The 104715-nt window shown below is 42.8% G+C and overlaps 5 protein-coding genes and 1 long non-coding RNA gene across 14 annotated transcripts; 4 read left to right on the forward strand and 2 right to left on the reverse strand.

Moving 5' to 3' along the window:
• Positions 1-526: 526 nt before the first annotated feature.
• LOC143836764 (uncharacterized) lies at positions 527-18540 on the reverse strand. 2 transcript variants are annotated; one of them, XM_077336286.1, is made up of 8 exons: positions 18429-18540; positions 15598-15813; positions 14649-14832; positions 10418-13720; positions 8226-8417; positions 5995-6167; positions 4379-4496; positions 527-1950 (listed from the first exon to the last, which is right to left on the reverse strand). In XM_077336286.1, the coding sequence occupies exons 1-8, from the start codon at positions 18464-18466 to the stop codon at positions 1780-1782; spliced, it is 4395 nt and encodes a 1464-aa protein (XP_077192401.1). In that variant the 5' UTR covers positions 18467-18540; the 3' UTR covers positions 527-1779. The 2 variants fall into 2 exon arrangements, with proteins under 2 accessions (XP_077192401.1, XP_077192404.1); XM_077336289.1 differs by lacking the exon at positions 18429-18540 and having other exon boundaries at positions 14649-14837; positions 15598-15739.
• Positions 18541-21563: 3023 nt separating this feature from the next.
• TTL (tubulin tyrosine ligase) lies at positions 21564-49724 on the forward strand. Of its 3 annotated transcripts, none has more exons than XM_077336307.1 (7): positions 21564-22201; positions 31491-31569; positions 33149-33381; positions 36561-36696; positions 36837-37103; positions 39274-39417; positions 41641-42035. In XM_077336307.1, the coding sequence occupies exons 1-7, from the start codon at positions 22045-22047 to the stop codon at positions 41777-41779; spliced, it is 1155 nt and encodes a 384-aa protein (XP_077192422.1). In that variant the 5' UTR covers positions 21564-22044; the 3' UTR covers positions 41780-42035. The 3 variants fall into 3 exon arrangements, with proteins under 3 accessions (XP_077192422.1, XP_077192413.1, XP_077192427.1); XM_077336298.1 differs by having other exon boundaries at positions 21566-22201; positions 36834-37103; positions 41641-42030; XM_077336312.1 differs by lacking the exon at positions 41641-42035 and adding an exon at positions 42044-49724 and having other exon boundaries at positions 21569-22201; positions 36834-37103.
• Positions 49725-51287: 1563 nt separating this feature from the next.
• On the forward strand, positions 51288-72063 carry POLR1B (RNA polymerase I subunit B). The gene is made up of 15 exons (XM_077336315.1): positions 51288-51529; positions 52293-52460; positions 54511-54657; positions 55841-55973; positions 57025-57161; positions 58325-58548; positions 59872-60043; positions 61256-61427; positions 63430-63711; positions 64072-64205; positions 64541-64711; positions 65454-65610; positions 67408-67604; positions 68427-68680; positions 70230-72063. The coding sequence occupies exons 1-15, from the start codon at positions 51353-51355 to the stop codon at positions 71107-71109; spliced, it is 3405 nt and encodes a 1134-aa protein (XP_077192430.1). The 5' UTR covers positions 51288-51352; the 3' UTR covers positions 71110-72063.
• Positions 72064-76115: 4052 nt separating this feature from the next.
• PTCRA (pre T cell antigen receptor alpha) lies at positions 76116-82170 on the forward strand. Of its 5 annotated transcripts, none has more exons than XM_077336331.1 (6): positions 76116-76453; positions 78006-78087; positions 78630-78950; positions 79520-79561; positions 80346-80478; positions 81182-82170. In XM_077336331.1, the coding sequence occupies exons 2-6, from the start codon at positions 78006-78008 to the stop codon at positions 81312-81314; spliced, it is 711 nt and encodes a 236-aa protein (XP_077192446.1). In that variant the 5' UTR covers positions 76116-76453; the 3' UTR covers positions 81315-82170. The 5 variants fall into 5 exon arrangements, with proteins under 5 accessions (XP_077192446.1, XP_077192453.1, XP_077192433.1 ...); XM_077336338.1 differs by having other exon boundaries at positions 78633-78950; XM_077336318.1 differs by having other exon boundaries at positions 76116-78087.
• Positions 82171-83097: 927 nt separating this feature from the next.
• On the forward strand, positions 83098-95169 carry CNPY3 (canopy FGF signaling regulator 3). Of its 2 annotated transcripts, none has more exons than XM_077336352.1 (6): positions 83098-83294; positions 87490-87613; positions 88525-88621; positions 90573-90695; positions 91597-91714; positions 93929-95169. In XM_077336352.1, exons 1-6 carry the CDS (start codon positions 83174-83176, stop codon positions 94168-94170), a joined length of 825 nt encoding a protein of 274 aa, XP_077192467.1. In that variant the 5' UTR covers positions 83098-83173; the 3' UTR covers positions 94171-95169. The 2 variants fall into 2 exon arrangements, with proteins under 2 accessions (XP_077192467.1, XP_077192471.1); XM_077336356.1 differs by having other exon boundaries at positions 83137-83294; positions 87479-87613.
• A 743-nt stretch (positions 95170-95912) lies between these two features.
• Positions 95913-100700, reverse strand: LOC143836903 (uncharacterized). The gene is made up of 2 exons (XR_013230828.1): positions 100454-100700; positions 95913-96482 (listed from the first exon to the last, which is right to left on the reverse strand). It is a non-coding gene; the product is annotated as an uncharacterized LOC143836903 (long non-coding RNA).
• Between the last annotated feature and the right edge of the window lie 4015 nt (positions 100701-104715).

The raw sequence follows: 104715 nt of genomic DNA on the forward strand, positions 1-104715 counted from the left end.
CGCTGTTACACTCATAAGGGCCATGTTGGAAGTCAACTATTAATTGTCTTCAACCCCCTTTTTTCCAAGGAAAGATGGTTCTGTAATTGTAATATTTCCCCTGCTGCAGAGAGGCAGCAGTGACAGAAGGATCCATTACTCCAATCCCCACTCTGTTCTCAGTTCTATTTGCATGCCTAGCATCCAAAGCTTCTTGTATTAGGAAAAGGACAAAGATGCCTAAAAACAAAGCATGAAAAATTAATGTGGGTAATAACTATTACAATTACAGTGTGGAGACACAAATCAGAGACATCGAGGAGCTGAAGAAAACAGGGAGGGGGAAACAACAAAATCAGAGGGAGGGAGATAAGGGTCTCAAAGCAGGAAGGAAGCCAGCCCAAGAAAGTGAGATAAAGGCAGCATGGAGGGGAAGCTACTTACACATCCCTTCAGTTGTAGCCCTTCCTTGTGACTGTATGTCCATATATCCAACATTTGGGAAGCATTTTACCAATTGTGAATGGGATTTTTAAAACCTTTTATTATAGCATTCACAAACGTACAGAAAAAACTTTTGAATATACAGCACAGTACAATACATAAATGTAACAAAACGGAAAAAAGAAAAAAAAAACCTGACACCCAAATCCCTACAGACTTCCCACTGGTTCCTCAGTATACTGAGAAGAGGTATCTCATTTTCAAAAGAGAGAAGCATACTAGAATGGGCAGTCTATAATTCATTACTATAATGTTTAAGTGATTTGTGCATCAATAAAAGGGGGGAAAGAAAATAACACACTTTTTAGCACTTTTACTTTGTAAAACTAGCAGTTAACTCTATTGTATTGCCTACATATGTCCAGCATTCCCAATCCATACAAAATGTTTCCTCATCTTTCTTGTCTACACAGTCAATGAAGCTGCAATTGCCAGACCCATAATTTTACACTGCCATTCAACTATTATTTAGTTATACTAGTTATTATAACTAGTATTTTTCTTGATTTCCTTCTCTTAGTCCACAAAATTCTAGCAGCTGCTGAAAGATATCTAAACAGCCTCACTATTTGACTATTCGTTGATTTTTTTAAATATACCTAATAAATAAGCTTCTGCCTTCATCTGTATCTTCTGTCACAACGTTTTAAAAATTTCCTCATGAATTGTTCTCCAATATTTTTTAGCCTTTATTCAGCTCCACCACTGACGGGAAAAAGTTCCAACTCCTTCAATAACATTTCCAACACTTATTTTCCTTTTTCTTGACAATTTTGAAATGTTTACTGGGATCATATACCAGCGATAATGCATTTTATACTTGGAAATGTCACTCCTTCGTACCACACATTTTGCCAGTCTGATAACTGAATGTTATGCCCCATATTTTTGGCCCTCAGCATCATGAAATCTTTAAGCTCATCCTTTCCCATTTCTAAAGTTAAACATTGTACAATTTACTAATTAAATATTCTTTATCTTGTAATGGGAAGTTCGCTAATGTGAAAGGTTCTTCGAAACCGTATTCAGACATATTTTTATAAATCTATCTCTTATTTTGGCATGTAACCACCAGTTCATATTTCCCCCTCTTTCTTTCAAGATTTCTAATGATTTAAGCTTATACTCTGCTTCCCTGTCTGTAGTCATGTTTATGAATAAATTTTGATAGGCAAACCACCATCCATCCACTCCTGCTAGGCTCTTGAATAATGCTTCGTGTGGCACCTTGCCTAAAAATTCCCTCTGTATTTGGGAAGAGACCTTGCTAGGAATACTGAGTTGATCCTTCATAGATCATAGAAGTGAAGGCGGTTCGGTCGATGCCCCTGTTTTACGGAGCCCCAACTCGTCTCGGTCCGAACTGGAAGCTTCTTTGATCCTGTGCTGCCGCAGCCTTTGCCTCCACTGGCTGCAGAAGGCAGACACAGCAGCGTCTTCTGAATCAGGGGGCATCTGCTTCAAACCCTGCACAGACGGGAAGAAAGAAGTTTCAGAATGGTGAAATAGTGATCAATACAATCACATCTTGTACCAAAGACACAACCAGTCCAAAGCTCTCATACTGAGGATGGGACGCACAGAAAAAGACACGGTGGTGGCGGGGAATCACCTCGGCTCCATCTAACATGCTAGAGTGAAACACGAAGTGAGAGCTGAAAACAGGCAAGAAACCCTAAGCAAGCAAGCACATTCCGAATGCAAAGAAATAAGGGAAAGGAGGATAAAGGGAAAGTGGCTCATCATATTGTAGCCTGAGATTCCCTCCAGCATCAGTTCAGAGCCCCTGAAGTTGAATGTGCTGTGCCTCTACAATTGTTTAGCAACTAGTTTCTCCAGGATCTGTCATATTAAAGGCTGATTAATACCTTTAATTCTGATAATACAAAAGAAGAAGAGTTGAGTCTTTTGAACATTATCAGCCAACCAGGCAGAAATGACTACAGAAATGTTTCATCTTTTATTGAGATAAGAAATCCCTTTTTTTAGTGAAGTAGACAGAAAGAAATACTCACACAAAAGATGTAACCTTACAATTACTGTGAAAATAAATGCTAAAATTATCTCTGAGTCAGCATTGCCTTTGAGCAAATAATAGTTTTTAAAAGCAAAACAGTTTTCAGATGTTTGACATTGCTTTTAGGGATAATCAAATCCCACCCCCCAGCCCAAAAAAATTCTCACCTATTTTTTTGAAACCTCCATACAAAGAAATCTGATTTTCTTGTTCCAGGAGTACATATTTATAGAAAAAATATCAATTCTTATCTCTAACCCTTGTCTCTTAATCATGTGATATTATTTTTAAGCTATTGGTTCATAAGTAATACGAGATAAGCAATATGAATACTGATCAGCTAACATAGTATCATATGATACTATCTGATTGTTTATTAGCTAGATAAGCAACATATGAACTAATTTGCAAATGATGTACATCTGGTAAGAAGGCCAATTTCAACCTTTAGCTTACTTTATTCTATAATTCATTCAGCTAAGATGAAAATACCTGAAGTAAACAAAATTAATGGACAATTAAAAGTGCTTGAAGTCTTGAATCATTTGCAAACCAAGCAAGAAAAGCTTAGTGGTATCCTAGCTAACACTACAATATTGTAATAACCTTGCTGTCTATTCATTTATTGTATGGCATGTATGTAATATAGCCCGGAGACCCTAAGATAGTCTGTCTGTCGGGCAAGAGGTGTTGGGAGGTGGCTTGCCATTGCCTGCCCCTACGTCATGACCCACATTTTCCTTGGAGACCGCCTTTCCAGGTGCTAGCCCGGGCTGACCCTGCTTAGCTTCTGAAATCTGATGGGATCAGGCTTGCCTGGGCTATCCAGTCCAGGCAGACTGCTGCCTGATCACTAAGATAGGTCTCTTTTAATTACTTCTTTCCACAACTGGGAAAGCGTCTGCCATTAATCACTAACCTTAACATTTTTATATCTCCTATGTTTTTGTGAAGGACAACTGATCCCAAAGGACAGATTTTGTTATTATAGCAATCTTCATTATCATGATGCATAGCTGCTGTGATGCTGTTTGTTAATTTACTAATAATTTCCTCTCTCCTTATATCTGTATTATTATTTTTGTTCCATTGTCTGAGGAAGTGTGCCTGCACACAAAAGCTCACATCTTAATCTGAAAGGTGCCTTTTGACACACATTTTGTTCTGCTATTTCATACCAATACAGTTACCCACCTGGATAGGTCTACCTGTATGTTTTGGACTAAAGTGATATATGGTGGGAATCAGGAATGTTATTGTTCTTAGATGGCTGGGAGTGTTTCTTAGAAGAACCTAATTGTCCATAGAGAGTCTCCTGAAAGCAATGTGTTCTTGAGTAAGAGATTGGAGAAGATGACCTGTCAATAGGTCAGTGAACTCCAGCTTGGGATATGGAGACTGGGAGATGGTCCCTGGAGAAAGAGTAGAAAACTGTGCAAACTTTAAAAAATGAAGTAGTTTTTAAGATAATGTGTACACGCATATGTATGTGATCCATAGCCTATGTTGAGAGACATATGAATAAAGAACAGAGGATACCTAACCCTGCTTTGTCTGCAGAAGCCCATCCCACCCCCATTTTGGTCTCCAGCAAAGGTTGCTGAGAAAATATTTGGAATATCTGTTGCCCAAGTTGCACTAGATGGATCAGCAGTTTGGACAGTAATTCTAGTTCATCTGGCCAGTCACTGAGCATCAGGGTGCTTGATTAGATGGGCCATGGGTTAGATCCAGCAGGGTTGTTCTTAATTATAGTTAATTTTGATAAGCAGACATAGACAACACAATTGGGGAACACTTTAATTTTATGTGACAATTATTTTTGGATAACCAGCTTTTGTTCTGTCAAAATCCCAAGTGATACAATTTATGACTTACTGTGACACAAGCTGCTTCAGCTGCCTTTAATATCTGAAAAGCTGCCTGGATTAAGTTCTGGGCATTGCTCACTAGATGTTCCGCGGATAGCCTGCTTTTTCCTGTTGATGCGTTTACCCTTGGGAATATAAACAGTACACATTATGTGACCTGCAAAATAGCAATGGATTCAAGAACTGCCGAGAGCGCCTCTCCAAGCCGCTAGAAGGCAAATGTGTAAACATCCCAGCAAGCCAGAATCCTGCTGCCTGTTTCTGGTTCAGAGGTTAAGCAGGACACAGCACCACAAAACAGTAACCATTCACTCTGAAATATAGCTGAGAACAAGCAACTAAGGCTGTGTACTTATAGCTTTTCATAGACTTTGAGGTGTGATTGTAGAGCTGCAATTTCCAGTGATGCATGTTTTTTGGTCCCACCATGATTGTTGATCAAATTGATTTCCGTAAGTTTCACAATATGTCTAGTTATGGAGTTGCACACTCTCACACTTATTTCACAAAGCCTTTGCAAGATGACAGGGATGGCCTCAGCCTTTGGCACCTTCTTAATGTTGAAATATGCAAGATCTATAGAGTGTGCATGAGTCAACAGCATATAAAGAATATCCTACAGGGGTTATCAGAGGAGATATATACCTAGCATATTTATATTAGGAATTTCCAAATATTTTTCAAGTAATCTCCCCCGTGTCCTGATTGGTTTAGTAGAGACTTTGTGCTCTTTGAACATACTTCCTCCTTGCTTCCAGAACAAACTGAATGAAAGCTAGATTATTAGGTCTATCTCTCTCTCTTTCTAAACAAAGTTTATTTCTCTTCCTAATAAAAATGACTTTGTTCTTTCAGCAGCCTTATGCTTCGCTCCTTTCTACATTCAAACTCTGCCAACCTGTAATTTCCCATTCTATACACACCAGCCTTTATCTAGTCTTCTTCTATTTTCTCTTCACCTTTGTCTATCTTGCCAAGAACCAGTTCACACAGATAAATTCTGTATTGAACAATTCCGATTACCTTTATTTGAAAATGTTTACCGTTATTTATTATGGGTTAGATCCACTAATATTTTTTGTTCAGCCTTGCCCCATTCCCCTCCTTACTACAGTCCAGATCCCACATGGTATTTGTACATGTAGGTCTCATGATTCCCAACATAGTCTTTTGGATGGTCAAAGGGATCACCTTTCCTCCCTTCTTCAGCACCAGAAAAGCTGGTTAGATCCAAACTGAAAATTTCCTTCAGCAGAAAGGAACTTTCCGCCTTCTCCTTCCACTGCAGCCCACTGATCTCCATGAAATTCTCCATGAACCTGAAGAAGGGGGTCTGAAGGGGCAGAGGGGAATTGGTAGATAATGCCAATTTAGTCTTGATCTACCCCCCCCCCCCCATTTCTGCCATTAGAAAGCCAGTGCTGGGAAACTGATCTAACCTTATTTACTCTTTTTTTTAATGTGACTAGCAACGTGTTTATTCCACATCAAGGCTATTCCCAATATGCCATCATCACTCCCACTCAGTAGACATACAGACTACTCCAGCACTAGCACTGGAAAATGCTGCATAGTTTATCACATGGAAAAATGTAGAGACAATTATTTTAAAGATCCAGTTACCTGGAAATGATGCTGAATTGATAGCTGATTGTCTTGGTCTGCTCTATAGCGTTCTGCAGTTCTGTGGCACATCTTTCATCTAGGCAGTTCTTGGCAACGATGCCAGCAAATTTCAATAATGCTTGCCCTCCGGAAATGATCTGTGTAGCACAGGCAATGAGCTGTTCTTTGGTCTAAATCAAAAGCAGTTCCAGAAAAACAGAATCAATCCTGTTCTTCATCATGCCCTCCATCTAAAGAACTTAGAGCAGTGTTTTGGGGCCTGTTTATACTATCAAGTACAATCACAAAGGAATTTTTCCCCATTTAACCACTTCAAGGTTCAGATGGGAAAGCTGCATTATTTAAATGCTCCCCTGCAAGAAAGCTCCCCGCATCTAGAAACCTACCAATTCAGAGAGGAGGCTAAGTTGATCAATTCCTTGCAACTTGAGAATTTTCTGTCTGTACAGAAAACAGATTCAAGGTGGGTAGCCATGTTGGTCTGAAGCAACAGAACAAAGTTTTTTTATGGTGGCACCTTTAAGACCACCAAAGTTTCCTCCTGAGTATAAGTTTTTGTGTGCATGCACTCTTTTGTGGTTTTTTAAAGTCATACAGGGAATATTGAAAATATGAATCCCCTTCAACTACAGTTAGAAAATGATGCAGTCCTGCGCAGACTTTAGTACCTGTTTCTGTACAACCTGCCATTCAGCTCACACAATCATCCTATGAGGCAGTACAAGATCATGATTTCCACAGAGCCACCTCATAAATTTCCTGGCTAAACAAAGGTTCAAACAAGGCTTTCCCTACCTCCAAACCCAGATACTTTAGTCACTAAACTCCACACCATTTCCCATAATCTTAATCTTCAATGAAACTTCAGCTCTTGACCTTTCCAGTCTGGTTTCTGACCTGGCCATGGAGTGGAGACAGCTCTGGCTACCCTCACAAACAACTTCCAGAGGCAGCTGGATGAAGGCGGGTCAGTGCTGCTGTTTTTATTGGATCTGACAGCAATGTTTTACACTGTAGACCAGGGGTAGTCAAACTGTGGCCCTCCAGATGTCCATGGACTACAATTCCCATGAGCCCCTGCTAGCATTTGCTGGCAGGGGCTCATGGGAATTGCAGTCCATGGACATCTGGACGGCTGCAGTTTGACTACCCCTGAGGTAGACCATAGGCCTAACACCTAGCCAATGTGGCAATTCGGGCATAGCCTTACGATGGCTGCAGTTTTTTCTCCAAGATCAGGAGCAGAGGGTGGCTCTAGGGGGGAAAATCTCCCAGCGGCAAACCCTACTATGTGGGGTCCTGCATGGAGCTACTTTCTTCCCAATGTTATTTAACATCTACATGCACCCCCTTGCCCAGCTGGTCCAGGGTTTTTGGCTGGGTTGCCACCAGTATGCTGATGACACCCAACTATTCCTGTTGATAGGTGGCCATCCATCCACACCTCCAGACTCCTTGGCCAACTGTTTGGAGGTTGTGGTGGACAGACTCAAATGGAGTCAGCTGAAGTTAAATCCAGCTAAGATGGAGGGAGGTCCTCTGGCTGTGCTGATGTGCCGGGGTGGTGGGAGGTAATGCAACTCCCAGCTCTTGACTGGGTCGATTTAACACTTCTAACTACCATCAACAGTTTGGGTATGAACCTGGATGCCTCCTTGTCTATGGAGGACTGTTCCTGCAGTCATGAAAAACACTTTTTGTGATGGTCAAATAGAGGAATGTAACTTTAAAAAAATGCTGAAAGTTAATCCAATCAGGTCCTCAAACCACATGATTCAAGAACATTAACTTGAAAGGAATAATGAACCAGAAGACGATGAAGAACAGCAGCAAAAAAAGTGAGAACTGTACATGAGTACTCTGAAAGCCATTTTGGGTTTTACTCATGCATTTCTGACTATTACAAACATCTCTCAAATCTTGAGATCAAAGAGACCCTGGCCTATTATGCACATAATAATGCACTTTCAATGCACTTTAGAAGTAGATTTTCCTGTTCAGCACAGGAAAATCCAGCTGCCAAAGCACACTGAAAGTGCATTATCCTATGTGAGTGGAATGGGCCCCTGTTGCAGTACATCATAACACCCTGCCCTTTAAGTGAAAACAGGAGAAAAGCACAGTAGATAGGTCTGTTGAAAAGCAACAAAAGTAAAAGTGGCCTTTTGAGCCTCTGTCATTAAACAGGTGTCCCCCCCCCCCCCGATTTCAGAACAAAGAAGAAATACCGTGACTGGCCCCTTCCTTTTTAAAAACTGGGCCATGTAAGTCATCTGAGTGGTCATTTGCTGGATTACGTGAGCAATAGGATAGCCATCAAGCCACGATTTTCCAATTTCCTCTGAGGAGGCAGTAGGGCTGGCTGTCAAGTTTTCATCAGAATGATGCAACGGGAAACCACTTGGAAGATGTCTTCTGGGCTGCCGAAATAATAAAACCCGTCACCTTCCTCTTTCCCATCCTTTTGAAGACGTCAGGTTTCTGTTTATGAGGCTTGGCATGGAAATCATGAATATGTGAGATTTATTTCTTACACAACAAATGGTCAGCCTTTACTCTATTATTTCTCATTAAGCTTTGGTATACCAAGCAAATACAAACTGATCATAATCACAGCCTGTTCTGTGAACTCCAGAAGAAGAAGAGTTGTTTTTTATACCCCATTTTACACTACCTGAAGGAGTCTCAAAGCAGCTTACAATCTCCTTCCTTTGCTCTCCCCACAACAGACATCCTGTGAGGGAGGTGGGGCTGAGAGAGCTCTGATAGGACTGCTCCGTGAAAACAGCACTATCAGGACTATGACAAACGCAAGGTCACCCAGCTGGCTTTTGGGTGCAATTTCTAGAATGCTATTTTGATCGAGCAACACTGAAGACATGTAATTTTCATCAAATAACTGCTTCTGTTAAGAAAGACAGATGATTTCTTGATGTAAAATCTTGCACTATTTATCTGCTGAGACTATATAGATCTTTTAAAACATTTTCTTATGGTTGAAAATGTAAAAGCAAGTTCCTATGTAATGTTGTTTTCCTATGAAAAGAAAATGATCAGAACAATAACAAGGGGAAGGGCCTTTTCTGTGGTGTCACCGTGATTGTGAAACCTCCTCCCCTCATCTACTGTTATCCTGGCAAGTGGCTCCCATAATAGAAAGCAGTTTCCAAGGAGACATCTAGCATGTACTTGGCACTGTGCAGTGTGGTGAACACAGGGGTCAGACTGACACTTGCTTAATATGGAAAGTCATTAAATTCATTTCTTGGACTAGGGATTCAGATCTCCCATCTTGTCTGAAGTGCTAGGACAAGACAGAAAATATTCTCCCCACCCCAGGACATTCCAACAGACTGAAGCTAAATGTGCAGTTATGGGGGCATGGAGTAACTCCTCCCAGCTACTCCATTAGGGGGTCCATAGAAGAGGAAGCCTTCTTTTGTCCATCTCCCTGCTCCACCCTTCGTGTTAATGATCCTCATTGCCTCTTTCCTACCAGACAGCCCATATGAGCAATCGATACCTGAAAGATAAGCACTAACCTCATCAATATACACCCAGCCAAAGGTATTGTTCATCTCTCTCATGGCATTAAGCATATTCTTTCTGGCTGTGAGTCGCAGCTATCAGATATGCAGGTAGCCCTTGGCCAATCACCACTCACCTGGGTCATGCAGTACTTAACCAGCAGGCCAGCCCAAGAATTTCATACCTTATATCTGTCAGAGCCTGGGCTCTGCCAAGTGTTCTGTGATCTTTCCACACCCAACATACCTTTCCTGAGATGCCTGACAATCTATCCACACCTGATGTCACTTTCCTGGAGGAGCTGCTGATCATCAACTTCATCTCTCTGCTTTCTGGGACCCATCCTACCCAGGACAGGTGTAATATATTTTCCATTTCTGTATCTAGTTAACTTTCCCCTCTGTAGAACTTAGTGTGTTGGTTTTCTCTGTGTGTTCCTTAATAAAATACAAATTCCTTTTGGAACCAAATCTGCTTGTTTCAAGGAGTTCTTAGGGGAAATGGACTCCAGTATACACACAGTAAAAATTCTTGGTTAGCCCTCCTTTTGCTAAGCTAATTTCCCCTACAAATTAATATTTAATAAGCATTTTGGGTAATACTACCTTCTCAGAGCCAAGATTATTAAGCTTTCCATACTAGATGATATTTATTTATTACAAAGGCATTTGAGTCTGATTTTTTTAGGTCACTGATTTGTAAATATTATTATAGCTTCATTTTTCATGTATATTTATGTTTTAGTTGCATGCAACTTCTAGGGTTTTGTAAGCTGCCTCAAGACCCTGAATTGCCAGAGAAGGGTGGGATAATCAAATCAGCATTATTGACAAGGCTGCCTGCTTAATATCTGCTCTTGCTACATAGCAGTAGGGAAAGAGATCAGTGTTACCATTTCTTTTACGGCCCAGGCAAGTGAAGCCTTCTGTCCAGTCTCCATAGACTTGTGGCTCAGAGCGTCTGAATCGTGACGTTTTCCTTTGTCTCCCTCTGTGAGTTGAGTAGACTGAGTTTTGCAGAAAAGCAGACTTGAATAAGCATGTTCTCCTTCATTTTGCAGGCATCTCCTGATGAGATCCACGGCTGTTTCACTTATTCCCTCTGTGGACTGGAGCTGTGCTACAAGATAACCAGCTTCAGCAGACCATTCATGAAGAAGACAGTCTATTAAGAGTTGCTCCTTGTCTAGCTCGCTTTGAATTTTCCCAGCTTTCTCCATCATTTCATCCGTGAGGAGCAGAAGGTGGTCTACACTGGAGAGCAAATTGTCTTTCTCTTTAAAGGCAGCTGGATTTTCCAAAGCATCCCTGATTATCTTTTTCACCATCTGAACATTTGCCATGAGACAACCAGCATTTTTCCCCAAGGCCTCTTGGTTGTTTTTGTGACCATCTTGTTTGTGATCACATCTCATGGGTTGGGCAAGTCTGATGACACTCTGGATGCTATTTAGGTACACTCTGTTGATCCCACTCAGTCGAAGTAGAAGCACTTTGGCAGTTATGGCAAGTTCTCGTTGGAGAAGCTCAAAACGAACGGATAAATTGGGGGCAGACAGGGGTGAGTCAAACAGGACACTGACAACTTGAAGCAGGGCTTTGGTTAATATTTGCATCCGTTCCCTTAGTGCCACCACTTCATTCATAAGTTCATGCTCTGCACACAACAGAAAAGATAACTCGGCTGCTTTTTGCAGCCTGAAAGAACTTTTTGAGACTGCTGCTGTAGCACTTTGCAAGCAAGCCTGGTCCTTCAGTTTGGTTTTTAACTCACTTAAGGACAAAGCATCTCTTCCTATAAACTGGTCTATGACAGCTAGGAACGTTTGGACAGTAATGGACCACAGAATGCAGTTCCCATCAAAACTCTCTAAGTTGCCTACATTACAGTGGGAGTTATCACCCGGCAGTGCCTTTGCGAGCAAGTGTTTTGTCCTGGCCTGCACACAAGTGAATTTTGCCTGCATCTCCGGAAAAGAGTCACGAAGCCCAGGAAACACAGGTGGCTGCTCATCATCATGGTCAATAAAGGCCGCTTTGCCAGCCAGCTGCACAATGGTCCCTAACACCTGCATCAGTTCATCCATTGGTTGAGTGCTGTGAAGAAAATCACATGGCAAAACCATACAAAATAACTGCTTAGAGAGGCTGTACCAAGAGCCTGCAATGGTGATCAGGCATTGCTGAACTTCACAAATCCTCTCGGAGAGTGAAACTGCCATATGCAGAAGCCCCTCTGAGCTGCAAGAAGGGTTTGTAGCCATCTCACTGGCTTTGCTAATAAGACAAGATGTTAATGCCTCTATTTCTTTGTAATGCAACAGTTTTTCCAACACAGCTGACTTGTTGGTTACTTGCAAAGCCTCTGAAGCTGCATCAACACAACAGGTGGAAAGCTCCAGTAAATCCAAACAAGCTCTGTTCAGTTTTGCCATGTTGTGTGTCTCTGTGGCTGCAATGAGCTCGTTAACCAGAGGGTGTAAATCAGCTTTTCTAGCAGCACCTTTGGCAAATGAAATATTCCCTTGTGAAACATTTTGGGGGAAACTATGGACTGGAAATGATGTGCCTGAGAACTTGTCCAGTACTTGCGAGTGCTTTATGGTGTTTAGTGAATTTTGCTCCGGATAATCCTGGGGACTGGCACAAGTTGGAAGGTATTTGGAAATATCAAGATTTCGAATGTTCTCCCGAAGGGGGCTGAGAATATCTGGCTGGTTGCATTCATCCAGTCCCTTTCTGACAGTGCAAGCAGACGCAATCAAATGCTTTGCTCTTTTTGAATATGTCTCCTTCGTTTGCAGACGGGTGATGCTTGCCATACATTGATCCACAGCCATTTTCACCAGCAGTATGGCATTTTCCAATGGTCTAATTAAAGCTAACAGTCCGTTGCGGAAAATGGGATCTCTGGCTCGATCTACATGTCTGAGAACAAACTCAACCACCTGTCCTGCTTGCTTGGACAGACTGGAGGCGTGCCCAGAAAACTCTCCTGAGTTCTGATCAGCTAAAGCTTTCTCACTACGCTCTTTGTGCCCCACCATCTCCTGAACAGATAAATCAAGGAACTCCCGCAGGTCGATTACCTTGTCAAAACACATCAGCAGGCGTTCTACTGTGCTAGACCATACCTGACACAAAGAGTGCAGCTTTTCAGAAATGTCCTCATTCTCACGATTATGACTCATTTTGCTGAGGAGAAGAGGCACTGTTGCGAGAAGCTTGCTCAGGCAGTTTAAACAATCTTCAATGTCCTCAGCAGTTTCCATTTTGATGCAGGTGACTAGAATGAAATTGGCTGCTTTGAGCATGTGAATCGAATGGGTGAAGAATGCAGCAACAAGGGGCTGCAGCCCTTTTAGGAATCCTCCCTTTCTAGCTCGAGAACTTGGCTCCACAGCAGCTTCCACCAGCCTCTTCAGGGGCTCTTTAGTTTCTGCAAAGTTGTCCAGGATCTGATAGAGAGCAGCCGTCTGTACAGCTTGGTTTAGATTTTCCAGCTCAGTCCTCATAGAGCAGCATTTCTCTTTCAGGCTTTCCTCCAGCTGGCTTTCCACAGGGGAGCCCTCCATGGTGCTTCCATCCACGGCAATCCCTTTTTTGAGTTTCAGGAGACGGTAACAAATTTTGACCAGCTTCACTTTAATAGTTGCCCTTGAGAAATCAGCCAACAGCATGCAGCAGGAAACAACAGCTGCTACAAGGACATCGAGTTTACCCTTGTACAGATGTGGAGGCTGTGGCTTAGACAGAAGCTTCAAAAGCTTTTGCAAATGCTGGGGGAAGAGGCTGTTTTGCTCATGTTTCTTTTCCCCTGCATCGCTCTTTAGTAAGGAGATCAGTTGCTTTACAATGTTTTCTACTAAATCAAAAATATAGGTTTTTGACAGCTTCAGTTGCTGATCATGGGGATGCTTTAGGTGGCTGAGTTTTGCTGTGTGCAGCATAGGGATGCACTTTTTGAGCATCTGCAGAGTTTGAGCCAAACGCACTTGACGAGAAGATACTTTCAGCTCCCGAAGAAGTTTTTCTGTCAAATTCGTCAGCAACAGCAACATCTCTGAAAAATTACGGAATGCATCCAGCATCGCTGATATATTTTCACTGGACTGTAGACTGAACAGACAGTCTAAGAGCCGGTGGGCAGCTCTGATTACCCTCCTGAACATGATGACATCTTCTATTTGGAGGACCTAGTTCATTATTTCAAACACACAAAAAAACAACTGCATATCACTATTAGTACTTCTTCAAGAACTTTTAAACAGAAAATCAGATTACTTGCAACGATCTATTAAGGCATGCTAAATAACACTGTTAATCTGAAGTAGAAACAATGTGAGGTGTATGTGCCCATTTAAATGCCAAATTGGGCAGTGCACCCTCTGGGCCGGGGGCATCCCCTAAGCCTGGCAGTATCATTTGGAGACCTGAACATTTTTTTTTGTGAGAGTTATTATCAGCCTAAAGTTCTGCTGAAATTATAGCTCAGGTCAGCCCAGTGTCATCAGACCTTAGAAGCTAAGCCGGGTCAGCCCGTGCTAGTGTTTGGATGGGAGACCTCCAAGGAACACCAGGGCTGTGACACAGAGCCCAGCAATGCCAGACTACCTCCCAATATCTCTTGCTTTGAGAACCCTTCCGGGTCACCATAAGTCAGCTGATACTTGACTGTGCTTTCCGATGCCACATCTCCAGTCTACAGAGATCGGCTGGAGGAAACAGTTGGTTCAGAGGGTGCACTCTGTAGCTTAGTGTTGCCACCCTCCAGATGGGGGGTGTCGATCTACTGGAATTACAACTGATCTCCAGACACCAGACATCAGTTTCCGTGGGCAAAACCACTGCTTTGAAGGGTAGACTCTATGACACTGTACTCCTCTGAGTTTCCTCCCCGTCCCAAACCCAACCCTTCCCTGACCTATGTCAGGGAAATACAGAAGGAGATGGGTCCTACTATTGCATCCGGCTTCCAGAAATGCTTCTCTGTTCCCTGCTGGTCCCTAACTGACCACTAAACCCTGAGTCCCAAAGACCAGGAGAAAAGCAGGAGATAGCCATGTGAAATAGGAACAGGCATGTCTATGTTTAAACACACAGGTAGAAAAGAGGTTCTCATACTTTTATAGTTTCCAATGCAATTCTCTTGGCTGCTGCAACCAGTTCCTCTATACCATTGTCAGCATCAGGTTGAATGAGAAGCTTCTGTGCCACCAAAAGGATGCCTTTCCCAGAGATCAGGAGTGATTCGGCAGCTGGCTTCATTTCCTGCTTGAGCACCTCGTCATCAGATTCCTCAGCCAGTCTGGGCTTAGACAAAAGAAGCTGCTCTCAACTTAGTTACAGATGGAATTAATGAAACACATCTTTGTGATCATGTGCACATACCATGTTGCATTACAAGGCTACTCACTGCTTTCTGAGAGCCACTGTTCAAAACACCCCCCATGTACTAACTGAGCAGAGTGCCAAGGAATACTATAAGAGTCAACAGAAGGATTAAACTCATAGACACTGGATACAATTGAAGTATATTTTGAGGTGTGGCACTGAAGAAACAGAAAATATTGAAAATAGGATATTATTTATCCGGAACCTGTTCTAACTCCACAAATACTGAATAAAAAGACATTAAAAGAGTTATCCTTTAACTTTATTATTCATAAATAACGCCTGAAGCTGGTCTTTTTCTTCTTGGGTTGAATTATCATGAGGTGGACTTTTTGGTATAATGAATAAAACACATCTTTGTGATCATGTGCACATACCATGTTGCATTACAAGGCTACCCACTGCTTCAAAGGAAATAACTCAATGCCAGAAAAAAGTAGTATGTCTTCTGCTGCCACTCTCCCCTCCCCTGCCCCTGCTGAGCTGTCAAAACTCAACTGCCAACCTGGATTCGTTGTGACATCTAGAGTGTGAAATGGCCCTGACAGGCTATATGCTCCCACAAGCTCTAGGCTAGATGAGCTATTTCCTACTATAATATAGGTTGAAATGGTTGTTTGGTCTGATTCCAAATTTTGTAACAAGTACTTTCTTAGTTTTGCTTCAAGACAAAGATTACCTTCTTGCAGTGCAGGCAAGTTGTTCAGTAGCTTTCACTAATCCATTTGCAGTCTCCTCCAAACCATCCAGCGCCTCATTATCCACATTTCCCAACTCTATGGCAATAATTAAATGGTAAAGTTCAGCCACCATGGGTGAAATAATCCTCTCCGCAGATTTGGTATAAAGGACAGCACTGATGTCATATAAATAAAAAGGTCCCATTGTTCCTGCCCTGGAAGTAGAACAGGAACAATCATGTGAGTGTCTTCCGCATTGTAAAGATGGTGATATTAGCAAAGCACAGACATACTCACACAATTTCCCTATGCAATAAGACAATTCAGAGGTGGGCAACTGCAGAACCTTGCTTGTGGGGAGAGCCTCCCATAGATTACCACACTGGTTTTTAATAAGGCACTGCTGGTATCTTTGTGAGAGCTATTTGCTTACAAATGTACAAGAAAACTCCTCACCAGGGACTTGTGGAACTCCTCAGAATGAAGGGGCAAAGGTTTGAGGTAGCAGAACGATCTGAGCCACTTCAGACTGCAGATAGGTTGACACAGAATGTGATTTTCGTTTTGATTTTGGGCAATTTAAATTTTTCATCTGCAACAAGCATGATTGATCCAGAGTGAACCTACCTTTTCCCTGCAATATCCTGGAGTGGTTTTAACCCTCAAAATTTGAAAGATCGGCATGTGTAAAAATGCAGCTCTCTACTTTTCCCCGAACTAACTTGCTGTCAAGCCTCCAACATTGTACAAAAGCCCTAATTGGCCAGGGTGTCAGTTGAAAGGCTTCCAGGTTGCAAAACTTTCCTTCCAAGATTTATTTTTTCTCTTTGTTTCCCTATGGAATCTGTTTTAAAGTGACTGTGCTCCAGAACCAGCAGATATTTGCCTAGTTCTTTGCGAGGCTGTTGCTGCTGCTGGCTGTCTGTCTGCTTGGCTCCCTCCCCCTGCTCATTAGAGAAAGATCCTTGTGCTGCACTAGGCTTCTCCACCGGCAGTCAAAAGAGGAGAAATAAAACATGCCAGCTAGACTTCATCTGCCTTCCCTCCTCTCAGCTCCCCGAATCAGGTGCAGAACACTTTGTGTTTCAAGTCAGGGGAAAGTAATGAGGAAGACCCGGGTTCAAATCGATCTGAATTCAACAGGATTGACAATGTAATAAACAAAGTAAGTGCAGATTCAGCCCAGGTCTCACATAATCAGTTATAGGGCCCACCACCCAAATAAGGCTGTGGAAGCAAACGTGGATCCACCTGGGTACCAAAATTGCTGTTTCTGTGCTGGGAAATGATAACCAAGAGTGTGTCATTTTCAAGAAGCTTTCCCCTCCTCCTTGCCACTTCTTTCCTCACAACCCTCCCTCTCTGGTTTTCTTCACAGACCCATGTTTACTGGCTTGAAGAAAAGGTCAAACACTCCCCAGCCTACCACTTCTCTCCCATGAGTTGGCCTCATCTGTCCTGCCTCCCTCTGGCAGAGAAGCAGCATTGTGTGTTCCCAGACACTGTGCTGTCCCACCTCCACCAACACACACAGATGAACGGAAAGGTCTCCACCAGATCCAAGCAGGCAACACACTGTGGCTAAAGCAGCATTATCAAGTCACACATAGGCCCAGGCCAATTCTGATGTTGCCACAATATACTCTATGACACAGAGAGTTCATAGAACTTTAAATCAATGCCCTATATCTGTCCCCAGGCTAATTTGGAATGCAGGATTCTACAAATGCAGTCATATCACTTCATTTCTCCTGTACACTTGAAATGTATTCATTTTGGGAAAATGCATTAATGACTCTGTACTGGAGTTCCCTCCTTAGTCAGTTTCATCGTGACCCCACAAGCAGGGCTAGCTGAGAAGGCACCAACAGCCAGAACTTGCCCCTCCCATAAATAACAAAACATAATCATAGAATCATAGAGTTGGAAGGGGCCATACAGGCCATCTAGTCCAACCCCCTGCTCAACGCAGGATCAGCCCTAAGCACCCTAAAGCATCCAAGAAAAGTGTGTATCCAACCTTTGCTTGAAGACTGCCAGTGAGGGGGAGCTCACCACCACCTTAGGCAGCCTATTCCACTGCTGAACTACTCTGACTGTGAAAATGTTTTTGCTAATATCTAGCCTATATCGCTGTACTTGTAGTTTAAACCCATTACTGTGCGTCCTTTCCTCTGCAGCCAATGGAAATAGCATCCTGCCCTCCTCCAAGTCACAACCTTTCAAATACTTAAAGAGGGCTATCATGTCCCCTCAACCTTTTCTCCAGGCTAAACATTCCCAAGTCCTTCAATCTATCTTCATAGGGCTTGGTCCCTTGGCCCCAGATCATCCTCGTCCTTCTTGAAGTGAGGCCTCCAGAACTGCACACAGTACTCTCCAGGTGTGGTCTGACCAGTGCCGTATACAATGGGACTATGACATCTTGTGACTTTGATGTGATGCCCCTGTTGATACAGCCCAAAATAGCATTAGCCTTTTTTTACTGCTGCATCACACTGCCTGCTCATGTTTAGAATCCACAAGTACCCCAAGGTCTCGTTCACACAGTGTTACTGTGACTAATATTTTAGTCAATAAAGTGTATATGTATATAAAGAGAATTTTCCATTTTTCCATTATCAAGCAGAAGTGCTATTAGTTAACTTTAATATAGCTTATATAAATTCTTTCTTATGTTCATCTCAGATATTCTTCATATGAATTTTGTTATTACAGCCCTTTTAAAAAGTAAATACCAGTAAGCTCTGATTGGTTCAGGAAGCAGGAGAAAGACATACATCAACATTACATTTATTTTCAGAACCAAAGATAAAACAAAAGCACTTACAAATTCCCCTTTTTCTGAGAATCGGTCAAATCCACCATCCAAGGGAACGACTTTGCCTGAAGCGTTGCATCTATTGATTTTTACAGACACGTTTTCATGAATGTCACAGAGATGGCCACTTTTATAAATAATTAATATTGGCTTGTTGACAAGTAATGGGAGCCCTCAGCAGATGTGATGTCTCATGGCAACAGGCCGTCAGCTGATCAGAGGCCTGACATCAGTGCAATGGTACTAGCTGGCAAATGGTACCCATCTTATCTTATGAACTGAAATGACAACATTCCACAGCTTCTAAGACCAAGGCTGAGGAAACTGCAAGAATTGTAGACATTTCTAGAGAGCAAACTTGGACCCAGCCAGACTTTCTCAGTTTAGTTAACTCAAATTAACTTCCACACATGCAAAGGAGGAGAAAAAGAAAGCAGCCTCAAAAAAGCAAAGCAGCAGATTTACAGCACCTTATTATTATTATTATTATTATTATTATTATTATTATTATTAGATTTATTTCCCTCCTCTCCCGACAGGCTCGAGGCGGGTCACAACAACTAACCCCATTAAAATTCCCATTAAAACATAAATTAAAGATCATTAAAGATTAGTAAGTATATTATTTGTAACCAAAATTACATGTCACAAAAAATGTGTAGAAGCATCTGCCTTGCAGATTGTACTCTGCATGGAGAAAGACTACTCTGCACACATCCAGAGCTCCTTTCAGGATCAGTGTCTAACTAATTCCTTGCAGAATGGGGTTCAAGGATAGCAAGCAATGACAAAAGCCAAGCTACTAGCGCCCTACCTGGCCCCGGAACACCTAGCCACAGTGATCCATGCGACGGTCACCTCTAGACCGGACTTTTGTAACTCGCTCTACGCAGGCCTGCCCTTAGTCTTGACCCGGAAACTACAGCTGGTTCAAAATGCAGCGGCCAGGATCCTCACTACACCATGGAGGTCCCACATCCGGCCCATTCTCCACCAACTGCAATGGTTGCCAGTTGAATTCCGGATCAGACTAAAGGTTCTGGTAATTACCTTCAAGGCCATACACAGTCAGGGCCCAGTGTACCTGAGGGATCGCCTCCCTGCCTATGCCCCCAAAAGAGCCATAAATCAGATGCAACTTGAAAGGAAAAAAAACTGATTATTTGAGAGTTGGAAACAGCAGTTGTTTCTGAAGATAGTTCTGAATAGTTGAACAACAAAACAAGGTTATTTTTTAAATTGTTTAGGTAGTTCAGGGTAAATTCCTGAATGGAGATGTTCACTGAATTGTCCAAGTAATCTAGCCAATCATTATTTGTAGCCTCTCTCAATGAATCCATGCATACTGTTGAATCACTGTAATTCCATTTTGAATGAGCAAGCATTCTATTGCAAATTTAACTGATTACTGGGAAGGTGAAATGACACTGACATTTTAATTGCCATGTGCAACTTTTGTCTTCCATTAACAATTGTGATTTATTCAAACAAAGCCCTTAGGCTAGTCCACCCCCCATCCTGGGCATTTTTGGGGCAGGGGGGGAGGCACTGGTTCTCACCACTGCTGCACCCAAAAGGCCCACCAAAGCCTCCAGAGGTCTCAGTGGGCGTTTTGCGGGATGGGATGGGACGGGACAGGATCTTGGTCAGTCATTGCCAGTTTGGACCCCATCTACATATTTTTATAGTTAGGGTGTTTGGCTCCAATGTGTATTATGCTGTACTTGCCCGTGGTGAACCTCATTGGCCACGTTGATGGCCAATTGTCCAGACTCAACAGATCCTGCTGGAGATCCTCACAGTCCTCTGTGGTTTTTTCCCACCCTCAACAACTTAGTGTCCGCTGCAAACTTAGCCACTTCCCTGCTTACTCATTAATGAACAAGTTAAAAAGCACAGAACCTCGCTGCTTACCCCCTCCCACTGTGAAAATTGCCCATTTATTCTCCTTCTGTGTTTCCTGTTAATCAGTTTTTAATCCACATTATGACTTGTCCTCTTATCCCAGGACTTAAAGAGTCTTTGTTGAAGAACTTTTATCAAAAGCTTTCTGGAACTCTAGGTAAATACCAACGGGCTCACCCTTGTCCAGTTGTTCATCCCCTCAAAGAACTCTCAAAAGTTAGTGAGCCAGGATTTTCCCTTACAGAATCAATCCGGAAAAAAGTGTAAGTCCAGCAGCAACTTTAAGACCCACCAAGTTTCATTCAAGGTAGAAGCTTTTGTGCACAGTTTGTCGGGTACAAAGGCATGTATGCAAAAGTTTCTACCTTGAATACAACAGTGGGTCTGAAAGATGGCACTGGACTCAAACTTAATTTTGGGGTAGGTCTGATTCTAAATACAAGAGGAGTGCTGTGGGTCGACTGAAAACCAAGCTCCCCGGGGGAGTATGCTGCTGCCAGTTAGCCGGCACGTTTGCCCTTATGCTCTGGTGCATTTGTAAGTGAAACCAGTGTCAGGAAGTCTTGGCTGCTTCCTCAGCAGTAAGAAATGAAGTGCTGTGCCGGGTCGGGCCCTTTTTGCTCCGCCTCAGAACCGGCTGGCCTCTTCTTGGCCTTTGAGCGCGCCCAGCAAGGACCGTTTATGCACTGGGAACTTCACTGCCCCAGATCCTGTGCAGGAGCACAAATTGGGTCCGGATGAGGCACACCAGACAAAATGCTCCTCCATGTCCGTGCAGGAATAGGTGAGGCAACCTGCCACAACTAAAACCCTAGCCTGCAGCCCAGCATGAAACCTCCAGTGCATAAACGGTCAAGGCCATTCCGACGCGGCGCTGGGCCCGAGGGAGAGAGACCCGGGCCCGCAGTAGCTCCGCTTGTCCGCCCCCCCTGTTGCTGCGAGCGTCGTTGGGGGGGCGGCGGAGGGTGCTCCTCCCGATGCCGCCTACAGGAGGGCAGGGGGGGGGGGGAGGCAGGCGGCGTGGAGAGGGAGCTTCGCGCCGACGGCTCCCTAAAGGCGCCCCACCACCCAGCCCGCGGGCCTCCTCCGGGACTCTCCGGCGAAGGCGTGGCGCCGTCCTTACACCACTCCGGCGTCGGGGTGGGCCCCGCGTCTAAGGCCGCCTCTTTCTGCTCCCTGACTTATGAGCTCAGCGTTGAATCACGGGGGGGGGGGGGGGGGCGGAGCCGGCGGGGAGGGGGAGGAGGAGAGGCGGGTTGTGCCTGTGCGAAAGGGGTGGCTGCTGCTCTTTCGGGAGACGGCGGCTTGTGCTTGCGGGAAGCGGGCAAGGAGCCGCTCCAGCCCCGGCGTTCATGGCCCCGCATCGGCAGCCGCTCTTGAGCCTCGCTCCTGGCGCCGCGGCCGCCTCCGTCGTCCTGTAGGAAGCCTGCGGAGGGCTTCGGGAAGTGCCGCCGGAGGAGGGATGGGCGAGCGCTGAGCACAGGCACACGCCCCCCGCGGCCGAGCAGGCACGGCGAGCCCGGCGAGCCTTCGCCCTTGGCGGCGCCTCGGCGGGATGACGCGGCCGGAGGCATGGCCGGCTGCCTGGCTCTGACTCCTGCGGAGCGCCCCGAGGGACTTCAGCCAGCCCCGCCTTGCGGCTAGTGGCTTCTCCGGCCTGCCGGCGGACCTGCGCGGGGCCAGGCGCCCGGGACCCCCCCGCCCCTCCTAATATCCCAAGATGTACACGTTTGTGGTGCGCGATGAGAACAGCAGCGTTTACGCGGAAGTGTCCAGAATCCTCCTTTCCACCGGACAATGGAAGCGGCTGAAAAGAGACAACCCCCGCTTCAACCTCATGCTGGGGGAGCGGAACAGGCTGCCTTTTGGGAGGCTGGGTAAGCGAGCCCCCCGGAGCCCTGCGACAGGGGAGACGCCCGGTGTCCTCGTGCCGGCCGGCTGCCGTGCCGAGCCTGCCCGCCCATGGATGGATGGATGGATGGAGGGAGGGAGGGAGGGAGGGCGGGCTGGGAGCGGAGTTTGCTGGGGCCACCTGCCCGGCGCTAGCTGCCCACCTGCCTCGTGCTGCGGCTGTGTGCCGAAGGGGTGTTGCCTGCTGCAGCGAGGGTGGGACTCCGCTGGTCGGGGGGGGGGGGCAGAAAGGGTTAGCGGAGAGGGAGCAGGAATTATGGCCTGGCCTGACGCCGCTGCTGTTGAAATCGCCGCCTTCTATTATTAGCAGTTCGGCTCTTGTTCTGCAAAGGAGATGGCTTTTTTTTTTTTTTGGGGGGGGGGGGGAGTTCTGAAGATGGCCAGTGTTGCACCATTAGGTTTTTGTTCCTAAGCATGATGCTGCATTACAGCTTACAGTGTCGCTCCAACTTAATGCTGAGTCCTCAGGCGTCTTTGCAGAAGGGAGGTTTTTAAATGAAATGCTTGGGAACAAAAAATATACAAACTTGGACAAAGACTGTGGTGTATTTTACGTTTCCCCCCTCTTTTTGGAGTTGGGATGTCTCCCCCCCCCTCAATATGTAAGATAGGAAACAACTCTAGATCAACAGAATAATATGTCACCAGGTAATTCTAGAGGGTTGGCTCCCACGTGCTCAGTAATGGCATAGCATTGGTGTTGTCAGGTAACATCTATTCAGTTGATACCTCCTGTTGCTATGCATGAGTGCATGTGTAAGTTTAGTGGTGTATGGACTTTTTATTTCTTAATGTTTAATTGAGATTTTATTTACTAGATCAGGTAATGTAAAAGTTTACCCCTTTTGTTGACTGATAAGTTGCAGTGTATAAGTGGCCATGATTCAGTCCATAGTTAATCAAGCATAAACCCAATGGCTTATTATTATTATTATTATTATTATTATTATTATTATTATTATTATTATTATTATTATTATTATTATTATATTTATAGCCCGCCACTCCCTTGCGGCTCGTGGCGGGTAACAATATCGCAAATCCCCATTAAAACCCCATAAAACAATAATAACATTGCCAATATTGCCGGCATGGCAAGAATGGCAGCTCAACTCCCCCCCCTCCCTCCTACTACTAGCGGGTGTAGAGGAAGTCCTGATGATGTTTTGCTTCGGGTCCAGAACCCAAGTCCCCGGGGAGCAAATGCTGGCAGGGGCTCATGGGACTTTTAGTCCATGGATATCTGGAGGGCCACAGTTTGCCCACCCCTGCCTTAAAAAGTATCATCATGAAGTATAAATTGTTTTGTCATTTATCATCAATATAATAATGTGCCCCTTATTGAAATAACAAGGAGAACATTTTTCTTGCGTTTAAGGAAAGATTATGAGAAAAAAGTTGGGACTGAAAATCATGATAAACTTTTAATCACTGTTATATCTTTAGGGCGTGATGCTGTGCATGCAGCACAACGTTTCATTTTGCTGTGTTCACAGTAGTTCTTGGCAGTTAATGCATCTGCTTAGTTTGAAGCTGCTCTACATTTAAAGAAATGAAATGGAACTATCTTAGTTCTTTGCACTTCTTTAAGAGAAATGAGAATTCCATTCGCCAAAGATTTGTCAGCTAGCCAAGGAAAATGTTAGGGAATAGGTTCCTTCTAGAACAAGTGACTCTTGCAAGGATTGAATTTGTAAGCACTGATGTAGCCATAATAGCAATGATCCAGACACAATTCCACAAGATTAAACCCTGTTGTCTTGGAGGTGTGGATTTAAATGGATGCTGAAATCTCTTTCTTGAAATTGGCATGCTTTACAAGTATTTAATAGGTGGGTCACACCCTCTTGTCAGTGACCAAAACAGAATTAGATCTTCATAACTGGCAGAATATGAGAAATGAACCATGATGATTGCATTTGGGGATGAGAGGATGTTCTGAGGCACAGAGTGATTTTGAAACACTGAAAATATTGCACAAATAAGAGATAAAAATGGAAATAATTAGATTTTCCATACTTCAGAAAATCAAACAAGAAACAAAAGTTTTATGCACTTTCCCCCATATCGATAGAAAATACATATGAAATGAATTGAGCTCTGCATTTATCTCAGATTATGTGCTTTGTACAGTGTGACTATACAAACATTCGTATTTTGTCATTTCATGGAAAATTGACTGCAGTAAACCAGACCAATTATTAAGGAAACCAAACAGGGTTTTGTGTCCCGTTTGTTAACAGAAGTGTCCAGAATCTCAATGTAATGGAAATTACATTGAGGAATTACCTTGAGGAAATTACCTTGAGGAATTATGCCAGTTTATAGAAGTCCTTCCTTGTGAGGCTGTGATTCTTATGGCTTTTCAGTTCACATCACATGGTCATAAAAATCACTGGTGGTTTTAAATTAATCTATAAATATTAGCTCCTGCATTGTTAACTAAGTAACCTGGAGGCACATTACTTCCGAATCTGTGGACACGCTGTAACAGTACAATGCCACCAGGTATCTCACTCTGAGCTGTTATGACTCCACCCAATGGAATAGGAGGTGTGCAGTACTATTAAATCAGTACTTTAATTTTATTAACTGTGGTCACAGCTGTTTTTTGTTGGACAACTGCTTGTTAGGTGTTCTCGGGTGCAAAATAGCAACGGCTAAGTTTTGTACTAACAAACATCATATGAGGCCTTTGGATAGCTCAAGGAAAGATATTTCTCCAAAATGGATCCGGAAGGGCTGAAACCCTTTGGGATCCTCAGGCACTGATCTTGAGGCCAGTGTTTTAAGGCTTGTAAACCACTGGGCCCCCAGTGTTTCTAAAAACTCATTGGGATTGTTACGAGGCTATTTTGTGACTTGCTGATGCTTTGTTCTTGCCCCAACTCTGCCTCTGCTTTGCCATCACCTTTCCCAAATGTGATTCATTTCCTATTAAACTTGCCTCTGAGCTAATTTCAAAGTGAGGAAGCTACTGTCTCTGTTGGTTCTGCTGTGCCTTGTTGATTTTGAGAAACCACTTGATGATTTCACAGCTTGATGATAGTATTAGCCATTCAGTCGTCTCCGACTCTTACCAATCCTATAGCACTGCTGTGGCCATGTCTTTCAATCTTGCACCGCTTCTTTTAGTTGTATGATGCTCTAGCAGTGTTCATTTTGATTGTGCCTAACCATTGTGCCCTTTGTTGGCCTGGTTTCCTTTTCCCACTGACCAAACCCAGCATAATTGCTTTCTCTAGTGAGTTGGACCTGATGATATGACCAAAGTAAGTGAGCCAGAGATTCATGATTTTGCCCTCCAGTGATATATCAGTTTAGCTTGTGACTAAGGGAAATGCAATAGACATAATATATCATGATTTCACAAGAATTTGGACCCGAGCCTTATCAGATTGAAGAAACTGGCTTTGGTTACTATTCTTATAGTCAAATTGGATCCAAGAGTCTAGTTGGTTTCTCTGTTAGTTGCTCTGGATCTTGCAGTGTTCTCAAATGTTATTGATGACTGCAGTGGAGAGAGGATGAAGTAAAGGGCCGAGGGGGGGGAGAGAAGGTGTCCTTCGGGGCCCACCTCCAATTAGTCAAAGGACCACATGTGGTCCGCGGCCCACAGGTTGGGGATCACTAGTCTAGATCATAGAATCATAGAGTTGGAAGGTACCTTCAGGGTCATCTAGTCCAACCCCTTGCAGAATGCAGGGAGATCAGTTCTAATTCTTAGAGAACTTCAGACCCTACCTGGAGGCTGGTAATCCTGCCCTTTTGGGTGACTCTTCCTGCAGAAGTCACTCTCAGAGGAAATCTGTAGGCTGGCTTTTCAGGTTTTTAGTTAAGACATTTCTCTTCTGCCAGGTCTTCTCCGCAGTGTCATTCTGTTTGAGTTGTAGATCTTCTGAGCATGTGTACTATCACTTTTAGCTGTGTGGGTTTTTTATGATGATGTTGTAAGCAACTTTGAAGGTTATATGGTAGAAACAAAACCTAAAAGCACTACTAAATCAGACTTCAAAACCAGACTTCCTAAGTGTTGAAGAAGACACAGCGAAGTCATTTATCACTTTGTAGTTTGTCAACTTTCTGTTTCCTTTAATGTTCTCTTCCCAAACTCTTTTCTAGTGCTAAGGAAAACAGTAACTCCTGATATGCCCTCTCCTATGTTTGTCTATACATTTGTATCATGATCTAGCTTATATTTTAAAATTGCTTAATCACTTATTACGTCAGTCAATAATCCATCCTTTTCTGAGATACAATGCTATTGATTGGTATAATAGCATTATAATGGCTGCTTTTTCCATTTTATCTTTTCACAGACCACAGCTGCACATTATAAATGGTTTATGTTCATATTCTTTAATTTAGTTATACTTATTTCTTTTTTTAGACAATAATGGCAAGCATATATTTATGCAACTCAATCTGGCAGATAAATGCAAAACAACTTCTTGGCTTTGTGTCTACCTGAGTCATGATGAAACATGAGGAGTTATTCTGGAAAGCTTTTAGCCTGGATAGGCTTGTTAATTACCAGATCTTCAGGAAAATAGTAATCTACAAGACTATATGATTTATCTATTAACAATAACAATGATTTATCTATTAACAATTGTCCATGGGGTCGCGATGGGTCGGACACGACTTCGTACCTAATAACAATAACATTAACAATACACACCGAATTCTCAAAGGTTAAAAAGTCCTAAAGGACAAAGAGCCTCAACTTTGAAGAGTAACCAACTCCTAGAGAGAAGAAGAAGAGTTGGTTCTTATATGCTGCTTTTCTCAATCCGAAGGAGTCTCAGAGTGGCTTACAGTCGCCTTCCCTTTCCTCTCCCCACAACAGACACCCTGTGGGGTGGGTGAGGCTGAGAGAGCACTGATATCACTGCTCAGTCAGAACAGTTTTATCAATGCCGTGGCGAGCCCAAGGTCACCCAGCTGGCTGCATGTGGGGGAGCGCAGAATCGAACCTGGCATGCCAGATTAGAAGTCCGCACTCCTAACCACTACACCAAACTGGCTCTCAGTCCACAGCCTGCTTTATTTAGATTAAACCATAGCAGCTAAAATAGTCTACATCCACAGGCATGCAGAGTTGTTAATCCAGATTTTTCTTGGTCTCTGTTTTATTTAAAACATGCACTTCCTCATATTTCCATCCGGCTCATAGCAACAACTGTCCAGTGCATCCCAAGATTCTGTGCAATGTAGCATGGGAGGCTAGGGTGTGCGTCTTGGAAATTAGAACACACTTGCTTTGCTGGAGATCCCATAAAATATTACAGCACTACACAGCAGTTTTGTGTACTCGGATCAGCTCTGGGTGAAGGGATTTGCCTCCTCATCCTGATCATCTGCCTTAGACAGTCCATCTACGGTACCTAGTTTGGCACCAGAGCTCTCTGGGCTTGGAGAAATAGGATGCAGATCTAGGAGCCACTTCCACCATTTAGGACCTAGCCCAGCACCACTTGTTCACCTAGAGATCTGACCTTACAGCTCTTTACCCCTTGCCTTCTCTCTGTCGGCTAACGGAATAGTAATCGGGGTGGCTGTTCCCAGCACCCTTGCCAGCCTTTCCTGAAGGCTCTTCCAAAGCAGCTGTGCTCTGGAACCAGGATTTAGTTTCCTACATAGATACCCCAAAATTAGCCATCCCTGGATTACCAATGTAGATGAATATCAAGTTTATCAGTAGTTCATATTTCTTGCTAATCTTTCTCTCCTGTTAAATCAGTGTTTAAATTTGTCATTGAAATTCCCCTCTATGCAGTGTGAGCATGACTGGAAATGGGGGGGGGGGGGAACACCTCAACAATCTCTTCTGGATGTGATTGTTCTGAATAATTTACAGCATCATTCACGGATTTGCTTCTTCAACATTTACCCAACTTTTAGGTCATTCTGATTGTTAGTATATTTCAATTCTGTTCTCAGCCAGATGGCAGATCCAATCATAGAGCCCTAAAAAGCTTCACCATTATCAGCCTTCCCGCAGCGATTAAATTCATTTGGATAAGTATCATCTAAGCCTAGCGGCCGATTCTAATTCTGTTGCTTGTTTAAGCACCCACTCTTCAGTTGCGTCAATGTCCCATTGTGACCATGAAAAGAGTGCAGTGTTCTGTATCTCTCCAGCATCATCTGTGCAGAGGCTGCCTTTAGCTCCATGTATTAATGGTCCTGCAAAATTGTTGAATTGTCTTTGGTCATTTAATGATGAGGCCTAAAAATATGGAACATTTTCCCAGCCTTCTTTTCCACGCCTTATTCCCCAAGAAACAAAGCTTCAGCCTGATTCAGTCCAGCCCTGAGGTATGATGTGTTGTACTACCATATCTGAAAATAACTTCTGTGCAAGGGTTCTCGCTAATGTGCTATGAAGCTATTATGGTACTAGTGGTATGCTTGATACAGGAAGAGCCCAGCCAAAGTTTGCCTGAGGTCAGTGGGTAGCTTGCATTGGCTTTACATAACTGGCTGGTTTTATACACACACATGCCCAGTTCATGCTCTTTTACTCTAATGAAAGGGCACTTCTTGTGTTCTCTCAACAAATAGTACACTGAAAATGTGCTCATGTCAGTTACTGAGCTGAATATCCCAAACTGTTAGTAGCATTGCTAACATTAAGTCTTTGTTTTCAGCCTGTCTTTCTCTTCCCCGAGCATTAATGATGCAGGACCAGCTTCTCTTCTCTGTCTTTGCACGGTCCAGTAAACAGGGTTTGTCGCATTTCAAAGATGAAAGAGCCAGCAGGAAGACACCGAATATTGAGCTGAACGGAATAAAAATAGGCAGACCCGCAGAGTGCCTTGTCCTGTCCAGAAGCAAAGAGGGATGTTAGAACAGCCACAGAGCAAGCTGAGTCAAGGGGCTGGTCACTTTCTAGGGGCTGCTTGGCTCCTGTTATACCTGTTGTTATCTCTGTGATCGGGATTGAGCCAAGTGGTCCCTGTGGCCCAGCTGGTACCACAAGAACCTGTTGGCTGTTTCCTCCTGGCCACCCTCCTGTGCAGCAACCCACCAGGAAGTTTCCAAGTAAGTTTAACTTCTCCTGGCCTTAGTTAATAGCCGGCTAGGCCATTGGTCAAGAACCCCAGTTGATGATCGGAATGCTTTTGACTGCAAAAGGATCATGTTTGTTTGTTTTTTAGCATTCTGTCAAATGAAGAGCTTAATCACATTTAATTTCTTTTTTAAAAGGCCTACCCTGAGCTGGATGCTCCAGGCTAGTCTGGTCTCATCAGCTCTTAGAAGCTGAATAGGGATAGCCTTTGTATTAATATCAGGATGAGAGGCCAATAAGGAAGTTCAGGGTTGCTATGCAGTAGTAGGGAATGAACACCTATGCACATGAAGCTGCCTTATCAGACCATTGGTACGTCAGGGTCAGTATTGCCTACTTAGACTCAGCAGCGGCTCCCCAGGTCCCAGGCAGACGTCTTTCACATCACCTGCTGCCGGGTCCTTTTCATTGACTGAATATTCATTGACTGAATATTGGACTTCCTGCATACCAAACAGATGCTCTACCACTGAGCCACAGCAACGTCTCTTGACTTGAAAACCCTACGGCAGGGGTAGTCAAACTGCGGCCCTCCAGATGTCCATGGACTACAGTTCCCATGACCCTCTGCCAGCATTTGCTGACAGGGGCTCATGGGAATTGTAGTCCATAGACATCTGGAGGGCCGCAGTTTGACTACCCCTGCCCTACGAGGTCACCGTACATGAGTTACTTCTTGATGGCACTTGACACACACAAAACAGGACTAATATGGCATTTAAGCCTGTCGGAATTGCTTGCCAAAAGTATACTTCTCTATCTTATTTGGAAATACTCCCAAAAACTAACCACCCTCCTCTTCCCTTGATCCAGTTGGAGTATGTACTGGACTCAGTTCCTCTTGTACTGTACCCTCTTCCAAGCCTGGTCAGAAAATATTCCCTTTCTGAATTAAGCCTCTTGCCCTATAACTGGGGCCAAATTCTGCCCGTAGATCATTCTCACGCTTGTTGTGTGCCCTGGGATATGGGCCTCTGCTTTGCTGGGCCTGTGTGCATTGCCCTGAATGTACTTCTCACTGGCTCTAAACCACACCAGTTTGTGTAGCTGCAAATGCTCCTGCCTCTTTCCCCTTGAGATTCTTTGCAGACCTGACACTTGAGCCCTTGCTTTGGGGAAAGAACCTTTTCCTGGAGCACATGCATCGATATCTTTGGCCATCCCGACTTTCTCTTCCGCCTTACTTATTTATGGCTCCTGCCTCTCCCTCTTGAGTGGAATCTGTTCAGCAGTGTGGGGGGTGCTTGGAATATTTGGTTTCTTTCAATGAATTTTGTAGGACTGGACATTGTATGGAGTGTTTTAATTATTTTGCCTTCTTGAGTTTGCTGCAGAGCTAATGTGCACATGGCACTGATTCATACATGAAATGCAGCAAAATAAAAGTAGCAGTAAAGCTTTGAGGCCACAAAAATGGACAGAATGACTTCAAGTGGCATGTGAAGGGAATCACATTTTTAATACTTCCAAAGGTAAAATACTCCATGTAAATAGGAAAACAGATTACTGTATCGGAGAGAGAGAGGTCCTAGTCCAGTCTGATCTCTCCTGTGCTATGAAATGTAGAGGAGCATTCAAAACCTTGACCCCTGATCTGTAAGGCTGAAGTATTAGTACTGTCCTACCACCTTAAAAGTGTACCACCTCATTCTGCTAGGCCTCAGTTGGGACAACTGAAACAGGGAGGTGTATTCTACAGCTTATTATACAGTTGTTGTGTATATACAATGATTGGTTAAGGAGGAGCAGGCACTGCCCTAAAGCTGTAATTAAATATGAAGCAGGCAGGCTTCATATATATGTATATGTGGAAATGAGCATTGAGCTTAATGAGATGGTGGACCCACAAGCATATGTAAGATTGTGTGGTCTGTAGGTGGCACGTTTAAACTGGGTCTTGCTCAGTGAATCTGCTACTAACCATGATTAGTAACATTTATGCCAGATGTATCAAGTAGACAACTTCAAGTGTAAGTAAAAAAATTATGTCTAAATAACATACATGTTCTGTTTGTGCATGAAATGCAGATCAAAGTAGCTGCTTTTTAATAATGGTTTCTGTGAGCCAGTAAGGTCCCTGCTACTTTTCTTGCTTGAACAGTTATATAAATGTTTCTGGTTTCTTTCTCATCTGACATTCCAAGAAACAGATACACCAATCTGTCCCTTTCCTTTTGTAGGTCATGAACCTGGACTCACACAGCTGGTGAACTACTACAGAGGAGCTGATAAACTTTGCCGTAAAGCTTCCTTAGTGAAGTAAGAATTTTTGTATCTATGGGCTGTAAGGGTGTTTTGAAAGAAACCTTTTACCATTCTCCTGAAATCACAGTAAGCAAATTCAGCGTTGTAACAATCCATGCACTTTGTTTAGCGGTATCCTATTGTAAGCTAAAGGAACTCCTTCTAGCCTAAGGAGCCTTCTTCTACTGAAGGAAGCCATGAATGCCTAATTTTTTCCCCAAGTTAATTCCCCATGTAGAATTGGAGCTGTGTGTCTGATTACAGGTACTAATACAGTGGGACTCCAAAAGTGGTTCATTGTGATTTCATTGTTGTTCATTGTGGTTTCTGCTAATTTCACAAGTGAGAATAGGGACAGGCTATAGCTTGCCAGCACAGAAGTAATGGAAAACTTCCTTATGTGGGCAAACCTGAGTAAGTAATTGCTCCAGGTGTTTTGGTCTGTGATGCTGGAGATGTCAGGAGGCCCCTTTTCAGAGCAAGTTACCTGGTGCCATTATTAGTGACATTTCAAATCCATTTTTTACTGCTGCTTAAAGCTGTATTGTAGTCAGTGTTGGTCAGATCCAGATCACACCTCTGAAGTTAATTGGTTCAGTGTTGTTTTCAAGATGTGGAGCTCAAGGTGGTGAAAGTTGTATTATTTGCCATCCTCAAATCACTTCTTCCTTCCCCACCCCTTCTCATAGGAACAAAATGGAGGGTTTCCCAGAAATGGACCTTTAAAGCTTTATTTTACTTTCAAGAACATGAAATACCAAACTCTTTTTTTTTAAAGAAAAATAATAATTACAATAGGACTCGAAGCATTCTCTTAGAAATGTCCTTTTAACACTTGCTTGATTTCCGTAAAATGCTTGGAACTCACTAGGAAAGATGGTTCAGGGCTTATTTTATTGTATTATGCAGATCCTTATATTGAACTGTGTACATAAAAAGATATGCCTTGAGGCTGCATGGCTAATTTCGAACAAGATTTTCTAAAAGAATCTCTGAGGGCACAATAAATCACACAGTGACTTTTCCCATAGCAGAATCATCCTTTAATATCTATCTTTGACCTTTTTCAAAACAATATACAGCTTGCCCTTTAGCAGGAGAAGTATAAATGGCATGATTTACTGCATTTTAATAGGTTAGGAGAGGAGAATTTGGGGTTTTATTGTTTGATGCTTTATGTATTGTAAGCCGCCTTGAAAGGCAGGATATAAATGTTTTGATAAACAAAGCAAAAATAACTGGAGCATGCAGGAGTGGGCCATTGGGTTTGAAAGTAAGTGCCAAGACTAGTGTGGCTCAAAGAACATATTAGTTCTGTCACTTCTGTAATGTGCTAAAAATAGCATCCCCATGGCAAACTGATTCAAGGTTTGAAAGGACTTCCCACATCAGCGGGAAGCCGTCACCCAGTTACTTCCCATTCCCTCCCCAGCAGATACATTGCAACAGTCCTGATCCATGTGGTGAGTATTTCCAGATGATAGGAGGGAGTTATGTTCATGGCGTTCAAGATGTTTATGAGCAAGATGTCCTGCAGAAAACACCCAGTTGGGCATTCACAAAGCCAAATGCAATCTCTGCCTCTCTCCAATAGATTAATCAAGACAAGTCCTGAATTGACAGAATCCTGCACGTGGTTCCCAGAGTCCTACATGATTTATCCAACTAATCTAAAGACTCCGGTAGCTCCAGCACAGAATGGGATGCAGCATCTGATAAATAACCCAAGAACAGATGAAAGAGAAGTCTTCCTTGCATCATATCAGAAGAGGAAAGAGAGCGGAGAGGGAAATGTTTGGATAGCAAAATCCTCGGCAGGTGCCAAAGGTTAGCATGGAACTGAGAGAGAGAAAGAGAGATGTAAAGGGGAAAGATGTCCACGATGAGGCAGTCTCCTTATTGTATGTGCTTTCTTTCTTGCCTCTGGGATGGCAACAGGTGGGAATCAGCATGCCTCCTGCAGATGGCTTTGACTTGAAAGACTGCAGTTCTCATCTTTTGGGCTATTTTCGGTATCTTTTGTCCTTCTGGGGAACTAGGGCTGACTTCCATTCTCAGAAATGTAGTATAATTACTGCATGCTCTTTGGAGGCTTAACATATGGTGTCCTTTAGCTTCTACTTCCGGGTTGAAACTATACCCTGGAGAAACCCACAGGAGAAACTGATGCTTGGGGGCAGGGGGGGGGGAATGCAGGAAATCAGTACTGGTTGTCTGTTTGCATTCCATTTGCAGCTGAGAGGTAAAAATAAATCATAGAAAACTGGATGGATGGGTAGAATGCTAGATCAGGCTGGTTCTGTTGGAAGTACTTGTGGACAGTTTCAGACTGGAGGAAGACCAGAGTATCTATTTTAGTGCATTTTCATCTTACTCTTTTCCCAAGTAACTCAGGGTGGTGTGCTTGGTTCCCCCATTTCTCCTCTCACAACAACCCTGTTTGGCTGAGAGAGAATGACTGGCCCAAGGTTACCTATTAAGTTGTGATAGTTGAAACCAGGTTTCCCCTAGCCCAGTACAATAATTTGGTGATCCCCAAAATGGTGCCATGGCACCCACCAATGTATTTCCTGTCTGATACCTGCTTCCTTCTTCTCCAAAACAAGAAGCCAGTCCTGGCTTTTCTCCACCTGTGAGGCACTTCAGGAGAGCCCAAAAGCCTGTGTCTGCTGGGAGCATACAACAAAAAACACCTGCCTCCATCACAAGTCAGCACTTGGCTTGGAACTTTCCAAAATTTGACCCTATCCCATGCCAGTCATTTTTTTTTTGCCATACCTCTTTGTAGTGGCATCTAGTACCTGTTCTCAAAACCCCAAATTGCCCATAGATCAAGGGCCCCTCAACAGAAGGCAGGAGGGGGAAACAAGAATTTGACATGGCAATGGGAGAGAATGTTAAGAAAGAAAAGTGAAAGGGTGGGGGGGAGGCAGCATGAGCTAAGGCAAGATTATACTATTGAGGAACCTAGCCTCATGGTGAGAGCTGGCAGAAGAAAGACTAAAGTGGAGAGTAAGCAGCAAGTCTTGGTGAATAGAACTTGCAAGTAATAATAAAATTAGAAGAGGATCCCTTTCCTAACCTGGAATGAGGTACGTTGTATCAGAGAGGAAAGAAACCTAGAGGGTGTAAGGACTATAGTAAAAGCCTTGGCCCTGGTGAAGGCCCATGTGACTAGCAAGAGAGTATAACTATGAAAATGGAGCACATGGGAAGATTAGCTAACTGAGAGCCAGTTTGGTGTAGTGGTTAGTAGTGCGGAATTCTAATCTGGCATGCCAGGTTCGATTCCGCACTCCCCCACATGCAGCCAGCTGGGTGACCTTGGGCTCTCCAGGGCACTGATAAAACTGTTCTGACCGAGCAGGGCTCTCTCAGCCTCATCCACCTCACAGGGTGTCTGTTGTGGGGAGAGGAAAGGGAAGGCGACTGTAAGCTGCTTTGAGCCTCCTTCAGGTAGAGAAAAGCAGCATATAAGAACCAGATCTTCTTCTTCCTCCTCTTCCTCTTCTGTTTACTGCATGTGCAGCACCTTAAATTTCTCATAACTCAGTGAGTTCCAAGTGATTTCAAGTATCTTCCAGAAAGAGTCTCTCTGACATCACAGATATCTGTTGAACTTTGTTTTGCTATGGAAAATAATTTATTTCCCTTTACCTGGCATAATTTAAAACCTGGTCCACTGGAATCTGCCTCTGATACATAATGCAGGCCGCGTGCTGTAGTTTAACGGCCAGCAGTAATTCAAAACTGCAAACCGGCACAGCATCTACAACCAAATGCTGGTGTGACCAGCTCTTAAGAATATGGCCTGTGAGATTTGCTTTTTTCCCCCTCCATTTTTTTTAACAAATGGAAGGATCTGCAATGACTTGCAGGAAGTATCTCATTTCTTCTGTATCTCCTTCCCCACATTATTTCCTCTTTCCATCTTCCTGACAACCCACATTTCCTCCTTTTTCCCAGGCTCATCCTCTTTTCATCTACTAACTAACCTATCTTTTAACTGCCTCCTATTTTCAGTTATATTTATTATTTGTTTATATTTGTCACTTATATTCCACCTTTCTGCACAATGGCCAAAGCAGCTTAAGTAATTTTTTTTTTAAATCCTTCACAACAACCTTGAGAGGAAAGTTAGGTTCAGGATGTATAACTGGCCCAAAATCATCCATGAGCTTCCATGGAAGAGTGGGAATTTGAGCATGGATCTCTCAAATCCTAGTTTGAAGCTGTAACTACTACACCACAGTGGCTTTTGAGAGGTGGTTGATATTGAGCAGTATTAAGCAGCTGGCCTAAATGAGTCATGCCAGTCACATGATAGCAGACAATCTGAAGGTTGCTGATGGGCCTATCCCTGACGAGTTCACCGTCAAAAAGCAAAACAGCCCTGGAAATGGCCTTGCCCCCTTTTACCAGCCTTTTACTGACAGCATTCAAGGTTTGCAGTCTGCTGATATTGTAAAGCTACAAGTGCTCCTTTTATTTTTGGCATTTTTGTTTTTTGCACAATTTTTTAACCCTCACTTTATTTTTTTAAAAGATCTTGGATTATTATGCAAACCTGGGGCAGTTTTCAGGATTGTCAAAAGAACTATCTTATCTGCTCATGCCTCTAGTCTCTAGATTTAAGTATCAACAGATCTGGCCACATTTGAGTGTTAGATATATTAATCCTTGTGATATCTGGTGAGCTTGAAAACTTGCACATTTTATACCTGTAGCTGAGTTGGGAAGCCTATTCAATATGAAACTGCAAGGGTGTGTCTATCATAAGGTTAGTTTTCTGGAATTATATATTGCTGGCAGTAGAAAGAAGTGGTTAGAATGTTTCATATATGGCTGCATGGTTTTTTAAGTGAGAGATAAAATTGGAGGTATCACAACCCATATTTCTTATCCACAACCTCATTGAGTCAGGTTAACAGCATCCCTGTGCTTCTTAAATGTAACATTTTCATCTTGTCCCACCTTTTTGTGTTTGACTTTTTTTCCCCTTTTAGGTGAAGGGATTCTTATTTCTTCAGAGGCTACTGAACTTCTGGACTTCATAGATAATCAAGGACAAGTGCATGTGATTCAGAAATACCTTGAGAAGCCTTTGCTCTTAGAACCAGGACATCGTAAATTTGACATTAGGTATTTTTTAAAATGTCTACAGTCATTCAGTTGAACAGCTGAGTGAAATGAGCAATTAGTGATGAATGTTTAATCAAAGTTGGAATTTTGATACATGATTAAAAAAAAAATATCTCCCCCTCCCTTCTTACTTTCAGAAGCTGGGTGCTAGTGGATCACCAGTATAATATCTACCTCTACAAAGAAGGCGTTCTACGGACTTCTTCAGAACCTTATAATAGTGCTAATTTCTTAGACAAAACCTGCCATCTGACCAATCACTGCATACAAAAAGAGTACTCTAAAAACTATGGGAGATACGAAGAAGGGAATGAGATGTTTTTTGAGGAGTTTAATCAGTATCTGATGAGCGCTTTGAATGTTACTCTGGAAAATACGATCTTATTACAAGTCAAAAATATAATAAGGTAACATTTTATATATGTTAGAATAGTACACAAAGCAGTCTGACAAGGCACAGCTTACATATTTTGTAACTACTCTGTTTTTATTTAAACATGCACATAGAGGACCCTTCCACTGATGTCAGTAAAGAAGTAAAACTGAAACCGAATGTATTTTTACAGACAAAGAGCCATCTCTGCCTTAGTTCAGAAATGAAAGAAGGGCTTGACTGTACATGACACACAACTGTGTCTTAGTTAACTCCTTTTGCCTTTGGCAAGGGGCAGTGTGGAGCCAAAATGTGGTGGGGAAAGGATTAATCCCCTTCCTCCCTGTCCTTTGCTGCTTTTCCACCCCAAATCCTCTTGTCAGGTTCTAGTTGGCGTCCTAAGAAACAGGCTTGGCATGTTCAGAAAAAGCAATTTATTAAAAAGAAACAAACTGAGCTCATGATAATCTTCATTAAGATGGGTAGCCAGTGCATACAGAGATTGATAGATTCTTCATCAGCTCTACCTTCAGATTATATAATGCCACCCCCACCCCCCCGTGGGAAGTAGCCTTCCCACTTTCCCAGGCACATTTACAGCACCTACATGTGAAACTCAGCCAGCAGACTCCGAGCCATCAAGGACATAGTTATGCAGATAAGTTCTTCCCTTCTCAACTCTACTGACCACTACAGACATCAGAGTGAAACTAAACATTCCCTTGCATCAAAGCAAACCCCAAGTCACCAAAGGTTCACTCCATCTCCCTCCTGCAGAGAATGCAGAAATGCAAATCATGCATACAGTAAAATCATGACAGGGTGCAGATGTCAACCTGACACCTCTTCCATCAAAAGGCCTTTTAAAGGGCAGGATGGAGGAGAGACAGTCTGGATTCATTCAAATGGGTAGCTGTGCTGGTCTGAAGTAGCACAATAAAATCAGAGTCCAGTAGCACCTTTAAGACCAACGAAGACTTGTTCAAGGCATTGAATAAGTTGATTTTATTGTCTGGATTCAGTTTTACACGATTGCGTGTAAGGTGCAAACATCCGCTAAAGTACTGTAGGAAGTGGATGAAAGAATCATAGTAGCATCTGCATATGGTAGTTTCTTTCTTACAGTTCTAACGTAAGAAAGATAAGTAGTTTAGAAACCTAAGTCTGATATAAGAGCATGAATTAGCAGTGAAACACCAACAAGATGGACTATGGAAAACTTCTCATGAGCTTTGGAAAAAGAGCTGCTCCCTGAAAGATCAAAACTCCATGTGAAAGTTGGAATTCCTTAGACAATTTTTGGAGTTGCCTTAGTGAAACGTACATTTGTAACAATTCACAATTCTATAAGGCCAGCACAGAACTGAATTAATAGTACTGCTGTTGAGGAAAAATGTTATTAAAGTCATTACATTGGCCTTTGTTGATATAATCTGCACTGCTGAAAACAGTTGATATAATCTGCACTGCTTTTCACTCCCCAAAGAAGTCTCAAAGTGGCTTACAATCACCTTCCCTTCCTCTCCCCACAACAGACATCCTGTGAGGCATGTGGGATTGAGAGAGCTCTAAGAGAACTGCTCTGTGAGAGCACTCCTAAGAGAACTGTGACTGGCCAAAGGTGACTCAGCTGGCTGCATGAGGAGGAGGAGGGAATTAAATCTGGTTCTCCAGATTAGAGTCTGCCGCTCTTAACCGCTACACCATTCAGTCTCTAAATATTAGCAGGAAGCTCCCGGGGAAATCAAAAGCCAGCCTGTTTTAGTCATTAGAAAGTCAGCACAGGAGCCGGGAGAGCTATGTTTGAATCCCTGTGCTGTGGGAGTTTGCCGCAAGGGATCTTGGGCTCACCGCTTTCTGTCTGTCAGCTTAGCCTGCTCCTTGGAGCGGTTGCGAGGATTAATTGGAGAAGGGAAGAATGATACTGCCAGTTGGGTTCCCATTGGGAAGAAGAGTGTGGTCTAATAAAGCAAAGAGGACATGTCATACACCCACAAGTTTTGCATACCATAGTTGTGGGTAGAAGCCTAGTATTAGTCTGTCAACTGATATAGAATCTGTATATGAAGTAGTGTGCTGTGAGGTGTGAAAGCTCATATCCAGCCAGATATTTTGTTATTTAAGGTACTGCTGGAGTCTTGCAGTTGTCTACTGCAACATTCAGCTATCCACCTTGAACTGATACAGAAATCTTCCTCCCGCAGAAGCTGCCTTATGTGTATAGAACCTGCGATCAGCACCAAACACCTCCACTACCAGAGCTTCCAGCTCTTTGGCTTTGATTTCATGGTGGATGAGGAGTTGAAGGTCTGGCTAATTGAAGTCAATGGTGCCCCTGCTTGTGCCCAGTGAGTATCCTATTCCAGAAGCACCCTGAGAAAACTATTCTGTGCATGCACAGGAAGTACAGAAATATTCCCAGAAACTCAAAACTGCCTTTGCAGTTTTCAGGGGAAACAAAGGGAGGCAAGATCAATTGTGTCATTAATATTCATACATGCTTCTCTCTCCCACTCCCAAGAGTTGGATCTTCTCTTCTTCTTCCGGGAAGAGCATAGGTAGGGACTACCTCCTTGCTTTACTGTCCATATATCTAAAACCAAGGCGGCTGACCTCTTTGCTAATAGCAACAACAAGAAAACCAAGCTACCCACAGACAAGGGGCAGAAGGCAGTGATCCACAAATGGAAGCATCACAGATCTTTCTTGTATTTCCCACACACACACACACACACACACACACACACACACACACACACCAGCAGCCCCTTCACAGGATCATGTTACCCACTTGAATGAATAGCCATGTGGGTTAGGAGGCTGTAGAGGGGTGGGTGGAATTTACTTCCCTCTTGATTCAGGGTGTAGTTCTGATGGGAAAAGCAGGGGTGATTTTGTTCCTGCCTTGGCTGCTGCCTCCCAACCCACATGGCTGTTGTTCCATGTGGTTTCTGTGACCCCAGGAACAAATTTTCCTGTAATCAGAAAGTACTGTTTTAGGCGGGGAAGGTGTTGCTCCTTTATATTTTTTCCCATGCTGCGCTCCAGTTGATGAACCTATCAGATATATTTCAGCAAACTGGCTATTTTGAACAAAGAGAAAACCCCAATTTCTATGGAATAGCAAGAACAACACAAGTTCAGTGCTACCTGTGTACACAAATTGGGGTGGCAGGTGTTTTGTTTGCTAACATGCCCTCCAGCAGCACTACACAGAGAAGAGTTTTCACTACCCGAAGGAATCTCAATGGCTTCCAATCGCCATCCCTTCTTTTCCCTACAACAGATACCTTGTGAGGTAGTGGGGCTGAGAGAGCACTGACAGAACTGCTCTGAGAACAGCTCTGTCAGGATTGTGAGTAGCCTGCCAGTTGGCTGCATGTGGAGGAATGGGGAATCAAACCTGGCTCACCAGACTAGAACCCACAGCTCTTAACCACTACTTGAGAACATGGCAAGGGAAACCTCTGTGAATGTACACATTTCTGCTGCTCAGTTTCAAGAATATTCCAATCATCATCTCTAAAAATAAAATAGAATATATGAAGAAGAGTTGGTTCTTGTATGTCGCCTTTCTCTACCAGAAGGAGTCTCAAAGCAGCTTACAATTGCCCTCCCTTTCCTCTCCACAACAGACACCCTGTGAGGTGGGTGAGACTGAGAGAGCCCTGATATCACTGCTCGGTCAGAACAGCTTTCTCAGTGCTGTGCTGAGCCGAAAATCACCCAGCTGGCTGCATGTGAAAGAGGAGCAGGGAATCAAATCCAGTTTGCCAGATTAGAAGTCTGCATTCCTAACCACTACACCAAGCTGGCTAAAGACATTAAGTGATGCAAATGAGCGCTTATTCCTCTACTCTTTGTACCATTTTGGAAACACTAGAAACTACTTTCTTCCCAGGTTTAAAAACAACTACATTCAAAGCTAAACTGGCCCGGCCATAAACAACAGCTGTCTTCAGACATTCATGGACCCTTAGTTGGCCATCCTGGCTATCTTCTGTGGTCTCGTGTTGATGGTTATCAGCAGGGATTCTGAAATTCATTTCCTTCCATCATTACTGTTTCCCAAATATTGCTGAACACAGGGAAGAAAAAAGATATTTCAGTTAACAGAAAAATTCCTGTGTTCATACTAGAGGTTAACATTAAACAGAAAGAGAAGTTCTTATCTTCAGTGTCATTAATACCTTCAAAACAAGACTAAGCTCCTAGGTGATGCCTAGTTTCATTGTGAGACTTCTTCAGCTTTGTAATCATAATTGCATGCAACAGAATTAACGAACTCCGTTCTGTTCCCAAGAGACCTTGTACTCTGAATTTTAAGGCTGTGTGCAGTAACTATTACAAAGCTGAAGAAGTCTCCCAATAAAACTCGGTATCATCTAGGAGTCTAGTCTTGTTTTGAAGTTTGTAAAGACTCTGAAGACAAAAACTTATCTGAATGTTAACCTTCTATTAGCAACATAGGAATTCTTCTGTTAACTGTAAGATTTATCGAATTGCATGTTTTCCCCCATGCTTGTATATATCCATCCATGTGTATTTCCACTTTGTTATCTTGAACACAGGGAGGAAGCATATGTGAGGTCACTTCCTCTGCATGTTCTTCCTGGGCAGACAATTTGGAATGGCAGGGGACAATCCTCCCTTGCCACCTGGCTAATCAGAGGACAGGTGGGTTATTTGTATGGAGCTGTCCTTACCTGAAAGACACTCCCCCAAGTATACTTGTAGAGTGCTGTCTTTCATAGCTGTCCATGGGAACATGGTGCACATGCAGGGCTCCAGTTTGGAATAAAAATGGGTAAGGATGCATCTCTTGTTAAATCAACTCGTTGATGGAGCCAGCATACCAGTTAAATTAGATTAATGCATTCTTTTATAAATATAAATTGCAATTTTTTGGAATAGCATTGTAATTCTGTGTTTGTATGCATGTTTTGCTGCTTTTGTTTTGTTTTTTGCCTCTAGGAAACTCTATGCAGAGCTTTGCCAAGGCATAGTGGATGTGGCTATTTCTAGTGTCTTTCCCCTTAGTGACATTATTCAAAAACAGAGTCAGCAATCAATATTTATTAAATTGTGAGGCTATAGAAGCATCCACACAAGACACATGGAAGAACTGTTGCCTGTTGAACCTAGGGAAAAAGAGGAAATGTGAAATTATCATTTCACCAATGTTATCATGCCAAAATCATGGATCAACATCATCTTGAGAATTAAGAGAGAGAGAGAGAAGAAGATTCCATGGAGGGTCCAAGATCAATGGAAGTCATCTCGTCAGTGCTGCCTGTTTTTTTGGAAAGCTTTGATTTTAAAAAAGAATTCCTGAAGCAAATTTCTCTGGGAGAAGAGCAAAACAGCTAAAAAACAAACATGCAAAAACAGGGATATAATTTTTAAATTCTCTGTAAATTGTGTTTGCCTCCCTTCCTTTTCCCTCTTTAAGTAATAAATTATTTTACCATACTGTAGTACCAGTAACCTTTCAGGGACTTTGAAGGGTTATTCAACTCAACCAGAGTGGTTTCTGCTTTCTCCACATGCTACATTTCTAGTGCCTTAGCTTTGTTTCCAGTAACTGAAGCTCCCCTATTCTTGTTTTGTTAGGTAGGGGTTAACACAAACAGTTGTCTTGTTCTGTGGGGTATGCATTTTTTATATTCTTAAATGGTTTCAAAATCTGTGTGTTTAGTTTCAGTACTGAATGACACTATGCATAGTTTAATTTGGATTAAAGATAGTTTTCTCCCCCTCCCCCTCCTCCTCCCCCATACAGGCCAGTATAACCCATGAAGCTGAGCTCCAGCCATATATTGTGGCTTGCCGAGTGTTGGACAATCTGTTTTTGTTGATTGGTTTTTATTGCTGTTTGCAGCTTAAAAGGTAGACGAAGCCCCTGGTAGACCACCATTTAAGTTTGAAAAACTGCATTCAGCTTGGTTGGCTACTCTTATTACTCAGGAGCTAAGCAGGGTCACCTCTGGCTGGCACTTGGAAGGGTCATCTCGAAGGAATACCTGGGTCATGACATAGGGGGGCAGGCAATGGCAAACCACCTCCCAATATCTTTTGCCTGGCAGCCTGACAATCGTAGGGGCTCCTGGCAATATTATACAAATGCCATGTGATAAATAATTTCTATAAGGCACTGAAACCTGACAAGTTTATCTCAGTATTGGGGACTGAATGTGATCTTTTCTTTTAAATGTTCACATTATTTGCCCTTCAACACTTCATGTATTTCCAGTTTTAGTAAAGCTCTTCTCCCCCCACCCCAATTATTTTTAAATTGGGGGAAGGATTGTCTTGCGTGTCTTTTTCTTGCTTTCTTTTTGAAGGGCCACCAGAAAGGAATGCTGCCAACTTCTAATTCCAGCACTAGTACTTTTTATTAAACATCCTTCTATTTTATTTGATTATTTTCCTAATTTTAACATTTCTGAGACTTCAGAATAAAATCTGTTAATGGCCACTGTTGCCCTCACTGTTTGATAGTATTCCTCTCCCACTGTTAACTAGCATCTAACAGCGTATGCATTGGGGATCAACAGCTGGATGTTCAGAGAACAATCTGGTTCTTATGAGGATTACCAGTCAGGCTCTCAGTTGACAGCCCTGAGGAAGCTGAAGGGGACTTTTCTTATAGTCCATTTCAGGGAGCAATAAAGGCTTGGCCTTCCTGAAAAAGTAGTTGTCAACCAGGGCTGTATATGTTTGTGTTTACCAAAGATAGGCCCAATCAAGATAAGGCAACTTGTTTAGGAAGTACTGTACAACTGCTTTGTTGAAATTAAAATTAAGATCGTACTAGGATGTTTCAGAATGTTAACTATTTTTCACATGTATAGGTAGAACAGCATTGTTGCTGTTAACTTTCTGAAACATTTCCATCAATATCTAGCTGTCTTCCCCATTGTAAATAACAATTATTTTAAAATTAAGTTTGTGATACAAAGAAGTTGACAATGTCCCTTTTTAAAGGCTCTGAATAAGCATTAGATGTGAAAAAGACTGATTCAGTACAATAGAACATACCAGAATATGTTTTTGATCTTGAAGGAACTTAAGAGGTATACTGGGTAACTTAGACATCATGTGTATTCCTTGTTGCAGTTGTGGTGTCTGAAGAATTTTCTGTAGCATCAAGGCATGCCATGCAAACAAATATCTTGATCTACTTCATATTTACATAGAAATATATACTGTCAAATTTCCATGGGACTTACTTCATGTGCAGGTGTTCCAAATCACAACCTTATGCTTACTATTCAGGAAGTCAGAATAAGGTTTGCAAATATTTGCTACTAACTTATGATCCTAGTAGGTATTCTATAATTCTATAAATGACTGTAAACTAAGATTAAGGCCTTTTCTAAGTACAATGTAAATTGAATGCTAAAATACTTCAGAGATACATGACTTTCTTGCGTGGCGCAGTAAATGAAATAACTACAAGGCTTGAACAGATTTAATAAGAGACAGTTTCTTTTCAGATTCTCTTGGTCCCTTGGAAGCTCATCCATTAAGAATTCTCATCATGCTGGTCAGTGCCAGAACTGTGTCTTGCTGTTCTGAAATCTGAAATTAACATAATCCTAAACCCACCCATTAAGGAGAGAGTTTCAATTGTGGTGACCAAGATTTGCATTTTAAGGATTAATTCCTGGGTATACCTGCTTAGGAGTAAGCACCATCGAACCAGTTGGGAATCATATCCAAGGAATATAGCTACCAACAGTACAGAACAGTAGCTACCAAGAATGGTGGATGGAGAATGGTTTGCATGCAAGGTGAAACTAAAAGGGGCCCTATTATGCAATGTCCAGGCTTCTGGCTAGCTTCCTTGAATGTGCATTGAATGGGCTGGCATAATTTTGCACTGATATAAATCATCACAGAAATTTGACTTGTCAGTCATGGAGGCTTTTGGATTTGGCCTGCTGTGCAGAATTTAACTGCCTCTAGAACTCTGGCTGCTGCTGCAAACATAGCTAGAGAAGCATGTATTTGATGTTTTACAACTGTTGAGATCTTAAGAGCTTTTGCTCACCTTACAGCATAGTAAGCAAAACTAGGCCCAAACTCTTGGCAGTCTGTGATTTGGACTAAATGCTATTATTTCAGTTGAATGGCGTTTTTCGGATTGACAATTTTAATCAGCCTCTGCTTTTGAACCGCTTAGTAACCATGCTGATATTTTGGCAAATTGAAATATTGTTAAAGACGCAGGAGTGGCCGACACAGGAGTGTCCCCCCCCCCTTTCACTACTCAGCTGGAAGCACTTGGGGTATAGATGAGGCCACCTGCTACTTTGAACTAGGCCTTTGTGTTCTTCTTGAATTTGTAATAGAGCTGATAACTGCCTCCTTGAATGAAAGATGGCCAGTCTGTGGCTTCTGAGATAAAAATAATAGGCCTCCTCCTCTCCCAGCAATCTTATGACTGGTTTTCAAATTTTGCTTTTGCATAATACTTTCCATATAGATACGTATGTCTGTTGTGGGACTGTTCATGCTGCAGAGGATTCTGGAGATGTTTTGGGGCACTAACTCAATTCACACAGGTTGCTGGTCAGACTTGTTGGGCTTCATTACCACTCTGCATGGACTAAGAGTTCACCCTAGATCACGCCTGCCACTTCTGTGGCTGAGGAAATTCAGTCTGCGGGTCCAGCTGCCATTCATGGCAACTTGCCCTCCAGTATTGAACTTCTTGAGCAGCCTGATGGAAACCCCAGTAATCCTCAGAAAAGAGTTTGAAAACCATTCCCTTGGGACATGTCCACACATGGATTCTTCAAGTGTGGTATTCAGCTGTTTTGGTGAGCCCATCCTTTTAGTGACTGGTGTCTGTACCCTGGTGGTGTCATCCATTCTCAAGTCTTATGCTTTATTTTTCTGTCAATGTGTGCTGTGGTGTTAAATGTCTCTACAAATCCCTTTGAAACAATTTTCATTTAACTTCCATCAGTCCTGCCAATTTATTTCTGACATTGCATATATTGCTCCATTCGTAATTTTGATTCCTCTTGCCCTGAAACATCTATAAACTGTAATTTAGATGATAAAGTCCGATGCAAATTTGTTAATGAAACTGTTAGATTCCATCGGAATATGGATTATTGGATTCAAAATCACAGGACAGCCTCATTCATGCAAATAGCTTAAATCAACGCATTTGGATGATGGTGATGATGTACTCCCATAAGGGTGGGAGATGTGTGATGACGTTTTTAATTTAGGAAGTAAGAGACACAGATAATAGAGATTTTAATGACGGAGGTGTTAACTGGCCTTTGAATAGATTCCTGGATGTCCAGCATGCACACTTGTATGAAAGAAGGTAGTAAGTGAAAGTGGAGGTACAGGATGACTTTGAAGCTTTCATAAATGCAGACTAACAGAAAAGCACTGCAAACTATTAACTTATCAAACTGCAATTTCTGTCCATTACTTTGAAGACTTTGTTTTTGTAGTGAAAGAGAACTGTGGAAAATCCTTGTTTAGGGACACTAATATAGCACATGCAGTTAATAACAGTTAAAAAGGGCTGTACCCCATTTGAAGACAATGTTGGGTATCCCCACTTTGATATTGGGGTGTATGTTTTCTACACTGTAAACTGATTGTGCATCCTTTGTAGTGTGGTAGAATCATACATACTGGAGTTTATCATCTTGCTAAATTCAACCGAGTTATAGAAATTTGGTTTTCTGCTGAACAGACCTACAAAGCAATAAACAGAAGGTATATTCTTATTCTTAATGCAGATATCATGTACATCTGTTTAATAAAATGATGGAAGCATTGTATACCAGAGAGTAAGAAAAAGGCAGTCCTAATTATAGAATGAGGTTGTGACTAATCAAATGTGAGATCTGAACTTACTTTGAGAGTGTTTAATGCAGAGATATATTGTTCATTTTTTTAAAAAATCAAGATACCTAAACTGGAAGCAGGCAGTACTGATAAGTTAAGCCCTGTACATTTGAAACCACCATCCTCAGTCTGTCAAATTTGATATTCCTTATGCCATAAGGAATTCGCTGGCAGGGGGCTCCTGGGAATTGTAGTCCATGGACATCTGGAGGGCCGCAGTTTGACTACCCCTGCCTTATGGTCTGTGCTGATGTGACTTAGCTTTGAGAGTTGGAAGTGGGATGGACTCAGTGCTGTTGCTTTGATTTGAGATGTGACAGCTTTTGGATACTTTCTGAGCAGCATGTGCAAATCCTCCTTTGATGAAGAATTTTATTTACTTATTTTTGGGAATAAGGGAATAATGTTTCCGCCATACTCTGTAAAATTTGGAAAACACTCACAAAATAGAAGCATTTTTTAACAGTGAAGTTCTACAAAAATTGAGCTGATTTAAGAAAATGGCATTTATTCAAGGGTTGCCCTGGCTGCTACTTCAAATGGTTTCCACTGTTTGATTTTTCCTTTATACCATCTTACATCTTATTTTGAGTTCTGATTGAAGTTTTAATGGCGCTTATGGGGGTAATGAAAGGAGACAGGAAAGGCCACTGTACAGAGGTTACTTTCCAAGCAACAGGAAACATCACCTTTTCCCCTTACAGTGGCTCTGGGCCTATAGCAGCAGTATGATAGGTCCAAGAGGGATATGATATGATAGGTTCTAGAGGTTTCCCAGAATGCTAGAAGTACCAGATGCATTTCTGCTTGTTATGCAGCTGTTTGAAAGAATCTTAGGAAACAGGCGGCAACTCATTGCACCCTTGGATAGTGGCTGTCATGGGGAACAGTGAGTTGAGAGAAACATACCCTGATGGTTACTGCACGGGAGGCATAGTGCTGTGCTGGCACCTGGCTTTTGGTCCAGGGTTGGTTGCCCAGAGTCTTCCCATGACCACACAGGGTAGCATTTGGCCCGCTTCTGCCTGTCTGTCCTGGATTTTTGCTGCTGCACGAAGTAGAAACTTCTTGCTGTTCATTTACATCATGAATCATAGTGACATGGCGAGAACTCCCCAACCACCTTCCAGCACCATTTTAGCATCCCTCAACCATGTCCAAGATAATTAAAATATATATATTACCAGGATTGCGTTGTAATACAAAACCATTACATCACACACAAGGGGATTTAAAAATGAGCCGTTTTATCATGCTATTCTGCCCGCACATGTGCGCATGCATGCACATATACACACATACAGAGACTGTCCCAGATCTCACTACAACCAACAAAACCAAATGTGGGATTTGTTTCCTATTTGGTATTTCAGAAGCACATTGTGATCGGAATTTTTTTTTAAAGATTCTGAGGGTAGATAACTGAAGTGATGGGGGGGGGGGGATAGGAACAATGACCTAATTGGGGACAGCCTGGATTTTCCATAGTCACATGGCCCAGGCTGGACCTATGCCCCATTGAAGCCCTGGACAAAAGAGGGATCCCAGATTTATCCATGTTCCCTTGCTGCAGGGCAACTTAGGGCCTGAGTCATGCCAGGCCTGTGACTGCCTCCGACTTTGTCAGGAAGCGGGAATTTAGTCCAATCCAAAATGGGTTGTGTGGTGAGCCAAATCCCTTGTGTGTAAACAGTTTCAGACATGTATTCCTAATCTCAGTAGAAGATTTCACTAATTCTGTAGGGAATTTTCTTCTCTGACTGGCTGTCCAGTTAAGAAACTGGGAAAAGGTTCACTTTCCTTCTATTTTTCAGCAAGAGGTGAAAGAATGGCACTTGTTTAACAGGTAGGATAACATCAAGCTGCAATGTTAAAAGGTTGTATATGAAACTTTTATCTGTGTGTTATGGGGTGGTATTTTCTAGAAATGGAATGACATTTACTTTGCTGCAGCTGTCCCAGGGAAATATATGTTTTATGTTGTAAAGAAACATCCCACCCAAAATATACATGCGTGCTAAAAAACTAAATATGCTGCCACTACAGTTTTAAGAGGTTGGCATGCAAACAATTATGAAAGCATTAATGTGATCTGTGACACAGAAACAAGTGAGTAAAACTAATGTAATCCAGCCATGCATATGCCTTTAGCGTTTCTCAGGCACTGTATTTCTGCTGGCCTGCCTTGCACACTAGGTGAGCACTCTGCGTGCAGTTGTCATGTTGTGTGAAAAGGACAATGTATATTTTGCTGCTTTCTGCACACATGTACCCTCAAATATGTGTTTTGGGTACTGTGGCTGAAAAAATAGGAAATGCACATATTTCACACAAGTTGGAAGTAACATATACCAAGGGAATTGCTCATAGCACATTTTCCTAGTATGTGAGACAGGAGTACCAGAAGCATAATGCTTGATAAGAACTTGGGGAGTCTTGGGACCTGAATGTAGGTGGTCAGTGCATTTCTCATTCTCTGGGCTCTTTCTGTTTCAAGAAGAATATATTGGAAATCAAAAGGGTATGTTCTTTAGTGTTGCTAAAATGTTTAAACTTCTAAAAAAAAATTCAAAGCCACCCTGGCACAGCACCAAAATTGACATCTGAATGATCTTTTGTTTGTCTTCAGAATATTGTAGTGTGGTTTTCATATGTTTGTTTCTGACAGAATCTGTGATGGTAAGCAATGCATGGTTTGCTGAAATTTGTATTCAAACCTCTCTGAGGCAAATTTTTATATAATAATAAAACTCAACTTTTCCTTGTGGAACATTTGTAATTCTTCCCCTTTCCCCACCCCATAATAATTCAAAATATAGGACCATAGCTACATAAGAAGAATCATGTAATCAATTTGTCATGTTTAATAACATTACCAACTGCCTTAGTATTAGCTGACCTTACTAATCTCTACCTCCCTAAATATGCTTCAAAGTAGACAGAATATAACAACTTTCTGGAAAAGATAGAAAAGAATTGTAACATTATTCACTTCCAGCATCAGAAGTATGTGATAATCTGTTGCAGTGTCACAGCCCTCATGGTTAGTGAACCTTAGTTTAAAAACAATACACAGGTGTTTGCATCAGACGTTGTGAAGGTTGCCCACCTCCCCAGAAGGTTGCCCACTTGGAGAATTCCCAGAATTACAACTGACCTTCTGGCTGCAGTGATAAATTATCTGGAGAAAATTATTGGTAGGTGTGGGTGGGTGTGGACTCTATGGTATTGCACCCTGCTAAATTCCCACCCCTTCCAAAGTCTGGACCTCCTTGTGATCAACCACCAACTCTCCAAGAATTTGCCAGCCCAGAACTGGTGAGCTTCATTGTTGCCTAGGTACACACCACTTGACTGTAGCTACTGAGGCCTACATGTTTCAGGAGGTCCTGTTGAGAAGGAGCTGAAGCACTCTGGTTTTGTTCTGGAAAGCAGTAAATATCCTCTTCCCACCCCCACCTCCCTCCTTCAGTTGGCTCTGCTGCCTTGGGACCACCCTATTTTCTGCAGTGATTCCTCCCCCTCCGCATGAAGAGCTTGAGCTGCTGTTCTGTGCCATCACAAGTAGTTGAGCAAGAAATGGGGGCAAGGATCAGTAGCACCACAAACCTTTTATTATTGATCCTTTTTCTACCCCACCTACCTCACAGGGCATCTGCTGTGAGGCGAGGAAGGAAAAGGTGTTTGCAAGCTGCTTTGGGAATCCTTCAGGTAATAAAAAGAGAGTTATAAAAAAAGCAAAAAACAGCTCCAGTTAAAAGAACTGGCCGTAAGTGATGTGAAAGACCCGGGCCTGAGATTCTGGAAAGCTGTTGCCAGTCTGAGTAGACAGTTCTTACTTTAATGAACCGAGGGTCAGTTTCATGTGGTCAAGATCTACTCTTGACCAGCAGTACTAAATCAGAACTCCCCAAGTTCCCTATATCAGTACACCACCTCCTCTTTCTGGAGGCATTAGGGATTGGACTTGGGGTGGACAAGGCAGATGCTCTACTGGGAAATAAATCGAAAATAATAATGAGAATGATAATACTGAGCAGAAGCACCAGCAGTGCTACGATATCAGCTGCCCCGCACAAGCCTAAAGCGAGTGGCTAGAGCTCCAGAAATACCCAACAGGCCAACTTCTCAGTAGCGCGCTGCCTTCCTCCAAGCCCAGGTGGCGCCATACCCTGCAGGCGAATGTTCAGAGCAGTCTAGGGCAGGGGTAATCAACCTGTGGTCCTCCAGATGTTCATGGACTACAATTCCCATGAGGATCATGGGAATTGTAGGGAACATCGGTTCGGCATGTTCTATGCGCAAGGGATTGTGGTAGCATACTGCATGGCCAGCGAACTACACGTCCCAGCAAGCTCTGCGACCGGTTTCCGGCGTCCTGAATGCGACGGGGGAAGCATGGATGCCGCGTGCAAGTGGCGGAATTTGCCTGGGTCGCCCAGCCTTAAACATTTGACGGAGCCGAGCTACGGGCAGGTGAAGGAGCAGCAGGTCTCGGCGCTGCAGGAGCTGACCCGAGCGCACATCGAGTCCTTTAACTATGCCGTGGGCGAAGGGCTGCACCGGGCAGTGCAGGTGAGGCACCGCGGGGGAAGTGGGGAGGCAAAGAAGGAGATGGGTAGGGATCCCGCTGGAGGAGTTTGGGGGGCCCCTCCCCCTTGCCTCTTGCATCTTGAGGACAAACTTCAGGCTCTTGGATGGAGCCGCTAGCGTCCCCGTTCAGTTTCCAACCATTGGCAGATTCTTGGCTGGGAACCTCCCGGACAGTGTTTTGGGGTTCTGCCGTCGCTCTCCACAGTGCTGACATTTCTCAGAAGGCCAGCAGCGCCCACAAGCTATACATGAAGTTGGGGGCGGGGGGGGGTACAGATGTACAAAACTGTGTTATAACAAGTCAGGCCACTGACCTCTCAAGCTAGCTTGGTTTTATGGCCTCCCGGATCTTAGGGAGAGAAATATCCACCCTAACCCCATTTTCCAATCAAGATGCCAGGAATTTAACCAGGGGCTTTTCAGTGGAGGGTATGTGTCCTGCCCTTAGGCTGTGGCTTCTCCCTCATGGGTGATGAGGAACGAAGAAGATGAATAAGACTTTTGCTTACTTAAAAAAAGGCTCACCCACCCCTCCTTAGGGACTTCTCATCCAAAAGACAGGAGGAAAAATTTACTGGTAGCTCATTTGGGAGGGGAAAGAACCAATGTAGTAACAGTAGTGGGAGATGATATATTAGAACTTATTCTACATAATAATAGTTGTCATGGTGGGCTGGGTTTCTTATAAGCTGCTTGTTTCTAATAAGTGTAGATAAACTTTGTTCTGGCTTGCTTTTCCTTTTAGGCTATTCCACCTTTAGAGTTCGCATTTAAGCAAGATCGTATCACTTTGGCAATTGTCGGGGCCGTGATCAGTCCCCCTATGGTACCGAAGGGCAGCATATGTAAAGAACTGAAAGTTTTCCCGGCAGAATGCAGGGGGCGCAGAAGCACCTACCGTGGGAAACTGACGGTGAGTGACAGTGTAAAAGAATGAAATGCTGCCTCAGCATGTTCTGGGCATCTTGATGAATGCATCTTGGAAAGCCAAAAGTTTTAAAAACCAAAGGTGTGTTTTGGAAATGAATGGAGGGTGTCTGCTGAGAAAGTGAGTGGCCAAGACATCATTCAAGCATTGTAACTCATATGCTGTAATCCTAAATACACTTTGCTGAGAGTAAGTCCTGTGACAAGTTTATGATTAGACTCGTTCAGGTTTGCTCCCATAGTCACATGTCAAGAAGCTGCAGTCCCGAGCTTTCCTTCTGGAGCTTAAGGAGCTATCAGCCTTATGAGAGAGGATAAAAGATATGGTTTAAGGTAGACGATATTTTATACAAGGTGACATAAGCTGTTATTTGTATATCATTCATAAAACATTTGTTTTTATTATTTTGCATTTTTTTGTCTACTTTGCCTTGGGCAGATTCCTTGGAGGGGTGCCATAGAAATACACTAATTAAATAGGTCAATTATCAATGTTTATACAAGCCATGATGGGTAAACTCTCCCCTTACAGTGATTATATTTCAGGTGAATGCTTATTGATTATTTAACAGTAGCCAATAAACACTTATAAGGATGGTTAACTATATGAAAGGACTGATGACCACAGATCTTCCTTGCTTTTCCTTTCTCACAATGGTCACATGGTTTATGGGTACTAATAGCCATATAGGTTGGGAGGCTGCTGTGGGGAAGGAGAGGGGATTGTTAGCTGTCTTCTGGTGAGAGTTCTACCAACAGAAAGTGAGGGAGTGATTTGGTCTTCTCCCAAATGAACCCCTGACCACCACTGTGGCTATTAACCCATGCAGGTCCTGCCACCCTGGGAACAATTTTTTCTGGTTGGAAAGGACTGCTGAGGAAGGGAAAAGTTGGGAAAATTCACAGGATTTCCCTGGATCCAACTTAAGATATATATGGGAATGGTAAATATGTGGAGGATCGCTCACATAACAATCTGAAGAGCTCCTTATAGAGAAGACTAAAGGGAAAGAAAGATATGCGTTTGTAAGTGGCACTTCCTGGCAGGATGGGAACTTGCTGTTGCTGTGAAATTCTGCCTTGGAATGCAGACATCATTGTGCTAAACAGTTCCCTGCTACTGATGAAACCTTGGTTCAGGTGCTATATCTAAGTATCTGGATCATTTCAGTGCACATCAAAACTTTCCCTGCTTAAGATTAAACCACATTTGAATGGCAGTGATCTTGTGTTTTGGTGACTTAATTCTCCTAACATACAAGAATATAAGAAGGACAGTCTAATAACTAAATCTAATCGAGAAAGACCTATCCAATGGTAATACAATAAAATAACGTGTCCTTTTTGCAGTTTTCCTTATCAGTTTATTCAGTAGGACTTCTTGTCAAAATGGCATCCAGGTAATTTCTTGTTTCAGTGAAATTCTTTCCTCAGTGACAAGTCCTCTGAGTCTTCAATATTTGTATCAGTTTTATAAGTATCAAGAATATAAATCTTATGTATAGTAATAATATAATAGTGGCCACAGGCTCACATAGGCATGGGGATACCAGTCTGTACAACGATATATCAGGAAAAAATTTGGTTTGAGCTGATCCTGCATTGAGCAGGGGATTGGACTAGATGGCCTGTATGGCCCCTTCCAACTCTATGATTCTATGACACGTTACCCTTAATTCTCCTACCTTGTATTAGTAACTGACTGTTTTATTTGGGTTTGAACCATGTATTCTGTGGCTACTCTGTAAAATCAGCATGATGTGATGGGTAAAATGTTGGATTTTGGTTTGGAGAGGCTTATTTGTAAGTTCCTGCTCAACGCTGACCACACCTCTTCAGTGGATCATTCTCTAGACTTAGCATGAAGAAGTTCAATATGGCTTGGTTCACACTTTTTTGGGGGGGACGGAGGGTCTCGGTTGCCTTTGTAAAATATATACTGTGCAACTGTTCCTTTCCCCTACTTATTTCTTTCTTATCCTCTTATTGTTATATTTATATATGTTTCTAAAATAATCCATATTTCTTCTTTATAGGCTGATATTAGCTGGTCAGTGAATGGCTCCCCTAAAGGGATTATTAAGCAGTCTCTTGGAAATATTCCAATTATGGTGAAGTCCAAACTATGCAATCTCTGTGGCCTTTCTCCTAAAGAACTAATCAAACACCATGAGGAAGAAGAGGTAACGGTTAATCTTGTTGGGGCTGCCCTATGCAAATTTACATTAACAAAAGTCCCTCTAAAGAAGCCTTCACTAGAGTTCATACTATTTGATCAAACTTCTGCCAGTTGATTAAAGATTCTGTCTGTTGATACCTTTTAACATGAAAATAAATGTGCACATTGCCAAAACTCCAACATCATTCTAAAATGCTGAAGGAGGCATGTGACTGCTAGTAAGGAAAAACTATAATATGATGAAGGAACAGTGGCACCTTTAAGACCAACAAAGTGTAATTCTGAGTATAAGCTTTCATATGCATGCATGTTGCTTTGTTCTTTTGCTTCAAACCAACATGGCTACCCACCTCTAAAGCTGCCAAATTATAACATAATCACAAATTCATGTTTACCCTATGGGCTGACACCTTTGTTTTTCTTCCCGATTACATAGGCTTTCCCCATTTCTCTTAGGGCTGAATGAAATATGACATGCCCCCTTCTGAACACCACAAGGATGCTGACACCATACTACAAAATGCTGCAAGGGCCCAATCCCTGCAAAGCTCCTGTCCCTTTCCAATGTGTTGTTTCAATTGCCAAAAAAGCTGCCTGGTGTGCGGGGGGAGACATTTAGTTTGGCTGTTGGTTTCTGTAATTAACCATGATACCTGTGATGTTTTTAATCTTACTTGGGGGGAAAAGATTATAACCATGGTTAGAAGCACATTTGCTAAGTGTGGATTGAGCAGATTGTTGTTGTTATGTGCGAAGTCGTGTCCGACCCATCGCGACCCCATGGACAATGATCCTCCAGGCCTTCCTGTCCTCTACCATTCCCCGGAGTCCATTTAAGTTTTGGTGAGTTTATATTGAGCAGATACTGATTAGTAAATACGGTGCAGACCTGTAAAAATAGTTGTAGCTAGCTCCAAAACTGAAGGGAGAGGAGTGTATGAGTCCCCCTCCCCAGCCATGGCTAGCCTGAGTCTCCAGCCATTCTTGTTAAGGGAAAGCTATCTTTCTTTTTCATTCTTTTTCATGCTGACCTAAAGAGCCTGAAAATGCCAACAGTGCCTTTAATTTGAAGCTACAAGCCTTAAAAATTAGCCTTTGTCAATTAGCAAAAGCTGGATTTGATCTTTTTGTTCACTCTTGCTGCTCTCATTAATACTAAATGCTATGAATTTTTATTCTCTCGGCAGGAAATGGGAGGCTATTTCATAATTAATGGCATAGAAAAGGTAATCCGAATGGTAATCATGCCCAGGCGGAACTTCCCCCTTGCAATGATAAAACCAAAGTGGAAATCCAGAGGCCCTGGCTACACTGAATATGGTAATTATTTTATGTCCTATTACAGTAATAATTCTTTTTTTAATGTGCTTGTTTAAATTCTGTGAGACACCCTGATACTTGTAAACCGAAGAATGAGTCAGCCCCCCACCTTTTCAGGGATTTAAAACACACACAGCCCTCACAGCTGCTCATCCAGTTTCCTCCTAAAAACTTCCATCACCCTCCAAGGTTCATCTACGAGCAGCCCTCACCATCAGAATGGCTTCTGCGGTCCACATCCATCAAACATAGTCAGTCACTACTTCTCGGGTTATCCAGTGCATCATAGTAAAGCACAAGTGCATTGGAGGGATGGTCGTTCAGGGGTAAAGCATGGACTGTGCGCCCCACATCTCCAGTGGCAGGGCTGTTTGAGGCATCATCAGAGGTCATATGTTCAGTGTTGTCATTGTTTTCATTTTCACAACATGAACATTAGCTGCATGGTAGTTGATGGAACTAAATTATCCACTTCTTATATCAGTTCGACAACATATGCCTCTTTGATTTTGTGGCAATATTTGTATGACCTTATACTCTATCAAGAGATTCCTTAATAAGTTGAAGTTGGTCCTTAAATATAAAAACCGTCCCGTGAAAAAGCTATAAAGCGAAACACGTCGGGATTTGTGTGAAATAAGAATAAAATAATTACTGAAGAGAGATGACTCTATACAAGTCCAATTTGGATATTTTATTGCCATATTGGTTTCCCAGTGCGTCTGTATTGTTCTATCTTTGATTTTGTGGCAATATTGATGCGTTTTTAATTGTTAAATTGCGGGAATAAATTTATTGTTAAACGTGTTTGCAGCTTCATCTCTTTAGTAATCAGATTTTATTATTTCAAAGAGTTGCATCAGCCACACAGTGGTTCAGTGGGGGGGGGGAGGCCTGGATCCCTTCTGTCTCCGTAAACTGCTAAGGGCAAACAACATGTAAATTAGTAAAATGTAAAAGGTTTGCTTTTCATTTATAAGCCACTGGTGATTGTTCTAGATGAAAGCATAGTGTAGTAATACAGAGATGCCTTTCTTTTGGGTGGTGTTAGGTGTCTCGATACACTGCGTTAGAGATGAGCACACTGCTGTTAACATGACCCTGCATTATCTTGAAAGCGGCACTGTGATGGTGAACTTCATTCATCAGAAAGAATTGTTCTTTATCCCACTGGGATTCGTGCTGAAGGTATTGTAGTGATTATCAGTACATTAAAATCCTTTCTGTGTTTATGGGCTACTATGGCATGGGGCAATAACCCTGCAAATAATACCAGGATTACCAGTAATCTATTTACTGCATTCAGATACTGCCTTCCTGTCAAGACACTCAAAACTTTTTTGAGAGCCAGTGTGGTGCTCTCTCGGCCTCACCTACCTCACAGGGTGTCCCTTTTGGGGAGAGGAAGGGAAAGGGGTTTGTAAGCCGCTTTGGGACTCCTTGGGGCAGTGAAAAGTGGAGCATAAGAAACCAGCTCTTCTTTGTCTTCTAACAATAATAATATACTATAAGACAAAATAATAAAGAGCAGAAATTGCCTCTGGTCTTCTCCCCTCTGGGCATGCAGTTCTTTAATTAGGCCCAGAGAAGGGAAGGGAAGGGAAGGGAATGCTATCACAACTGAATTCTTTCAGGCCAACTTTCCATCCAATTTGGGGTCCTCAAGGCAGCAAACATTAAAACAGCCAGTGCAGCAATCCCATCATGGGCATCCTTGAGTCAGCCCACCCTCTTTGATGAGTGGAGGGGAAACCCTAAGGGAAAATCACAAATGGGTGGAAGAGGCGGAGCCAAGACTTAATGTTGAACAGCAGATGGTGAAGAAGTCCCATGAGTGGGGCTGCCAGCTCTTATTGTCCACTGAGCTGCTTCCAGGGGTCATTTGGAGACAGGCAGAATTGTCTCACACAGCTTGTTGTGGTTAGGAGCAGCAGCTTCTAATCTGGAGAGCCAGATTTGATTCCCCACTCCTCCTCAAGCAGCCAGCTGGGCAACCTTGGGCTAGTCACAGTTCTGCTAGAGCTGTTCTCACAGAGCACTTCTGTCAGCACTCTCTCAGCCCCACCTACCTCCTAGGGTCTCTTTTGTAGGGAGAGGAAGAGAAGACAATTGTAAGCAGCTTTCTTTCTTGTAAAACTGTCAATTGTAAATCTGTGTTGACTGATTTATTATGTCGTCTGCTGTCTGTGACTTTAGGAACATTTTATGGGTCTGTTTTTAATGGTCATTGAAGCTCACCTTGAGTACTGCTAAATAAATGTTACAGACTTCAGACAAACAGACCCTTTCACAGCAGGTTGCCTTGTTTTCTAATTATCTGGTTTCTAGCTTTCCCTTTTTTTGTGTTCCAGGCATTAGTTAGCTTTGCAGATTTCCAGATTTTTCAAGAGTTGATGAAAGGAAAAGAGGAGGATACTTTCTACAAGAACTGTGTGTGTCAGATGCTGAGGCTAGTGGTTGAAGAAGGCTGCATCTCGCAGAGACAGGTTCTGAACTTCCTGGGTCAGCGCTTCAGAGTGAAACTAGACCTTCCTGAGTGGTACACCAGTAAACAAGTTGGAGAGTTCCTGTTTAAGTAGGTCTTGATGTCCAGATTACAGTTCATAACTACTCGTGTGAGAAAACACAGTCCACTGATGGTTGATCATAGGGTAACCTTTTATGATCTTTAGAGCAAGACTCTAAAGTATTTTGAGTTAAAATTTCTCTATGTTTTAGGCGATGTTGCTCTTACCAAGTTGTTTGATCTGTTTTTGACATATAAAAGACGATCTCTCTAGAATCCTTCTGCACAGTATTGAGCCAGGTGAAGTCAAGAGCCTCAGAAAGTGGAAAATCTACCTAGCTGTTGTAGCTAATGACCACTGATAGATTCCATCCTGTCTAGAGTTGTCAAAATTGTTTTTAAATCTACCTATAACGTGAGACGTTCAGAACCAAATCAATTTGGAAGTCTTTTAAGTCAACCTATGAATGGTCCCAAACCAATTTTTTGACCTTTTTTTGTGCTGTATCTCTGTAATGGATAAAAGTTATTTTCAGTTTCAGAAAATTTTAATATAAAAGTAGTTTCCAGTTGTTTGCTGTGTTGGTGTGATGTAGGATAAAGTTTTAATCCAGTGCCACCTTTAAGACCAACAAAGTTTTATTCAAAATAATGACTTTCCATGTGCATTCATACTTCTTCAGAGAGAGATTATGAAAAGTTAGTCATACTCCCAGGAAATCTGTTATTCAAAACAGTGAACTTCAGTAACAAGAATAAATTGTGTGCATTAAGTGGTTTCCAAGTCCTTAGTTATGTGTTTTTCACAAAAGCCGGTTCATTGCCTGCTTTCATGTGACAGTTTTTCACCCACGAAGCTACTGTTCCACTAAGGAAAAAGTAATTTTGTTTTGTGACTTTTCCAGTAAAGATACTCTCTAGCAAAGTAAATAAAGTTTTTGTGCATCGTCTAACCCAGACAGTCTGTTACCTTGAAATATCAAAAACTTTACAGGGATAGCAATTGATTAAAGCAGTGGTCTGCAACCTTCTTGAGGCTGCGGACTGGCGGCGGCGGGGAGGGCGATCGACCGGCTACGCATGCACATTTGCGCCATGCGCGGCCCTGCTTCCCTCTCCCCCCCACAAAAAGAAGCTTGCCGGACCGCAAGCTAATCGGCCGCTTTCGTGGCCAATTTGCTTGCGGCCTGGGAAGTTTCTTACTGGGGGGGGGGGGGGCGGAGCCGTGGCCCAGTGCGAGGGCCTTCGTGGCCCGGTGGTTGGGGACCACCGGATTAAAGTTACTGTCAAACTAAAATTCTGAAGTAAAAGATATTGTTTGGTTGGGAAAAAATAATCAAGGATAACTATGGAAATTTCAACAAGGGGTGATTGTTTTGTTTGTTCCTACAGCCAGTGCATTTGCATACACCTGAAAACCAACACTGAAAAGTTCTACTTGCTTTGTCTCATGACCCGGAAACTGTTTACTTTAGCTAAAGAGGGTTGCATGGACGAAAATCCTGACAGTTTAATGAATCAAGAAGTGCTCACTGCAGGACAGCTTTACCTCATGTTTCTAAAGGTATTGTTTGAGAGTGCTGTGATTTTTAAAAGTCTTGCCGGCACCCCCGGTCCCCCCATTATATAGACCTAGGAACACACAGCTATATGGAATCCTCTGCAGTGGGTTAGGCATCTAGCTGTTTTACCATCTTCTCTTGGCTTCCTTCTAATAACCTCAAACAGTACGAAGACACCTAGATATATATTGACTAAAATGTCTTGGCTTGCATCTTATACCAAAGGAACATTTTAGTCCCTCTGGGTTATTGCTTTCCACCGTAGATCATTCAGGAAGTCACTTTTCACTGCTACAAGAATACAGTCCCATAAAACAGGTAGTAGCCAAGAACCCTGGGACTTCTGCCACTGTACTGCAGGGGAGCCCAAAAGAGTGGAAGCATGAACCACACTTTCCCTGATTCCACACTTGCATCAGAGTGTTTTAATAGCAAACAAATATGTGTGACACGCTAAGTCACTCCAGTCACTTACAGAATTAGTTCTGCCAAGGTAGCTCAGTGTCCTAGGTGGAGATTGTGTGGTTCGTGGGTTATCCGGTTCTAATCTGATTGTTTCCCACTGATATTCTCCCGTGTGCTTCCCCTTGCGTCAGCTTGCCAAGAATTTAGCTCTTAGGGAGCAACACTTGGTTAGTTGTTTAAGAAGACGTCTTCCTCTCACTTATTTGCGTGCTGCAATGAGAGCCAAAAGTGCCTCAAAATGGCTTAATGGTTGTTATGGCAATCCTGTTTATTCCCTCCCTCCAATTTCCACTGTGTATCCTCCTTAAAATATAGATTCCAGGGTGTTCAGACATATAACAAATTCACTGAAATCTCTGGTATTAATTTCATTAAAGTCATTTGATAATTTGCTAAGAAGGCATAATCACAGCCTGGCTGTGACCACTCAGCAGACAAGCTGAGGTAGACCTAGGGCAGATTTCATCCATCCCAGTATTTGTGCAGGAGTGTCCCATATTGCATGTTCATTTGTAACATGGCAGAATGCTGTCTTATGTAAATGTTCAGTTGGGTAGCCCTGTTGGTCTGAAGCATCAGAACAAATTTAGAGTCCAGTGGCATCTTGCAGAACAACAGAGTTTGTATTCAAGGCATTAACTTTCATATGCAAGCACACTTCCTCAGATACAATATCTGGACTCTAAATTTGTTATGTAAATGTTGCTTGCACTTGAAGTGTTTTTTCTTGTTTTTATCCTGTATCACAGGAGAAAATGGAAGCTTGGTTACTGTCTGTTAAAATAGCCTTTGAAAAGAAAACTCAGAAGTCAAACGTAATGATTAATTCAGAAAACATGATGAAGATTGTTGGCATGGGAACAGATCTTACAAGGATGTTTGAATACCTCCTTGCCACTGGTAATCTGCGATCTAAAACCGGTAGGTATACTGAAACCGTCACAAGACTCCAAGGTGTCTGAAGGCTTTCTGTCACAAAGAAGGCAAAATATACTTTTAACATTCTGGATGGTTCTCTAAGTTAGAGAAGAATTTTCTACTTTTTCCTGCTGTGTATTACTCTGGACTTCCATGCACATACCCCTTGTATTCATCAAGGTCTCCTTACTCCCTAAATTCTCTTCAGAGGTGCTCAAAACAATGGCAGCCATGTGACATTGTCAAACTGAGACATTTCCAGCAAGGCAGACACTTTGTTATAATTTCCCCCCATGGTATATTGAATCTGTCTTTTAATTCTATGTAAGTATTAGGGACATTTCATAGATAAGGTATTAATATATCTCATTCTCAAAATGGCCCCATCTGTGGATACTTAAATCCGGAGATTAGGGCCATGTACAAACAAGACTGATCTTTCTACTAACCTGAAAAACATCCAGGTTTGCAGGAAATCCCAAATAATAAAAGCAGTGCCTGTATCTTTATGAAATACATGTCTTCTTAATGGTTATTACTGGGCAACCACAACACTATTGCCAGCCTTTGTCTTGGTTTCTGTCAGTTAAAGACTGAGGGAGTGGGCAGGGCCATTTCCAGGGTTATTTGGGCCTTTGAGGGAAGACTCATCAGGCCAAGGCCTACCAGCAATCACTAGGTGGCTAATGCACTAAAGCCAGTGTAGTGACCTTGGTCGGTTATGCACAACAGAAAAACTCACAAAAAGTTTGCAAAAAAAAAAAGACGCTTTTTAAATTCTGTATGTGGCAGTGGTTTCCCCACTGAAAACTCGGAGTATTTTTGATTATGCATGGCACTCACCTGTCATGGCACTTTTTATTTTGTTTCCTTGCAATGTTATAAACTTGCTTTGCTATGATTTTTTCCTGTAAATCAGTTCCAGGGATGCTTTTTATGACATGCATAAATGTTACTGTGTTTGCTGTCTTACGCCAATGAAAAGCCCATAAACTACGATTCCCATGAGGCTCTGCCAGCAGCATGTGTAGTCAGGTGATATTGCTGCTGACCACAGCCTACCAATGAGCTCCTAGTACAATGGATGAAGCACTCTCCAACTTGAGGGGGGCTCTCTCAAATACATAATCATTTGCTTCGCTCTACTATGCTATGCAAAAAGAACCAAAACACACGTTTTAAAAAGGGGAGATTTACAAAGGAGCTATTTTAACAGCTTCCTGTTTTAACAAGCCAAGGAAGGAGGTCAGGGAATATCACGGCATAAACAAAAGCTCTTGCACAGAGTCAGAAACCTTTGGAATGCTTCCATGACCCTGATCTGTTTAGATCTGTGGTTCTCAACCTACCTGATGGTGCAACCCCCTTTGGGTCGCTGAGGCCGCTGTTGCCGCCACCGGTAGCACGGTGGCAGCCTCGGTGACCCAAAAGGGGTTGTAGGATTGTGCACTCTAGCACACTGTCAGTCACAGATGCCTGAGGCAGCCAGCGCCACAGAGGGGAGGGGTGGCACCGGCGCACCAGCCAATAGCAATGCACAGAGCTCTGCGCCTATATGCACAGAGCTCTCCCCAGAGCTCTGCGCCTGTATGCAAGCACTGGCTGGCGTGGCGCCCGCGCCCCTCCCCTCCACACTGTGGGCTGCCTTGGGCTTCCATGATCACTGAAGTGGCTGGAGCGTGCCGGAGAATGCAACCCTTGCACCATTAGGAAGGCGGCACGGTGGCGGCAGCTGCAACCCCTGGAGAAAGGGTCGAGCAACCTCCAAAGGGGTCGCGGTCCCCAGGTTGAGAACAACTGGTTTAGAACATCTCAAGCAGGCTTCTGCATTAAGTGTGAGGCTCTGTATTTGACAAACACACCGATATCCTCATATTTAGTGACTCTCCTAAAATGCAGTGCATTTTGAAAGTGATATACTTGTCTGACAGGTGTTCATAGCAAACAAATTCCATAAGGTCTTCTAATTTTCTCTTTTCCCTCCCCTGCCTGTTCTGTTTCCAAGGTCTGGGGATGTTGCAAAGCTCTGGTCTGTGTGTGATGGCCGACAAACTGAACTTTGTTCGCTACCTCTCTCATTTCCGCTGTGTGCACAGAGGTTCTGATTTTCTCAAGATGAGAACCACCGCAGTACGCAAGCTGCTGCCGGAGTCCTGGGGTTTTTTGTGTCCTGTGCACACTCCGGATGGGGAACCCTGTGGCTTGATGAATCACATGACAGCTACATGTGAAATAGTAACACAGTCTTCATACACAATATCCCTGCCACCTTTGCTTTGCTCGCTCGGTATGTATTAATTTGACTTGATTCTTAGTAATGCTCTTTGGGAAAGCAAGTCCTCAGGTTAACCTTTTGTAAAACTGCAGTATCTATATATTCATAAAGGGAATTTGGAAGAATCTAGGGTTCTTCAGGGAGAAGATCAAATGTTTTTTTGAAAACTGGTTCTCTGTGCTACGAATCTTGCAGGAATATGTGCACACATAATTATCTGTGTCTGTAGAGAACAGTAATAATAGCTGTGGGGGTCACAGGCAGAGTCTTATGTATTTTGTGCTGTTGATAAAATTTGGACAGTGTACTTCTGAAAGATGTTTACTGTTGATGGGATTGCTGCTTTAGCCATCATTGTGTTTCTTTCCCTAGGGGTCACTCCGGTGGATGGCATGCCAAGCCAGTCCTATGCAGACTGTTACCCAGTTATGTTAGATGGCTCTGTGGTGGGCTGGATAGAGAAGGATCTGGCTCCTGGTCTTGTAGATACACTACGATATTTTAAGGTTAGCCTTGTTTAATTAAACTGTACTGTAAAGTGTCAGTGTTTCTGAGCATTTCTTGAAAGTTGCTGCCCGTAGCTACGTTAGTCATATAAGTCTTACTTGCGGTATTTTTCTGGACTTTATATTTATTAGTATTTATTATAACCCTTAATTTTTTAAAAAAGTTTGGCACTATTACTAGATTTGTTACTTTTAAAGGAATACTTTTTTGTGCTTTGTTTTGCCTCTTCAGAAATATTTTGTGGAATGTCTTGGATGTTATTTGCAGCTTCTTTCTGTTGCTGGAGAAGAAATTAAATGCTTAATATGTTGTGTTTTTTTGACTGCACAAATAGGTGATGCAAGAAAAGAGGATTCCAGTTTGGACAGAGGTGGTCCTTATCCCGATAACAGGGAAACCCAGCCTGTATCCAGGGCTCTTCATTTTCACTACCCCGTGTAGGATGATGCGTCCTGTGCAAAACTTGGCCTTGGGGAAAGAAGAATTGATTGGCACCCTGGAACAGGTACTATATCCATGCACTTCTACTCACAAGAGTATTTATTGATGACAGGATGATAGCTACAATAGTGAATCTGTTCACTCATGTCACTTATTCCTCGGGGGCTAGCTGAGTTCCCTTCCACCTTGATGACTTTTCAGTTCCTTGGGACTCAAAACTTGCATTTACAGCTGCAGCTTTTTCTGTGTAATTTCTCTTGCAAACTTCTTACGTTTAAGAGACTGCAATGGTCAGAGCTGTTGCTGGAAGCAGTGCTAATGGAGCCTGTAGAATTGATCTGGAGGCTTTTGATCCTGCATCTGACCCAGATTCTGAACTTGCTTTTAATTTGACATCTTCTCCATAAGCATTTATTTATTTACTTACTTATTGGATTTATTGCCAGCTGCTCTCAGGCAACTGCCTTGCGGCAGGTTACAGAATAAAATTCTGTTCATTAAAGTATATACACCATGCTTTTTTGTGTACCTCAAGGCAGTCTACAGTAATAATTAAAACATATAACAGGGCAGAACCAAAATAAAATAACAAACTTCAAATACTCCCCCCACCCCATGCCTGTTGCCCCATAGCCCATCAAAAGCTCTGGCAAACAAGGAGGCCTTGCAGCACCTCTGAAAGATCTCCCACAAGGGGGCACCTGGTACTAATTTGCTGGCCATAGCTGCAGGAAGTTGTTCTGTGGGTTTGACTACACTCCAAAAAGAGTTTGAGATAAGAGTAAACTGAGTTTATCTTTTCACAGGTCTTTTTGAACATTGCTGTGTTTGAGGACGAAATTGTACCTGGCATGTTCACTCATCAGGAGCTCTTTCCCCATAGCATGTTAAGTGTAGTGGCAAGTTTCATTCCTTTCTCAGACCATAACCAGAGTCCCAGAAACATGTACCAGTGTCAGATGAGTAAGTATTGTAGTCTTTAAAAATACCCTTCTCTAAGCCTGAAGGTTCTTGGGGTGGCTTCCATCAAATCAGAATGAAGAAGAGGGAGCCCTTTCCAAACCCTTGTTATTGTTATACTGTTATATTGATTTTGATAGTGTTCTATGTGAATGTTCCAAAATGTTTTATGTAAACCAACCAGAGACGTAGGGAAGGGTGGTATAAAAATATATAAATAAATAAAATAAATAAAAAAGAAACCATCTGAGGGAAAACAAATAACCAAAAAACCCCTAAAGACAAAACAAAACCACCAGTGCCTATAAAAGCAGAGAGTAATAAAATAGAACAAGTTGCACAAAAGAGCAGAAATAACTAATGAAAGCTAAGCTTTGAGAATATAATTTGGCAACCCTGGCCTGCTTCTTTTCACAGCACTAAGTCCGAGAGCCACCTGGACACTTCAGTGGATCTGCTAATATCAAAACTGGCAAGATAAGCCATTCAAAGATACTGGCCTTCCTAGTCAACAGCATCTCTGCCTTTTCTGACACTTCCTTTAGCTTGCTGGCCCTTGGTCACTCAACCACGTCAGCCAGAGACTGCCCAGAACTGACCCTTTAGGATTTGGGTCTTGAGTCCAGTAGGCTTGGACAGCACACAATGGGGTGCAAATTAAGCCCTATGCCAAATCCTGTGTATATTTCGTTTTGTCACCCAAAAGATTCTCAGTGATTCACTACAGAAATAGAAAAGCCACATTTAGATATTGTAAACAGCATGGGTGCAGATTGAAAACAGTTATGATTCAGAGACCAGCAGAAACAGTAGCATCAAAGCTGGAATGTTTTTAAGATGCAAAATGAAAGCACCTTAACTAAATGTTGACAGAGTTGAAAAGACCTTTGGGGGAGGGATTTTCACTGTGAGCAAGCTCTCTCTCATTGTTCTCAAATCCCTGTTGATAGAGGAGAGGGAGATGTAAGAGAAAATGTTCTTGTTCCCAACCATGCAATGCCTTAAAGCAATAAACCACATGAGTGGCACTTCTCACCCAGAAACAAACTGGATGGAGATTAGGAGCAGGGCCTTCTTGTCTATGGCACCCTTTCTGGACATTCCCTTCATAAAGTGAGCTCACCTTTTTGGAGAAAGCCTTTTTGAGGAGGATGATAGTTCGATGTGCTGCATATTGGCCTTTTTTGTTGCTACTGTTGGAGTGACGCATCAGCTGCTTAAAGAATAGTTTTATACAGAACAGAAACAATGTTGTAAGAAAGAGAGGGGAGAGAGTGTGCTAGCTGAATAACTTGTTCTTTTGGAGGCAATCGGGAGGAAGTGTGTTCAAAGGAACAAGAAGTCTCCAATTGAGCAAATCAGGATATTAGTGGGAAAATACTTGGAAATTCCTGTTCTAAATATGCTAACTACACATCTCTGATTCTCCCCTCAGGATATTCTTCATATATGCTGCTGAATCATGCATGCCGCAGATCTCACATATTCTGCTACTATTATTGTGAATTGTTAGGAAAACAGTTTAGTAATACTTTAAATCTGTTTATATTTTTACTTATTTCACTGCAGATACCTTACTGTGTTTTAACTTGTGTTGCTAGTTGGCCTTTGAAGACTGTTGACAGGCTTCATATACTTATTTAAAACAAATACATAAAAGATTGCCATAATGCCAGATCACTCTTATATTTAAGGAAGACCCGAAGATCTTAAATATAAAAACAAAAGCTGTATTTCCTTTTCAGTACAATTCTGCATGGATATCTTTCCCAACACTACCAATATTTGTTCTTCCTTCAGGCAAGCAAACTATGGGCTTTCCACTTCTCACCTTTCAGAACCGGTCAGATGACAAACTCTACCGACTTCAGACGCCTCAGAGCCCCTTGGTGCGGCCTGCCATGTATGATTATTACAACATGGACTCGTACCCAATTGGTACAAATGCAATCGTTGCTGTTATCTCCTATAGTGGCTATGACATGGAAGATGCAATGGTAAGGCTTCAGGCAAGGCAGACTTGGAAAGGAACTTTCTCCTGTGGAGCTCAAGATGAAGGTGATATTTAGATTAAAATAGTACTTGAGCCGCCTGATCAATAATGATTCCAGGAAGGAAGTTTATTTCTTCATCTATGGATGAAAAACCCCTGCATATCAGGTGGTACTTTTGAGCTGCTGCAGCTGGCAATTAAGGTTGGCCAAGGTAGGGAAATCATGTAGTTCAGCATCCTGTATCACATAGAAGCCACCTGATTGCCTTGGAGGGCCATGAACAAGGTATGGAGGCCAATGCCATTCCTTTATATGGCCTCATAGGTCTGGTACCCAGTTTTACTGCCCCTCTGAATATGGAGGTTAGTTAACCAGGGCTAGTAGCTATCGTTGGATGTATTTTACAGGAATTTGACTCATTTCTTTTTGAAATAATCTGTTCTAATGGCCCATCAATACATCTAGTAATTTCACAATTCAGTTACTTATCTTCACTGGATGCCCCAATCTAGGTGTTATGGGAGAGGGAGAAAAATGTATTTCTGTTCATTTTCTCCACCACTTGTATGATTTTTATAAAGCTCTTTCATGTCCCACCTTAGTCATCTGTCTTCTAAACTGAAACACCCCAAACCCTTTCAACTTTCCTTATAGGAAAGGTACTTCAAGCCCTTAATGATTTTGGTTGCATTCTTCTGCAATCCCAGAGATACTGTGGTTATATTTCTCTGTAAACATAGAAACCAGAAGCCTTGGTCCACATCAGCATTGCCTGACTTTAAGTTTTGACTTGGTATAGGTTTGCATACTGTTCTTGTTTTTTAGGTTATAAACAAAGCTTCCTGGGAGAGAGGGTTTGCTCATGGAAGTATCTACAAGACAGAGTGTATTGATCTTGCTGAAAAGGTCAAGCAAGGATCTGAAAATCTGGTATTCGGGATTGGTCGTGATAGCCCAGATGCTTTGAAGAATTTGGATGGTGATGGTTTGCCCTGCATTGGGGCCAAGCTTGAATACGGGGACCCTTATTACAGCTACCTGAATCTTGGCACAGGGGAAAGCTTTGTGACCTACCATAAGTAAGTTGAGACTGCTACTGTTCAGCTACACTTTCCTTAAGTCCTGAAAACAGTTTTATAAAAGCCACCACTGCTCTCTTGGGTGTCCTGATCATTCCTGCACCTACAACCACTCCCCAAAGCTCTAGAAAACACTTTGTAATGGTAGACTGTGATGGGAAAGTGTGTTGGTTTTTGATGTGGAAGAATCTCCTGCTCAGTCAGTGAAGTTCACCTGCTCACTTTGACCAAATCTCTCTTTGAAGTTCACTTTGACCAAGCAGGCCTACTTTAGCATGCAATTATGAGAATAAGATGGGGGGATTAATGTTTGTATGTTAGAAAATGCTTTAATATTATTTTTGATGGTCTCTGTCTCCTGAAGACCACTGAAGCTAGTCTTCCTTCAATGTGACCCTGGAGAGGCATAAAAACCTTTCTCATATTAACTACAGGAGAAGGGATGGCCAACCGGAAAAAAAAGTTGGCTTAATACACCGACCCAAATACACTGGGAAAAGATCTTTGACTGCCATAAAACTTACTGGCTGACTTTGGGCTAGTCACTTACTTAGCTTAAGCTACTTCAGAGTAATTGTGAGGGTCAGATGGGAAAGGGCCATGGAGCACCACCCCTGTTGTCTTTGGAAGAAAGATGGCATAAAACTACAAGACATAAATTATGAATGTGGAAGATCCTGTACTTGGCATTGAGGCAAAGTATACTGAAGAAGAGAGAAGGGCTGTTTTTTTTCTACCCCACTTTTCATTACCCAAAGAAGTCTCCAGGCAGCTTACCAACACCTTCCCCTTCCTCGCCCCACAACAGATACCCTGTGAGGTAGAGGGGCTGAGAGAGCTCTCAGAGAACAGCTCTAAGAAAACTCCGACTAGTCTAAGGTCATCCAGGAGTGGAGAATCAAACCCAACTACCACTCTTTAATCATTACAACACACTGGCTTTGAGACAATCAGCCAGATAAGAGCACAGAGATGAAATATAATGACTGAGGTGAAGGAGGCTACTCTATGTTCTCAGAAAGAACTGTTCTCAGCAGGAATAACTTTTGTCTAGGAACAGTTGGCTAACGTACAGTGGTAGATGCTACAGGCTGATCAGCTGCTGATAGAGCCATCTTCACAATGCAGAACCCAGGGGACATAAAACGGAAAGAGTACCTAACTTGGGTGCAGCACTTGCTGCTCCAGCTAGGGCAGAGGTGGTCATTAATAGGTGTAGTTAGGAAATGGTATTGAGGAATTTAAGAGTCAGAATATTAAGAGTGGAAAGTGGAGATTTACACTAAGAAGAGTTTGCTTTTTCTTCTGCTAATTTAATTTAGCTGTGACCTATAGTGTACGCAATGTGTGCTGTGAACCGCCCCAACCCTGCAGGGAGGAGCGATCTAGAAGACCAATAATTAAATGAATAATAATTTGTTAGCTGGCCATTCATGTCTTTTGTTTCTCTCTTAGCTTATAAAGCTTTTCTTCTAGTGGGAGCTTGAACTGGGTTTCTCGTGGAAGTTCTCGTAATGGCAATTCAACCCTCTGCTTTCCTCCTCTTCAGGAACAGGGAAACCTGTTATGTGGATAACATAAAAGTCTGTAGCAATGACACAGGCACTGGAAGGTTCAAGCGTGTTTGCATCACTCTGAGAATCCCACGGAATCCAACTATCGGGGACAAATTTGCCAGCCGGCACGGGCAGAAAGGCATCCTGAGCCGGCTGTGGCCGGCTGAGGACATGCCATTTACAGAAAGCGGCATGGTGCCAGACATTCTCTTCAACCCGCACGGCTTTCCATCTCGAATGACCATTGGCATGTTGATTGAGAGCATGGCAGGGAAATCGGCAGCATTGCATGGGCTCTGCCACGATGCCACTCCCTTCACATTTTCTGAAGAGAACTCTGCCCTGGCACACTTTGGTGAAATGCTGAAGGCCGCTGGCTACAATTACTATGGGACTGAGAAGATGTATAGTGGCATCAGTGGATTAGAGCTGGAAGTGGACATTTTCATTGGAGTCGTGTATTACCAGCGCTTGAGGCACATGGTCTCGGACAAGTTTCAGGTGAGGACTACAGGGGCCCGAGACAAAGTCACCAACCAGCCCATTGGAGGAAGGAACGTTCAAGGGGGCATCCGCTTTGGAGAGATGGAGCGGGATGCGTTGTTGGCTCACGGGACATCCTTCTTGCTGCACGACCGCCTCTTCCATTGCTCCGACCGCTCGGTGGCCCACGTGTGTGTTAGATGCGGCAGTCTGCTTTCTCCCCTGCTGAAGCCTCCACCGGCTGGGTCCACCACCCGCATGAGGCAGTACATTTGCACCCTTTGTGAGCGGAGCGATACCATAGAAACGATTGCTGTCCCGTACGTCTTTCGATGTTTTGTGGCAGAGCTGGCAGCCATTAACGTTAAAGTGAAACTTCATGTGAATTAATTGTGGCAATGCAGGGTTGCCAGGGCCCTCATAGCTGCTGGGCAGGGGCTGGAGGGGCATTCTGGGAGTGGGGAGGAGCAATGAAAATTGATGTGACATTATGTGATGGTGACATTGGCTAGTGACACTCTGGCTTTTGAGCAAAGCTCTATGGTAGAATTGGATTATTCCCATCAAGTTTTGCCAAAAAAAGAGCATCACCCCCCCCCCAATGTCACCAGTGTTCCTGTCTTGCTTCCAGGGGAGGTCAGCATGTCGTGTTTCTTTCTCGTTTCTTTCCTCCCATGCCCTGAAAAAGGTCAGTGGGGCTCCCAGTTGGTGGATCCCCAGGCCCCATCTGGCAACCCTATGGCAATACAAGCTGTGACTGTTTAACTTTGGAAGGACAGCAGACTTTCTTCTGCTGTGGAATATTTAAAAGAGCTGTTGACTCATCGAGAATTGTCTGATTGTATGTAAAAAGCAGGTTAAACTCTGCATAGCAGGATTGGTCTACTATGAAATCAGACTTGGACATGTGGGATGGTTGCCTTAAACTTTGTGCAAACTAGTAAGATACTCTATTGCTGCTGATGCTGTTGTTTTTATAAGATATTGGATGGATATTCAAATTGAAATGTGTTCATTCGCTCCATAGATTGGAGAACCAATTTTGTTCTATGCTGCAATGTGCATTTATGTTCAGGATAATGGTTCAGCATTGAAATACTTGCTTAATTGAGAAAGGAAAATGAATGTGCCAACTAACATCAGCCAGTCCTGAATAGTGATGCCAGTAACTCTTGGGCTATGTCTTCCTTCTCCCAAGTCCAACTGAGGGTTCTGGCCTCTAACCTCAATGGAAGGGGCTTTGGCACAAACAAAATAGGCTTTAGTTGTTACTAATATTACTTGCTAGTTTTTCAAATGATTTTGCTTTGAAGTCCATAAACACTCTTGTTTGAATTCTGCAAATGAGTAGATATTATTTTTACAATGTGTGAATAGCTGTCAGTCATTTCAAATATAGGCAGGAGCCAGGAATGTTGTGCACAAATGTAGAAACATCACCTTAAAGGGAATGTAATCTTGATACACAAATGCTCAATACATTTAAAACTGTCAAAGTAGATTTTTAAATTGAGAAAGGATCCATTTCTGGCTGCCTTTACTCTGTTCCAAATGCTGGCAAAGTAAATACAGAGATTCTTCAAAGCTGTTTTGCTGTAAACACTGCTGAATCCAGTTGTTCTCGTACTTGCTCTGTTAGGTAGGATCATTATCTACTTCAATAGCGGTTGGTAAAACTGAACTAGCTCTTGGGGCACATGAAGAAGGGGAGGAAGTGCTGGGGGTTTCATGCCCACCCTTTTTACTATCCAAAGGAGTCTCAAAAGGGCTTACCTATCGCTTTCCCTTCCTCTCCCCCCAAGAAGCACCCTGTGAGATAGATTGGGGCTGAGAGAGTTCTGAGAGAACTGTGCATGTGGGGAATCAGACCCAGTTCTCCAGATAAGAGGCTGCAGCTCTAAACCACTACCCCACACTAACTTTCTACCAAGGAGATAGGGTTCGAATCAGTTCTGCAGGGCCTGCAAGATGGAGCTTTTCCACCAGCTTATGGGCGAGACCCAAAATAACATCCACCGAAAGATGCTGGCCTCATCATATGATGTTTTACAGTGTTGCTACATGCCCTGAGCAACATGGAAGGGCAGGCTAAAAACAAAATTTTATTATCACTCTTTAGTTTCCTTGCAGAAAAAATATCAAGGCTCCAAGTGAGCCTCTCCAGCCTTCCTATGACTGCGAGTGGTTCTCTGGTGGCTTTCACATCACCTACTACCTGATCTTTTCAGTTGGTGGTGTACAGAACCTGGGACTAGATACAAAACAGGTGCTCTACCACAGCCCCTCCCCAGAGGAGGGGAAAATGGTATATACAGTGATGAGTTCCTTGGGAGAAGTGTGAAGCTGAGAGAGCATTGAGAGAACTGTGAAGAGCCCAAGGTCACCCAGCTGGCTGCATGTGGAGGAATGGGAAATCATTAGAGGCTGCAGCTCTTAACTACCCCAGACTGGCTCTCTTCCAAGTATTAACCAGGCTCACAGGTCAAGCCATCCTGGGTCAGCCAAGTTTATTCTGATACAGAGAGCAAAACCTGCCCTCCACCATTGACCCTATGGGGCTTGGTCGTTCCTTGCAGAGAAACTGGAGCCTCAGATCATGTGCCCAATGGATCCTTATGCTACAAAAGCCTTCCCTCTTTGCCCAACCCACCCATCTTGGTGGGTATTCTGTTGGTAGCAACAGCTGCACTGTCAATACCAGGTGTCATTGCATGAATTGTCTTTGTGCTTTGGGTTAAACGGCATTGCCTCAATGACTCAGGTGCATCCTTTGCTTACTGCCAGAGGGAGGCTGACTTTTGTGGTTTATAACTGCTTAGAGATAATGTTTGGAGGGAGGCAGTTCTGCCTTCTTTTTCCCATGGTTTCAAGCAGACATAATGTCTCAAAAGTTATGCCTTTCCCATGGAATAAGAAATTAAAACATCCTTGAAAAAGTGTTTTTAGACTTTTTTGTTAGTACCTTGGGTTAAAAATATTTATTTACTGCTTTTCTTCCCAAAGTGGCTTACATCATTCTCCTCTCCCTCGTTTCATCCACACAAAACCCCCATGAGGCAGAGCACTTGTGACTGGCTCAAGGTCACCCAACAAGCTTTCAAGGCAGAGTATAGATTTGAACCTGGGTCTCTCAGATGCTAGTCCAACAACCACTATGCCACACCGGCTTAAAGATTATTCAGATCCAGCTTTTCTTTGCAGTGTTTTGCTGCAGGTTCAACTAGCAAAAGTACAACAGAAAATAAAAATTGTACACTAAACCATATAGCAAAATTATGCATAATATACATTTCTGCAATTTGCATGAGTTACAGGATCTAAGTTTCCTGGGTGTAGTATTTAGATTTCTTGGGTCAACAAATTAATTTTTTTTTTGCATAGGTGCAAAAAATAAATAAATAGGATTTTGCCTAAATTAGTGGAACAGCTTAACCACATCCATTCTCTCAGTGCTCCTTTGCCACAAACCCCATGACTTTGCCAACCAGCAGGGTTTAACATGAAGTCAGGATACAATATCTCAAACCCAGTCAGCCACCAATTCAGTGTATCGTGGTTAATATTCCTTGTCCTGGCGTAAATGCAAGGCCAAAGGGGTTTCTGTTCTTCATTGAGTATTTTCCCAAGGCTTGGGCCTGCGGACCATTTGGGAAGGTGTTGGGCTCTTGCATGTGGCAGTTATATTTAGCTTCTGGAGTCCAGGAATGTTCTGTCCAGTCTGGACCAGGTGAAGGATCTCAGAGAAAGAGGAAGAAGGCTCTGCGGCATGGGGTTGGCCTGCAAGGTCCTCTTTAGCCTCTTCCTTTCCGTCGCCTTCAGCAGCAGGATGAGAGCTGGTTGCTACAGTCTCCATTCTAGTGGATGAGATTACTTGTCATCAGATTATGCACCTGGGGATCAGAAGAAGGGAAAGAGCCTTGAGAACATGCTTAAAAAGGAAAGAATTGTTTCCAAGTTTTAAACAACTGGAGTTTGAAACTCTGTTCCAGATTAATTTTCGCTTGAAAGTAAAAAAGCAATGATGCATTATATTCTCTATGACCATTATTAAGTTAATAAATTAGTGGAACTTTAAAAGTGGTCAGCAGGCAAGCCTATACACGCAGAACTGCGCAGGGTAGCAATGCTACTGATGGTCACTTCCTGTTCTTCTAGCAATGGATGTGGATGGGACTGACAGTACTGGAAAGAACAACAAGAGTTGAGTCAATAACATCTTTAAGACCGACAAATATTTTTCAAGGCATGAGCTTGGTTTTAAGGGTGCTATTGGACTCAAATTTTGTTGTGCTACTTCAGATCAACACGGCTGCCCGCTTGAATCTAGTATTGGAAAGATGTATCTGATCTCCAACACAGCCCTTCATCCTGAAATTTTCTTCAATTATGCACAGTATATTGCTTATTCTAATCCAAATGGTGGTGGTGCTTCAACCAAACTCCCTCAATGTGTAAAAGCAAGAGTTGCTTTATGCAATTTGAAGCACTGGCTCTGAAGTCATTAGGAGGTAAAAATTACCCCTGCAGTGTTGCATGCTGACAGTATCTCATCAAAATAGATCCAAGTGAAACGGTAATGTGACTGCACAATTTTAGATCCTTGGTGTACTAATATGACACACAGTAGGGACAACAGCCTGTGCTCATGTTACAGCCCACACTTCTCCCAAGGAACTCATGATTATATGCACCATTCTCCCCACCTCTGGGGAGAGGCTGTGGTAGGGCACCTGTTTTGCATAAAGCCCCAGTTTCAGGACACCAGCACCTGAAAAGATCAGGTGATGTGAAAGCCACTAGAGAACCATTGCCAATCATAGGGAAGGCCTATGATCTGGCTTTCAGCAAAACAGCACCGTGTTCTCCTCACCACAGCCCATAAGTCACACAGTCTTGTTTCCATGTAAGTGTGTGTGTATGTGGTTAATAGCAGGCGCTTTCCCAATTGTGGAAAGAAGACATTAAGAGATTTGTTGCTAGTCCCATCCCTCTCCACTACCTCAACATTTTTATATCTCCCATGTTTTTGTGAAGGACAACTGAACCCAAAGGGCAGATTTTGTTACTTCAGCAAGGAACTATCCAATCTTCCATCATCTTACACCATGTTCGTTGTGACGCTGTTTACTAATTTACTATCTCCTTATAGCTGTAGTTTTATTATTCTTGTTCCGTTGCCTGAGGAAGGGTGCCTACACGCGAAAGCTCACGCCTTCAATACATCTTTGTTGGGTCTTAAAGGTTCCAATGGACTCAGATTCTGCTGTGCTGCCTCGGACCAACACGGCTACCCACCGGAATCGCATCTCACTTGTTTATTCGCTTATGCCCCGCCTTTCCTGGTAGCTTCAGGCGGCTTCCGAATCCCCCCAGAAAACACACCATAAAACAAACAAGCCCAAAGATACGCCCCCGCCATTCAAAGCCCCAGCAAGAGGAAGGGCCTTGCAGGCAGCGCCTCCTGCTCCACCCTTTCTTCCGGGGAACTCCGAGGCCTGGCACGGGGCCTCCTCAGGAGAAAGGCCGGCTTCATCGGAACGCGCAGGCCGCCCGGATCTCTCCCCCCTCGCGCCTACCGCTGGTCCTTGCCTCCCGAAAAGCACCCGGTCCCGGCCCGGCTGCTCCACTGCACGCTTCCCGGGAATGACCGTGTGGGTGGAGGGAGGTGTCAGGCTCTACCAAGAGCGGCTTCCTAGCAGGGGGAGCTCTCGGCCTGGCTGAGCGCCTGCTCGCGGTACGTGCCTTCCTCGCTTTTGATTCCTTCGCCTCCGCGCCTACTCGAGGAATTAACGCAATTGTCAGCCCCCTTTCATAGCAATCAATCAGTCTGCCAGCTGCAGATCCATTATTGCATACAAAAAGGTGTAGTTCTAAAGGGGGGGAGTCTTTGTGTTTCAGCAGGAACCGTGTAGCGCACGGGTTTTGTAAGCTGGTATTTAAAAAAAATTAAGTTTAAAGCATGCCTGATTAATCAGGAGCACACTATGTAAACCACTGAGTCTCAGGAGAGGGCGGTATATAAATGTTTGGTTGATTTCTTGATCGGTCAAAAAGTGTGTTGGGGTTGATAAATGAATCAGGCCAGGAGTATACAGAAAGATTGTTTATGGAAACATAGTCTACACGAAAGGGTTTCGTCAAATCACAAGGAATGCTATAGGAATGGGATGCCATAAGCCAATAGCTATGGAGCTGCAGAACAGACTCCTCACACTACTTTCTGGAACAAAATAATCCACTTCAACACAGGCTTCACCAAGACCCATTCCTGCCAGCTAGTCAGAAGGATGCCATGAGAGACGTACGGCAAAGGGAGGACAGTCTAAAAATAAAATGTAATAATAAATATCCCGAGTCAACAGGAATGCACCCTTCCCCCCAGTTGCTCACTGGGATAACAGATGGGGCATTTTTCCCAGGCCAGTTGGCAACCCTTCCTATCAGATCAGCATAGCTCACCCACCAGGCTTGCCCAGAACACACAGCTTATCCCGCCCACGTCTTTGAGATGAAAGCGGTGGTTCTCAGGAAGTGAAAAAGATTCTACACTTCTCCATTCTACCCTTTTTCAGCGGTCCTAGGAAATCCTAGGTCGTTCCATGTATCACCCGTGACGTTTAATATAAACCACCCTGAGCCATATGGGTAAAGGTAAAGGTAAAGGTATCCCCTGTGCAAGCACCGAGTCATGTCTGACCCTTGGGGTGACGCCCTCTAGCGTTTTCATGGCAGACTCAATACGGGGTGGTTTGCCAGTGCCTTCCCCAGTCATTACCGTTTAACCCCCCAGCAGCAAGCTGGGTACTCATTTTACCGACCTTGGAAGGATGGAAGGCTGAGTCAACCTTGAGCCGGCTGCTGGGATCGAACTCCCAACCTCATGAGCAAAGCTTTCAGGCGGCTGCCTTACCACTCTGCGCCACAAGAGGCTCATTGAGCCATATGGGAGGGCAGTATAAAAATCTAATCTAATAAATAAAAATCAATCAATCAAGGCACATGCATAGTTCTTTTCGTGGCCCAACTTTGTTTTGAACTGCTGCTTTTATGCCCTCTTGTGTCACCACGAGAGAGGCCAGCAACAGTTGCAGACACCAGACTGGGTGAATGGGGTGGGGGAGGTTGGCTTGTTCACTGGAGACCAGCTGTATTTAGGCAGCTGCACAGTCACCTCAGCCGTTAGAGATGGGAAGGGAAGCCCAAAGTCAGGCAGCAAGAAACAGTCAGGGATGGCTTGGCGCACTGTCACGAGCATGCTGTCTACCCGTCTTCCTGCCCCTCAAAAGATGCAACAGACTCTCCACATTAAACTGCCTTGGCAGCCAGTCAGGCACCTCCTGACGAGTGCAGCACTTCAGCTTCTGACCGGTAGGTAACAATTCCTTCTTTACACGCTTGTAGGGGTCAGATGCTACTTAGGGAGAGCAGGGAGAAGGTAAACCCCCTAAACAGAAAAATGTAAGGCCTCTCCAACTGGTTTTTAGACTGTTCTGCTCTGACCTTTCCCAGGCAAGAGTTCAGTTACTCACTGGGTTCAATTTCTATCTTGCCTTTCTTACAAGAAGCAGCTTAAAGCCCCACGTCAACCCTCAAAATACAAGTAGAACAAAAAACAAACAGGAGTATTGTGGCATCTTGATTGCTGGCAAATGGTCTTGCCATAGTGATGTTTCCCTTAGGTTATCCTGATGGGCAGAGTTACACTCTTCTCTTCTTAGAAGTGTGTAATGCTGCTTTGGCTTGCCAAAACTGTGAAAGTGGAGAAATCTAGCTTTTCTCGAAAGGAGCCCCAAGTGGTAAATGCCAGGCAAGTCCTTGACATGTAGAGAATCAAAAGCCCTCCTATTCTGTTACACTGCACAAGTTATTATGCACATGTCTCTTTGAAACAAGGAATTTTATTCTACCAGCAGGTAGCTCTTGGGGCCTGTTTCCAGTCTTGTCACCGCCACTCAATGTGGTAATAAATGGCGAAAGGAAGACACTGGTGGCTTGTGTGGTGAGTGACCTCTCAGAGGATGCATCAGATACTATTTGGTTTTCCAATGGAAATGGTAGCCTGCTGGAGTCGTTCACCTATGTGGCTTCTGGAGAAAGAAATGGCAGTTTCAGCACAGTCTCTCAGCTTGCCATTCAAACCACAGAATTTGAATCGTGGGATGCAGTTACTTGCTACGTTGCTCCAAACAAAACTTCAAGAATGTGGAACACCACCTCTCTCCAGATCTCTGGTATTTATCAAAGCAACAAACAAAACAAAAGACCTTACCTGAAACATACATAATTATCCGTCAAGATATGCTCTGGAAAGATAATTACTGAACAGTGCAATTCTAGGCAGAATTATTTATTATCACTGATTTCTGTGGGCTTAGACTGGAGTAACTGCACTGGATTGCCCAGTACATTTAAATGTTTATTACCCCGCCACTTTTATAATCAAGGTGCTTAAAATACAGCTACAGTCCTATTTGCAATAACCACAGCAAAAACAATTTAATTCTAACCAAACTATAAATATACTATTGGACCCCCCTACATCTAGCTACTGAGGTTGTACCAGTGGTTATTGGTATACACCTGCCATGTCCGTAGAGCCTTCCCTCTCCCATTCTGCTATATTGATTTGCACATTTTCTCCCTAAAAACTGAAAGATGATAGAATGCACACATTTCAAGAATTTCAGCTCAGCAATCAATCTGGAAATTTTGAATAATACAGCAAAACAGCAGCTTGTAACTAAACAGGAATTTTATTGATCTTTCCTCTGTAACAGTCGATTATTCCTTTGCCTTATAGAAGAAAGTATAGAAGATTCATGCCTGGATGAAAACCATAGAAGTAAGCATACATTTTTCCTTGTTCCCAGTCTTAGTGCACTATGAATTCTGAGCTGGAGCCAGATTTTCAAGGAGAAAGGTATCAAAATATTACAAAGCTTTTGCCTCACATGCAATAAAGAATTAACTCCAGAACTATAATAATAATCATACATTTTATTTTTGTATCCAACCATCCTAGATATCACATGGCAGGTAACAACATGGCTTAAAACAATCAATTTCATACTAAAATCAAAATATTAACATTAAACAAAACATTTTTATAGTTTACACTAGCCTCCTCCTAATTTGAGCTAGGCAGAGTTCAAGATCCTTGGTATTAGAGCTTTGTTTCTTGCTCCCCAAAAATCTGCTACTGGACTCGAATCTAGCTCGAATCCTTTTTCAAGTTTACTATGATTGGACATGAAGCACTGTGTGGTTATCTCATGTAGAGCTGGTGAAAAACAAGTCATGTTTGGGGTTCTGACTCTAAGGAAGAAACAAACCTTTTCCAGTAAAGGCTCTGCATTTGGGGCAAGCAAGCACCACTGAAATTGTTGGAGTATCCCCGCAATACCGCTAAATATTCTGCAAAGCTTGCCTGTGGTTTAGAGAGGCAGAATGCAGATCGTCCAGGAGAGAATGCATTGAAGTGCACTCATGCATATTTAGGTGAACAGGTAGACAGGCCTATACACAGGTTAATAGAGGAGGTATGTACCTGTCTCTGGATATAGTTCTGCTGTGAAGGTAGCTCTGCAGAATTTTAATTATTGTATTTATTTATTGTTTGGTGACAGCCCAGGACCAGATATCATCCACTGAAATTCAGCATATGTGTTCTCAGATCCTGCTTCTTTTGGCCATCCGAACATTGCTGTTCAAGCTTCTCCTGACTAATGTGTTGATTACTTGTTGCTTCCTTTACAAGAGGTGAGAATAACTTAAACACACAATATGTAACTAAAAAACCCAACCTACACTGAATTAAAAAGATAAATAGCTGCTGATAAATAACTAAGAGTGTATGTCCCCAATGCTATAGAAGATGCCAGTGTGAAATGATAGACTTATAATGGAGTACTAGTTACTTTCCAGTTCCAGCAGCTTCAGGAAGATCATTTTTTTATAAGTCTAATCATAGTTGAGGGTGTGGGATCTCTTCAGCAAGTAATTTGAAAGGACAGCAGATCAGTTTTCTGTTGCTACCCATGTAGTGATCAAAATATATGCAGAACATCATTGCCTATGCTGTTCTCCAGATTTTAAACAAAAACAATGTTGATTTCTGCTTGGGAGAGGATCAGGAATATGAACCTTGCTTCCAAGAAAGTGTTGGACATATTCACTGTCTTCCATTTCTTTTGAGAACCAGACTGGGGAAACCTGGGTTCCAGTTCCATTCAACCCAAATGCCTACTGGATAGCCTCAGACAGGTCATTTTCTCCATGCTTAATTCACTCATGGTGATCCCTTGTCCTGAAAAAAAGTCAATTTCACAAGGTTGCTGTGGTGATAAAGAGTGTCGCTTCACACATACCAGCCTGAGCTCCTTGGAGGAAAGATGGGGATTTGATGTTACAAATCTACTGATAAATCTCTCAGCTTGTCATAATGATCTCTCTCTCCTTTCAGCAAAGACTCAGTGCCACATCTGAAGTCCCACGATTGTCCTGCAGTTCTTCCATACAAAGTTAGATTTTATTTTACTCCAGTGTACATTTACCATGGACAGCACAAAGAGCAAGGGATTGTAGGGTTAAGATAACTTACCGCACAATCCTACATTTGTTTAAGACGTAAAACCTCTTGAGTTTAATGTGACATAAGTTTTGAGCAGTACAAAGTTTGGGCATATCTCTCAATAAAAAGAAAGCGATGTTGGTAGATTTGGGTTTTCGCACTAGTTTCATACCTTGCAGTGCTGAACTACAGTAATCAGTGAGGACAAATGAAAGCAGAAGTTCAGAGAACATTCCTATCAAACAACAGTTCATTCAAAAGTGACTTTTTTACCTGGAGAGGAAAGTCTTCACTTCACTTGGCTTGGAATAGCCAGTTTTGCTGTGGCTTTCTTTCATGCCAATAACTGATCAGGCTGTGACCAGACCAGACACCCACCCTCAGTCTGTGCACAAATCCTGATGGAAAATCAGGTATATCATCCTTCAAGACCATTATTGGTGAGGAATATGCAATAAATAAACCTCTTGTTATCATTCTGTTCCCATGTGATATATCTGTGATTTATGGAGTCTTCTTTATATTACTGAACTTACTGTCCAGTTCCTGTAAATCTGTTTTTCACTATGGTTATATCTAAAACAATGAGTTGCAGTCTGAGGTCTGACATCAGAATATGATTTCTTCAGGACTATGTATGATCCCTCAGAAAGACAATTTACCTGCAAATATGTGTTTGGCAGCCTGTGAAATAGCAGTTGAAAGGTTTGAAGAAAGGTAGAGAGTTGATGAGGTAGTGGAAGATTAAACACCATGGGTACAGGGTTTTTGTTTGCTCCGATGCTGGAAGTGTGTACTTGAACTGATGCAATTTTTCAAGTGTACATGTGCTTCCATTTACTCTCTGCTTGTATATTTGTAAATAAAGGGATTTTTACGGATCTCGGAGATATAGTTGTGTTAGTTTGTTGCAGCAAAATTAAACAAGAGTCTAGCATCACTTTAAGCACATTATTTTTTTCTAGTTCATTACACCAGAAGAGATCCCTGAAGCTGTTAGCAGAAAAATATTCTGTGTATTATTAGAAGTATAGAGCCTCTTGTGGCGCAGAGTGGTAAGGCAGCTGTCTGAAAGCTTTGCCCATGAGGCTGGGAGTTCAATCCAAGCAGCCGGCTCAAGGTCGACTCAGCCTTCCATCCTTCCGAGGTCGGTAAAATGAGTACCCAGCTTGCTGGGGGGTAAACGGTCATGACTGGGGAAGGCACTGGCAAACCACCCCGTATTGAGTCTGCCATGAAAACGCTAGAGGGCGTCACCCCAAGGGTCAGACATGACTCGGTGCTTGCACAGGGGATACCTTTACCTTTACCTTTTATTATTAGAAGTAATCCAAGTTAATGTCCTGGCAAATTCAGTTTTAGTAAAGACATTTCAGTTTAAAATGTTAAGAATGACCCTGGTTTGCCCAGATCAAAGGGCTGGAATATTCAACTCCAGTCATAAAACTGGAGACAAAGAGTCAGACACCAAATTCTCTTTTGTCATATAAAATGATTACAACGAAAAACCCTACTGCTATCTAGCCAATAGCCTTTTTGTACTGAAAGGTCGAGTGGGTACCAGGCTGGCGCAAAGGCAAAGACGCACCAATCAGGAGCCAGTCAGACTCTCCTTCAATTGGCTGAGCCGGGAAATAGAGCTTTCTGCGTTTCTCATTGGGGGACGCGGGTGGATCCGAGACTGTGATTGGTTGCTAACCGAAGGGACGAGCGGTATGCCTCTGTCGGTTGATAGGATTGTGACACGCTCCTGGCTGGGATTGGCTGGAGTCTCCGGTTGTTATAGTTACACCAGGCGAGAGGTGAGGTTCCCGGAAGCGCTGGGCGGGAGGAAGTGTGTGCGGGAGGGCGGTGGCAGCGTGGCAGCCCGAGCAGGGGACCCCCATGGCTTCCCGGGGCCCCACCGCGGTGCTCTTGCTGCTTCTGCCGCTGGTGCCCGCCCCCGGGCTGGGGGGAGCCGTCGCCGAGGACGGCGACTGGGTGAAGCTGCCCAGTAAATGCGAAGGTGAGGGGGGGAGGGGAGGGGATGGAGCAGCCCCGGCGGATTGGGGCGGCTGCAGGGGCATCCTGCGTCGTGGCTGAAGAGTCAGGGGCACGCTGTTGGAGGATGGCGGTTAGTGGGCTGGGAGACTTTAGGAGACGGAATTGCACAAATTCGTCTCGGAAAACGAGCCCGTCATTCGCTGCTGCTGCTGCTGCTTCGGATCATTATTACTTATGGCGATTTGCAGGATGACACTAAGCAAAATGGGACTTTGTCCCCCGCCGGCAAAGTTCATGATCAGGAACGAGCAGTAGGATGGGGAGTGTAAAACGTAGCAAAGGAGGTTTGTTGGAGGAATGCAGTGACATTTAAACTTGTTTACCGGGGGGGGGGAAAGAGAAATAAGCATGATTTATTTATTTATTCATTCATTCTGTTTATGTACCGCCGCTTTATCACATACCACCTCTCACCATATATTAGTGGGGTAAGGCAGATGCAGTGTTTAAAAGAGAGGTTTTGAGGAGGATGTGAAGCCACATGCCCCTATATTCTTTTTGGCTGCAACCCTTTTCTGTGTTCCTTAAGAGAGTAACGAGAGCTTTGGGGAAGAGGCAGGTAATGAAAGGGGAAGTCACCCTTAGAAATGAGTCTGAAGTGCTGTGATTGTAGAAGTGTGATTGTAGAAGTGGGGGTTTCCTACACGCAACAAATGGTTTAGCAGCCCAGAACAAGTCCTTGTGTCTGAGAGCCACTACATTTCCTAAATATTTTCTTATTAAAAGTGCTTTTCTTATAAAAAGTGCTTTGAGCTACAAAATGTCGTGGAATCTGTATGGAGGTTGCCCTATGTGATAGCTGCCCATCTGTGAGTATCATTTTCTTGTTTCATGTAAACCGCCCTGAGCTTTTGGGGAGGGCGGTATATAAATACAATAAATAAATAAATGCAAGGAATTAACAAGAAATGATTGGTTGTGGCTTTCTGATTAGGTGTACAGTGTACCTATCTGTAACAGTGTGCATCTTTTGCATGATTTTCCTGCAAAAAAGTTAATGCATGAAGAGGAACTTCTTCCTTAATTTCCGATCCATTAAATAAGAACAATGGAGACCAACTTCATGCTCAGGGCATTTGTGAGCTTGAATGAGACAAGAGTAATTCTAAGCTTTTGAAATTAAAGTAGAACTTTATCTCATTACTGGAGAAAAGGCTGAAGCTTGGGAACTCAAAAGACTGAAATTAAAATATGTAGTGTTGACCTAAGGAATGGCTTTGCCTTGTAGACCTTTGGATGAATGACAGTGATGACTTGTAGAGATGGGGCTGTAAGGGCTAAAATAGTGAGCATCAGTTACAATTAGTCATGATTGAACATTTATTAGGAGATCTTGTGAAATGTTGGTCAAGCAGAACTCCTTCACTTTGGTGGTGGCTTCTGGTAAGCTGGGAGCCACCATAGCTGCATTTGTTCCAGCTTAGGGTTCTGAGGCAAGATCTCCCACCTCTCTGCTTGGCCTATAGCTCTGAGGATCAGCATTTGCATGTTGGGGAGCACAGACAATCCTTTGCTGATGCCTGCTGGTGGCCAGTGTCACTGGCATATTTTCACTCCCCCACATGAAACTGATGTATTTGTACTCTGGTGGTGGAGAAGGCCCCTGCAGGTTCCATGGATAGCAAAAATCACAGACAAGGAAATACTACAACATATAAAGTCTGATATATCATTGGTAGGCAAAATCACAGGACTTTGACTCCCATACTTTGGCCATATCATGCAATTCAACTTAATGGAGAAAGCAGTTATGCTAGGATTGGTCAGTGGATGAAGGAAACCAGGCTGGCAAAGAACACGTTGATTAGACATCAGAATAGGCACTAGCCAGAACATTGCACAGCTGAGGGGGTCAGTGCAGGATCGAAGATCATGATGATTGCTGTGCCATAGGATCGCCAAGAGTCAGACTCTACTGAATGGCTGACAATAACAACAAATCTGGTGATAGTTATTTGGATCGGGGGGGGGGGGGCGGGGAGGTGTTCTTCCATGCATCAACTAGTCCTACCACTGTCCACACAGCTTGGCATCTGGGCCTCTCTGGCTGCACTAGTCACACTTTATGTTTTCCTAGAATCCTTACATGTTTTTGGTCTTGAAAGCAGAACTTCAGTAGCTGCTTGTGGTCAGCCTTGTAACGGTGCCTGTAGGCATGGCTAACATACCTATTCATACCTAATATGTAAGGCTCTCACAACGACAACATTAAAGGTTGACGAGGAGATCTGAGAAACGCCATGCATCTATAAATGAGTTGAAGGAAATAAGAAAAGAAAAACAAACGGTTTAACTGTTTGTGAGAGACTGAGATGCAGATTTCTTGAGTTTAGAACTGTTGTCTTTGGAATGATTGTGCAGTTAGCTGACAGGCAGAGAGAAGAGCAGTTACAGTGTTGGACTTAAATTGGTAGAACTTAAATCATATTTCAGTTAGCATTTGACACCAGTCATATCCCTCATACAGACCAATTCCTTCAGATAGCCAGAGCATAGCAAGTTATGTTGTGCAGAAACGGAAGGCCCTAGTTTTGTCTGTCATTTCACTGATTGCCATGGCAATCGGTAAGTCTTGTTTATTTGCACAAAGCAATCTCAATGCATCTCTCAACTCATTGTCCTGAAGCATTTTCTGCAGCTGTTCTGCTGTTTCTTGAATTCTTTCCATGTCATGGCTACCTTCCATAAAAATGAGGCCTTGTGTGTTCTGAAAATAATGTCTCCAGGCTGGCTGAATTTTATCTTGACCACAAACATCTCAGACGGTGAAACAGATGTTCTTATATTCTGCTGTTTCCTCATTAAAACCAATTGTGGGAATTGTAGTGATGATTTCACCTCACTTAAATTTGTGCATTGTAGTTGATTTTTCAACAGCATCCAAACCAACCATAACACATCTGCTTCTTGACAAAGAGATGTGAAGGCCATTTGTGGTCTGGGCCCAGTGTACCTCAGAGACCACCACCCTGCCTGTACCCCAAAAAAGCCCTATGCTCTGCCACCACCAACAGGCTGAGTTTCCCTGGCCTCAAAAACGCATCAGACGCTTTCTCTGTCCTGGCCCCCATCTGGTGGAACAAGCTCCCTGAAGAGATCTGGGCTCTTCCTGAACTCCTAAAATTTTGTACAGCCTGTATAAGGGAGCTCCTCCACCAGGCATTTGGTTGTGGCAGACTGACCAACATCCGCTGGTCTCCCAGATACCCCCACAATGATCTGCATCCAGACCAACCTCTCTATGGATTTATATTAGAGGCTATAAAAGTTATCGTTATGTTATAAACTATTGTAAAGTTGCTGTTAACTTGGAACCTACTGTTGTGATTATTATTATTGTACCATGATTCATTGCATGCCCTCCACGTTTTATGTAAACCGCCCTGATCCTCATGGGAGGGCAGTATAGAAATAAAATAAAATAAAAATAAACAGCAGCCATATAGAGGGGATAGGCATATTGGGGTCCAAACCCTCTTTATGCTTTACTAGACCTTTTCGGTGTGAGTGTGGCATTTGCCATAAATGGGGAATGTTCCTGCTAGAAGAACTTCCAGTATTCTTTTGCCTAACTTTGTACTCCCTTGCACACAGGAGTGGACTCCATGTCAGTGGTTGCCCACAAGGATCTTACTGTACTTACCTGGCAAACAGAAAGTTGGCAGTGGCATCAGGGTTTTAGGGGAGAGGGCAAAGGGGCTTGGGAAGTAGAAGAGGTTTGGATAGAAAGCCGTAGTTCAAAATTTTTTAGAGAGGCTTTATTGTATTGCTTGTGACTGCTGGTAAACTTACCATCTCAAGTAAGCAGACCCGAGTTTGAATCACAGAGTACCATGGGACTATGATCTGTTTCAATTCCTTAACAAATGTACCTTCATAATATATGTGAAAATATTGGCACATTTATACTTTTTGAGAAAAGTGTACAAATATGTCAGTGCATGTTTGATCTCATCTTTGCTTCTGCCAGTAATTGCTGAGTGATTGGAGTGGGTAGATCTTATTTTTTTGTCATTAATAATTACTGTAATGCCTTTGTAGTGTTTAAAGCATTTTGAGCAGCATAGCCTACCCACTTCTGTTTTATAAGAATAGTCTACCGTTCATCAGTTATTAAAATCTATCATGTATACTAACTGCTTTCAGTCTTCTCACAGTGTGCAAGATTGTGGCTTTGGAATTAAAATCCTCCTTTGAAGAAACTGGCAGGACAAAGGAAGTGATTGACACCAAGTATGGCTTCTTGGATGGCAGGGGATCTCAAATAAAGTACACAAAATCGTAAGTGAATGGGGCTTGAGATGGGCTCGTGGAAGTAGTGCTTCTTCATGCCATATAATACTGCAATATCTCGGTGGATAGATCCATGTTATTCCCATTTTATTCAAAATTGGTGTTTCACCTTTCTGCCCTTACAAGAACTATCTAATACTTTAAATAGCATGCTTCTTAAATGTTTAGACATAAGACTTCACTGCAGTGCTCAGCAGAGCTGCACTTTCAGTGAATTTAGAGGGGTTTGGTTCTATTTAGGATTACACTATAACAGGAAGAAGCTATGGCTCAGTAGAAGAAATACTGCTTTGCATTCAGAAGGTCCCAGGTTCAATCTCAAGTATCTTCTGTTGAAAGGATTGATCGTAAGGGGGAAGACTTTGGCCAGAGGCCCTGGAGGCCACTGTCAGTCTGAGTAGACTGTACTCTGTCTGGTGTTGGCCATCCAAAGTAACTGGTTGGCCAGTGTGTGAGACAGGATGCTGGACTAGATAGACCATTGGCCTGATCCAGTGGGACTCTTCTTATGATCTTAATCTGACAAATTTCTCACTCTGAGTTTTGTGTTGATATGATGGACGAATCCCTTAACTGAGTCACCAGGTGACAATGTCAGTGCAGAGTGTAATTGCCACATTAATAATGCACTGAAATTAGTCATGTGACTAATCACTGAGGTATAACAGAGATAGTATTGGTTCCTTTCATTAATATAGTAACCATGAGAGAAAACAATTCTGAATGTAAGAAAATCTTACCAGCAGTGATGCTAAAAATCTGTAAGGCATTTTTGCCACTGGCCGCATCCTAACATTTTTTCAAGTTTGTCATCATAAAGTTCAATTTTCTAGCTGTTATTTATGATTTCTGTTACTGGAAACATCTTCCCACTCTCTAACACCTTTTTCTTTCTGCAGAGACATTCGCCTAATTGATGTTCAAGAAAACATCTGCAACAGGATATTGGCATATAATCTGCACAAAGAGAGGACAGGAAGCAACCGGTTTGCAAAGGTTGGTGTCTTTTAACAATTCTTGCATTTCCAGACTTTGCTACAGTCAACTTTCTTTACAGTGTCATCCTATGAAGAGTCACTCCAGACTAAGCCCATTGATTTCAGGGATTTCAGTAGAGTAATTTGAGTGCTAAATTTGGAATCAAGTGCTTGGCTGGTGACTTTAAAATCAGATATCTCAGCTAGAGCCAGTTTGGTGAAGTGGTTCGGAGTGCGGACTTCTAACCTGGCGAGCCAGGTTCGATTCTGCACTCCCCCACATGCAACCAGGTGGGTGACCTTGGGCTTGCCACGGCGTTGATAAAGCGGTTCTGACCAAGCAGTGATATCAGGGCTCTCTCAGCTTCACCTACCTCACAGGGTGTCTGTTGTGGGGAGAGGAAAGGGAAGGCCACTGTAAGCCGCTTTGAGACTCCTTTGGGTAGAGAAAAGCTGCATATAATAACAAATTCTTCTACTTCTGCTTCTTCTTCTTCTCTGTCTTGAAGAGCCTTTGTTTTGGGAGCAAGGAGAGATACAAAACATTGCCTTAGTATTATTTTCTTAGTGTATTGTCTGTGTTCATCAGTCCAATGTTGAGACAATGATGCATTTGATGAGCTGAGAAAACTAGACCTCACAGCAAGAAGGAAATACATACTTAAGGGGGGCACTCATTGGTTTAGAAATGATTGTAGACACTTTTAACACCAATGGAAGTTAAGGAACACATTCACTTTGGTGGGAATTATGTGGTTCCAGTGGTAGAGTTGGATGGGAGTAGAAGGCCATGAAGTCTAGTAAGGCAGGGTGACCTATGCAGCTGCCAGCCCTTATAATCTGGATTATAGTGCGCCACACAGAGAGTCCAGGAACAATGTATACCCATATCAAAGAGTAGATTCAAAGAAGCCGCCGAGCTCCATTGTAGTTTGGGGGTGGGTAGGGATGAAAGCTAGGATCACTTCCCAAATTCAACCTTTTCTGGTTCAAATCCTAGCCTGTTCTATTTGGTGATATGGAGGTTCTCTTAATTTTTTAAAAAATAAAACCTTTACTTACCCTGTATATTTTCTGGGAGTCCTTATGCCTTTGCCCTTTTACTTCAAAGCTGCCTTAGATAAGTAGTCCTTCTTCAGTCCTGCATTGCAAGCATTACATATTTCTGGAACATTGTTAATTATTGTCCAAAGCCTGGAAAAAAGATGGAATTTTTCTTTGTATCCAAAGTTTAGCAAATACTAACTTGTGGTAAACTATGACAAACATCCAAAATTTGATGAGACCAGAAATGGCTCACGTGTACTGACAATGCTGTGCCCAGTTCCTTTAGAAAGCTTACTAAATTTCATTTTCTAGTATTCCATAGCTCTTCCTCATCTACATCGTGGTGGAAATGCCTGTTCATTTTTAACATTCCTACAAGAAGGGATAGAAGCACTAATCGGTTCTATCCCTGAGACAGGGTAGAATAAAAGTACAAATAAATAAATAAAATAAATAATCCATTAAAATAATTAAGGTTTGTTTGGCAATCTTGAAGGAAAGAAAACTGTGATATAGTGATATGATGGCCTTGCTTTGAAGGGACCAATATCTTTTTTCAAAGAGAGAGGAGTGCAAATGAATCCATATGATTGCCCTTCTCAGAATGGAATTGTTTAGAGGCATTTTCGTAAAGGGAATAGGGTTGTTATTTACAACATTGTTTATCGTACAAAGTATCATTGTGTTATTTCCTAAATTCCGTAATCCAGATTTTGCATTGCTTATGATATCCTATGTCTCATACTGCTTATTATACTGCTTTCTAGGCACTGTGCTCTTTGTTGTATATCTTGTATCGTTTCTATCAAATTGTGTTTAGATTTTTGTACTCTGACTTTCAGCAAGAACAATGGATGGTATATTTTTTAAAGTATTCCTCCTCCCAAACATGTGTGTGAACTTGAATTCTCGTATCGCCTTAGGGTATGTCTGAGACATTTGAAACTCTTCATAACCTGGTACATAAAGGAGTGAAAGTGGTGATGGATATTCCTTATGAGCTTTGGAATGAAACCTCTGCGGAAGTGGCTGACCTTAAGAAACAGGTACGGTGCTTGGATTAGCTTGAGTGTGAGGACAGCTGGTAATGAAGCCTGAAGCTTCCAGGTAATTGTCTGGACTAGAGTAAGAGTGCCCAGAACAGCAAGCGAACTTGAATTGCTGGCTGCTTTGTGGCGTATCCAGAAGATCCTCTTCCTTTCAGTGGATCTGCACATGAGATTGGTTGGCTGCAAGAGGCTGTGACCCTTCCAGTGCCGTTTCCTAGTCTCTCTTCCAGTACTCAATGTGTTTCTGCCTTATTCCTCTCTGTCTGCGGTCTCTGTATGGACCTGCTTTCTCCGCACACTCTTTGCCCCTCCCCAGGCTGAGTCCTCCTGATGAAATTCACCTGCAGAGCTTCTGCTTCCACCCCAGAAGGAGATACCAACATTCCTCCCAGTCCAGCACTGCCAGCTGCTGCCTTAAGCATCTAGTAAACTCATTAACACTTGTGAAAATAACACCCAAGGCTTTCTATTGTTTGAGAGCTGGAGATGATGAGAAATGACCAGTTGGCAACGGGAAGACTATTGGGGAACACTTAGTGAAACATCCGTCATTTTAAATGAATGTCCACTGAATTCTCAGTGTTCATTTCAGAGGTTGCTAGGGCACTACAGCAATATTACTCTGCTTTCTATACCTTGTTTTCTGTAATACACTGAGCCCAATGTTGGGGGGGGTGTAGTAGGAGGTTGGTGGGTGGGTGAACAAGACAGAAAGAAGCAGGTAAAGAGGAGGGGTTATGGGATTCTGAAGGAAGGAAAATAGGAAATAATAGGGAAGGGGACATAGGGGAAAGAAGCTGCTTGGGGTTCCCTGCTTGTGGGTTTAGAAATTCCTTGCGGTATCTGTAGCTTTCTTTGAAAAGGGTTTTTTTTAATAAACTGTATCCTTATCTACTAGTGTGATACAATGGTGGAGGAATATGAAGATGTTATCGAAGACTGGTACAAAAACCACCAGGAAGAAGACCTGTCTCACTTCCTCTGTGCAAATCATGTTTTGAAAGGAAAAGACACCAGTAAGTTGCTCTCAGGGGTGACAGGATTGGTTGTTGGATTTTTAGGGACACGTATGCCCTCAGCCCACCATAGACTGGGACTCAGTAAGGCTTTTTATTGGGGGGGGGGGAGTTAACATTGCTAGGCTGCTGATAGTTGGTGTTGGGAATAAGGTCACTTATAGGCAGGAGTGTTGGCAGTCTGGATAGGACAAGATGCTAGATCGGGAACGTGGCTTTTAATTCCTGCTCAGTCAAGTACTCGCCAGGAGAAGCATGTTTCATTGTGTCTAATTGGAATATCAGTAGCCTGATTATGAGAATGAAGGAGATTACAGTTGCGAGTCACTAGTGCACAACACACTTGACTTAGAAAGTTGAGTCAGTCTGTGGTTACAGCTAAAAGCATTATAAATGGATAAAAACATTTTCCTGACTAATCAGATGGCTGATTTTTATTGTTGTTAATTATTTGAAGTACAAATACTTATGTAGACTGACGCTGGGGTGTGCCATTTTGGAAGAGGCATTCTCCCAAGATTGTCTGTTTCACCACAATGTGTTTCACCAAAAATGCTTTCCTCCACCTACAATGACTGTTTGTTTGTTTGTTTATATACTGCCACTCTCAAATGTCTTGCGGCGGTTTACAGAATTCATAAAAACAATATAAACACTGTTTGTGTTTGATACATAGGTTGATATAATTGATCAACTCCTATGTAATGTACTAATGCAACTGTTTGTGTCCTCATTTGTCATATCTGTAAGAGTTGGAGAAGTTCAGGATAGCCCCCTCTACGCCCTTCTTATCCTTGCAACTTTCGTAATGTACGTAGGATAAAGAAATGGTGACTGGCCTAAGGTCACTCTATGAAGACCATCCCTGGGTCAGCACTTGAGCCCAGGTCCCCTTGAACCTAATAACCACTAACTTAAACTGGATGATTCCAGTAGATGTTTTATATACAGAACATCTTAAGGATCAGCTCCTGACACCTCCAGTTAAAAGGATTAGGTAGCCGGTGATGTGAAAGATCTCTGCTTGAGCCCCCAGAGAACCACTTCCACTCAGATTGGAAAATACTGACTGATAGACCAATGGTCTGACTTCATAGAAGACAGCTTCATGTGTTCATCAGGTAGCACTCATGGTCTTTGGGAGAAAAAGCAAAAGCTGGACACGGTCCAGCTAGAATCATAAGTTGAAAGGAGCCATACAGGCCTTCTAATCCAACTCCCTGCTCAGTGCAGGATCAGCCTAAAGCATCCAGGATAAGTATCTGTCCAGCCACTGCTTGAAGACTGCTGGTGAGAGGGAGCTCATGACCTCCTTAGGCAGCTGATTCCACTGCTGAACTACTTGACTGTGAAAAAAAAAATCCTTCTCTCTAGCCACTGCCATTCTACACATAGTTTAAACCAGGGGTGGACAAACTGTGCCCCCCCAGATGTCCATGGACTGGCAGGGGTTCATGGGAATTGTAGTCCATGGACATCTGGAGGGCCACAGTTTGCCTACCCCTGGTTTAAACCCATTACTGAGGGTTCTATTGAAAGCACTGTGAACCCACAATTGATCAAATGCTGGTTTGTGTTTTTTCACTTCAATGGTGTCCATTTCCCCCCTTCTTCCTGGAAGACTCTGTGTGGATTCAACCTGATGTAAGCCTTTTCCTGCATCCGTTGTATTAGTAGAGTATCCTTTCTAGGATGCAGAGAACGAATAGAAGGTTATGGCCTGAACAATCCTTTTTTCCCCATTTTTTAAAAAATCCAGCCAGAGTAAGAGTTCCAGAGACCTCAAAAGCATGCATACCATTACTTGGATCTACCAGGACTTTGTGTATATGTGTGGACAGATTGATTTCCAACTATGGAGGGAGACCTTCTCACTTCAGGAGACAAGTATCCCTGGGGTTCAGAATTTCAGGGTACATTTTGGTCTGGCAGAGCACAGGAAGTAGGGAAGTCATGCTCCAGAGACAGTTCCACATGCAGAAATGCTTAGGTGGCATCAGACATGTGTTGTATTTTTCTGTGCATCTTAATAAATAGTATTAGACAGCTTTGGTTTTAGGCTGTGACCATGGAGCTAGTGCTGCTATACACATCATACACCAAATGGAAATGACAGTTTATTGGCTTTGGGAAACAACAGTGGGCATGGTGATACTGAAGTGGGCCTAGAGGCTGCCTCTCACGGTTTCCTTTTCTTCTTCCACACCTCTGTAGGCTGCTTGACAGAGAAATGGAATGGCAAGAAAGGGGACACAGCATCTTTGGGACAGAAGAAGACTAAGAAAAAAGATGGCAAAACCAAGAAGAATACAAAAGCTAAAAAGAAGAACAAGGACACGGTCAAGCAAGAGACGGAAAATGCAGAGCCCAGAGCTAAGGAGGCCTTTGATCAAGTAAAGACAGAAGGGGACATTCAGAAAGTGGCTCCACTTTCACACAAAGCCGATGAACTTTAGGCTGTTCCCTCCACTTGACTTACGGGGCTGCAGGCTCGTACTCAGGCTGCCAAGAATTGCTTTGGACTGCTTCTGTTGCAAACTAGAGACTCTGAATGGGAAGGTATGCGAATACAGGTCATTTCATGAGAAGCAATGATCGTGGCCACTTGGACTGTAGCTACCCAGTGTTATTTTCTGCAGTTGTACCTTCTGCATCACAAGTACAGGCCAGGTAGAACTCAGCTAGCTCTTTGCATACCAGAGGGGGCAGAGCTAGGCAGAAAGCTCTTTCTGGAGACAGTGAGGTGCTGCCTACTTGGACAAGGCTTACCCTTGAGGGCTGAATCTGCTAGCTGTATTGAATTCCCCCCCCTGCCCCTCCCCCTGACTTGCCAAATACAATCGTGAAATGGGAGTTAAGGCAAGGTACAAGCTTTTTTGTGTGTGACAGTATTCACAGGTACTGAATACCAGCATTTTGGGGGGGGGGGAGGTCCCCAAAGCCCTAAGGAGTGAATTGGTAGAAATTAGTATATCCTTATAGATGAGTACTGGCGATGTTTTTTCCCCCCCAAAAAGAAATACATAAGAGGAGAAGATCTGTCCCTCCAGTAGCTCATTTTTCCAACTGTTGTACAAGATTTGGCTGTGGCCAAGATAACTCGCCAGCTAGAACTTGGTACATTCCTTAAATCAGTTCCTTGAAAAGCAGGCTCCAGTTCTACCCTTTTATCTCATGCAGATCATGGAATTTGCCTTGTGAAAAGTGAGGGTTCTACTGGGAAAACAAAGGGCCGCATGCTTTTGTTGCCATTTCATTGTTTGGTGAGTTCTCACCTTACTAAAGGTGCAATTCCCTGTAGCAGCTCCAGCCTGGAGACACCTTGCACATGTCTGTGATACTTCACCTTCCCCTACCTCCCCTAAAAAGGCCTTTGCCTTCTGTTGCTGCAGTGAACTAGTGAATAATCTAGTGAAAAGAGTGTAAATAAAATGTTTGGCATAGCTTTTGCTCTATTTAATGTTGGCTTGCTATCTCTGTGCTGCAACATGCACAGCATTATCTTTTGTTTATGAAGCGATGTGCTCTTATCCATCTTTGTGATGTCAAGGTGTTCTGTAGCTTAATGGTTCATCTGGGCAAACCAGTAGAGGCCTTCAGCTTCAGGACAAACAACTGAGTGGTGTTTTCAGAAAGACTTTTTGCAGTGAAGCCTTTGTGTCTCTTGTGGACCATCTGAGGCCCATTCTGCTCTTCATTGGACTGTCTGTACCACAATGAGTGTTGCCTTTGGAGAAGTGTGATACACCATAGATAAAGATGGTGTCACTTAAACAGAAAATGTCTCTTAAAGGGAACCAAGTATACAGTTTTAAACATTGGTCTACATCCTTTTAAAAACACTCTAGGAGTTTCCTTTTAAAAACACTCTAGGAGTTTCCTGTTGGACAAAGATGTTAGAGCATCTGATTGATATGCAAAAGATCCCAGGTTCAATCCCCAGCATCTCCAGCTAGAAGGAGCAGGTAGGTGATGTGAAAGATCTCACCTGAGGTCCTGGAGAGCCAGTACTCGTCTGAGTAGACAAAACTGATCATGATAGACCCATGTGTGTGCAAAAACTGCCTTGATTCTGCACCAATAATTGATTTTATGACTTTGCACTCGCCATAGTTAGGTTATAGGAAACTTGTTGGCATAGTAAAGCTACTTGTTCAGTAGTCCTAGAAGAGGTTAAGGTTCATAGGACACATCCATATCATTTGTTTTATTGATTTATTTTATTACATTACATTTATATACCTCCCTCCCCTGCAGATCATCAGAATTTGCCCCCTAGTCTTCTAGAATAACTGGCCCAAGGGAGAATTGCCCTGAAACATATGTAAGGCTATACAGCCTAGAGCAAAAGACATTGGTTTGGGTGCAGCATATTAGCTTGGCATGTTCCTGCTTCTGAATTAATTCCCGCAAGAATACAGCATGTGGAGGTATGTTGCAACCAGGCTGGTACTGGTCAATGCGCACATTTCTTGTGATGCTTTCCAGAGACTTGGTCAACATATCCTTCTGCAGAAATGCTTCTACACATCTTCAGACCTCAGCAATAATAAAGTGGGACATTGCCCTTCTAAAGCAGAACTTGTCATCACTGGTTTAAAGCACTAACAACCATTTCCCATTGATCGTTGTAGCTGGGAAATACAAGATTCTGCCTATGATCTGGTGCCAGTGGCTGCTCCTATCTTGGGCTTGGGCCTATGGATAGAGTTCCTCTTTTGCTGAGACTTCTTCTGAGTCCTAACCGGATGGAGTCCATCTGACAAATCTGGAAGTGAAAGAGCAAAATTTATTTTACTGTTAATTGGTTTATTCTGTAGGTGTAGCCCAAAGATCTTCTCACTCAATTAATGACTGGTCGCCTTATTCATCAAAACATTACTTGTTAGACTAGTTTGACTCCATAGCTCTTTTACCACTTGGCCATGTACGTGCATGTTCTATGTGTTAATTCAGAAGAAAGAAGCAGATAAGGGCTATGTGTAGAATCTGAGCTGAGGGCAGACTGCAAATATTTTTGAAGAAAGGCCAATCCATGATGAGGCTTCCCTCTGTAGCCACTGAGAGCTATTTGTTCCTTATGAAATGGAGATTTGCATAAATAGCATCCTTGTGGATTTTGGAGCTTTGAGCCCACCTCCTGCCCCTTGGAGGCCTTTCTTGCCTTTCTCAGCACAGTTCTGAAATGCTGCTTTTTAAATTGGCTTTTGCATTATTTTCAGGTGCCTCTATGCTGAGCATTCAGCTTCAGTTGGTACCTTAAGCAAAAGACCACAAACATCAAAATATACCCAGTGGAAATATGAACAAATAAACATCTAGTGAGTTCATATTCATCCTTGAACAAAAGACCATCAGCTCTCACAAGCATATTCTAAAATGCAAAAGGATTTTCCTTAATTTTATTAATAAATTTTAACATTTATTTTAACGAATTATTATATTGAAGTTACGACTGTGACCAACATACATTCAGAAGGCAAAGCCATAAATTGTTCTCAAGGTTGTTGGTAAGAGGAGAGGCTGGATCACATTTCTAGTTGTTAATTAGCTACAGCTGTGAGAGAGCTGCAATTGTACATTAATGGCCATAAGGTTACTCAAAGGAACTCAGTCAAACAAAAATAAAATATATAGTTTACTTTTTGAATTCAGATGTCCAGAAAACAGTTACAATTCCCATTAATTATTCAAACCTGCAGGAATCATTGTATGTAGCCTATAAATAAAGTAACTTTCCTGTTAGGCTAATAGAGTTGACATATCCCTATGATCATGCATTTGTTTCTTAAAGGCACATAACACGAGAAAATGCATATCTTTTTCAGAATAACCCTTCTCTACAAAGTGTTGAACCAATGGTGCTTCAGAGTTTGTAGTTCTGATTCAAGATTTGTGTCCCAGAATTCTAGGGCCATTCCGCACCAGGATCTATGTAGCAAATTGGTTGCGGAACGAAAAAACGCCATTTTAAATAGTGGAATTCGTCATTATGCATACCTGCCTTTGTAGTGGAATCCAGTTGCGTTTCTATCGTTTTCCACAGGTTTCTGATCTCGGCAAAAATCGCTAGCCGAGCTTTGTCCCGCCCCTGGCCATCAATCAAACAAGCAGCCAATGGGCGGCCGTTATCATGCTCCCAAAAAGCCCCTTTCCCTTTAAGGAAGGTTTAAAAAAACACACACACACACGTTGCAACGAATCTGTGTTGATTCGTTGCAACGGAGAGACCCATCTAGCTAGCAGGTGGTGTTTGAGCTGCCGTTTCATCGTTGCCACGCTCCCCCCGAGTGAAAAAAAAATAACCTCCCCCCACACACGGGTGCAATTTTCGGCCGAAAATAGAGTGAAAAATAAAGGGAAAATAAACCAGCAAACGGGGCTGTGTGTTGCTTGGTGACTTTAAACAGCTCTGGGGAGGGACTGCAGCCGGGGAAGCCTCGCTGGGTAAACGAAGGCTCGCCGGTGCGTTGATCTCCGCTCACTCCGAGAAAAAAAAATGGCGATCGCTTCGCCAGAAGATCAGAGGAGAGCCAGGGGGAGGGACTTTGCAGAAACCGCAACAATGGTAACGCACAGAACTTTCCCGCTAGTGTTGCAGATTGGTTGCAAGAGTGTAGCACTTTCCGGAGGGTGAATCCACTTTTGGGGATTTCCCTGAAAGCGCTACAACGAAGTGCTTTTTGCGGATCGGTTTCAGGAGTGTGGGAGATTATCAAAGACGTTGTGCATAACAGCAAATCAGTAGTGATTTCAATTTGCAACCATTGTGCAGTTTTGAACGAGTGCGGAATGGCCCCTAGTATGCACTGCTCTTGACATTCTTCTCACATGCCAAAGTTGCAATAGACATGTCAGTGAATAAATGGCATTTTTAGCAGCACAGTGAGGCAACCATAATTTAAAATCATCTGTCACTAGAAGAAGAGTTGGTTTTTATATGCTACTTTTCCTTACCAGAAGGAGTCTCAAAGAGGTTTACATTTGCCTTCTCTTTCCTCTTCCCACAAGAGACACGCTGTGAGGTGGGTGAGGCTGAGAGAGCCCTGATATTGCTGCTCAGTCAGAACAGCTCTATCAGTGCTGTGATGAGTCCAAGGTCACTCAGCTGGCTACATGTGGGGGAGCGGGGAATCAAACCTGGCTCACCAGATTAGAAGCCGCTGCTCTTAATGCCTATCCTAGGTCTAGACTGACAACCAGTCTATTCTGAGAGTGTATGCCAATGGCAAAAAATTATAGATTTTATTTGTGTTGCTATTAAAGAGAATTCTATAGAGAAGGGAATCCTATCGGAATTAGAAGCTGTTATCTTTGTACTATCCTACAAAATTGAATGGGCTTTAGAAGCTTGTCTGTTTGCCAGTTCAATAACCTGAGAGGGATAGCCCCTATTATGTAGCTGTTGCTTTAAGATGCTGAAAGTCCCAGTATAATCAGTTTTTCTAGTCACATTCTGTTTGAGGTGAAGTATCAAGCCATATGGTAAGATTTTTAAAAGATGCTTAGAATTAAGTATAAGCAGAGACAACCCGTCAGCCGAAGATGAATAAACAGAAAGAAATTCCAAGCTGGCGATGGCAAAAAGCTTTATTCAGAACGAATTCCTAGGTATAAAGCCTCGTTTTCGTATTTTACTTCCTCAGTAAACTTATTTCTGAATTGTTGTTTTTTTTTCAGGGATACAAACAAGGTCTTCAACCCACTATCAAATTCTTATATTTTATATACCTTATATTTATATTTTAAGTCATATAATTTTGGTCTATTAGTATCAAAGGTCCACAAAGGTAACTGTCTTATAAATGACCCCATTTGTGCTAGGTGTGCAGATATCAGAGGGGCTAGCTATTGGGCATGGGATCATTAGAGAGAGTTCCAGTTTAGGACTGCTGGGGTACATGGATAAGATCTCAAGTCTCGGGTGTGGGATCTTGTGGGAGAAGGTACAGAATAAGAGCAAAACAGTTTCAATAGGCTGTGTGTTTGCTTTGGAGCAAGACACCAGAGGCACTGGAGCAATTAAGTAACCTTTCCTAGAATGTAAAGATCCCAGCTGTTTCTAAGAACTCGAGAAGAGCTTTGCTGGATCATATCAGTAGTCTCTGTAGTCCAGCCTTTCTCAACCTTTTTACCATTGAGAAGCCCCTGAAACATTATGCTGGCTATGAGAAACCCTAGATGCGATGTGATACAGAATATGTTTGGGAAGCATAGCTGTGTACATGCCCACCCCCTTCCCATCCCCTCCAGGCCCATCATTGGCCATTGGGAGGGGGGCAAGTTGACATGACCATATATAGTCATATCATCTGATAATTGTTTAACAGATTTAAAAAAATATATTAAAACTTAACTCCCACCCATTCAGAAAACGCTTCCAGGGTCCTCAAGAAACCCCAGGGTTTCACAAAACCCTGGTTAAAAACACCTGATGTAGTCCAACATCCAATTTCACATAGTGGCCAAGCAGTTGTCCTAGACTGCCATTAAACAGGACACTGAGTTTGAGGCCTTCCCTTGATATTGCCTCCCAGCACTGGGTTGCAGAGGTTAAATGCCCATGAGTATAAAAGTTTTTTTTAGTCACCATGGCTAGGAGCCACTGATGAACCTCGCCTCTCTGATCTTGCCTAGCCTCTTTTTCAAACCACTGCCATCCCTACCTCCATAGGCAGTGAATTCCACATTGTAGTTACCCACTGAGTAAAGAAGTGTTTCCTTTCATCTGTGCTTTACCTATTGCCCATCAGCTTCATCGGGTGTCCCCTTCTGCTCTCCTCGTTTCTTGGAAGAGTCCCTGAATTTAACAGAAGGATCTGGATCTTCAGCCACTGGTTTGTGGTATGCCTCTAGAGAGCAAGCTCTTTGTCCTAACTAGGGGGTTGTGATGGTGGTGAAGAGCAGTACTGCTGCTGATTCATGGTTGTCAGATTTCACAATTTGTTTCAGTACTTTTTCTTTTGCTAAATAAACCTTTGATTTTTCCAAAGGGGTTGTTTGTTTTCTCTTTCCCCATCTTTTGCTACATCTGGCCCTTGATGCAATTTAACTTTGTTTCATTCAAATATTAAACTAAACCAGGGATGCCAAAAGCACAAAGGTTGATCCCTCTGGCACAGGAAGTGGACATAATACACGGCCTGTTGCACAAAGGAAAGAGAAGCTGCACAGTGATTGGCTCTGGATGTAAGCTATAACACATGCACACTCCTTCAGTGGGACCAAAGAAAGTTAAGGGGTAACTTGTGTGTTAAATAATGTTGCGATTGTTTCTAGAACTGAATAGGTTACATATGATCCCTTAAAAGTACTTGCCAAGAAAGGATTTTGCAATTGAATGAGTTTTGATGCAGTGGTCTTAAAGTGCACCGGGGTTGTGCCAGCTCAAATACACCAAGAGCAGCATTATGTGTGGCTGTGATAAAGCCTCCTCTCTATATGAGAAGCATTGTAGTGTAGGGGTTAAGAGCAGGGGAATTAGGCTTGATTCCCCATTCCACATGCAGTCAGCTGGGTGACTGTGGGTCAATCACAGTTCTTGCAGAGTTCTCTCAGCTCCACCTGTCTCACAGAATGCCTTTTGTGTGGAAAGGCGTTTGTAAGCTGGTGTGAGACTCCTTTAGGTGGTAAAAAGTGGGGTGCAAAAACCAGCTCTTCTTCATCCTTGACCTCGTTGACTATCCTATTTGCTGACTTACTTTCCCATTGAGATGCACAAGCATTGCTACTGGAATGCTTCAAGGAAAGCACCAACTGAGCTCCAGCCTTAGCAATGGAAGGCAGCTAATTTAATGTCTCTGATGTAGGGGATGGCATATCAGGAAACAAAAGGCGAGAGCCAAGTTCAAATCCCCACACCAGCACTTAGGACCAGTCTCTGTCCCACAGATTAGCCCCTCAAGTTTGTTATAAGGCTAAAGCAGAGGGGACAATGGAGCCAAACCCCAAGATACTGAAAAGAAGCAGAAAGAAAAACTGACAGGTGAAAGAGAAGGAAAAGAAAAAGCAAACAAAGTGGGCCAATCATCCAAATGAAAGGTCAGTATTTATTTGCAGATCATTGCATCACGGGGCATACGAAAAGCCAGATCTGGCTAATTCAATAAGTGGTTACCATTTTATGTCAACAGAAACCTTACACAGCAACCACTCTGCTGGCAACAAACCCTGATGACATACCCTGGATTGCCACAGCATCCTTAAAGAAGCCACCAGATGCCTTCTTAAACACAACAAGGAAGTTTATTTATTTATTTATTAATCATACTTCTATACCGCCCTCCCCGGAGGCTCAGGGCGGTTTACATCATAACAGAGAACAATACATAAAACAGTCTGTAACATGTATAACTGATAACTAATAATTGTAACCAAAATAACAGCACAATATAACGGTATAACAATATAGTACTACAAACAGGTCCAGGGCTTATTGATGGGATTCTGAGGGGGGTGGTTTATTTATTGAATTCTGAGGGGGGGTGGGGGGGGAGCAGGGGCCCTTGGTCGCTGTTGATTACGTCTGGTCTCAGCCAAATGCCTGGTGGAGGAGCTCCTTTTTGCAGGCCCTGCGGAACTGTTTAAGCTCCGTCAGGGCCCTGATCTGCTCTGGGAGCTCATTCCACCAGGTAGGGGCCAGAACAGAGAATGCTCTGGCCCTGGTCGAGACCAGACGGACTTCTTTAGGGCCAGGGATCCTTAGCTGGTTGGTGGTAGTAGAGCGCAGAGCTCTTTTGGGGGCATAGGCGGGGAGGCGGTCCCTCAGGTACACTGGGCCCTGACCGCGTATGGCCTTGAAGGTAATAACAGAGCTCAGAAGCCATTATGCAGAGCTCAGAAGCCATTTTCTGAAGTGGCCCACCTTAGAGGGCTGTTGTAAGGATTATGAGGATAATACAATTGAAGTGCATTGGACCCTGGAAGTGTCAGGTATAATAATAATAATAATAATAATAATAATAATAATAATAATAATAATAATAAATTAATTAGTAGTAGTAGTAGTAAGATATATAATAAATGTTTTGAAAACTGGAAGTGTAATTCATTGTCATTATTGTATTTATGTACAGTTACCATATTCTGAAAATTAAAAAATAGGACTTCTTTCCCAACTTACTACTTCCAACAAATGATCACTATGATCAAGAAAGCCAGTGTGGTACAGTGGCTAAGAGTGGTGGGTTTGATTCACCACTTCTCCATGTGCAGCCATCTAGGTGGCTTTAGGATAGGTGCAGTTCTCTTAAGTCTGTTCTCACAAAGCAGTTCTGTCAGAGCTCTCTCAGTCCCACCTACTTCGCAGGATGTCCGCTGTGGGGAGAGGAAGGGAAAGGTATTTGTAAGCCACTTTGGGACTCTTCTTCAGATCTCAGTTTAAATATTTACACTGTGATAATTTCTATTGACTAGGAACATCCTGCTCTTCCAACCCAAAAAAGAGGGGACAGGGTAAAAGCCAAAAAGTCCCAAAATATCCTGGAACGGGCATTACACAAACTAGTACCACAAAAAGCAGTGGGATGCATTACAGAAACTTGAGAACAATATTTTAGAAATGAAAAGGCAGCGATTCCACACCTTAATTAACCCTTTCCAGGCCCAAATGCCTCCAAATACCCCAGAACTCGCATTAAACAAAAGAGTACCACAAAAAAACAGAGAGATGCACTACAGACACTCAAGAATATTTTAGAAATGAAGGACTGGAACTCGCACCTTTATTAACCCGTTCTAGACCAAAAGGCCTCCAGAAGACCCCAGAAAGTGCATTAAACAAACAAGAATTTCACACCAAACAAATGTGTACGCTTTACATTCACTCTTACCCGTTCTGAGCCAAAATGCTTCATAAAACCTTTAAATGGACACTAAACGATCAAGACTCCCACAAAAAATAGTGGGATACATTATAAACATTCAAGAACAACATTTTAGAAATGAAAAAGTTTAACTCTCACACCGCTATTAACCATTTCCAGGCCAAAATGACTTTGGAACACCTTGGAACAGGCATTAAACAGAGTACCACAAAAAAAAAAATAGCAAGATACATTACTAACTCCTGAGAACAATATTTTAGACACAAAGAAGTGGAACTCTCACACCTTTATTTACCTGTTCTGGGTCGACATGCCTCTGGAATACCCCGAACAGGCATTAAAACAAACAAGACTACCACAAAAAACAACAGGGTGCATTACAGATACTCATGAGCAATATTTTAGAAATGAAGAAGTGAAACTCTCACACCTTTAGTTACCTGTCTCAGGCCCAAATGCTTCCTGAACACCTTGGGACAGTGATTAAACAAACAAGAGAGCCACAAAAACCAGCAAGATATATTACAGATACTTGTGAAAAATATTTTATAAATGAAGAGGTGGAATGTTTGCACCTTTTAAAACACTTTCCAGGCCAAAATGCATCTGGAACACCCCAGAACAGGCTGGAACAGGTATTAAACAAAAAAGTGGTACATGTTAAGGACATTCCAGAATAATATTTTGGAAATCCAAACACATAAATATCCTACACTTATTAACCTGTTTGGGGCCAAAATAACTCTGGAACATCCCAGAACGGATGGGAGTATGCATTTAAAAAACCAGTGGGATGCATTAAAGGCACTCCAGAACAACATTTTGGAAATCAAAACATAGAAATATTGGGTGCAGATTAACTCTTTCCAAGGCAAAATGCCTCCAGATGGGGATAAGTGGAGGAAATGTTCCACAGTTAAGTGGTTGCATTCACCAAAGCAGAGGTTTCAGGAGGGATGCTGGGTTGTTGCTGATCCTTTTTGCCTTTCTGCAATGGGGTTCCATAGGATTGCACCCTGCTTGCATTAGTATTACATTCAGGCAGATTTAGGGCTACTGGTACAAATTGCTTTAATTACTAGATTACTTAGCTGTAACTTCAGCTGATTTCTCGGTGAGTTAATTTTTCGTACCGAATATAAATGTTAGTTAGCGGGCCTTGGATGTTTGGAACGC

The sequence above is a fragment of the Paroedura picta genome, chromosome 1 (assembly GCF_049243985.1).
Source record: "Paroedura picta isolate Pp20150507F chromosome 1, Ppicta_v3.0, whole genome shotgun sequence".
NCBI lineage: Eukaryota > Metazoa > Chordata > Lepidosauria > Squamata > Gekkonidae > Paroedura > Paroedura picta.

Coding starts and splice junctions, on each gene's coding strand:
- CNPY3 (XM_077336352.1), top strand. CDS start 83,174: ATGGCTTCCCGGGGCCCCACCGCGGTGCTCTTGCTGCTTCTGCCGCTG. Junction 83,295..87,489: donor GCTGCCCAGTAAATGCGAAG/GTGAGGGGGGGA, acceptor GTCTTCTCACAG/TGTGCAAGATTGTGGCTTTG. Junction 88,622..90,572: donor GAAGCAACCGGTTTGCAAAG/GTTGGTGTCTTT, acceptor GTATCGCCTTAG/GGTATGTCTGAGACATTTGA.
- POLR1B (XM_077336315.1), top strand. CDS start 51,353: ATGGATGCCGCGTGCAAGTGGCGGAATTTGCCTGGGTCGCCCAGCCTT. Junction 51,530..52,292: donor GGCTGCACCGGGCAGTGCAG/GTGAGGCACCGC, acceptor TTTTCCTTTTAG/GCTATTCCACCTTTAGAGTT. Junction 65,611..67,407: donor CATGTACCAGTGTCAGATGA/GTAAGTATTGTA, acceptor TTCTTCCTTCAG/GCAAGCAAACTATGGGCTTT.
- PTCRA (XM_077336318.1), top strand. CDS start 77,949: ATGGCTTGGCGCACTGTCACGAGCATGCTGTCTACCCGTCTTCCTGCC. Junction 78,951..79,519: donor CACCTCTCTCCAGATCTCTG/GTATTTATCAAA, acceptor TTTGCCTTATAG/AAGAAAGTATAGAAGATTCA. Junction 79,562..80,345: donor CCTGGATGAAAACCATAGAA/GTAAGCATACAT, acceptor GTTTGGTGACAG/CCCAGGACCAGATATCATCC.
- TTL (XM_077336298.1), top strand. CDS start 22,045: ATGTACACGTTTGTGGTGCGCGATGAGAACAGCAGCGTTTACGCGGAA. Junction 22,202..31,490: donor GCTGCCTTTTGGGAGGCTGG/GTAAGCGAGCCC, acceptor TTCCTTTTGTAG/GTCATGAACCTGGACTCACA. Junction 37,104..39,273: donor CAAGTCAAAAATATAATAAG/GTAACATTTTAT, acceptor TTCCTCCCGCAG/AAGCTGCCTTATGTGTATAG.
- LOC143836764 (XM_077336286.1), bottom strand. CDS start 18,466: ATGGTGGATTTGACCGATTCTCAGAAAAAGGGGAATTT. Junction 14,833..15,597: donor CTTGCCTGCACTGCAAGAAG/GTAATCTTTGTC, acceptor GTCTAAGCCCAG/ACTGGCTGAGGAATCTGATG. Junction 6,168..8,225: donor AAAGGAAGGGGCCAGTCACG/GTATTTCTTCTT, acceptor CTTTTGATTTAG/ACCAAAGAACAGCTCATTGC.